Source organism: Salmo salar, chromosome 19 (assembly GCF_965601325.2).
Source record: "Salmo salar chromosome 19, fSalSal1, whole genome shotgun sequence".
Taxonomy (NCBI): domain Eukaryota; kingdom Metazoa; phylum Chordata; class Actinopteri; order Salmoniformes; family Salmonidae; genus Salmo; species Salmo salar.
Window position 1 is genome coordinate 45,357,996 of NC_138309.1, and position 144,179 is coordinate 45,502,174.

At 42.7% G+C, this 144,179-nt stretch overlaps 5 protein-coding genes across 5 annotated transcripts; 3 read left to right on the forward strand and 2 right to left on the reverse strand.

Moving 5' to 3' along the window:
* Window positions 1–11,102: 11,102 nt before the first annotated feature.
* On the forward strand, window positions 11,103–32,712 carry LOC106578841 (cadherin-related family member 1a). The gene is made up of 16 exons (XM_082965743.1): window positions 11,103–11,196; window positions 12,184–12,329; window positions 12,487–12,537; window positions 12,674–12,763; window positions 13,045–13,131; window positions 13,830–13,946; window positions 15,044–15,187; window positions 15,676–15,754; window positions 16,001–16,101; window positions 17,516–17,722; window positions 18,494–18,646; window positions 20,205–20,369; window positions 23,280–23,347; window positions 25,035–25,263; window positions 27,346–27,600; window positions 30,198–32,712. Exons 1-16 carry the CDS (start codon window positions 11,103–11,105, stop codon window positions 30,813–30,815), a joined length of 2,604 nt encoding a protein of 867 aa, XP_082821869.1. The 3' UTR covers window positions 30,816–32,712.
* A 4,368-nt stretch (window positions 32,713–37,080) lies between these two features.
* Window positions 37,081–42,927, reverse strand: LOC106578843 (leucine-rich repeat, immunoglobulin-like domain and transmembrane domain-containing protein 2). Its single transcript, XM_014158047.3, has 2 exons — window positions 42,140–42,927; window positions 37,081–40,262 (listed from the first exon to the last, which is right to left on the reverse strand). Exons 1-2 carry the CDS (start codon window positions 42,912–42,914, stop codon window positions 39,418–39,420), a joined length of 1,620 nt encoding a protein of 539 aa, XP_014013522.2. The 5' UTR covers window positions 42,915–42,927; the 3' UTR covers window positions 37,081–39,417.
* Window positions 42,928–45,482: 2,555 nt separating this feature from the next.
* LOC106578842 (leucine-rich repeat, immunoglobulin-like domain and transmembrane domain-containing protein 1) lies at window positions 45,483–50,051 on the reverse strand. The gene is made up of 4 exons (XM_014158046.3): window positions 49,770–50,051; window positions 48,671–49,134; window positions 47,710–48,015; window positions 45,483–47,278 (listed from the first exon to the last, which is right to left on the reverse strand). The coding sequence occupies exons 1-4, from the start codon at window positions 49,892–49,894 to the stop codon at window positions 46,194–46,196; spliced, it is 1,980 nt and encodes a 659-aa protein (XP_014013521.2). The 5' UTR covers window positions 49,895–50,051; the 3' UTR covers window positions 45,483–46,193.
* Window positions 50,052–56,132: 6,081 nt separating this feature from the next.
* On the forward strand, window positions 56,133–63,089 carry LOC106578844 (RPE-retinal G protein-coupled receptor). The gene is made up of 7 exons (XM_014158049.3): window positions 56,133–56,520; window positions 56,973–57,132; window positions 58,549–58,670; window positions 59,075–59,228; window positions 59,955–60,072; window positions 61,106–61,219; window positions 61,390–63,089. Exons 1-7 carry the CDS (start codon window positions 56,445–56,447, stop codon window positions 61,534–61,536), a joined length of 891 nt encoding a protein of 296 aa, XP_014013524.1. The 5' UTR covers window positions 56,133–56,444; the 3' UTR covers window positions 61,537–63,089.
* Window positions 63,090–95,662: 32,573 nt separating this feature from the next.
* On the forward strand, window positions 95,663–99,922 carry LOC106578845 (protein Tob1). Its single transcript, XM_014158051.3, has 2 exons — window positions 95,663–95,948; window positions 97,591–99,922. Exon 2 carries the CDS (start codon window positions 97,723–97,725, stop codon window positions 98,974–98,976), a length of 1,254 nt encoding a protein of 417 aa, XP_014013526.2. The 5' UTR covers window positions 95,663–95,948; window positions 97,591–97,722; the 3' UTR covers window positions 98,977–99,922.
* The last annotated feature ends 44,257 nt before the right edge of the window (window positions 99,923–144,179 follow it).

The window sequence follows — 144,179 nt, forward strand, 5'->3', positions numbered from 1 at the left end:
TAGGCTCTTATGTAATGTGGTGGCTAATTTTTGCATTACCAAATGAGGAGAGTTCCAAACTTCACACACCAGACAGAGTTATACTTAAAACTACATCTTTATTAATAAGAGCTTTGCAAAAGCACTTGACTTTCAATAATGCACCATTGAAAAGTGACAACAGAAAAGTACAAAGGTCTTTTATAGCCAAGATACACCCCTCTCAACGTACATGACAAACCCCAGATATTATGAACAGTTCACGAAGAAAGGCTTTTACTTGAGAGAGAATTATCCCATTGCCAGATAGCATTCGCTATAAATTATCGTTCAGTTTGGTTCCTAAGACCAGGTTCTAATCCCGTTCCTGGTACTTCATAGCACAAAAACACCAACTCATCCAATGGCATAAATCAATTGACAACTCAATATACTCCCATCTCAAGTAAACCCCCTCTTGACTCCACTCCTGGACAAGCTCACTGAGGGGAGTGAGCCTCTAGGTCATACACTATCCCAAGATAAGTGCAACATCAGAGGGGACATACAATGGTTCCAGACACTGCCATACACCTTCCCCCAATGCCAAAGGAGGGAGTGACTTGCACACAGACATTGTGGAGACAAGTAATTGGTTCCCCATTAATCACGCCATCCCTTCACATGGTTTAACAAATACATTCACATATGAAGACAATGTTCCATCCTGTCCTCTTCCCTTTCTGATATTCTGCATAGTACCAGGGATATGTGAAAGACAAGCCTGACCTCTCCCCTCTCCGGGCCCCAAGTGACTGAGCCCCAGCTGAGGGAAGAAGTCAGGGTTCCAACACCAGAGTCCAAAGGGATGCATTCTGATTCATCCGCCACAGTAAACATTCTGTTTAGATCATTGTTTTGCCTCACTTTACATACAATTAGGGGCCGGTATGTTATAGCCAAATTGATATTTGTATGAATTAGAATTATTCGTCTGTCATAATTATTCTTCTGTCATAATTATTGTTTGACTGATATTAATAACCTGTCAGTGTTCATGCCTCCCTCTGCATGGGGTCCAGAGGCCTAATGGGAATGGCTGGCTCGAGTCCATACAGTCAGAGACATGGGAATGGCTGGCTAGAGTCCATACAGTCAGAGACCTAATGGGAATGGCTGGCTAGAGTCCGTACAGTCAGAGACCTAATGGGAATGGCTGGCTATAGTCCGTACAGTCTTTTGACTGTGCTTTTCTGTCTCTGTGATATTGTTTGATCCAAGAATGCCCAAGTTGTAGCTTGAATATCTTAGAATTATCTTCTTTATTTTGATACATATTTTGCAACATTATAACCAAGAATTTGAATAAATTGAACTTTATTTTTATGGCAAACAACATGTGTACATTGGATTCATGGATTAAATGCATCAGGAACAAATCGTCAGCTCATTTTCCACGGTGTCTATAAGGAAAAGACTAGGGTTTTAAAATCGATACCAATAGCCACTGCACCTCCAGAAGGACACTTACTCCGCTCAGCCGGTCTCCCTCTCCCTGGTCTCTACCTCCACCCTGTATGATCCTGACAAGCTGTCTTCTTCCCCCTCCATCAGAATGAAGAACCAAAAGAAAAAGAGAGGGTTTCTTTTTCTTGTCGGTGCTTATCACCATTTTTTGACTTGGTCCTGTTTCCCAAAAGCATCTTAAGACTAAGTTAAATGTTATAACCTTCGTAGGAGCATCTTTAAATCTCCAGGCTCCGGGTTTCCTAAAACTATAGTTACTAAAGTTTCTCTTGAAAATAATTGGGTATATCAATAAAATGTCAAATGTATTTTATAAACCACTTTGTACATCAGCAGTTGTCAAAGTGCTTTGCAGATACCCAGCGTAAAACCCCAAACAGCAAGCAATACTGACCCAGGACAAACTCCCTAGAAGAACCTAGATGACCAGCCGAGTCAGATAATAACCATGAAGGTTATAGTAGAGGGGGTCAGATAATAACCATGAAGGTTATAGTAGAGGGGGTCAGATAATAACCATGAAGGTTATAGTAGAGGGTCAGATAATAACCATGAAGGTTATAGTAGAGGGGGTCAGATTACAACCATGAAGGTTATAGTAGAGGGTCAGATAATAGCCATGGAGGTTATAGAAGAGGGGGTCAGATAATAACCATGGAGGTTATAGTAGAGGGGGTCAGATAATAACCATGGAGGTTATAGTAGAGGGGGTCAGATAATAACCATGAAGGTTATAGTAGAGGGGGTCAGATAATAACCATGAAGATTATAGTAGAGGGGGTCAGATAATAACCATGAAGGTTATAGTAGAGGGGGTCAGATAATAACCATGAAGGTTATAGTAGAGAGGGTCAGATAATAACCATGAAGGTTATAGTAGTGGGGGTCAGATAATAACCATGAAGGTTATAGTAGAGGGTCAGATAATAACCATGAAGGTTATAGTAGAGGGTCAGATAATAACCATGAAGGTTATAGTAGAGGGTCAGATAATAACCATGAAGGTTATAGTAGAGGGTCAGATAATAACCATGAAGGTTATAGTAGAGGGTCAGATAATAACCATGAAGGTTATAGTAGAGGGTCAGAAAATAACCTGAAGGTTATAGTAGAGGTGGTCAGATAATAACCATGAAGGTTATAGTAGAGGGGGTCAGATAACCATGAAGGTTATAGTAGAGGGTCAGATAATAACCATGAAGGTTATAGTAGTGGGTCAGATAATAACCATGAAGGTTATAGTAGAGGGTCAGATAATAACCATGAAGGTTATAGTAGAGGGGGTCAGATAACCATGAAGGTTATAGTAGAGGGTCAGATAATAACCATGAAGGTTATAGTAGAGGGTCAGATAATAACCATGAAGGTTATAGTAGAGGGGGTCAGATAACCATGAAGGTTATAGTAGAGGGTGCAACACTTCTAGATTCTAATGCCAGAAGGTTTTTCATGCATATTATGGATGTAGAAACACATTCACTGTGGAGGATGTGCTACGGAGTGGAAAATATATAACAAAGTCATTCAGTGGCAGAGCGCAAATTGGCATGTGTCAGAGTGCAAATTGGAAGTTGCATATATTATAGTGGCAAGTAACCACTATAGTAAGTGTTGTTTGGGCAATGCAAATTTGGGGCAGGAAAATTCTGCTTACATACAGTACCAATCAAAAGTGTGGACACACCTACTCATTAATAACACATATGGAATCATGCAGTAACCAAAAAAGTGTTAAACAAATCATACTATATGTTATAGTTGAGATTCTTCAAAGTAGCCACCGTTTGCCTTAATGACAGTTTTATACACTCTTGGCATTCTCTCAACCAGCTTCATGAGGTAGTCACCTGGAATGCATTTCAATTAACAGGTGTGCCTTGTTAAAAGTTATTTATGGCAATTTTTTTCCTTCTTAATGTGTTTGAGGCACATCAATAGCAGTAGCATGTGTAATAATCTGATTGCTGTTAAACCAGTGCATTTGTGAAATTTAGGGTAGGGCTGCCAATTTGAATTTCCTTAATTTTTGGGCTATTGCCAACACTAAAGGTTACTTAAAACGTAGGTTCTGCATTTAATATATACATTGTGCAGAGATAGTGCAATTAACATACAGTTCTAGGATGTTAATTTACATTTACATTTTAGTCATTTAGCAGACGCTCTTATCCAGAGCGACTTACAGTAGTGATTGCATACAATTCATACATTTCATTTTAATTACATGCATTTATTTATTTTTGTATTGGCCCCCCGTGGGAATCGAACCCACAACCCTGGTGTTGCAAACACCATGCTCTACCAACTGAGCCACAGGAAAGCCGAGGTGCTGTGCACTGTGCACTGTCTGGCAATTTAAATATTGTTTAATTTAACCTTTATTTAACTAGGCAAGTCAGTTAAGAACAAATTCTAATTCACAATGACGGCCTACCCACGGCCAAACCCTAACGATGCTGGGTCAATTGTGCGCCGCCCTATGGGACTCCCAATCACGGCCGGTCGTGATACAGCATGGAATCAAACCAGGGACTGTAGAGACGCCTCTTACACTGACATGCAATGCCTTAGACTGCTGTGCCACTCAGGAGCCCAATGTATAGTCCAGAAAAAACAAGATCTGACCAAATTTTCAGAGTAAGTCTTTACTGGTATCCTAGAGAGGCAATATTGAGAAAAGGTATTAATCACTTTCCTGGCAATTGAATCCTACTAATTGAAAAGATCATCTGAACCTTGTCTGAATGTCTTTATCTGCGGACCTTTCAGGGTCTAACTAGACTGCAACCTGCTAGACAGAACAGAAGGGGTCCGTCCACAGACATGGCTCTGTGCTGCGTAGTTTATAGCACCAGATGACAAAGGCTTAGTCAGATTATCCTCATCGCCATCTGCCCATGGCCGCCCCACTCTGAACCACCAAAATGAAACCTCAAAAACGGCGCACTGGCAACAGATGCTAACATCTGTAACTAGCAGGTGCTTCATTAGAAAAACAGACCGGCGCACACGTGCTGCGGCAGCTGCTTGGGTTGTGTTTTAAACCGTAGCACATACTATTTATCAGGATACGTACAGTATGATACGTTCCGATGACATCGCATGTCATTTGTAACATATAGAAATGATAGGCTGGAGATGGTTGGAACAGAGGGCAACGCTAGATGATGGGAAAGCTTCACATGTCCTTACGATTGCTGTGGATATCTGTTGCCTTTACGTTGTTCTGTTTCAGACAGGCTCACCAGTAGTGGGTGCCAGTACCTTTACTTGAATCCTAATCAACAGATGGCATTCAATACTGTTAATTTGTATTTTTGAAGCATCAAAAACATTTGCATACAGTAGATTGTTCTTAAACAGAGAATTGACCATCAAGTGGAGGTGGACATACAACCTTTAAGGATCATGTCTACATAGCCTTAGTCAGGATCAGTGGGGGCTCTAGTGTGATGACTGTTAAGCCAACTTACGTTCCCCAGCAAGAAAATAAATTGTCACTCAAACAGAAAGGGGAACTAACAGAGAATCACTGACAACAACCAAAACTAAACAGGTGGGGTTTTAGGAGGGGTTCTGAAATACACTCATGGGGGTGTCTACTGAAAGTTCACTAGCAACAACAACTGCAACCTAAGACAACCACCACGAGCAACCACTACATTTCCCCAAGAACAGGTAAACAAAAGAAAAACCCACACCAAAGTAACAGACAGGAAGCGAACCAAAAAAGTAGAGCAAAACTAAACCAGGGAAATCAGATAAAAGGATTGTTTGTGTAGAAATCAAAATAGGGCACACCAACTAAAGATATTAACCATCCACATCTCTCCAGACAACTGGAGGACTGGGCCAGCCATTCTTAAATAGCACCTGGGTCAGCACAGATGAAACACCTTCCCACTAATGAGATGGCAACCAGCACAGGTGTAACACATACTGATTAACGAGGTGACACCAATCGGCACTCCCTTCGTGCTGACGAGCTAGACGCACTAAAGTCCAAACTCAAAACATAAATGAAATAAACCAAAGCCTGTAACACTACCTTACCTTTAACTTGTCATTGTTTTTGTGTCTGTAGAAATATCTCTCCCACTAAGCTGGCCCATGGTGCTTTCTCTCTGTCTGCCTGTATGTCTGACATTCCCATTGACGTACAGGTGAAACTTTCCTGAACCCCTTTGGCCTAGGTAACACTTCCTCTAGCAGGCGTAGTTCAATCGGGACCGCCTGAGTTGTTTACTGGTCACTTTCTCAAATTAAAAATTAAAAATGACTCTGCTCTGTATTATTCAATGTATGTGCTTGATTGGGAATATGTAAAGTAACGCAAAAAACAAATCAAAGGAAAGTTAATACATCACTGAGTTATAATTTCAGTGTTGAAATATAATACTAAATATCTGTATACCTTTAATTGACAAAGAAAAAGCTCATGGTAACTGCATATATTTCGGGAAGAACGTTACAGGTGTCTGTCTGACTGGCTGCTTCCTGTACTCTGTGTGAGCGTGTCATAAGATGTCACTTCCTATTTTTAAACGTGTGAAGAGAGGAAAGGCACATGACTGCACGCCTGAGTGAGTCACTACAGTCAATATATATATATATATACAGAGCATTGGGAAAGTATCCAGACCCCTTGACTTTTTACACAATTTGTGACGTTACAGCTTTATTCTAAAATGGATTAAATAAATAAAAATCCTTATTCATCTACATACAATACCCCATAATGACAAAGCGAAAACAGGTTTTATTCATTTTTTCAAATGTATTACAAATAAAAAACAGAAAGGCCTTACTTACATAAGAATTCAGACCCTTTGCTATGAGACTTGAAATTGAGCATCCTGTTTCCATTGATCATCCTTGAGTTTCTACAACTTGATTGGAGTCCACCTGTGGTAAATTCAATTGATTGGACATGATTTGGAAAGGCACACACCTGTCAATATAAGGTCCCACAGTTGACAGTGCATGTTAGAGCAAAAACCAAGACATGACGACTCTTCAACCATGAGAAACAAGAGTCTCTGAGATTGAACTCTTTGGCCTGAATGCCAAGCGTCACATCTAGAGGCAACCAGGCACCGGTTATCACCTGGCCAATACCATCCCTACGGTGACACATGGTGGTGGCAGCATCATGCTGTGGGGATGTTTTTCAGTGGCAGGTACTGGGAGACTAGTCAGGATTGAGGGAAAGATGAACGGAGCAAAGTACAGAGAGATCCTTGATGAAAACCTGCTCCAGGGCGCTCAGGACCTCAGACTGGGGTGAAGGTTCACCTTCCAACAGGACAATGACCCTAAGCACACAGCCTAGACAACACAAGCCATAAGACTCCTGAGCATCTAATCAAATGGCTACCCAGACTACTTGCATTGCCACCCCTCCATTCTACACTGCTACTCTCTGTTATCTATGCATAGTCACTTTAATAACTCTACCTACATGTAAATATTACCTCGACTAACCGGTGTCCCCGCACATTGACTTTGTACTGGTGCAACCTGTATATAGTCTCGCTATAGTTATTTTACTGCTGCTCTTTAATTATTTGTTACTTATCTTTCTTTTTTTTTTTAAATGTCTTAACTGCATTGTTGGTTAAGGGCTCGTAAGTAAGTGTTTCACTGTAAGGTCTACACCTGTTATATTCGGCACATGTGACAAATAACATTTGATTTGACAAGTCTCTTAATGTCCTTGAGTGGCCCAGCCAGAGGCCAGATCGAACATCTCTGGAGAGACCTGAAAATAGCTGTGCAGCAACACTCCCCATCCAACTTGACAGAGCTTTTATAGGATCTGCAGAGAGGAATGGATTAAACTGCCTAAATACGTGTGCCAAGCTTGTAGCGTCATACCCAAGAAGACTCGAGACTGTAATCACTGCCAAAGATGCTTTAACAAAGTTCTGAGTAAAGGGTGTGTGTAAATGTTATATTTATGTTTGGGGGGTTTTTTGCACAAATTTCTAAACCTGTTTTTGCTCTGTCATTATTGGGTATTGTGTGTAGATTTATGAAAAACATTACATCTATTTTAGAATAAGGCTTTAATGCAACAAAATGTGGAAAAAGTGAAGGGGTCTGAATATGTTCCGAATGCACCGTACAGCTTCCTGAGCCTGGGGGTGTAGACTCACATGGTACCTTATTGCTTACACATGGGCCCTGGTCAAAAGCATTGTACTAAATAGGGAATAGGGTGCCATTTGAACCCCGCAGCCTTAAGCACCTTAGACTTAAAGGTTCTCTGTGGAGAACAGTCTGTGACAGATATCTCCTAGCCTCTCTGTGGAGAACAGTCTGTGACAGATATCTCCTAGCCGCTCTGTGGAGAACAGTCTGTGACAGATATCTCCTAGCCTCTCTGTGGAGAACAGTCTGTGACAGATATCTCCTAGTCTCTCTGTGGAGAACATTCTGTGACAGATACCTCCTTGCCTCTCTGAGGAGAAAGGTTTGTGACATATCTCCTAGCCGCTCTGTGGAGAACAGTCTGTGACATATCTCCTAGCCTCTATGTGGGCAAGAGCGTCTGCTAAATGACTTAAATGTTAAATGTTAAACAGTCTGTGACAGATACCTCCTAGCCTGTCTGTGGAGAACAGTCTCATATTTGGGGGTGAGAGCAGCAGTAGATGAGGTCTATCTAAGATGTCTGCTGTGGCTGTGAAGTAAAGAAGTACAGGTAGGATTAATACTGCTCGGAGCAACTTGGACTCAGGGGTAGACGTAACATAGTAAACGATAAAATCCGGGACAGTCCAATTAGTTTGATACAGTATGCTAACGTTCTTTAGCTAGGTTTCTTAGCCCATACAGTGCATTTGGAAAGTATTCATACCCCTTGACTTTTTCCACATTTTGTTACGTTACAGCCTTATTCTGAAATGGATTGCATGTTTTTTTCCCCTCATCAATCTACACACAATATCCCCCTTAATGACAAAACGAAGACAGATTTTTCTTAATGTTTGCAAATGTATTAAAAATTAAAAACAGATACCTAATTTACAAAAGTATTCAAACCCTTTGCTATGAGACTTAAATTTAGATCATGTGCATCTTGTTTCCATTGATCATCCTTGAGATGTTTCTACAACTTGATTGGAGTCAACCTGTGGTAAATTCAATTGATTGGACATGGTTTTGAAAGCCACACAACTGTCTATATAAGGTCAAAAAGTTGACAGAGCAAAAACCAAGCCATGAGGTCGATGGAATTGTCCGTAGAGCACCGGGACAGGATTGTGTCGAGGCAATGATCTGGGGAAGGGTACTAAAAAAATGTTGCAGCATTGAAAATCCCCAATAACACAGTTGCCTCCATTATTCTTAAATGGAAGAAGTTTGGAACCACCAAGACTCTTCCTAAAGCTGGCCACTCGGCCAAACTGAACAATCAGGGGAGAAGGGCCTTTGTCAAGGAGGTGACCAAGAACCCGATTGTTGCTCTGAAAGAGCTCTAGAGTTCCACTGTGGTGATGGGAGAAGCTTACAGAAGGACAACCATCTCTGCAGCACTCCACCAATCAGGCCTTTATGGTAAAGTGGCCAGACGGAAGCCACTCCTCAGTAAAAGGCACATGAAAGCCCGCTTGGATTTTGACAAAATGCACCTAAAGGACACTCAGACCATGAGAAACAAAATTCTTTGGTCTGATGAAATCAAGAGTGAATTCTTTGGCTTGAATCCCAAGCGTCACATCTGGAGGAAACCTGGCACCATCCCTACAATGAAGCATGGTTGTGGCAGCATCATGCTGTGGGGATGTTTTTCAGCGGCAGGAACTGGGAGACTAGTCAGGATGGATGGAAAGATGAATGGAGAAAAGTACAGAGATCCTTGATAAAAACCTTCTCCAGAGCGCTCAGGACCTCAGACTGGGGCGAAGGTTCACCTTCCAACAGGACAACGACCCTAAGCACACAGCCAAGTCAATGCAGGAGTGGCTTCGGGACAAGTCTCTGAATGTCCTTGAGTGGCCCAGCCAGAGCCCAGACTTGACCCCGATCGAACATCTCTGGAGAGACCTGAAAATAGCTGTGCAGCGACGCTCCCCATCCAACCTGACAGAGCTTGAGAAGATCTGCAGAGAGGAATGAGAGAAACTCCACAAATACAGTTGTGCCAAGCTTGTAGCTTCATACCAAAGAAGACTCAAGGCTATAATCGCTGCCAAAGGTTCTTCAACAAAGTACTGAGTAAAGGGTCTGAATACTTATGTAAATGTGATATTTAAGTAATTCTTTGCAACAATTTCTATAAACCTGTTTTTGCTTTGTCATTATGGGGTATTGTGTGTAGATTAATGAGGGAAAAGACAATTTAATCCATTTTAGAATTAAGCTGTAACATAACAAAATGTGGAAATAGTCAAGGGGTCTGAATACTTGCCGAATTCTCTGTATGTTACGTTTCATATGGTATGTATTAATTTGTGGATGTCTATCATCCATTTCCTATGATATGTTACAAATTACAACGCATATGATATATTACTAATTGCAATTCGTACAATATGTGACAAATTTGCTAAACGTATGATATGGTACGAAATTCCAATATTATGTCACTAATGTTCCTTAGGTGGCTAACGTTAGCTAGGCTAGGGGTTAATGTTAGGGTTAAGGTTACGGTTAGGGGAAGGGTTAAGTAGTTAAAAAGTAGTAACTCATTGCAAAGTTGCTAATTAGCTTAAATGCTAAAGTTGTCCGTGATGAGATTCGAACACACTACCTTTGGCATGCTAGACGTTCACGTTATACACCCACCCATTCACCCCGACCAACCAACCTACTTTCATTTTTGCCTTAAGTAACCTCCTGTCTTATATAACCATACCAAACATAACATATCATACTATTTTGAGTTTCCTAGATTTACAATTTGCTTTGTTACGTCTAGCTTATGAGACCAGGCTGCTCTGAGAAACTGCTCCAGGTTCTTACACTGAGCTGAGCCGTCTTGTGTGATGCCTGGCATACTGTAGACACCTCTACTGTAGACACCTCCAGAAGGACACTGACTCCGTTCCACTCAGCCTCAGCCGGTCTCCCTCTACCTGTACTCTACCTTCACCCTGTATGATCCTGACAAACCGTCTTCTGCCACCTCCATCAGGATGAAGAACCAAAAGAAAAAGAGAGGGTTTATTTTTCTCTTAGTCTTCTTGGTTACTCTTCCTTCCTCTTTGGGTAGGTTTTATTTTCTCTGTCCTGGTCTTTGTCTTGATATTGGGAGTTCACTGGGTTTTCTTTACCTTCTTTAAGATAATACCATTTTCTTTACCTTCTTTTAGATAATGCCATTTTCTTAACCTCTTTTGACATTGAACTGTCTTCTTTCTCTCTGCTTTCCTGCCGTTTCAGGAAGTGAGTACAATAATTAAAATGGAATATTCAGATAAATAGGACCACAGGTGTCAGAAGTATTTAAATTGATTAGGACAGCATGTGTTAGAATTTCTGTACTGTACAAAAGTTTACTCGTTATCCACAGATTGTCATCTATCTTTTTTGCGATTGTGAATACACTTGATAGTGCTGCTTTGTTATAAGTGACATTTCGATGAATTCGTTTTTCTCCCCCAGGGCAAATGTCAGACTATGCTCCTTATTTCTACGACAACGGACCGAGCAGCACCAATGGGAATATGGCTCTCTTCAGTATCTCAGAAGACACACCAGTCGGTAAGTGTTGTAAACAATTACATAAGTGAGACGATTATTTAATTAATTATTCAATTGAGTCAGTGAAGTTGTGAATTGATAATATACAGTATGTCTTGTGATTTACAAATAGCATGGTTAATGTGGCTAAATTAAAAGAAAATCACAGTGTGATGGATTTTGTGTTTCAAGAGCAGCGTTATACAGTAGCTAATGATCAGACCTGGGTTCAAATACTATTTGTAATCATTTAAAATAGTTTATGTGTGCTTCGTTGAGCTTGCCTAGCTTCGTTGACCAACAGAATAGTCCCAAAACTGCAAACCCTGCACTCCATGCAGGCGAGAGAAAACACTCATAAGTATTTGAATGATTTCAAATAGTATTTGAACCCAGGTTTGCTTGTGATGGACTGATCAGTGATCACATGAGCAGCATTGAGCCTTAGATGTATCACCATAATGCCCTGCAGAGGACGGTGACGCGCGCTAACAAGCTTAGCCAGGGAAAACAATAACGAGGCAGGGGTGGCTGTCAATAATAGGAAAAACAATCAGACAATACTACGGAATGCAACATTTCCAGGTTTTCCAGAAATCCCAGTTGGAGGATACCCAGATATCCTGCTTGTTCCTGGATTTCTGGAAAACCTGGGTTTTTGGGAAAGTTACACCTCAGAATTCCTATTCCTAAACAACCATGTCTAGATCAGGTTAATGGTGCTGTATGATATTCTCTCCTGTACAATTGGAGGTAGAGATGGGTTACCTTTCATGTATTTGATAGGTAATGTTATAACACTTTAATATTTGAAGAGTACCTACATAAAGACTTCATAACACATACATAAGCATTCATAACACATTCATAAGCATTCATAACACATTCATAACCATTCATAACACATTCATAAGCATTCATAACACATTCATAACACATTCATAAGCATTCATAAAGTATTCATAACAGATTCATAAGCAGGTGCTACCTCTGTCTCTAACCTTAAAGGAACACAGGTATATATCCTAAATGGCACTGACCCAGAGGGAGATGCCGTGTGGTTTGGCCTGACCTTTGAGAAGGGCACCAGAGAATACCTGAGAGTGGACTCCAAGTCAGGAAACATAACTCTCATTCAGGAACTAGACAGAGAGGTGAGTGTAATGCAGGGAGCTTTGAGAAAACAATATCTCTGGTAATCTCAGCAACCTAGAACCAAGTCTGCTGTCTGTCGCCAGAGACTATCATTACCCCCTAGTACCAGATATGCTATTTAGAGTGCTGTTAACAACATGTTCTTTGTTTTGTCAGAAACAAGGTGAAATCTCAGCTCTTGTTAGCATAACAGATGGCCGGAATAAGGTGAGCTGAGCTTTAACAACAACATTCGTCGCAGATCCATATGCTTCAAATGTGTAGGCCTACATACTTACCAAATAATCATACCTGGCTTCTCAGCTGTGCTGTTGTGATGTCATCTGTTTGTTCCTTCCTTTAGGTTGTCGAGACGATACGGGTGTTTGTCACCGATGCAAATGATGAAGAACCAGAGTTCCAGAACCTGCCTTTCGCCGTAGACGTCCCCGAGGTCAGTGTTAAACCCTCATCACCATAAAGACAGCTCTGTCATTGGTTTAAAATGTCTTTAGAGATAATGTTAAGTGATAATGACAGAGATGTCAATATTGGTATCATGCTTTTAGACATAATAGGGCACCACTACCCCAGGGGCCTGTCTGACATGCTGGCAAGTAATGATACCGTTATTAAAGTCTAGCAGATATGTACTAGATAAGTAAGTGCACAGGCACTTATCGAGTACACATTATATTTAATGTCAAATGTCATCCATGTTTGTGTCATCTGCAGGACACTCCAGCTGGAAGCAGCATTTACAGAGTGCAAGCGGTGGATAAAGACATGGGCTCTGGAGGCAGTGTCACCTACTACTTACAGGTGAACAACATCCATTGGACACTAAAGAAGAAGAAAATGGACTGAAACAGGAAGGAACTATATGAACCCTCAAATAGAAATAATATTTGTTTTGCTACGTGTGTCATAATGAACACAGTCCTGGTCTGCCAGAGGGTTCAGAGTTAGCTCTAATGTTATAGAGTCTATACGGAGGATCCATTGTCATACTGTAGATGAATGGTAAGGCCATGTCTTTAATCAACACAGGAAGTGAACCATCCTTGGAGAGAAAACCATTCATTTTTACACTGGAGTGGGGTCAGGAAATGGTGTTACTTTAGTGGATTACATTTCAATTACATTTCAGCAAGGTGTCGAGGGCTTAGCTGAAGCTTAGGGCTGCTTTTGGACATCAGCAAGCAAACAGCAGTTGGCACCGTTCATATGTCGACTGGGAGATTCACAAAGCAGATTCTGGAGTCTAAAACCATCCTGATGATTTTAGATATCTGAAAGAACAACAGTAGAAAATGATTGAAAGGCTGAAATGTAATGTTTTATCCCTCTTTACGCCTGGATTTGATGTGTGATGTGCTCTTGGTTGTATTTCAAGTGTATTTGAAATGTCATTGAACTAAAAACTTAATTGAATGGTGAGTGATTAGTTAGATCTGTCTAGATCTCAGCGTACATCATCATAGTGAAGGGTTTACTGATGGTCCCGTGTCTGTTCACAGGGAACTCCTACTACCAAGTTCACCATCGACGGCCACAGTGGGGTCCTGCGGATCAAACCAGGCGAGACGCTCGACTTTGAGACTACAACATTACACTTTGTGACGGTGGTTGCCAAGGTTAGATGGCGGCTAGCTATGTGTCAATCAATCAATTTATTTTTATGAAGCCCTTTTTTACATCAGCAGTTGTCACAAAGTGCTTTACAGATACCCAGCCTAAAACCCCAAACAGCAATGTGTCATCCCAATGTGTCATCCCAATGTGTCATCCCAATGTTTCATCCCAATCTGTCCTCTCCTCTGAGCCATGGGGGAGGGAAGCTTTTCTTCTATTTCTGTTCTCTGAGTCCTGAGGGAGGGAAGCTTTTCTTCTGTCTCTATCCTCTTCTCTGAGCCCTGGGGAGGGAAGCTTTTCTTCGGTCTCTATCCTCTTGTCTGAGCCCTGGGGAGGTTGAAGGGCTGGGGGTCCCTCCTCTGTCTTAAAGCCTCAGGGGGAGGATCAGCTCCTCTCCTCCATCCTTGGATCCGTCTCTAAGCTCTTGGGGAGGGTCTGCCCTGATTATTTAAGGCCACACTACGGCTCGGCCCTTGATCCCACACCATGGCAGCTGACTGACTAATTGTCTCGTGTGAAGGAGCATGTTGTTTAGGCCCTTTACTGTATGTTGAGTGTATTTTCATGGGAGCAAGATTCTGAAGTTCACACACAAATAGAAAGCTGTTGAAATTCACATATGTAGCAGATGGAGATGTGTGACACTGAGTTCTCGGCCTGAAGTGTCACTCCTTTCACAATTGAAGAAGGCCTTTTTCCTTAGGGCCACGGAGGTGGTACTCCTCACTAAGCAAACAGCATTACATCCTTCCACACAGAGTATTTTTTAAATGTTTTATTTAACCTTTATTTAACCTTTATTTAACTAGGCAAGTCAGTTAAGAACAAATTCTTATTTACAATGGCAGCCTACCGGGGAACAGTGGGTTAACTGCTTTGTTCAGGGGCAGAACGACAGATTTTTACCTTGTCAGCTCAGGGATTCGATCCAGCAACCTTTCGGTTACTGGCCCAACGCTCTAACCACTAGGCTACCTGCCGCCGTGTTAACTTATGTAAACAGTGCTGTTGCTTCACAATGGTTTTTAGCGCTAAATAATCAGTCAGCACATTATCATGTGTTGTCGTCCAATGTCTAACCTTTTGTTGTATCCATCAGGATGGGGGTGGACAGTACAAAGGGAAGCATCAGGTGTTGACATCTACAGCCACCATAACCATCAACGTCCTCGACGCCCAAGACACTCCTCCAGCCTTCATTGGAACTCCTTACTTTGGCTACATCTACGAGGTCTCACTTCCTGTAAGTACAACACAATCTCCTTACTTTGGCTACATCTACGAGGTCTCACTTCCTGTAAGTACAACACAATCTCCTTACTTTGGCTACATCTACGAGGTCTCACTTCCTGTAAGTACAACACAATCTCCTTACTTTGGCTACATCTACGAGGTCTCACTTCCTGTAAGTACAACACAATCTCCTTACTTTGGCTACATCTACGAGGTCTCACTTCCTGTAAGTACAACACAATCTCCTTACTTTGGCTACATCTACGAGGTCTTACTTCCTGTAAGCACAACACAACCTGATGATCGTCTGGTCTTTAAAACATAGGTTTTCTTTTTTGAACTTTTGGGAACTTTTGCAAGTCATTTCTTTATGATCAATAAATTGCACTTCAATTATTTTGAGTATCATGTCGCTGTATTAACATACAGTATGTTCAACTGATTTTTTCGAAAACTTTTGCAAGCCATTTCTTTAAGATTTATAATTTGTATTTGCAGGGTTCTGAAATAGCCACCGTGTTTGCCAAAGATGGAGACGAAGGAAACCCTAATCCTATTCATTATTCTATTACCAATGGTAAGTTACACACACACACAAACACAAACACACACACACACACACACACACACACACACACACACACACACACACACACACACCACACACACACACACACACACACACACACACACAAACTGATAATAACCTATCATTGTCAACAGTTGAGCATGTGTTTGTCTACAGTTTCACAGATATTTGTGATTTCTGTATACGTCATGATTCACTTACTATGGTGATGTTCTTACCTTTCTCCTTCTTCAGGTAGTGAGGATGTCTTCACCATCAATAGCACAAGTGGTTGTATCAGCCTAACAGCTTATCCAGTCACGCTGAGGAATGAATTATATGAAATAAAAGTCAAGGTAATAAGAGCTTTCTTATCCTGTTATTAGTGTCAGTGCTCAGTTATTACAGTGTCAGTGCTCTGTTATTACAGTATCAGTGCTCTGTTATTACAGTGTCAGTGCTCTGTTATTACCTTGTCAGTGCTCTGTTATTACAGTGTTAGTGGTCTGTTATTACCATGTCAGTGCTCTGTTATTACAGTATCAGTGCTCTGTTATTACAGTGTCAGTGCTCTGTTATTACCTTGTCAGTGCTCTGTTATTACAGTGTTAGTGGTCTGTTATTACAGTGTCAGTGCTCTGTTATTACGGTGTTAGTGCTCTGTTATTACATTGCTACTGCTCTGTCATTACAGTGTTAGTGGTCTGTTATTACCTTGTTAGTTCTGTAATTACAGTGTCAGTGCTCTGTTATTACAGTGTTAGTGCCTTGTTATTACAGTGTCAGTGTTCTGTTATTACATTGTTAGTGCTCTGTTATTACAGTGTTAGTGGTCTGTTATTACAGTGTCAGTGCTCTGTTATTAGAGTGTCAGTGCTCTGTTATTACAGTGTTAGTGCCTTGTTATTACAGTGTCAGTGTTCTGTTATTACATTGTTAGTTCTCTGTTATTACAGTGTTAGTGGTCTGTTATTACAGTGTCAGTGCTCTGTTATTACAGTGTTAGTGCTCTGTTATTACATTGTTAGTGCTCTGTTATTAAAGTGTTAGTGGTCTGTTATTACAGTGTCAGTGCTCTGTTATTACAGTGTCAGTGCTCTGTTATTACAGTGTCAGTGTTCTGTTATAACAGTATTAGTGCTATGTTATTACAGTGTCAGTGCTCTGTTATTAGTGTCAATGCTCTGTTGTTACCTTGTTAGTTCTCTGTTATTACAGTGTCAGTGCTCTGTTATTACCTTGTCAGTGCTCTGTTATTACAGTGTTAGTTCTCTGTTATTACAGTGTCAGTGCTCTGTTATTACCATGTCAGTGCTCTGTTATTACAGTGTCAGTGCTCTGTTATTACAGTATCAGTGCTCTGTTATTACAGTGTCAGTGTTCTGTTATTACAGTATCAGTGCTCTGTTATTACAGTGTCAGTGCTCTGTTATTAGTGTTAGTTCTCTGTTATTACAGTGTCAGTGCTCTGTTATTACCATGTCAGTGCTCTGTTATTACAGTGTCAGTGCTCTGTTATTACAATGTCAGTGCTCTGTTATTACCTTGTTAGTTCTCTGTTATTACTGTGTTAGTGCTCTGTTATTATAGTGTTAGTGCTCTGTTACATGTTTAGCACATCTTTTTATTGTTTGATCTCTTTTGCTTGTGTGTGTCTCGCTATCTCTCACTCTCCCTCTCTTTCTCACTCTCTCTCTATCTCTATCTCTCACTCTCCCTCTCTTTCTCACTCTCTCTATCTCTCCCCTTCACTCTCTCTCTCTCTCCCAGGCCACTGAGCTGGGGCCTAGCGAGGAGCTGTTGGACTACAATGCCATGACTATGGTGACGGTTCGAGTGGTGGATCTCAACAACCACCCTCCTACCTTCTACGGAGAGAACGGGCCCCAGAGCCAATTTGAGGTGACCATGTATGAGCACCCTCCAGAGGGGGAGATCCTCAGGGGGCTGAAGATAACGGTCAACGACTCTGATCAGGTACTGGAAGGCAAAGTCTGTTTCCCAAATCGCACCCTATTCCCTATATAGTGCACGACTTTTGATCAGTGCCCTATGGGACTTGGTTATAAGTAGTCCATTATATAGGGTAACATTTAGGATACAGCCAGAGACGTTCTATTTCCCCCCTCTTGTACTCTCATGGAAATCACTCCTTATGCTTCGTTATAGGCCTTGAGCCTGTCTCCTAAACATGTTTGTTAGCCCAACCCCAGAACACTTGACTGATGACTGATACTAAGGTATTGATAGCTCCAACGATGACTTTGGTGCTACAATCCATTTTGTGTTTTATTAGTGGGTGCTGGTTGATTTCTGAAGGCGTAGGCATATTATGTGATGTATTGGCCATAAAATCTACATTTCATAAAGGATGCTTTCATTAACCCCCCCCCCCCCCCCCCCAAAAAAAAAAAAAAACAGTACGTGACATTATGTAACCCTATTTTAGAAATAAATATCTTAATCCCCCCATTCGCCCAATAATACTATTAAGCATCCCAGGAATGCCAATAGTTAATTTAGATTAAGATGGCTGTCATTATCATCATTATGTCATTGTTCCCAGATTTCTTGTCTGCATTCTTTTTTTACATTAAATAATAATTGTATCCATTGACAGTTTTTCTCCCCTCAGCCCATTAGATAGATTAAAGTTACTGTTGTCGATTAGAGGTCAGAGATCCTGGTATTTGCCATGAATGTTATCATAGATGGCAGATTCATGTAGGTGTGTGTTTTCTCTGACAGGGGGCGAATGCTAAATTTAAACTGAGATTGGTGGGGCCTGGTCGTGTACTCAGAGTGGTGCCGCAGACGGTCCTCAATGAAGCACAGGTCACCATCATCGTTGAAGACTCTGCTGCCATCGACTATGAAAAAGGCAAATCCTTAACATACAAGGTATTTCAGACCATTTCCAGCTACATTTACAGTACCAGTCAAAAGTTTGGACACACCTACTCATTCAAGGGTTTGCCTTTATTTTTTACTATTATCTACATTGTAGAATAATAGTGAAGACATCAAAACTATGAAATAACACATGGAATTATGTTGTAACCAAAAGTGTTACACAAGTAGCCACCCTTTGCCTTGATGACAGCTTTGCATACTCTTGGCATTCTCTCAACCAGCTTCACCTGGAATGCTTTTCCAACAGTCTTGAAGGAGTTCCCACATATGCTGAGCACGTGGCTGCTCTGTGTCTCACAAATACACAGCGGTTGGAACCAAAAATCTCAAATTTGGATTTCCACCGGTCTAATGTCCATTGCTCGTATTTCTTGGCCCAAGCAAGTCTCTTCTTCTTATTGGTGTCCTAGTAGTGGTTTCTTTGCAGAAATTCGACCATGAAGGCCTGATTCACACAGTTTTCACTGAACAGCTGATGTTAAGATGTCTGTTATTTAAACTATGTGAAGCATTTATTTGGGCTGCAATTTCTGAGGCTGGTAACTCTAATGATCTTATCCTCTGCAGCAGAGATAACTCTGGGTCTTCCTTTCCTGTGGTGGTCTTCATGAGAGCCAGTTTCATCATAGCGTTTGATGGTTTTTGCAACTGTACTTGAAAAAACTTTAAAAGTTCTTGAAATGTTCTGTATTGACTGACCTTCATGTCTTAAAGTAATGATGGACCGTCATTTCTTTTTGCTTATTTACTGAGCTGTTCTTGCCATAATATGGTATTTTACCAAATAGGGCGATGTTCTGTATATCTTCTACTTTGTCACAACACAACTGGCTCAAACGCATTAAGAAAGATAAATAAATTCCACAAATTAACTTTTAACAAGGCACACCTGTTAATTGAAATGCATTCCAGATGACTACCTCATGAAGCTGGTTGAGAGAATGCCAAGAGTATGCAAAGCTGTCATCAAGGCAAAGGGTGTCTACTTTGAAGAATATAAAATCTAAAATGTATTTAGATTTGTTTAACACTTTTTTGGTTACTACATGATTCCATTTGTGTTGTTTCATAGTTTTGATGTCTTCACTGTTATTCTACAATGTAGAAAATAGTAAAAATAAAGAAAAACCCTGGAATGAGTAGGTGTGTCCAAACTTTTGACTGGTACTCTATGACAAACTGGAATAACAAATATTGGATCCCAAGAGGGACAATGTAGATTGGATATGGTTCTATTTTATCTTGATGGTACAGAAATTACTAGGTATTTACTAAGTAATTACAATGGTAATTATACAGTAAGAAATTACATAGGTAGTTATACAGTAATAACCTATGACTTATAATATACAAATCATTTTATCCAAAGTGACTTACAGTAGTGCTTCCATATATTTTGTGTTTTTAACCCCAGTGGGAATCTACCCCACAGCTCTGGCATTGCAGGCACCATGCTCATTCCTTTAATTATTTTTTACTGTAGTATAACAGCAAGAATAGCAAGGAGTATTTTATGGATTTAACATAACATTTTCCTCTACCACAGTTACTGGCTGTGGAGATTGACACCCCTGAGAGGTTCAGTGCGACAGCTGATATTGTGATTCACCTTTTGGACACTAATGACAACACTCCCAGGTTCACCTCAGAGTATTACATCGCACGTATCCCAGAGAACTCCCCCGGAGGCTCCAACGTTGTGTCTGTCACCGTGAGTACATCTGGATTATTGAACTCTACTCAAACACCACTGCCAGTAAAATATGATTATGTAATCTCCCAACAATAATCCACCGATAGATGGATATTAATGGTTATGGGTAATTGGAAGCTAAGAGGAAGCAGGGATTTCCAGCTTGAGGGATTTCCACGAAATGTGATATTTTGCCCGTAGAGACGTAATGCTTATATGATTGACTTTCCCCATACAATACTCAACTATGGAACCAGATTCAATAAATGCAAATAAATGTATTGAAACAACAATAATATGAAAAAACAATACTCCAATATCAATTTTATTTCAATGTTGTTGTTTGTATTTATTTTGGGATGACTGTGCTTCCATACTACTAGTATTTATAATGTTACACTTTCTAGTAGTTACCATTTAGCAGGAATTAGAGTTGGTGAGAAGTAAACAATTCTTTAGGGTCAATCATATTGGCCTTTACACTGTGGTGTCCCTGTGGTGTCCCTGTGGTGTGACTGTGTCCTAATCACCCCAGGGAATGGGAGCCTAGTAGACAGACCCTGCTGGGGTGAAATCCTCCCCACATTGTTAGGTGTGTTTTAGTTTATAGTAAGATCCTCCCTAGTGTGTTATCCTCAGACTGTTCCAATCAGCAAATGGATAGTGACCTTCATTCAATGACGTTCATTCAGGAGTTGTGTCCCAATGGACTACCTACTCAACAATATTGTCCCCAAAAATAAGTTGTTAAAACTATAAATATTAATGTGGAAATTGTTGTTGTTATTATTATAAATAATATTGTTATATAATATTGGAAAAATAAAATGTTTGATATGAGTTTATTTCCTGTGTGATTGGATACTTTTTAAAGAGCCCTGACATGCTTATGAACGATGTGCATACGTACCAACATTCTAACTCCTCTCCTCTATGTTCCGTTCCAACATTCTACCAACATTCTAACTCCTCTCCTCTATGTTCCGTTCCAACATTCTACCAACATTCTAACTCCTCTCCTCTATGTTCCGTTCCAACATTCTACCAACATTCTAACTCCTCTCCTCTATGTTCCGTTCCAACATTCTACCAACATTCTAACTCCTCTCCTCTATGTTCCATTCCAACATTCTACCAAAATTCTAACTCCTCTCCTCTATGTTCCGTTCCAACATTCTAACCTCCTCTCCTCTATGTTCCGTTCCAACATTCTACCAACATTCTAACTCTCTCCTCTATGTTCCGTTCCAACATTCTAACTCCTCTCCTCTATGTTCCGTTCCAACATTCTACCAACATTCTAACTCCTCTCCTCTATGTTCCGTTCCAGCATTCTACCAACATTCTAACTCCTCTACTCTATGTTCCGTTCCAACATTCTACCAACATTCTAACGCCTCTCCTCTATGTTCCATTCCAGCATTCTACCAACATTCTAACTCCTCTGTTCCATTCCAAGTCTATCAACATTCTAACTCCTCTCCTCTCTGTTCCGTTCCAGAATTCTACCAACATTCTAACTCCTCTCCTCTATGTTCCGTTCCAGCATTCTACCAACATTCTAACTCCTCTCCTCTATGTTCCGTTCCAACATCCTACCAACATTATAACTCCTCTCCTCTATGTTCCGTTCCAACATTCTAACTCCTCTATGTTCCGTTCCAACATTCTAACTCCTCTCCTATATGTTCTGTTCCAACATTCTAACTCCTCTCCTATATGTTCCGTTCCAACATTCTAACTCCTCTGTTCCGTTCCAACATTCTGTCAACATTCTAACTCCTCTCCTCTATGTTGCGTTCCAGCATTCTAACTCCTCTGTTCCGTTCCAACATTCTACCAACATTCTAACTCCTCTCCTCTCTGTTCCGTTCCAACATTCTACCAACATTCTAACTCCTCTCCTCTATGTTCCGTTCCAATATTCTACCAGTATTCTAATTTCTCTCTTCCATGTTCCGTTCCAACATTCTAACTCCTCTCCTATATGTTCTGTTCCAACATTCTAACTCCTCTCCTATATGTTCCGTTCCAACATTCTAACGCCTCTCCTCTATGTTCCGTTCCAACATTCTACCAGTATTCTAATTTTTCTCCTCCATGTTCCGTTCCAACATTCTAACTCCTCTCCTATATGTTCTGTTCCAACATTCTAACGCCTCTCCTATATGTTCCGTTCCAACATTCTAACTCCTCTCCTATATGTTCCGTTCCAACATTCTAACTCCTCTCCTATATGTTCCGTTCCAACATTCTAACTCCTCTGTTCCGTTCCAACATTCTATCAACATTCTAACTCCTCTCCTCTATGTTGCGTTCCAGCATTCTAACTCCTCTCCTATATGTTCTGTTCCAACATTCTACCAGTATTCTAATTTCTCTCCACCTGCATTACTTGCTGTTTGGGGTTGTAGGCTGGGTTTCTGTACAGCACTTTGAGATATCAGCTGATGTAAGAAGTGCTATATAAATACATTTGATTTGATTTGATTCGCACTTCTGTTCCGTTCAAGCATTCTACCAGGATTCTAATTTCTCTGTTCCTTTCCAGCACTATCACCATTCTGACTTCTATCCTCTCTGTTCCTTTCCAGCACTATCACCATTCTGACTTCTATCCTCTCTGTTCCTTTCCAGCACTATCACCATTCTGACTTCTATCCTCTCTGTTCCTTTCCAGCACTATCACCATTCTGACTTCTATCCTCTCTGTTCCTTTCCAGCACTATCACCATTCTGACTTCTATCCTCTCTGTTCCTTTCCAGCACTATCACCATTCTGACTTCTATCCTCTCTGTTCCTTTCCAGCACTATCACCATTCTAACTTCTATCCTTTCCTCTATGTTCTGTTCCAACATTCCAACGTGTATCCTCTCTATGTTCTGTTCCAGTGTTCTAACCCCCTTTCTCTTTTTTTGCATTCCAGGCCAATGATCCAGACTCTGGCCTTTGGGGTGAAGTCAAGTACTCCGTCTATGGATCTGGATCTGATTTGTAAGTACAGTAGAGTCCTGCCAATACCAATGATTTTTGGACATGAAGATTTGAATAAAATCCATGAATCTGTTGGTGTGGAGCCAGTTGAATAGACCATAATGGGCAGAAATGATCACTTAAGCAATATAATGATTTGTTATGCCTGATTATGCGTTAGGACAAACGTGGGGAAACCCGCTGGGTCTTTGTATTGAGTCCCAATCGCTCAAGCAACAGTGATATAATGGTAAAAAAAAGTGGGTAAACGCTTATCACCGTACGCAGTGAATAAAGTACAGCGCCGTATATTTTCTATGGCTTTTTCCGCAATAGATGTGAAAACGCTTGTGCAAAAATAAAAAAGTTGTGTCAACGGTGTTTACTTGTGTCTACTCTCCACCTAGACATAACAACAACTGTCACCATCGGATGAACCAACCTCCTACTGACTGATCAGTCTCAGAGATTCATCTTTTTCATGGCATTCGGCTGTGATTATTGTGGATAAAAATGAATGAGATTGACTTGGGTTAACTAATCCTGCTCCAGGTCAACCATCTCTCAACTCAGATTCTTCCCCTTTGATTGGAAGATGGGAGAAGACAGTATTTCAGTATTAGGTTGGCTATGCTTGCAGCTCTTCTCTCTCCTGTAACAGCTTACTCTAAGATTGGGGCAAGATACTGACTGGTTAATCTTGTAATTGGATTGTAGGGTGAAAAATAGCTTGCCAGGCCTGGATGTCTCGTGTAGAGAGGGCCAATTAACATGCAATGTGGCAGCTGGAGCTCTGCTATGGAAAGCAAGGCAGGCAGGCTGCAATACAGGCAGAACATTGAAAAAATAAGTGTCAAGTTATCTTCCAGTTTTGCTTGCCGTCTTGACGCAGGAAGTAAATGATAAATGTGTGAAAGCTAACAGTTTGCCTTGTATTTGTTAATTTTCACAGGGAATACGTTCTAAAAAAGAAAATGTTGGAAAATGGCTGAATATGTGCCACTTTAACAGAATATTGGACATAAAAAAAGGTGTACTGGACAAAAAACGACCTTGGTGATAATACAGAATACTTTATCTATCATCTGCAACATGGGTCTTGATATATTTTTCCCATGAGATTTAATCCAAGATTATACTGTTGTGCATAACCTTGATTGTTACATAACTGCCAATATACTGCTAATGCACTGCTAAAATACTGTCAATATACTGCCATTATACTGTAAAGAATATTGCCAATATACTGATAATATACTGCGAATATACACTCTTAGAAAAAAGGGTTCCAAAAGGGTTCTTCGGCTGTCCCCTTAGGAGAACCTTTTTTGTTCCAGGTAGAGCCCTCTGTGGAAAGGGTTCTACCTGGAACTAAAAAGGCTTCTTCAAAGGCTTCTGCTATGGCGACAGCCGAAGAACCCTTTTAGGTTCTAGATAGCACCTTTTTCTAAGAGTATACTGCCTAAATACTGCCAATATACTACCAATATACTGTTAAAAATACTGCCAATATACTGCTAATAGACTGACAATATACTGCTTGTATACAACCAATATACTTCCAATATACTGCCAACTTACTCTCAATATACTGTCAATATAATGTTAATATACTACCAATATACTGCCAATATAATGCTAAAACACGGCCAATATACCGCTAATATATTGTCAATATCCTGCTAATGCACTCTGTTGTGTATTCCAGGTTTCTCATCCACCCGTCCTCAGGCATCATCTACACCCAGGCCTGGGCCACTCTTGATGCTGAGGTCAAGTCCAAGTACAACTTCTACGTGAAGGCAGAGGACACAGAGGGCAAGTACAGCCTGGCAGAGGTGTTTGTCACTGTCCTTGACATGAACGATCATGTTCCAGAGTTTGATGACAGCCTTGTGGAGAGGACCATGATCATCGGTGCACCTGTTAGGGTAGAGGTATGTACAGTAGCAATAAGATAACATAGGACAAGATAGCACTTTATAGATCCCTAAAGTAGAGGTATGTACAGTAGCCATGTGGTGTGTAGAGGTATACTCTAGAGCAGTGGTTCACAAACGGAGGCGCTGTAAAAGTAATAGTAGAATGCACTTTCAAAATTGTGTAGTGCATCATTAGTGTTCCTCTTGTCATGTCAGTCATTGGATACCTTCCAGAGGTATTACTAACTGGTCATGTCCAGATCAACTATCCCATGTCAGCTAACGTTCTTTAGCCAGGTTTCTTAGCCCATACAGAGCATTTGGAAAGTATTCAGACCCCTTGACTTTTTCCACATTTTGTTACGTTACAGCCTTATTCTAAAATGGATTACGTTTTTTTTTTCTCATCAATCTACACACAATACCCCATAATGACAAAGCAAAATCATGTTTTTAGAAATTCTTGCAAATTTATTACAAATAAAAAACTGAAATATCACATTTACATAAGTATTCAGACTGTTTACTCAGTACTTTGTTGAAACACCTTTGGCAGCGATTACAGCCTGAAGTCTTCTTGGGTATGACGTTACAAGCTTGGCACACCTGTATTTGTGGAGCTTCTCCCATTCTTCTCTGCAGATCCTCTCAAGCCTTGTCAGGTTTGATGGGGAGTGTCGCTGCACAGCTATTTTCAGGTCGCTCCAGACATGTTCGATCGGGTTCAAGTGCGGGCTCTGGCTGGGCCACTTAAGGACATTCAGAGACTTGTCCCGAAGCCACTTCTGCTTTGTCTTGGCTGTGTGCTTAGGGTTGTTGTCCTGTTGGAAGGTAAACCTTCGCCACAGTCTGAGGTCCTGAGCGCTCTGCAGTAGGTTTTCATCAAGGATTTCTCTGTACTTTGCTCCGTTCATCTTTCCCTCGATCCTGACTAGTCTCCCAGTCCCTGCCGCTGAAAAACATTTCCACAGCATGGTGCTGCCACCACCATGTGTCACCATAGGGATGGTGACAGGATTCCTCCAGACGTGACGCTTGGCATTCAGTTTGGCTGGGCGGCCAGCTCTAGGAAAAGTCTTGGTGGTTCAAAACTTCTTCCATTTAAGAATGATGGAGGCCACTGTGTTGTTTTTGGTACCCTTCCCCAGATCTGTGCCTTGACACAATTCTGTCTCCGAGCACTACCGGCAATTCCTTTGACCTCTTGGCTTGGTTTTTGCACTGATATGCACTGTCATCTGTGGGATCTTATATAGACAGGTGTGTGCCTTTCCAAATCATGTTCAATCAATTAAATTGACCACAGCTGGACTCCAATCAAGTTGTAGAAACATCTCAAGGATGATCAATGGAAACTCAATTTCGAGTCTCATAGCAAAGGGTCTGAATACTTATGTAAATAATGTATTTCTGTTTTTTATTTGTACTACATTAGCAAACATTTATAAAAAAATGGCTTTCGCCTTGTCATTATGGGCCTTGTCATTATGGGGTATCGTGTGTAGATTGATGAGTCAAATTTTTTCCCCTGATGCTGGAAGGGGGGCCTGAGTGAAAAGGTTTGGGAACCCCTGTCCTAGGGGTGTAACGGTTCACTGGCCATCGGTTCGGTTTGATCCTATACACTGTGTGAATCGTAACACCCCTAGTAAACACTGTGTGAATCATTACACCCCTAGTAAACACTGTGTGAATCATTACACCCCTAGTAAACACTGTCTGAATCATTACACCCCTAGTAAACACTGTGTGAATCATAACACCCCTAGTAAACACTGTCTGAATCATTACACCCCTAGTAAACACTGTGTGAATCATTACACCCCTAGTAAACACTGTGTGAATCATTACACCCTTGGTAAACACTGTGTGAATCATTACACCCCTAGTAAACACTGTGTGAATCATTACACCCTTGGTAAACACTGTGTGAATCATTACAACCGTATTAAACACTGTACATTGAATGCTTGTTTTTGTTGAATGATAATCACCTGAAATGAAAAATGTGGGCGTGTCCAGAACCGTTCCAGTCTAGTGCAATTTGTAAGTAAATAATGTGTCTGGTTTTGCTGCTTTTTCGTTTTTTTCATTCAGGCAATAGATGCCGATGCAGAGTCGCCCAATAACGTCATTGAGTATTCCATTATGCAAGCTGAACCGGACAACATCTTTGACATCAACGCAGAGACCGGAGAGATCAAGCTCAAGTCATACATCAAGTCCATGGAGATCGTGCAGAACATCACCAAGCAGAAGGACTGCAGGTGGTCTCTGGTTGTCCAAGCCCGGGACAGAGGGTCTCCGTCATTCAGCACTACCGCCGTAGTCAACATCGACATCACTGAGGCGGTAGGTTGAATGTTTCCTGACCTTAACCGTAACCCTAACTGCCTAATTTCTTAACCCTAACTGCCTAATTTCCTAAACCTAACCGCCTAATTTCCTATCCCTAACCCTAACTGCCTAATTTCTTAACCCTAACTGCCTAACTGCATAATTTCCTAACCCTAACTGACTAACTGCCTAATTTCCAAACCCTAACCCTAACTGCATAATTTCCTATCCCTAACCGCCTAATTTCCTAACCTTAACCCTAACTGCCTAATTCCCTAACCCTAACTGCCTAATTTTCTAACCCTAACTGCTTAATTTTCTAACCCTGCTGTCATACCTTATCCATAGGCTGCTTACAGGGCAAGGAAATCAATAATTTAGGTGAACTAACGCCAGCAGCGTTAGCTCTGTCAAGCCTGTTAAGGGATATTTTAAATCACTCAAACAAACTCTCCTCTAATAGAAACATAAAGAAAGTGCTATTTCAATTGTTTATATTTTGTTTGTTTTTATATTGTAAAAATGTACATACTCATTAAGTGTATTTTCGTTTCCAAATTTGCATTCATTGATTGCATGAATTTTAAAGCTTACCTTCCTCTTTGTTAACTTCACCCTACATATTTAACATCATATCTGAGAAGAATAGAATAGCACAATATTATCTCTGTGTGAATATTATTTCTGTGTTGTCTTCTGTGTTGCATTGTGCTTTTCAGATCAAAGCTCGAATAATTGCAAACTTCCTGAACCTCATCAAGCGCCCATCAAATGTTATTGGACTTTTTTTGGGCATAGTCGGCTTCACCATCTTACTAACAATCTGTATATCCACTACCTTGTACTGTAGAACAGTGAAGAAAGCTCGCATCAACCCCCAGGCCAATTTCATCAGAGTTATCCGAAGGCCCAAATGATCATGAGACCCATCCCACTGGACTATACAGACTACATTTTATATATCACCTTATTATGTCTGCAAGACATTACTTTATGATACTTTAAAGACAATATAAAAAAAATACTGCTTTGTCTGTAAAAGAGTACCAAAGCACATTATAAAGGATAGGATTTTTCTATTGGATTCTTGTATTGGTATTTGGTATGTTATTAGGATCCCCATTAGCTGTTTCCGAGTGTAACCGATGTGAAATGGCTAGCTAGTTAGCGGTGGTGCGCGCTAATAGCGTTTCAATCGGTGACGTCACTCGCTCTGAGACCTGAAGTAGTTGTTCCCCTTGCTCTGCAAGGGCCGCGGCTTTTGTGGCGCGATCGGTAATGATGCTTCGTGGGTGTTAGTTGTTGATGTGTGCAGAGGGTCCCTGGTTCAAGCCCAGGTTGGGGCGAGGAGAGGGATGGAAGCTATACTGTTACACGAAGGCAGCAGCTACTCTTCCTGGGGTCCAGTACAAAACAAGAAAATTGACATAATATGGAACATTAATAGACAAGATCATCTCAAGGACAGAACTACATACTGGAGTACATTATAAAGGAGAATAATTGAGTACATGATAAAGGAGAGTACTGGAGTACATTATATAGGAGAGTACAGGAGTACATTATAAAGGAACAGTACATAAGTACACACACACACACACACACAAAGTTTTTTGACCGGTCGTCATTGTAAATACGTTTTTTTTTCTTAACTAACTTGTATAAATATGATATTATATAAAAAAGTATAGTTATTTCATATCTATCTTTTATATTTTATTGGGTGTTGTTTTTCTACTCCTAAAAATTAATTTTTATGTACTTATGTACTTTTAGGTATATTGTTTTGATTATATTGTCAAATTCTAGTGCTACTATTATAGTATGTAGTACTTATTTTATAGCAATTCTCCTACGTCAGAGCATATTTTAAATAGTTTGACTATACTGAAGTAACAAAGATTAAGTCATTTACTTTCAAGCCAGTGTCTTGAGTTTGGGGTTAATCCCTTTGTCAGAAGAACAGAGTAATCCCTATTTTTCATTTCATTTTTTTCATATTCATGTAAATAATACACTCAAACCAAAGACCCAGTAGCATTCAACGTAGGGCTTTAGGAACCTGTCACAGGAATTTAATCCACGATACAATCCTCATCGGAAAACATGTCACTGCGCGTGAACAAAAAGAACAAACCGTTCTGATGCACCCACCGCACTCCCGACAACAATCAGTGTGTAGTGCTTAGCTTAAGGCTGTGACCCAAATGGCACAGCTGAAAGTAGAGCACCACACCCTAAGCCTCTATCATCAACAAACACAGCAGTTTGTGATGAATGGGTGTTTGACAGTGTATCATTACAGTGAGTACATACATTATTAGTACATGTATGGGCTAGCTGTGGGAATTGAACCCCCCATCCTTGTTGTTGCTAGCCCCGTGCTTTTACCAACTGAGCCACACAGGACTACCTGCGGCCATCATGCTGCTAGCGTTGTAGAGATGTTGTCTGTCTGGGGCTCCTCTGTCAGTGCTTGGCTCATGTCTGACCTCTGACCTCGCTGCTTGCCTGCATGCTTTTGGACCAAAATAGTAAACGTTTAAAACGTTTGATGATCTAGTCCCGTGGATGGGCATGATTAAAAGTATTATCTTTGTGCTCTTTTACAGACTCAACTCAAGGGGCCTATGGCAGCCTTTTTATTGCAAAGTAGGCACAACCCAATGAAGGCCCTAGGCATGGTCGCTGGTGTCATTAGCATATTGGTAGGGGTCACTGTCTTGATCTCCACGGCTATGTTCTTGCGCAACACAAAGTCCAACAGGATAATGCCGGCGCGTCGCATCATCATCAGACGGAGACCGTCAAGAGACCGCAAGCCGTGGACGTTTAACGTACCGTTCCTTGGTGGCGGTGGAAATGACCCATTGAACAAGTTTGTTGTTGGCGACCCGGAAGCAGGGAGTGTCAGCATCAACCCCAACAAAAACGTCAGACCCCGGTGCCCCAGATCAAAGCCCAATCCTCTGCCGCCCAGAGCCCCCTGTCTGCCTCCTCCATCCTGTCCCTCTCTGTCCTCTAACCCCAGGCCCAGTGAGAGGCCCCGGGCTGCAGTGCCAACCGTCTCTGGGGCCCTGGCTTCAAAGGGCTCCAGGAGATCCAGCCAGAGCAGAGAGAGCAACATCAGCTCTGAGACTACTAAAATTCCCGTCAGCTCAGCCCTGGTCTCTGAACTCAAAAGGAGACTGGAGCAGAAAATCATTGAGAGCAACTCAAGCTATTATTGAACCTGATAGGTGTGGTGTGCTGGCGCTCTAACCAATCTGTCAGTAAATTGTCTGGACCGCTGAATGTGCTCAGTCCTAGGATTGCAAAACTGCAATTGTAAAAGAAGGTTGAGGACAGTAGGTAAATTCCCTTCAAAACTTTATTTGTTTTCAAAGCAAGTCCTCTGTCAAAGCAATGTTGCAACACTGTCCTATTATTGAACCTACTGAATCTAACCAGCTCTACATGTTTTCTTCAAGATGTTAACATAACGTTGAATACTTGGATCCATGGGCCCTGGTCCAGAATAGTGCAGTTTATAGGGAATAGGGTGCCATTAGAGACACACACTCTGTCATCCAGAAATAACTACAGATGTTTCTGCACTGACATTTTGAGATGTGTAATGGGATCCGTTTTAGATAAGTCTCTGCATTGCTGCCATCTTGAGATGTGTAATGGGATCCTTGTTAGATACGTCTGCATTGCTGCCATCTTGAGATGTGTAATGAGATCCTTGTTAGATACGTCTGCATTGCTGCCATCTTGAGATGTGTAATGGGATCCCTGTTAGATACGTCTGCATTGCTGCCACCTTGAGATGTGTAATGGGATCCTTGTTAGATACGTCTGCATTGCTGACATCTTGAGATGTGTAATGGGATCCTTGTTAGATACGTCTGCATTGCTGCCATCTTGAGATGTGTAAAGGGATCCTTGTTAGATAAGTCTCTGGATTGCTGCCATCTTGAGATGTGTAATGGGGTCCTTGTTAGATACTTCTGCATTGCTGCCATCCTGAGGGAAACAACATGTTAACAAGAGTGACTAAGGGGAAAAGATTACTGCATATTTCCTGTCATATTCCTGAAAAGTTTTGTTTTATTTGCTTAAGACCCTGCAATGTTTTCAAGAATAGTGCTGAAATATGTGATTAGGATTGATATGTAGCCTATGTTTCCAGAATGCAAAATGGAATTCAAATTACGGAATGAATTTGGCTAAAAGGACACCTCAAAATAGCCTCAATCAGCCTTGCTACTGTAGCTAGCTAGCTAGCTTGTTTACAACGATTTGATGCAGTCAAGATGAGCACTACCAGATGGCACGATAGATAACATATGGCAGCAACAAGTTTGTGTAACTAGTGCCACACACCGGCCCGTACTCCTCTCTGCACTCACCTCTTCCCCACCTTTCTACTGATACAAACAAAGCGGCTCGAGCGAGCAAGTCTCCATTGAAGTTTCCAAAACAACCGTTTTCTTTAAAACACGTGTATTTCTATCACGATATTATTCTAATAGTGAAAACATTTCAAATGCCCATCCCTAAAATGTACCCATTTTTACTTGTGCATCAGATCGAAGCAACTATATGAGACAGCTATAAAATAACAGATATTCTTGACAGGATAAATGCCATTGCTTAAAACATGAAGTGCTCATGGACCTGTGCAGTGACATTCTAATGGTGTTTGTCATATTTACATAAGTAGATGTTCAAGGATTATGATGTGCCACTGCCTGTTTTCAAGACAACAAAAGCTCTTGCTTGTTTGAAATCAGAAACTTTTTTTTTCTTTCTCTGTTTTCTTCTTTTGCTTAAATGCTTTTATATTTCTAAAGGCTCTTCTTTTAATTTGGGGGTTTGGTGTTGGATGACTCACTTAAATGAAGGAATTGCTTTGTTGTTTCAGTAAATATCAAACTGTATGAACGGAGATGTTGTAAAATTGCCCATAAACTTGGTTGGAATTTTGAAGCATTAATTTCCACGCTGTGCGAAGTACATGAAAATTAATGGGATACATAACGATACAATATATTCTATATGTATGTGTGTATGTTTGTATATATTCTATAATAATAATAATAATAATAATGTATGTTGTGTAACACTTGCCTGTTTCTTGAAGTGAAAACTTGATTGTCTTTATTTTATCGTTTTGAATAAATGTATGAAAAATAATTGTTGTGTTGTGATTTTGTTAGTTCATAACTAGCGATATATACAGTACGTTTCAGATAACAATAAACGGAGAAAAAAAAGAAGGAATCCGCACACTGCTCTTTAATAAGCTTTACGCATCGCCCTCATGGCCTTTGTCAGAGCTTAAGATAACAATAAACTAGAATACAGAAATAATTTTGTGATCTGCAATAAATGACAAATAAATGACATTAAAAAAATATATATGTTTGTGTAGATGGGTACCAGAGGAGGCTGCTGAGGGGAGGACGGCTCATAATAATGGCTGGAACGGAGCGAATGGAATGGAATCAACCCATGTTTGATGTATTTGGTACTGTTCCACTGATTCCGCTCCAGCTATTCGCATGAGCCCGTCCTCCCCAATTAAAGTGACACCAACCTCCTGTGATAGGTACAGTACTGAATGTCATTATTCAATCAAAGGCGTGTTTGTTGACAAGTGCATTGCACTTGACTTTTAAAGATAATTTACACTGTAGCCGACATCCAAGATGAAATATTTACTACAGAACCAACATAAGACAAAAAAAGTAAAGAATGACTAAAACTGAACGACTAAAAAGCAGCCAGAGGAAAAGCAAAACTGACAACATGCCTTTTAATATCTTTTAAATATGTCCACAGTTTCGAGCCCCCTCAGGCTCTCTGGCAGGCTATTCCAGAGGCTGGGGGCATAGTAACTAAAGGCTGCCTCTCCATGCCTCTTGGTCCTAGGCTTCAGGATAGTTAAAAGGCCAGTGCCAGAGGACCTGAGGGACCTACTGGGTACATAACTTAAAAGCATGTCTGACATATTGGGGTGCACAATCGTGGATTGATTTAAAATCCAATAGAAGAATCTTCAAATGAATTCTAAAACTCACAGGCAGCCAGTGTAGGGACCTTAAAACCGGTGTACTGTTTGCTCACTGGATGAGTCTCTCTTTATCAGCCTGAGAGAGAAATGGCTGCACCTTGGAAATGTTCCTCAGGTGGTAAAAAGCATTCCTAATGTGTGATTAGAAATGTATAATTAAAATCAAATAAAATTGTATTTGTCACATGTGCCGAATACAACAGGTGTAGACCTTACAGTGAAATGCTTACTTACAAGCCCTTAACCAACAATGCAGTTTTAAGAAAATAACTAACAAAAAGTAAGAGATAAGAATAACAAGTAATTAAAGAGCAGCAGTAAATAACAATGGCAGGGCTATATACAGGGGGTACCGGTAAAGAGTCAATGTGGAGGCTATATACAGAGTATTACGGTACAGAGTCAATGTGGAGGCTATATACAGGGGGTACCGGTAAAGAGTCAATGTGGAGGCTATATACAGAGTATTACGGTACAGAGTCAATGTGGAGGCTATATACAGGGGGTACCGGTAAAGAGTCAATGTGGAGGCTATATACAGAGTATTACGGTACAGAGTCAATGTGGAGGCTATATACAGGGGGTACCGGTACAGAGTCAATGTGGAGGCTATATACAGGGTGTTACGGTACAGAGTCAATGTGGAGGCTATATACAGGGGGTACCGGTACAGAGTCAATGTGGAGGCTATATACAGGGTATTACGGTACAGAGTCAATGTGGAGGCTATATACAGGGGGTACCGGTACAGAGTCAATGTGGAGGCTATATACAGGGGGTACCGGTACAGAGTCAATGCGCGGGGACACCGGTGTCGTGGTAATTGAGTTAATTATGTACATGTAGGTAGAGTTATTAAAGTGACTGTGCATAGATAATAACAGAGAGTAGCAGCAGTGTAGAAGGGGGGGGGGGGGGCAATGCAAATAGTCTGGGTAGCCATTTGATTAGCTGTTCAGGAGTCTTATAACTTGGGGGTAGAAGCTGTTTAGAAGCCTCTTGGACCTAGACTTGGTGCTACGGTACCGCTTGCCAAGCGGTAGCAGAGAGAACAGTCTGTGACTAGGGTGGCTGGAGTCTTTGACCATTTTTAGGGCTTTCCTCTGACACCGCCTGGTATTGAGGTCCTGGATGGCAGGAAGCTTGGCCCCGGTGATGTACTGGGCCGTACGCACTACCCTCTGTAGTGCCTTGTGGTCTGAGGCCGAGCAGTTGCCATACCAGGCAGTGATGCAACCCGTCAGGATGCTCTCAATGGTGCAGCTGTAAAACCTTTTCAGGATCTGAGGACCCATGCCAGATCTTTTCAGTCTCATGAGGGGGAATAGGTTTTGTCGTGCCCTCTTCACGACTGTCTTGGTGTGCTTGGACCATGTTAGTTTGTTGGTGATGTGGACGCCAAGGAACTTGAAGCTCTCAACCTGCTCCACTACAGCCCCGTCGATGAGAATGGGGGCGTACTCGGTCCTGCTTTTCCTGTAGTCCACAATCATCTCCTTTGTCTTGATCACGTTGAGAGAGAGGTTGTTGTCCAGGCACCACACGTTCAGGTCTCTGACCTCCTCCCTATAGACTGTCTCATCGTTGTCGGTGATCAGGCCTACCACTGTTGTGTCATCAGCAAACTTAACGATGGTGTTGGAGTTGTGTCTGGCCGTGCAGTCATGAGTGAACAGGGAGTACAGGAGGGGACTGAGCACGGAATCTAAAATAACCCACCTCTCCAGTCTGTCCAGAACGATCACATGGTCAACAGTGTCGAATGCAGCACTTAAATCCAATAGTACAAGGACAGAGAGCTGTTATCTCTGTTTTGATCATTTACCATTTTAACTAAGGCTGTCTCTGTGCTGTGGTGGGCACGAAAACCAAAAATACAGTTCATCTGTTTGAAAACCAATTTCTCCAGAATTTTGCATAAGAATGGAAGGTTGGAGATTGTCAGAAAATTGTTAACAGCTGAAGAATCTATATTACTTTTCTTCAGAAGGGGTTTCACCATAACAGTTTTTAGTGCAGTGGGGAAAGTGACTGTGAACAGGGAGTGATTAACAATAGCTTGCACTTCTTCAGATATGAAATTAAAAACTGTTTTGGAGAAGGTGGTGAGGATAGAATCGAGAAGGCAGGTAGAAGGCTTAAATTGTGATATAACTTTCCTGAGCATATCTGTGTCAATAAATCCATAGTGCCTTTGTGTGTTAGACTAGGGACCATATCATCAAACTTCTCATCAGATCTTAAATACTGAAGTATGCCGCACACTCATCATATTTAGACTTGGAAGAAAGTTCACATAGGTTTGAGGAGGTAGAATTTATGAGTTTATGTGCGAGTGTATGCTAAATGACCGCCCCCCAAAACTGTTTGCTTAACGACCCCCCCCCCCCCCCCCCTCCAAAAAAACCCAATGAGGCCATCAATGGTTGAGAAGAGCACTCTCAAATTATTCTGATTAATAGTGATTAAGTTAGAAAAATGAACCTGTCTGGCATTTCTAATTGTCTTGTTATACAGTATATGCCAAGTTGCTTTTAGAATATCATAATGGCAACTTTTACTTTCTCCACTTCCGCTCTGCCATTCTGCAATTTCTCTAACCGCTCTTACACCAAAACGGCATCATCACCATGTTCACAATCACACAGTATCATTCCAACCTCATAGTGTGGAAATGTACATTAACTAATTAAAAAAATATTTATATGTTTGTACTGGGGCTTTAAAATTGCTACATTTGCTCTAAGCCCCATGGCAAAATGTGTAGAATTGCAAGAAATTAACTTTAACACTCAAAAATGTCTCTCCACCATCGACGGAGGCCACTAAAATGTTTTGCCGCAAGGTGGGGGGCCCCTCAACCAAATCTCTCTTAGGGCCCCCAAAAGACCCTGATTGTCTTCATAAGTGAATGCTGTCCCTGGGTAAACTGGTGATATTAACCCTTTAGATTGAACCCTATTGCTATTTTAAACCTTATCATTAACACCCTATACTGCATTCAACTGACCTGCACCATCTTCCTAATCTTCTTTCTTGACCCTCTAGTCTCTATTCACTCATTCATTGGTAATACTCACTTAGACATAATTGGCTTTTGTCTTTTGGCGGCTGAGAATGTTGATAGCAAATTCCGGGAATCTTTCAACTGGGATCGCTGGAAAACCTGAACATTTTTGGGGAAAGTTATTGGAATTTTAAGCGTAATAAATTGAAAGACGTAAACTTACGATGATACAAATCAAAGAAGCAGAATATCTTTGACTTCACAATAGATGTTTATTCAAGACTATACATGTTTTGATCACATTGGCATGTGAAAGACAGATATTTTAGGCAATTGTTGAATACAAAAATACATTCAAGTAAATTAAGGACTAAATTATTTACCCCCTTAATGTGACAGACAATGTATATTTTATATAGATTTAAAAAAAACTAATATCAGAAATGATAATCTAATGCAGCTTGCAGTAAACTCAGAGAAGATCTCATGTTGTCTATTCTCTCAGAGACATGGTTAAGATCTAAGTGAGACCCAAATGGGACCCTATTCCCATTATAGTGCACTACTTTTTACCAGGGCCCATACGGAGTAGTGCACTACTTTTGTCTACGTCCCATGGGGAGTAGTGCACTACTTTTGACCAGGGCCCATAGGGGTAGTGTACTATATAGGGAATAGGGTGCCATTTGGTACACATATGTGGTTAAGAGGTTAAGATCTAGAGAGATACAAGATACACATTATAAAAAACAATATATGATAATCTCTTTACCAGTGTATGAATAAACGCAGAACAAAACAATGCTTACATAACACATCCTTTTAAGTTATTGTGCTAAAATCAAAGTGTCAGTCTGTGAAAATGCACTCCCTTCCCCATGGCCCTATCCCTTGGATGTTTACAGATCTGCAGGAAGTTCCACAACTAAACCTCTTATACCTATCCAGACAAGGGTTACAGAATTACCGTGACTTTACTAAAATTCCCAGGTTTTCCAGAAATCCTGGTTGGACTATTGCAGATGTCCTGCTTATTCCCTCCTGATTCCATGAATCTCCAATCAGGATTTCCTGATTCCATGAATCTCCAACCAGGATTTCCTGATTCCATGAATCTCCAAACAGGATTTCCTGATTCCATGAATCTCCAAACAGTATTTCCTGATTCCATGAATCTCCAAACAGGATTTCCTGATTCCATGAATCTCCAAACAGGATTTCCTGATTCCATGAATCTCCAAACAGGATTTCTGGAAAACCTGAACATTTTGGGAACATTACCAGAATTTTACAACCCTAATCCAGACCCTTCAGATTTGTAAACATCAAAATGGGATTTGGGTAGGGAGCAATTAAGATGGTCTTGTCTGAAGTGTCCATCTTCACCCCTAACTCTAATCCTCACCATCCCACCCCCACCATCCCAAAGTGAGTCAAAAACAGGAAAAGAGTAGCAAAGAAGCCTCATACATTATGTAGGTAGTAGTGCAAAGGCTGTATACAGTATGTATTAATGTATATTTAACTGAACCTCTCCTAATTAATGAGTTTCAACGAACCGTGAGGAAATGCAGTCCATTACATTCTGAAGACAAGAAAATATGTGCAACTATATTGCATGTACACAATTAACATTGTTTTTTTTTGCCAGATGAGTTTGAATTCCATTTCTTTTTTAAAACAGAGCTCAATCAAGCTAAATAGATACAGTATATTTAGTTTTTTTTTTTTTACCTTTAACAATATACTCTTTCTACTTTCTACAGACATGGAAGAAAGGCTCTTAGCATGACAACTTGAAGCTTAGCAAATGTATTTCCTAAAGCTACACTTCACATAAGACTGCTCCCCATTATTACAGATAACTGTTCCTCTAGACGTCTTGTACACGTTTTAAAATGTTAAACTTACAGCTAATATAGCATTGCTCTAGTGGATATTTTAAAATGTTAAACCTACAGCTAATATAGCATTGCTCTAGTGGATATTTTAAAATGTTAAACCTACAGCTAATATAGCATTGCTCTAGTGGATAATTTTTAACTTTAAACCTGTCGAACTGCTTTGCTTTATCTTGGCCAGGTCGCAGTTGTAAATGAGAACTTGTTCTCAACTGGCCTACCTGGTTAAATAAAGGTGAAAAAAAAAAGAAAAAAAACCCCAGCTAATATAGCTTTGATCTAGTGGTTGTTTGTGGTAGATTTTTTAAACTTTAAACCTACAGCTAATATAGCTTTGCTCCAGTGGTTGTTTGTGGTAGATTTTTTAAACTTTAAACCTACAGCTAATATAGCTTTGATCTAGTGGTTGTTTGTGGTAGATTTTTTAAACTTTAAACCTACAGCTAATATAGCTTTGATCTAGTGGTTGTTTGTGGTAGATTTTTTAAACTTTAAACCTACAGCTAATATAGCTTTGATCTAGTGGTTGTTTGTGGTAGATTTTTTAAACTTTAAACCTACAGCTAATATAGCTTTGATCTAGTGGTTGTTTGTGGTAGATTTTTTAAACTTTAAACCTACAGCTAATATAGCTTTGATCTAGTGGTTGTTTGTGGTAGATTTTTTAAACTTTAAACCTACAGCTAATATAGCTTTGATCTAGTGGTTGTTTGTGGTAGATTTTTTAAACTTTAAACCTACAGCTAATATAGCTTTGATCTAGTGGTTGTTTGTGGTAGATTTTTTAAACTTTAAACCTACAGCTAATATAGCTTTGATCTAGTGGTTGTTTGTGGTAGATTTTTTAAACTTTAAACCTACAGCTAATATAGCTTTGCTCCAGTGGTTGTTTCTGGTAGATCTTGTGCTTTTCCCCTGTGGTTGTTTTTTTCGTCGGAGGACTTACTCCTCTTCTTCATCACCTCTTCAGAGTCTCCACAGAGTCCTTCATCGCTGGCGGCCTGGAGGCTGTCGAAGGTCCCCTGTCTCTCCCCATTGGTCCTCAGGGTCTTCTCCTGCCTTCTCCTCCTCTTACACTGTTCTGTACAGCGGTCCAGGCAGCTGAACGTACATCTAGTGTCGGTGGTGCAGGCGTACATCCCCACGGGCACCGCCAGCACCATGGCGCACACAATCACGATAATATGGATGAGCTTCTCCCGTTGTTCCAGCTGACTGATGTCACTTCCTGTTACAAACACGATGCACTGGCCGGCGTGGGGCATCTGGTTCTTCAGCGTTACACACGCCTCGTATTTAGTAACCGGTAGGAGGTCATTGACCGAATAGGTGTTGATGCCCGGCCCGATGTATGTCAACTCCTTTTTGTCAGAGTGGTATTTCCCCAAGTGGATGGTGAACCAGGTCTCTGCAGGGTTGTCCGTCGCAGCGTACCACTCCAGAGTAATGCCGTAGACCGTCTGCTTGGAGATGCGGATGTCAATGTAGACGTTCTCGTCGGCTGAGGCCAGGGGGAACGGGGGTAGAGACATGGCGGCACCGCCGGTGGAGGAGGCGTTGAAAGACTTGATGTTGATCAGGACACTGACGGAGGAGTTGCCTATGAAGTTGTTGGCGAAGCAGGTGTAGACGCCTCGGTCCGCCAGGTGAAGGGATGGGATGACCAGCTGAGATCTGATGGTCTCATCGTCCACACGGGTCTCTGAGACTGGAGAGAAAGGAGAATTATGTTACAACTTAATCAACAAGGTTGGATAAAAATCAACATATTGTACATGTATAATATGCAGTACTGTTTATGTAATTTGTTGCATTAGGCATTATTGTTGAGTTTGCCTACAAGAAAGGCTGTGTCATACACTGTTCCAAGCAATCTATAAACACCAATAGCCTACCAAACACTCTTTTAATCTATAAACACCAATAGCCTACCAAACACTCTTTTAATCTATAAACACCAATAGCCTACCAAACACTCTTTTAATCTATAAACACCAATAGCCTACCAAACACTCTTTTAATCTATAAACACCAATAGCCTACCAAACACTCTTTTAATCTATAAACACCAATAGCCTACCAAACACTCTTTTAATCTATAAACACCAATAGCCTACCAAACACTCTTTAATCTATAAACACCAATAGCCTACCAAACACTATTTTAATCTATAAACACCAATAGCCTACCAAACACTCTTTTATCTATAAACACCAATAGCCTACCAAACACTATTTTAATCTATAAACACCAATAGCCTACCAAACACTATTTTAATCTATAAACACCAATAGCCTACCAAACACTCTTTTAATCTATAAACACCAATAGTCTACCAAACACTCTTTTATCTATAAACACCAATAGCCTACCAAACACTCTTTTAATCTATAAACACCAATAGCCTACCAAACACTATTTTAATCTATAAACACCAATAGCCTACCAACCACTCTTTTAATCTAGAAACACCAATAGCCTACCAAACACTCTTTAATCTATAAACACCAATAGCCTACCAAACACTCTTTAATCTATAAACACCAATAGCCTACCAAACACTCTTTTAATCTAGAAACACCAATAGCCTACCAAACACTCTTTAATCTATAAACACCAATAGCCTACCAAACACTCTTTTATCTATAAACACCAATAGCCTACCAAACACTATTTTTATCTATAAACACCAATAGCCTACCAAACACTCTTTTAATCTATAAACACCAATAGCCTACCAAACACTCTTTTATCTATAAACACCAATAGCCTACCAAACACTATTTTAATCTATAAACACCAATAGCCTACCAAACACTCTTTTATCTATAAACACCAATAGCCTACCAAACACTCTTTTAATCTATAAACACCAATAGCCTACCAAACACTCTTTAATCTATAAACACCAATAGCCTACCAAACACTCTTTTATCTATAAACACCAATAGCCTACCAAACACTCTTTTATCTATAAACACCAATAGCCTACCAAACACTCTTTTAATCTATAAACACCAATAGCCTACCAAACACTATTTTAATCTATAAACACCAATAGCCTACCAAACACTCTTTTATCTATAAACACCAATAGCCTACCAAACACTCTTTTAATCTATAAACACCAATAGCCTACCAAACACTCTTTTAATCTATAAACACCAATAGCCTACCAAACACACTTTTAATCTATAAACACCAATAGCCTACCAAACACTCTTTTATCTATAAACACCAATAGCCTACCAAACACTCTTTAATCTAGAAACACCAATAGCCTACCAAACACTCTTTTAATCTACAAACACCAATAGCCTACCAAACACTCTTTAATCTATAAACACCAATAGCCTACCAAACACACTTTTAATCTATAAACACCAATAGTCAAATGAATGTATGAAATACACATGCTTTAGCCTACTTGTCTTAGATCCTGCCATCAAAGTGGTGTAGCTTACAATAAACTATGAGTGACTGACATATGATATTAGTCACTGGTAAATACCTCACCCACCGCAGCAAAGTCACAGCAATCTAATGGATGATAGTCTAGAAATTGCAATGAAATAAAACCTTACCAGTAAATCCCCTTCTAATCTTCAGGCTGTACGACCAGTGGATGGCGGGGTCAGGCCTGGCTTTGACTAAGCACTGGAGGGTTACATTGTCCCCCAGCGACACCGTCATGTTGGTTTCTGAGGCGGAGGCCTCAGGCTTCATACATGTTTTCAAACCGACTTCGTGGAAGAACTTTCCCGCCCTGGAACTGGGGCCTGTGCACATCAGGTACGAGTTCATCAGAATTAGAGGTGGACTAACACTTTTGATAAACTCAACGAAACCTTTGAGGCGGCAGTCACACAGCCAAGGGTTGTCGTGCAGAGCCAAAACAACGTTGGCCTCTCCACTGCCGGGCTCTTTACCTCCTTTTCTCTCCTGAGTGTTGAGGAGAGGCCAGTTGAGGAAGACATCCCTGGATATGACAGTAAGCTGATTGAAGGATAAGTCTAAATAGGTCAGGCCTGGAAGTTGTCTCAGGGCAGATTCCGGGAGCACGTCTAGTCGGTTATGTTTCAGGTCCAAAATCTTCAGGTTCGGCGTATCCTGGAACGCTGTCCATGGGACTGAACGCAGCTTGTTCCCCTGGAGGCGTAGTTCCGTTAGATTCGTCAGCCCCTCCAGACTCTTGATGTTCATTAGGGTGATGTCGTTGAAATTCAACCATAGAGACACCAAGGCACTAACTTTAGAGAAGGAGCCACGGGGTAATTCGGTCAGATGAGAATTCTCTATTCGAATTTTACTGAAATCATTTGGAACATGGTCTGGGATTCGTCCCATAGCTGTTTCCATGCAAAGTAGGGATCTACAATTAAACAGAAACATTTCCAGTTATGTAAGTACGGTTAGAGTTATAATTTAATGTTTAAATAAAATAAATAAAAACGAGGTTATTTATGTTCTCTTAAAGTAAGTTATCTCTCCACATTGTCCATTGTTAAAACCAGTTCTGGAAAAAAAAACACCATTGTGTTTAGCAATTGGCTAAACTCGATCAGTCAATATGGCCACTGCATAACATACTGACACGGCAAAGAAACTCGGTACAAAACTAGTTAGCCTACAAAATAATTGACAACAAACAATTTACCTTCCCAAGTTGTCATTTGTGCAAGAGCAGCCGGGTAAACAAGATGTTGATCCAGGAGTAACTCGACAGAATAGCAAAGCTAGAGCTAAAAGTGAATCCAATGTGGCGGACATATTCCTGTATCATGTGAAGTATTTGAGCAGGGCATCTCCACCGGGACGGACCGTACAGGTAAAGCTATTACTTTAATCTTCCTTGTGACGCAATTTCTTAAGACCCCAAAGGACGTGATAAACACACCGGAAGTTTGTATTTTTAGCAATGAGCCTCATTGACTGACTGTCGAAACGTGCTGCTCCTCAACATATGTTCACTAATCCCTGTGAATTAATGGGAAGGTTTTCAGGAATAATGCGACTTGCTATTGAATATGTACTGACAGTGACCTGACCAAATTTTTTTTGAAATAGATTATCAGGGAACATACTATGCAATCTATAGATTAGTCCTACTACAAACCAGCTGAGAAAATGGCACCATCTACCCAACGCCTATTATTTGTATACTGCATGAAACAAAGGATCACAAAAAAAAAGAGCTCGCAGTGCCTTATTAATTGAGGAACGTTGGAAGAGGTCTTCAGACATACATAGTCTGCAGATGATAGTGTACAAAGTAAAGGACTACAGTGACCATGACAAGGAAACAAGTTGTACACCAAACGAACAGTGGTGTAAGGTACTTAAGTAAAAAATACTGGAAAGTACTACTTAAGTCGTTTTTTGGGGGTATCTGTACTTTACTATTTATATTTTTGTCAGCTTTTACTATTACTGCACTACATTCCTAAGGAAAATGATGTGCTTTTTACTCCATACATTTTCCCTGACACCCAAAAGTACTCGATACATTTTGAATGCTTAGCAGGACAGGAAAATAGTCTAATTCACACACTTATCAAGAGAACATCGCTGGTCACCCCTACTGCCTCTGATCTGGCAGACTCACTAAACAGAGAACATCGCTGGTCATCTCTACTGCCTCTGATCTGGTGGACTCACTAAACACATACTTCGCATGTAAATGATGTCTGAGTGTTGGAGTGTTCCCCTGGCTATCTGTAAATAAAATGGCGCCATCTGGTTTGCTTAATTTAAGGAATTTTAAATAATTAATACTTGTACTTTTACTTTTGATACTTAAGTATATTTAGAACCAAATACTTTTAGACTTTTACTCAAGTAGTATTTTACTAGGTCACTTTTCCTTGAGTAAAAGGTATCTATACTTTTACTCAAGTATGACAATTGGGTACTTTTTCCAACACTGCAAAGAAACATATCACGTGGCACTATCCATGGTGCTGATCGCAACCAATGATTTATGTAATACATTAGATGACTGACAGGGGGCGCTGTTTTGTAGCCACAGAGTTTAAACAGACGTATTTTTATGTGGATTTTTGTATTACGCTAGTTAGATGTCCGTCCTAGACATTGACTCTAGGGGGTTAAAGTATTGTTTTTAAGAGAGTACCAACATCACTGTCCCCACTACAACAAAAATGTATTAAATACATTTGCTCCCGAGTGGTGCAGCGGTCAAAGGCACTGCATCTCAGTGCAAGAGGCGTCACTGCAGACACCCTGGTTGGAAACAAGGCTGCATCACATCCGGCTGTGATTGGGAGTCCCATAGGGCGGGCACAATTGGCCCAGCGTTGTCCGGGTTTGGCTGGGGTAGGCCGTCATTGTAAATAAGAATTTGTTCTTAACTGACTTGCCTAGTTAAATAAAAAAAATATATAAAAAAACATTGTCCTTGAAATATTTCATTTAAATACTGAAGAATTCTGTTAATTTCTATGGATGGTTGAGCCTTCTGAGGAGTACCAATATGGCTGACCGGTGGCTTCAAAGCCTCTCATTGGCCAATACCAGAGTATGTGAGTGGCGCTAGAACGGTGCGAGGAGTGGAGCGTGCCCAATTTGACTGGAGCGTGGAGCGAGTTTCCCAAAGGCTGGAGCGCTGGCCTTCTCGCCCGCTCCAATTTCGCTCCAGTAGCGCACCAGTAGCGCTCCCTTCAAGAGCTCACGGTATGCCCGGATCAGCATGCATTTGTAGTCTACTTGTGTGCTGCTATAGCCCCTTGCTTTTGCTACTGTCAGGGAGTTTGCTAAATATTTGAATTGCCTAAAGAAAAAAAATGTGTCTTATGACGAAAATGCTGTTACAGAGCAGGTAAGGATTTAAGAGGACACACACATTTATATAAAAGTATTTATTTTGTCATACGTTTAGACATACACATCAGATCATAGATACATATTACAAAATATAGAGTGTTAGCTTTGATTGGACAGTAAAACTGGCACATTAACATATATGGTAAATACACAGAAGTATAAAATATCACTAGAGATGAGTTCTGCTTCAACAATACTTTACAAATACTTTATTTTATCAAATAACAACTGTGCCAGAATTCTGAGGTCAGATTCATTTCAGAATAACTCATTACTCTTCCTCCTTGCAAAACTTAATTAAGAACATGGGTTTAATGTATTCTAGTAGAATGGGCCATTTAGAGTTCCTTATTCCATTCAGAATCTGGGAATCTTCCACACAGAATTTCTGTAAAACCTGGGAATTTTGGAAAAGTTAAATACTGCCCTTAAAAGTGCATAACAAATACAAAATGTTTCTTTGCAGATCAGAAATAATTTATGAAAAAAAATATATATACAAGAATAAAAATGTTTCTTATTACAGTTTACCAGGTCAAGGGTTGCCTGTATTCCCATAATCACAGTTACGTCAACATTTATTTATCTAACTCACATATTCACCACACATGTTTTTTTTCCAAAGGCAAGAGTGTCAATGCAACTAGCCTTTTGTTTCTGTCTCTGAGCAGTTTCACTCATGCTACTGTCAACTACTGGCTGAAATCATACAAAACCTTAATAACAAATATTAAGTTCTGCTTGGAAAGGACAGACTTTCTCTGCCCTCTAAAGGCTTGAGGCCATTATTTGGTATCAACAAAAGTACTCGTTAGGCGGTCCCTCAGTCCTACAAATGGCCTCGGAGTCCACACTGGACCTAGCAGAGAGCAGTTTGTTGGACTCGTCTGGCTGTTGCCTGGCAAGGTACTCCCCCTCCATCCCCTTAGGCTTCTGTCCCGGGGAGAGGGTCTCGAATGTCACATATGATTCTTGGATATCTTTGGATTTCCTCCCCAGTAGCTTTTTACAGCGCTTCTTGAGCGCCCCGCAGCAGACGATCAGTGTCAGGGGGACAGCGATCACACAGGCCACCGTGATCACCACCACGTTAATGAGCTTCTGGGTGCCGCTTGCGCTGGCTGCCTCATCCGTTGAGAAGATTACACACTGCTCCTTTTTAGGGATCAGGCCTTTGACGCAGACGCAGGCGATGTACTTTGTCCTTGGCACAAGGCCCTCAATAGTGATCCGGTTCTTTCCCGCAGCAACGTTGATCCTCCGCATGTCCCTCTCGCCGAACACGGCGTACAGGACGCTGAACTCGGTGGTGTTCTTGGCCGCCGGGGCCCGCCAGTTCAGGGAGACGGTGTGGTCGGTGTCCCCGATTATCTTCACCGAACGCACCACCCGTTTCTCCGGCGGTGCCGGCGCCTGTAAAGAAGAGGCGTTGGCTGCCAGGTTGCTAAGGACCTCCTTTTCAACTTCCTGCATCACCGTCTCCGTGATGGGAGGACCGGGCGTCTGTCCGTCAGCCACGCTGTTTGAGATATCGTAGCTCTCGATATCATACTTTCCTGTAAAACCGCCCGGTCCTGGTGGTTCGATGATGGGTGTGGTTGCCGTGGTGGTTGGTGGAGGTATGTATTTTGCAACAAGTTTATCCTGGTAGGCAGCTTTCCCAAACCCACCGGTTTTCCGTCCCCTTTGTTTTCTAGTCTTGGAGCTGCCACCTTGTTCCTCATTTTTAAAGGAGTCTGTGATAACTAGGGAGATGATGGCATCTGCAGTACCCACGAAGTTGGTCGCTTTGCAGATGTATTTCCCAGAGTCCCTGTAAGAGACAGCACGCACACTCAGGATGGACCAAATGATTCCCTCCTTTGAAACTTCTTCCTGAACTATCAAAGAAATACGAAGAAAAAGGGGTTAGATCGATTAGTGAAAAGAAATTAGGCCATCCATCTGTAATCTAAGAAATCAGTCCATCCATTTGTAATCCAATCTATTTCAGCTTCTGACTGTACAGTGCCAAAAATAGATTTCCTACTTATTTTAGGAAATAGGCAGACATGTATGCCCTGGTCCCAGATCAACTTGTGCTGTCTTGCCAACTACGCCAAGCATGACCATAAGAGTTTCCAAGAGAGCACAAACAGATCTGGGACTAGGCTAAGACCTGCCATGACTGGAGCAGGTTTAGCCAAACTAACTGTTTTGTGTTACCCTTCATCCATTTTTTACATATGTACTGTAGCTACTGCTTGTTCTTGGCTGTATATCTATTTGTTACACATTAAATAAATTCAATCAATAAATCAATGGAACTCACCAGTGCCGTTCATCTGTTTACCGTCTGCCCGGGTCCAGGACAGCTCTGGTACTGGGACTCCAATTGTCCCACAGCGCAGCAGGACATTGCTCCCCAGGGAGCTCCTGACCCGGGCCACAGCCGTGTGGACACGGGGCTCCTGGCACTTCTGGAGCTCCGTCTCACTGAACAGCACCCCCGACAGGCTCTCTGGGGCCGCGCAGCGCAGCCTGGTGTCGATCAGAGTCACGGATGATGATGGAGACTTCTGGAACTGGACCACGTCATAGAGCCGGCAGTCGCACAGCCACGGGTTGTCATGGAGACCTACATCAACGAAGAAAATCTTTTTTTTTTGTTTGTTTAGCAGATGCTCTTATCCAGAGCGACTTAAGAGTCAGTACATTCAACTAAAGTGGGTAAATTAACAACAATGGTAGCTAAACAAATGTAAAATAAAACAACATCACTTTTAGCATGGCAATAGATAAGACAGATATGCTTTTTGGTCTTAATGTTTTTGCTCTGTCTGAACTATGACCATGTGTTATGTGTATACAATGGCAGTTTAGCAAAAAAGTAATTGAAAGTAGAAGTAATCATGCTAGTTTGAAGTGAGACTAGTTAATGTAGTCTCAATTAACACTACAGTACGGCTACCTTTACTATAATTAGAGTAATCCTTATACTACTCCCAAATGCTGATGCTGTCTCCTCCAACTGTCCATGTAATGCTATGTAACACACCACAGGTACTCATGAAATGCATGTTGGGATAAAACCACCTTGACAAGCAATTTTGTAGATAGCATAGTTGTTTTAAAAAAAAAAAACTTTTCCTGTGTATCAATTTCATGTCATTTAAGGCTTCTATTTCATCCTGGCTTGCAAACCAAATGGGATTCCCTCTAGGTAAATAAAGATAGCTTTAATTGGAATTGACTGATTAATTAATTGCTTAATTGGTTGTTTAGATCCTTACCTAGAATATATTTGGAACTTTCCCCATCTCCTTGAGATGGTTTCACAGATAACCACATAGAGAGAACCTCAGGAGGAACCATGGCCAGGCTGTTGCTAGATAAGTCCAGGTAGGTCAGGTTCTTGATATAGATGGTCGCATCGGCCGGGATCGACGATATCTTATTATTATGCAGGTCCAGTAGCCTCAGGTCGGGCATATCAGTCAGAGATTCCCAGGGGAAAGAGGTGAGCGCGTTCCCTTCCAGTCTCAGCTCATCCAGACTTCTCAGCCCACGGAAGCTGTCTACATTCAAAGAGTTCAGAGAATTGAAAGACATCCAGAGAAATTCCAGACTGTTGAGGTAGTGAAAGGTTTCGCTGGAGATCCTTGTGATGGCAGTCTTCTCGATCCGCAGTTTTGAGGTGTCTGTAGGAAAGTTGGGTGGGACCAGAGTGATCTCTGGGTCATTGCAAAGGACACTCCTAGATAGATGGAAAGAAAGGTAAACACGGGTTAGTGAATGTCACTGTATAACCTATTGTAACAGGTTTATTTAGATAATTCAACTGTATTACGAGGTTGACTCAATTAACCATGGCCTTGTATGTGTTCATGACATAGTATAGCTTGACAATTAATGCATAAAAAAAAATCACACTAAATATTTTATTTGCTCTATTTTTAATCGCTAGTTTTTTCGCTTATTTTATCCCTCTGGGTCTAAACGTGGTGAATACACCAGGATCAATGAAGGGCGGTAGGTAGCCTAGTGGTTAGCGTGTTGGGCCAGTAACCAAAAGTTTGCTGGATCGAATTCCTTTGCTGACAAGGTAAAAATCTGTCATTCTGTCCCAGAACAAGGCAGCTAACCCACTGTTCATAGGCCGTCATTGTAAATAAGAATTTGTTCATAACTGATTTGCCAAGTTAAAATAAAAAATGAAAGGGAATTAGAGCAGCGCAAATTAATTCTCAGACCCATATAAACAAAAAAAGAGTGGAAGGGAAGCTGGCTTTACCTGCATATTCCGCCCCAGTACCACACAACATAAAAAAATAATATAGAAGTTGTTGACGTTAAGATTTTAATTAGTTGTAATAACTGCATTGGTCTTACCTTGCTTTGGATCCGTCCGATAGTTTGTGAAAGAAACAGCAACATTGAAACGGACACGTGCTGCATACACACCGTCCGAGGCAAAGTAATGCCAAGTAGAAACACAGACTAAAACCTTGAACCATTTTCTCTCCGAAACTTCACTGTCAAATATACTATCAAACTAAATTACAAGATAGTTTGAATTAAAAAAGTACTGTTTATTTTGTTCTTCCCGAGCCTGCGATGCATCATGTGTGTGTGTCCTGCTATCTCAGTATCCCATATTGGTCTGAACGTAGTTCCCGAAGCCTGAGATAAAAAAGAACGGAGAGATTAGTGGAAAGGAATTGGGTTATTTTCATTTACGCGATTATTGCCTCCTGGCAGTTGATAAACGAGCTGTGTAGTTTTGCTTATATTTATATGCAGAGTAAAACACTTCCCTATAGTTGGGGTTTATTATAGAGATGGGGGGGACCATTAGTTTAAATGCAGAGTAAAACACTTCCCTATAGTTGGGGTTTATTATAGAGATGGGGGGGGGGGGGGGGGGGGACCATTAGTTTAAATGCAGAGTAAAACACTTCCCTATAGTTGGGGTTTATTATAGAGATGGGAGTGGACCATTAGTTTATATACAGAGTAAAACACTTCCCTATAGTTGGGGTTTATTATAGAGATGGGAGTGGACCATTAGTTTATATGCAGAGTAAAACACTTCCCTATAGTTGGGGTTTATTATAGAGATGGGGGGGGGCCATTAGTTTAAATGCAGAGTAAAACACTTCCCTATAGTTGGGGTTTATTATAGAGATGGGGGGGACCATTAGTTTAAATGCAGAGTAAAACACTTCCCTATAGTTGGGGTTTATTATAGAGATGGGAGTGGACCATTAGTTTATATGCAGAGTAAAACACTTCCCTATAGTTGGGGTTTATTATAGAGATGGGAGGGGACCATTAGTTTATATGCAGAGTAAAACACTTCCCTATAGTTGGGGTTTATTATAGAGATGGGAGGGGACCATTAGTTTTGGTGGTTCATTTACTTTTATAAAAGCACTGTATGTATTTTCTTGAATGTGACAATGTAAGTTAAGTGCAAAAGGAAGCTATTATTTTTTCAAACATAATTATTGCCATAGTGTGTCATTAAAATGTTGCATACCATGATTTTGACATAGAACTCGTTATTTCTTACATTTTTGAAACTTTGTGCACTATTTTCAGGCTAAATAGCTATTAACAAAGTCACACCGATTAAAGATATCCACCAGTATTATCAAAACCCATAACAGTAGCAGCCTCCTTTCCCCCAATGCACTGTGGGGTACAGTGTTCTAGACCCCAGTGGGACCCTACATAACATGGAACACACCACTAGATGGCAGCTAAGAGTAATAGAAAACAATCCATCCATTTGATTTGTAAACTTTCTTAACCTGTATATTTTGGTGAGTCAGGGTCAGGGTTCTAGAGTCAGAGTAAGAGTTATAGAGTCAAAGTCAGGGTTCTAGAGTCAGAGTAAGAGTTCTAGAGTCAAAGTCAGGGTTCTAGAGTCAGAGTTCTAGAGTCAGAGTAAGCGGTCTAGAGTCAAAGTCAGGATTCTAGAGTCAGAGTTCTAGAGTCAAAGTCAGGATTCTAGAGTCAGAGTAAGAGTTCTAGTGTCAAAGTCAGGGTTCTAGAGTCAGAGTCAGGGTTCTAGAGTCAGAGTAAGGGTTCTACACAAGGGCTTCTGACGGTTTCAACATTCTATGACTATGCTTCTTCATCCACTTAATGGTTATAGCCCCTAGTTCCTGTAGGTCTGGACATCTATTAGTCTGCAAAACTACTGATCCCTCCTCATGACACACTTTCCATCTGTGAGAGTGGTTTAGTGTGAGTACACAGTCTGTCCCCGGTCTCTGTTCGGAAACTGATGTAACATGCATCCCGAAATAGTACCCTATCCCCTATATAGTGCACTACTTTTGACCAGGACCCATAGGGTAGTAATGCACTATATAGGGAATAGGGTGCCGTTTGGGACCGGCCCATAAACAGCCAGGTGCAGACAAAAGCTTTAAAGACTTCAAGCGAATTTGCGACCAGGAGGCAAATCCCAGCCCCCAAACAACTATGTGTCTTTAATCCAGTCATCTATCTATGGCCCTTATTAATACATCTTAAACCCACTTTCATTCTGAAGGGGTTTTCTAGCACATGAAATAAACCTCCTCCACTTACATGTATTAACTGGGCTCTAAGTTGTGTGTGTGTGTGTGTGTGTGTGTGTGTGTGTGTGTGTGTGTGTGTGTGTGTGTGTGTGTGTGTGTGTGTGTGTGTGTGTGTGTCCTAAGTAATGTGAATTGGTATTTATAAAGAGGGCTGCCTTCTGCTTTAGAAATAAACTACAGTCTAGGGGCTGACAGATCGAGGAATAAGTTGAGCTTTGAAATGTTAAACAATTGTGTGTTATTCAATGTCTAAAGTCCAAACTAAGGCAGCTGGACTTACATCAACAGTGCAATCTTTGTTTTATTGCTACATCAACAGATTATGACGGTAGGTGAAATGAACTATGTCCCAATAGGCAACACAGGCCCACTACACAAGCGGTAGAATTGATTAAAATCCATATCGGAATCTGTGGGTGTTGTTTCCCATGACAATAAAGGTGGGGTCTTTGATTACAATGTAATATTACTCATCCAGTTTATGTGGGATTCAAATTCTACCCTATTCCCTATGTAGTGAACTACCGGTCCTGGTCGCTGGTCAAGAGTAGTGAACTACCGGTCCTGGTCGCTGGTCAAGAGTAGTGTACTACTGGTCCTGGTCGCTGGTCAAGAGTAGTGTACTACTGGTCCTGGTCCCTGGTCAAGAGTAGTGAAGTACTGGTCCTGGTCCCTGGTCAAGAGTAGTGAACTACTGGTCCTGGTCCCTGGTCAAGAGTAGTGAACTACTGGTCCTGGTCCCTGGTCAAGAGTAGTGAACTACTGGTCCTGGTCGCTGGTCAAGAGTAGTGAACTACTGGTCCTGGTCGCTGGTCAAGAGTAGTGAACTACTGGTCCTGGTCCCTGGTCAAGAGTAGTGAACTACTGGTCCTGGTCCCTGGTCAAGAGCAGTGAACTACTGGTCCTGCTCGCTGGTCAAGAGTAGTGAACTACTGGTCCTGGTCCCTGGTCAAGAGTAGTGAACTACTGGTCCTGGTCGCTGGTCAAGAGTAGTGAACTACTGGTCCTGGTCCCTGGTCAAGAGTAGTGAACTACTGGTCCTGGTCGCTGGTCAAGAGTAGTGAACTACTGGTCCTGGTCGCTGGTCAAGAGTAGTGAACTACTGGTCCTGGTCCCTGGTCAAGAGTAGTGCAGTAAATAGGGAATAGGGTGTCATTTGGGACTCTCTGAGTGACGCCAGCAAGCTCTATTGTTTAAGTCTTTACTGTTGTTACAAGACCCCCTAGGACCATCTCTAGGCTATCCCAAGGCTTTGGGATCTATGAATGAAGTATGAACCTGGGACCATCTCTAGGCTATCCAAGGCTTTGGGATCTATGGATGAAGTATGAACCTGGGACCATCTCTAGGCTATCCAAGGCTTTGGGATCTATGGATGAAGGATGAAACTGAGCTAATGTATCACATACCAACTCAAAGAGCCTAGTCATAATGCCATCGAATGCTTTGACCCATATCCACTGCTCAAAAAAATAAAGGGAACACTTAAACAACACAATGTAACTCCAAGTCAATCACACTTCTGTGAAATCAAACTGTCCACTTAGGAAGCAACACTGATTGACAATACATTTCACATGCTGTTGTGCAAATGGAATAGACAACAGGTGGAAATTATAGGCAATTAGCAAGGCACCCCCAATAAAGGAGTGGTTCTGCAGGTGGGGACCACAGATCACTTCTCAGTTCCTATGCTTCCTGGCTGATGTTTTGGTCACTTTTGAATGCTGGCGGTGCTTTCACTCTAGTGGTAGCATGAGACGGAGTCTAGAACCCACACAAGTGGCTCAGGTAGTGCAGCTCATCCAGGATGGCACATCAATGCGAGCTGTGGCAAGAAGGTTTGCTGTGTCTGTCAGCGTAGTGTCCAGAGCATGGAGGCGCTACCAGGAGACAGGCCAGTACATCAGGAGACGTGGAGGAGGCTGTAGGAGGGCAACAACCCAGCAGCAGGACCGCTACCTCCGCCTTTGTGCAAGGAGGAGCAGGAGAAGCACTGCCAGAGCCCTGCAAAATGACCTCCAGCAGGCCACAAATGTGCATGTGTCTGCTCAAACGGTCAGAAACAGACACCATAAGGGTGGTATGAGGGCCCGACGTCCACAGGTGGGGGTTGTGCTTACAGCCCAAGACCATGCAGGACGTTTGGCATTTGCCAGAGAACACAAAGATTGGCAAATTCGCCACTGGCGCCCTGTGCTCTTCCCAGATGAAAGCAGGTTCACACTGAGCACGTGACAGATGTGACAGAGTCTGGAGAGCCGTGGAGAACGTTCTGCTGCCTGCAACATCCTCCAGCATGACCGGTTTGGCGGTGGGTCAGTCATGGTGTGAGGTGGCATTTCTTTGGGGGGCCGCACAGCCCTCCATGTGCTCGCCAGAGGTAGCCTGACTGCCATTAGGTACCGAGATGAGATCCTCAGACCCCTTGTGAGACCATATGCTGGTGCGGTTGGCCCTGGGTTCCTCCTAATGCAAGACAATGCTAGACCTCATGTGGCTGGAGTGTGTCAGCAGTTCCTGCAAGAGGAAGGCATTGATGCTATGGACTGGCCCGCCCGTTCCCCAGACCTGAATCCAATTGAGCACATCTGGGACATCATGTCTCGCTCCATCCACCAACGCCACGTTGCACCACAGACTGTCCAGGAATTGGCGGATGCTTTAGTCCAGGTCTGGGAGGAGATCCCTCAGGAGACCATCCGCCACCTCATCAGGAGCATGCCCAGGCATTGTAGGGAGGTCATACAGGCACGTGGAGGCCACACACACTACTGAGCCTCATTTTGACTTGTTTTAAGGACATTACATCAAAGTTGGATCAGCCTGTAGTGTGGTTTTCCACTTTAATTTTGAGTGTGACTCCAAATCCAGACCTCCATGGGTTGATAAATTGGATTTCCATTGATTATTTTTGTGTGATTTTGTTGTCAGCACATTCAACTATGTAAAGAAAAAAGTATTTAAATAAGATTATTACTTTCATTCAGATCTAGGATGTGTTGTTTAAGTGTTCCCTTTATTTTTTTGAGCAGTATATATATATATATATATATTGATATTGAATTTGTAAATGGTAAAATTACATAGAGATATCAGTTGATATCTGTTTTCTCCATCTAGATGTACTGTACTTGGCATTAACACTGAAGTAGACAATGAATATATACTATAGTGTCATGGTCTGGAGCTCCCTGTATGACAATATGGTGTTGACTGTGACTGCTGTGTCTGTTCTGATTCTTGGTGTTCATTTTTGTGTTGTGTATATCTTTTTTTATTATACAAAATGTCTTAATGACAATAAATGTGTAACCAATATCCTGTGTACAGGTTGGGGTGACTTAGAGACATCGCTCACAGAGTTACGTTCATGGAAGTCAGATTTGATTTCACCCACCAAGTTTAGCCAGACTGAAGGATTGTTAAATGTAAACATGTTGCGTTGTGAAAATGGTGAAACCAATAATGCACTGGACAAGGGTCTCTCAGTCCATTCAATATGCTTTGTCAGCTTCCAGCTAGCACTTACAGTTACTGTAGGTCTATGTTTACGATGTCATGGATGGTGAAGGCAGCAGGTAAAGATGTAGGCTCTTAATTTGATCACTCTTTTGTTGCTGAGAATTTTCCTGCATAGAAGGAAATTCAAACTTGTAGTGTATTCGAGGTTTAAAAAGGCTTGTAAAGTTTGTAATTTCTACTTTAAAATGTCAGATTTGATTAGCCCTATCGAAAAAATATATCAACCCCTACATAACAATGTCCATTAATTATAATCCACATAATAAATCACGTTTCCTGTTGGTGCTGGATCATTTTCCTGCCATTGCAAACTGGCTCAAACTAAGATCATACATCTGTAGGCCTACCTATCGATATATATTTTTTTTAAATTAAACTTTATTTAACTAGGCAAGTCAGTTAAGAACACATTCTTATTTACAATGACGGCCTACACCGGACAAACCCTAACCCGGACGACGCTGGGCCAATTGTGCGCCGCCCTATGAGAGATATCCTTCATTGTCATGTACCATATAATGTTTAGCCTACTAAGGATAAAGTATGACCTGTGGGTTTAGAGTTCAGTGACTACCACTGGTCAGTAGTAGCCTATAATGTGAGATAGGCGGGCGCCTTATCAGTTGTTTTATAGACGAGCTGCGCAGGCGCACTAGGTGCGCAGAAACCACTTCAATGAACACAAAGAAAAATATATTTTCGGGAAAAGAAGAAAATAGTTCTTATCCAATGTGTAGCATACTCTATTATTATTATTTTTGTACCCCTAATTACAACATTCTTGTAGGGATTGGTGAGGTTTTTTCTTGAGATAAGTCCTTGCATGCCTTTTCACGTGAAAGAGACTTTATAAGGAGTTCAGTCTTAGAAACCTCTGGCACTTTTAGAAGCGAAAATAAACATAGAGGAATTATCTGTAGTGTCCGACAATTATAGTGGCCATTAAAAAATGGCAGCATACACATTACCGGAGGGATTCTCCGATTTTGACATGTTTGCATTCGGTTCAGCTCTTCTTGTTGGGGGTAAGTGAAATATTTTATGCCAAATATGTTGAAACGAAAGTTGTTTTTATCTGCACTAGAGAAACGGCTAGCAGAGGATGGAGCCCTGTGGGCTTTTAAAGGGATCTTAAATGGATAGGCCTAAAGATTTTAAAGTCGGACAAAACAAAAATGAATTGGCCCGAGAAATGCTTTGAAGATTCTTCAAGTAATGACAGTAATTTGGCAACTTTAAATCATCCATGTATGTCAATGTGATATGTGCTATTTTGTGCTATAATTGTAAGATTAGGCTTTGTAAGGTCGAAATGTGAAAGTTAAATAAAAGTATGTGCGCTTAAAATGCAACAATTTCGGACATATCCTATACGTGTAACTTAACTGAAATGTTAAACCTCCATTTAGTCTGTTTATATCATGGAATCTATCACAAGTCGTTTCCCTTGATGATTTCTTTCTTTCATGTGTTTTAGGTCTTCTTGGATTCTTCCTCAACGCCATTTCAATATTGGCCTATATTAGCGTAAAGCAAATGCGAACTCCCAGTAATTTTCTTGTGTTTAACCTTGCTGTGGCTGACATTATGCTCAATATAACCGGCCTGATCGCTGCTTACGCCAGCTTATTTTATAGGTATGAATTCTTGTCCTCTGACACTGCATTAACGCCTTTGGAGGTTGCCTAATTTATGTGTACAATAGTTGTTGCAAAACATGCGTTTATGCATTGATCTAAAAGTGGTTTACAGAATGATTTGTGCTGACATCCTTTCTAGAGAGGCATTCAAGTAAGGCACATTTATCATGTATATCTGAGTAGCTATAATGGATATATGCTATACTACACAAAAGGGTGATTCCTCACGAAACTGATTTTCATGAAATGTAATCCATATAAGGGTCCTTTGGAGGAAGCATTGTTGACATGTATCTGACATTTGTATCTTTTTTCTTTATGAAGTTGGAAAATTTGTGGCATGTTGGCCTTACCCAGGTCTCCTTTAAGACACCAACATTTAAAAAAAAAATGTGTAAATTGTAGCTTTGCCACTTGCTTTGTAATATGAGTAGTATTTTGATTTCAAATAACAGATTTTATAATTATCGAAAAATAAAAAAATGTTGGTTAGGGCTAATTGTTCAACATATTGTTGAACATCATATACTCTATGGGCATATACAAGTTCCAGAGGGATCTCTGCTAGTTTTAAAGTTATGACCCATTTTATACAGAGAAAATGGTAGAGTAGGCAATGTGACCAATCACAGCCCTCCTTTTATTTGTATAATTTCACATCCTGCAAATCACCAGTAGAGGGGGACAATTTTGAATCCATTTTCACATTCACTCTGTTGGTAATGCTTACAAATTGGATCCTAACTCTAAAAGTATCAGGGATCCCACTCTGGAACTTTGATATGCCTGTAGTGTATATTATGCAAACAAATATATAAAACAAAATGTGTCAAATCGAAAATTGATTTATATTTTTCAATATTGACAAATTAATGTACTTTATAACAAGCAAGCAGAACAAGCAGCAAAGGTTCATATGACACCGATTTTTGCTTTGCATGCAGCATCTACAGATGAAACAATATGGAGTCTTAAGGGAGGAAAGGGTAAGGCCAAAATGTCACAAATATTCAAAATTCAATTAATTATTTCTCAATTATGCTTTAAGATACAAATGTCAAATATATGTCAACAATCCAACCTCCAAAGGAACCTTCTATGGATTAAATTATGTAAAAATCCCCCAAAATCATGGTCTTCTTCTGTTACGTGAGGAATCGCCCATAACTGTAATGTTGAACAATTGTTAATGTATGTGATCCTGATTTCATAGTTCAACTGTATAGAACCACAACCCAAAGCAGGTGTATTTGATATAACAATTTGCAGCAATATGAGTCACCATGTTTATGCCTGATGGGAATAGAAACACTAAGGCTGTGTTTAGACAGGCAGCCCAATTCTGATATTTTGTCAATAATTGGGCTGCCTGTGTAAACGCAGCCTAAATGTGCTCCTCTCTTGCCACCCTAGTCACTGGCCCTGGGGCCAAGACGGATGTAGCAACCACGCCTTCATGGGGATGACAGCAGTTCTGGCCTCTATCAGCTTCCTGGCTACCATCGCCTGGGACAGATATCACCAATATGTCACCAGTGAGTAGTATCCTACTGTACGGTGCAGGTAGTCTAGTGGTTAGAGTGTTGGGCCAGTAACCGAAAGGTTGCTAGATTGAATCCCCGAGCTGACAAGGTAAAAATCTGTCGTTCTGCCCCTGAAGAAGGCAGTTAACCCACTGTTCCCGTGCGCCGTGGATGTTAAGGCAGCCCCCCGCACCTCTCTGATTCAGAGGGGTTAAATGCGGAAGACACATTTCAGTTGAATGCATTCAGTTGTATAACTGACTAGGTATCTCCCTTTCCCAGTATGTGTTCATGTCATTTACTATAGCGTTATTGATTTATAAAAAAAATAGATTTATTGATGTACTATATACATCTACAAAGCTACAAACATACTCTTGCAAATTCCAATAAACTTCGACTTTATTATGTTCCAGATCAGAAGCTGTTTTGGAGCACGGCCTGGACTATTTCTATCGTTATCTGGGGTTTGGCTATCTTCTGGGCGGCCGTCCCTCTGATTGGTTGGGGAGTTTATGACTTTGAGCCCATGAGGACCTGCTGCACTCTAGACTACACCAAAGGAGACAAGTAAGCTACATTTATATTAACATGTAGGTTATTTAACAGGCAATCTTATCCAGAGCAACTTCCAGTCAGAAAATGAAATGTGCACACACACCCTCAAATTCCCTCTCATCTGTGGTGCAGGTAATTCCAGACCTAAAGGTCATTTCATTGTAAAACAACAACTTCCTCACACACTGTTACCTCTGCACGTTTTGATGTTTCAACCAGAGACTCTACAAGACTTTACAAAGTCTAAAGATTGACTCCCAAATACCCTTCTGTTTAAACCAGCTGTTGACATCACTGTTTGGCTTAGTCAAATGTAAACAATGGAATACAGAAACTGGGATTTAAGACAATCAAGCAGATTACCACAAAAGTAGGCTCTTTACCCCAGTTGAAAACATCCAGCATTTCACACACAGAACGAGCACTGCCAAAAAATCTCTAATGGATTTGGATTATTCATTTCGGACAATAAAAACAAAGCTGTCTAGCAATGTCTCCCGCTGACTATGGTTGCAACATTCCAAGGTTTTCCATAAATACCAGAGGGAGGATTCCCGAAATCAGGAGGGAATAATCAGGAGCTGCGGAATCCTCTAGGATTTCTGGAAAACCGGGAAATCTTTGGAAAATGACCAGAATTTTGCAACCCTAGACAAGTGAGGATGCCCCATGTATAAAGATGCACAGTATAATACAGTATATGTCGTTATATCGTCCGTGTTCATCTCCATTCAACAGGGACTACATTACCTATATGGGGGCCCTGACTGTCTTCTACCTTATCTTCCCTGCTTATGTCATGAAGTCCAACTACGACGCCATTCACGCATACTTCAAGAAGATCAACAAGCACAGGGTAAACCCTCTAACATTCTACCGTTAGAACATTTGAATGTTCTTTGGAACATTACAACACATTATACTAATACCATTAATCTTTGGCCAGAAAAACATAGTTCTCAATATACAGAGCATTCGGAAAGTATTCAGACCCCTTCACTTTTTCCACATTTTGTTACATTACAGTCTTATTCTAAAATAGATGAGATTTTTTTAAATTTTTTATCCATCGACACACAAATACCCCACAAAGCGAAAACAGGTTTTTAGACATTTTTGCAAATAAATAAAAAACAGAAATACTTTATTTACATAAGTATTCAGACCCTTTGCTATGAGACTCGAAATTGAGCTCATGTGCATCCTGTTTCCATTGTCACTATGTTCTGTGTGGGGGTACATAACAGTCACTATGTTCTGTGTGGGGGTACATAACAGTCACTATGTTCTGTGTGGGGGTACATAACAGTCACTATGTTCTGTGTGGGGGTACATAACAGTCACTATGTTCTGTGTGGGGGTACATAAGTCACTATGTTCTGTGTGGGGGTACATAAGTCACTATGTTCTGTGTGGGGGTACATAAGTCACTATGTTCTGTGTGGGGGTACATAAGTCACTATGTTCTGTGTGGGGGTACATAAGTCACTATGTTCTGTGTGGGGGTACATAAGTCATTATGTTCTGTGTGGGGGTACATAACAGTCACTATGTTCTGTGTGGGGGTACATAACAGTCACTATGTTCTGTGTGGGGGTACATAACAGTCACTATGTTCTGTGTGGGGGTACATAACAGTCACTATGTTCTGTGTGGGGGTACATAAGTCACTATGTTCTGTGTGGGGGTACATAAGTCACTATGTTCTGTGTGGGGGTACATAAGTCACTATGTTCTGTGTGGCTTAAAAGCCAGAAAAGTCTAAACAGGATTAAAGTAAGTATAGGGGTTAGGTAGGGTTTATGGTAGGGACATCCCAAGGATTCCAGATAGCACTAACCCTTAAAAGTCCCATTCAATAAACTTTATTGACTGTCCTTGTATTCCAGTGGAACACCAGTTTACCACTGAGGGCTATGTTGTTCTGCTGGGGACCCTACGAAATCATGTGCATCTACGCCTGCTTTGACAACGCCAAACTGGTCTCTCCAAAGCTGAGAATGGTGAGCAGTTCTTCTTTTTCTTCTACCTTTTTCCCTTTTATTCTATTTTTCTTGTCTTTTTTTCTCTTCCTTTCTCCCTGTGCTTGATAATTCTTTAGTTCAATGAAATTTGAATGGAGATTGTTTTATTTAAATCGTTTAACAAGAAAACATGTTTATTCATTTCCTAGTTGCTTCCTGTTTTGGCGAAAATGAACCCTATTTTCAACGCGTGGCTCTATTCCTTTGGGAACGAGTTCTACAGAGGAGGGGTGTGGCAGTTCCTGACTGGCCAGAAGTTCACTGAGCCGGTCGTTGTGAAGTTAAAAGGAAGATAAAGGAAGTTTTCGTCTATGTCCATTCTGACATTCTAATTCTATGGTTACACTACTGTACAGGCCATGGAATTAGAATGTTCCATTCTCATATTCTAATTCTATGGTACAGGCTATATCCAAACAACAACATCATCATCATGCACTCTCATTGCAGTAGGTTTCACATTGGAAGAATGCTATTTGGACAAGGTGGTGAACTTAATGTTAATTGTTTATTTAGCTGGCTTGGGAAACCATGGGTCCAATGTAGCTTGTCAATAGCGGTATGGTGGCTGACTCTCCATTCAAATAGACTTTGGGGAGAAGCACCTGCTATTAGATTGAATGATGTCTCATGATTGACTAGACAAAGGACACTCATTGACCTACGTTGTAATACAAATACCTCAGTGCTCTTAATTCCATTTTCATGCTGAGTGATTTGAAGGTAATACGACCATAGATAAACTTAAAAGTCCACCAACTTAAGGTTCAAGTCATGTTAATGTAATACCGTTTTTTTAAATAGCCAATAGATTTACTTCTAGAAGTCTCCCTGAGGTATTCCTTCAGCACTGTAATAAACACAGCAAGGTATTCTGCCATGCAGCCGCTGTTCATTCTGACTCCACTGACCTTACCTGGTGTGATTCTCAGCATGCCGCTGTACCTGTACAGCTGTAAAAGGATGAGACTTCAAAAAATAGCTATAGTCTACCACACCTGGGTTCAAATACTATTTGAAATATTTCAAATACTTTAACCGTTTACTTTAGCCTGCCTGGAGTGCCAGATGGGTGGGGTATACAGTTTTATGCTAAGGTAAGCTCAATCAAGCCAGGATAAAGTATTGGACATTATTTCTTATAGTAACTGAACCCAGGTGTCATTCAGCCAAGACAACCTATGGAGGTTGTTGTATAGTTGTGACCAAGAATATTTATTGGGTCACTTTTGGTTCCTGAGGAGTTTTAGGGTTGTGTCCCAAATTACACCCTATTCCCTATTTAGTGCACTACTTTTGAACAGAGACCTGACCAAATGTAGTGCACTATGTAGGGAATATGGTTCAATTTGAAGTCTGAAGACAAAAGCCTTGATGTGATGTAACCTCTATATGTATTCTCTGTAGGTACTTAGTGTGGAGGTTGAACTATTCTCTGTAGGTACTTAGAGTGGAGGTTGAACTATTCTCTGTGGAGGCAGAAGTAAAAGAAGCAGGATCATCCCTTTAAAGTGAGTGGAGAAAACCATACAACACTGAATTCCACGGAGGAAGTTTGTGAATGACCAATGCTCTACCAACGTAGTCTTACATTACATTACATCCCCATATAGTCTGGAGTAAACTAGATTTAACCTAACAATGTTTGGTGTATTGAATGTATTTTTTGTTGAAATATAATATGCCATTTAGCAGACAGTCGTGCATGCATATATTTTTATAAACGTATTTGTACGTTCAAACGGTAATCTTAGACTATCACATTGTCACGTTGTGTCGTTTTAACTTCGTCTATCTTTGTGTAGCAGACGCTGGCATGCATAACCTTACATAAAATACAGTTAATCTACTCCATTGCAGTTGTTTGCAATGTTGTCTTTCTCAGTTTTGTCTCTTACTCCCAATCATGTGTTCTGGTCCCAGGTGAGGTAAGCATGGCAGACAGACATCAACACAGTGGTGTAAAGCGCTAGTGCCTGTCACTGTGTCGTCTGAGCTGCTTAACATGGAGTCTCCAGTCCTGAAATAAATTTAACGAGTAGAGTGAACTAATGCAGCCAAGTCCCTGACACAGCCGCCTGTCACAGTAATCCTGTGTGGCACAGCACCAGGGCCTGTCAGCCACTTCACCCAATCAGCAGGGGTGTTGCAAATGGCAACCTATTCCCTATATAGTGCACTACTATGAACCAAGACCTAATGGCAACCTATTCCCTATATAGTGCACTACAACAGAGTGGGGAATAGAGTGTCATTTGAGACGCAAACTGCAAATAGACAACAGCCTTCCTCCGGGGGAGGAGTCGGCTTTCTCTTAACTCACCTGGATGTTACAGTTTGTTAGGTTCAGAGAAGCCTGTTGACCAATAAAAAGGACCTGGATGTTACAGTTTGTCCGGTTCAGAGAAACTTGTTGACCAATAAAAAGGACCGGGATGTTACAGTTTGTCAGGTTCAGAGAAACCTGTTGACCAATAAAAAGGACCTGGATGTTACAGTACTCTAAGAATGTGATTACTACACACCATCATTATAGTATGTTTTAGGAGGGTTGACAGAATGATGTAACCAACCATTTATTTGTATAAAAATTGGGCAACTTGTATTTTCATGAAATGTATACAAAATAGAGTTCTGAGATCATTTTTAGTGAGAGCAGAATTGGTGGTAATGCCAACTAGTTCTGGATAAATCAACAACTTTTTTTCTCTTTTTTAGCTCGATGTGGAGTTTTTTTTAATGTAGAGATAAATCAGATCAAGCCTGAACTGTGAGATGTAGTAGGGAGTTGTAATTTCCAACAGGCCAATATTGTACATAGTTTACCACAGAAAACTTGGTAATTAACTACAGTGACTATAATCCATTGCGCGCCCGCTGAGAGAAGAGAGAACGCACCGATTGAGGGATAGAAAGTTTAGCGAGCCTGAAAAAGACATGATTTTAGATATTCAGCAGTCATAAAAGTATGCCATATTTACTTTGAAGAAATACTAAAATAGTGATTTTGTCAAACAGCATAGGCAGTAACTCTAGTAACTCTATAGAGATGAGATGTTGACTTGGAATGAAATAATAAAGGCTTCAAATATAACACATTTGTTGAAAAAAAGGGGTGGTTCCTTAAGAGGTTTAAAGTAATGTGACTGCTATTAATTGTTTTATTCTGTGTTACAGCATTCAACCCACATAATGCATAGCGCATTTAAAAAATAATACAGTAGATATTGAAAAACATGATTCTTCTTTAATAATCGAACTGAAACTGAACCGACCTCAAAAAGGACTAATCGCTCAGTACTAGCTACAGCATAATCTATTTAACAGATGAGATGGTATGCCAAACTAAACAACGTGAAGGTAGTGTCCCAAATGGCACCCTAAATTATACCCTAAATGGCCCCCTATTCCCTATGTAGAGCACTACTTTTGACCAGAGCCCTATGGTAGGGAATGGGGGGCCATTTGGGATGCGAGCAAAGTCTGAGGGGTTCATGAACTGACATTAACATACTTTGAAGAACTCAAACACAATTGGTAACTGCCTGGTACAGTACACAATGCTAACTACAGATGTAGAATCTTAATCTGATCACCCAGATTTTGCAGGAAAGTTCCTGCACAATAGGAAATGCAAACGTATAGTGTATTCAAAGTTTAAAAAGGTGTGTAAAGTTTGTAATTTCCATTTAACATTTTCAGACTTGAACTAATAAAGTATCAACCCCTACAAAAATGTCCATTCATTATAATTCACCAATAATTCAAATTTCCTGTTGCAACAGTGTAGGTTCCGTCCCTTTCTTCGCCCCCAACCTGGGCTCGAACCAGGGACCCTTGCACACATCAACAACTGACACCCCACGAAGCATCGTTACCCATCGCGCCACAAAAGCCGCGGCCCTTGCAACGCAAGGGGAACAACCACTTCAGGTCTCAGAGCGAGTGACGTCACTGATTGAAACGCTATTAGCGCGCACCACCGCTAACTAACTAGCCATTTCACATCGGTTACACTGACATGGCATGCTATTCACTATGTAGTGCCCTACATTTGGCTACAGTATAACTTGATACCATTACATGGAGGGGTGTAGAATGTCATTGTATGCTGTAGCATTAAGATTTCCCTTCACTAGAACTAAGGGCCCTGAACCATGAAAAACAGCCCAAGACCATTATACCTCCTCCACCAAATTTTACAGTTGGCACTATGCATTTGGGCAGGTAGCGTTCTCCTGGCATCTGCCAAGCTCAGATTCTTCCGTCGAACTGCCAGATGGTGAAGCGTGAATCATCACTCCAGAGTCCAATGTTGGCGAGCTTTACACCACTCTAGCTGACGCTTGACATTGCGCATGGTGATCTTTGGCTTGTGTGCGGCTGCTTGGCCATGGAAACCCATTTCATGAAGCTCCCGACGAACAGTTATTGTGCTGACGTTGCTTCCAGAGGCAGTTTGGAACTCAGTAGTGAGTTTTGCAATTGAGGACAGACGATTTTTACGCGCTTCAGCATTTCCTGTTCTGTGAGCTTGTGTGGCCTACCACTTCGCGGCTGAGCTGTTGTTGCTCCTAGATATTTCCACTTCACAATAACAGCATTTACAGTTGACCAGGGGCAGCACTAGCAGGGCAGAAATTTGACAAACTGACTTGTTGGAAAGGTGGCATCCTATGAAGGTGCCACATTGAAGGTGACTGAGCTCTTCAGTAAGGCCATTCCACTGCCAATGTTTGTCTATGGAGATTGCATGGCTCTGTGCTCGATTTTATACACCTGTCAGCAACGGGTGTGGCTGAAATAGCCGGAACCACTCATTTGAAGGGGTGTCCACCAATGTTCCCTATAGTTTTTTGGGGCACTGACCACATTTTTGGTCTGCTGAGCTCAAACTTGATTCTGTGTAACTTCCAGTGTGCGTTTACTGTGAACACTGAGGCTGTACCTGCTTTAAGTTACAGATTTAACAGTGGCTAAGTAGGCTACTGTAGCTATTTGATCATAATGTAGGCCTACCAGAGTGGCCTACCATCAAAAACAATGGAGAAAATGCATCCCATAACATTTTTACATGGAAATAGCTGTCCGATCATTCAGCCAACAGTAGCAGCCAACATGTGGTGTTCAATGTAGACCTACATTCCATGAGACTTTTTGGGCTTGACATTAATCTGTTTATCAACTTAACCTTCAGACAAGGAGGTGACTGTAAATGTTGTTGTGTTGTTTGATGCAAGAAACCACTTTACAAAGAAAAATGAATTATTATTCCCGTACCATTATTACAGAGAATCAGACAAATTATGCTTCTCTCCGCCTATTGGCTACTTAGCTTATTCAAGCCTGTCTCAAAATACAACACTCCACCTTTAAGACATAAAAAAGCTCTTTACCTGACATGGTTTTTCAAAGATGTCTTAAAATGTAAATGTTTTGTAGGAAAAAAATCCCTCCCCTATTGCTGACTACAAATAATTTTTAACTGGGATAATAACTCACTAACTAGCACAGGATATGAACAAAATGTGCACACGTGTCTACATGCAGCTCTCGATCACATAACCTTTCGCATGTGGATTCAAATGTTCACATTTCTGCAAACCAAAAAGAGTCATTCTGATACACAGTGCTTTTAACATACATATTTGACAACATTGTGTGTATTTCTAGAGTAATTAATGTTCAACATGTTGTTACCTGGGATTTAAACTTACATCCTCTTGATTCACAGCATTCCAATCTTCCTGCTACGCCACAATGTCTGTTGTCGGTAACTGATTTCACCTGTATTCCTACACTTTGGACTTCGAAGAAAATCTCAGCTTTGTTAAAAAAAAAAAACACTCAAGAAAAACGATTATATTTATCATAGTGATTCAGGAGTAACATTAAAAGAATATACAGAATCACTCAAATGACTGAAATAAATAAATGAAATCAATGATGAGAGAATAGTCAGATTAACTGATGACTATAATAGCAGTGCAGATGACACTCTTTTGATAAGTGCAGAGATGTATTATAGGTAATGAATGTTTAAGAAAACACTGCTGACTTTGTGGTGTTTGAAAAAGTGATCACATGTGAAGTGTTCCAAAAACACATTTTTCACATCTGAAGTTCCAAAAACATGTTCCAAAAACACGTTTTCACTTGTGAAGTGTTCCAAAAACACGTTTTCACATGTGAAGTGTTCCAAAAACACGTTTTCACATCTGAAGTTCCAAAAACATGTTCCAAAAACATGTGAAATCATTTGGTTCAACATGTGATAACGTGAAACTATACCGTTAGCCATTAGTGTTTATTTTGTGGTAAATTGTACAGTTATTTTATGGTACATTTCTACAGTAATAGGATACTCTATTAGTGTTTTGTAGTATATTTACTGTCAATAGAAATGCACTTGGGTACTTTTTGTCCCGTCAAGAATACATTTCTGCACGTTGCTAAAAGTTGCCTGGAATCAAGTCAATAAGTGTATGATTATCTGACACCAATTAAAAAGTAGCAGTGCTCAGGGACACTTGACGTTAAGGCCTAGATTCAACACGCGATAGCCGACACCCGCATAGCTGGTGTTTTGACTGTGTCAGAGGTGGAACTGCATTAGAGCTGTCAAATCGGGGAGTTCATGTGGTCATCATCATGAAGCCATGCCAGTTCTACTCAGAATGAGAACGTGTAGGCTATATTGAAATAGTGACACTCAAATTGAAAATCATTCCACAAAATAATTAGGATTTCTATCAGCCTAATCTAGGTGTAGATTACATCTCGTGTTCCAACTTGTAAACAAGGCTACATTGTATCTCTCTTAATGCAATTCTGTGCAGCCAATGGCAATTTCCACTTCAGGTATAAGGCCGGAAGACGTTTGTGGATTTGACAGCTCTAATGCAGTTCCACATCTTACACTGCCAAAATAATCGCTTTGCAGGTGTCCACTAGCATGGAGCTGATAGACTCTAACACAAAGTGTGATTAAACGCTCTTTCGGGATTTGAACTTGCAACCTTTCAGTCTGGACTGTATTAATGTCTCAGCGGTGCCACAAAATGGTTATTTGTTTCCAAGAAAAAAAGGAAAAAACACACACACACACACACACACACACACACACACACACACACACACACCACACACAGAGAAAAATGAGAGCATGGTTACAGTACAGCGTTATTCACTGGTCAAAGGTATACACGAGGTACACATAGGAACTCAAATAGTACTGGTCGGTACCTTTTAGGGTACATGTGCGCATAATCTAGTATAATAGTACATTTTTCCCAATATATTAAATATAAAGCTGCATTTGTAACCATGTAGGAGGTGGGAATTTACCAGTTGTGAAATCGTAAATACCAGTTGGATGCGTTAACATTTGAATTATTACAATAACATTATGACTAGCAATAAATGAAATATTGAATCGTTCTTTGGTATCACATTGATATATAATCTCAGCAAAAAAAGAAATATACTCTTACTGTCAACTGCGTTTATTTTCAGCAAACTTAACATTTGTAAATATTTGTATGAACATAACAAGATTCAACAACTGAACAAGTTCCACAGACATGTGACTAACAGAAATGGAATAATGTGTCCCTGAACAAAGGTAGCGGTCAAAATCAAAAGTAACAGTCAGTATCTGGTGTGGCCACCAGCTGCCTTAAGTACTGCAGTGCATCTCCTCCTCATGGACTGCACCAGATTTGCCAGTTCTTGCTGTGAGATGTTACCCCACTCTTCCGCCAAGGCAGCTGCAAGTTCCCGGACATTTCTGGGGGGAATGGCCCTAGCCCTCACCCTCCGATCCAACAGGTCCCAGACGTGCTCAATAGGATTGAGATCCGGGCTCTTCGCTGGCCATGGCAGAACACTGACATTACTGTCTTGCAGGAAATCACGCACAGAACGAGCAGTATGGCAGGTGGCATTGTCATGCTGGAGGGTCATGTCAGGATGAGCCTGCAGGAAGGATACCACATTAGGGAGGAGGATGTCTTCCCTGTAACGCACAGCGTTGAGATTGTCTGCAATGACAACAAGCTCTGTCCGATGATGCTGTGACACACCACCCCAGACCATGACGGACCCTCCACCTCCAAATCGATCCCGCTCCAGAGTACAGGCCTCGGTGTAATGCTCATTTCTTCGACAATAAACACAAATCCGACCATCACCTCTGGTGAGACAAAACGGCGACTTGTCAGTGAAGAGCACTTTTTGCCAGTCCTGTCTGGTCCAGCGATGGTGGGTTTGTGCCCATAGGCGACGTTGTTGCCAGTGATGTCTGGTGAGGACCTGCCTTACAACAGGTCTACAAGCTCTGTCCAGCCTCTCTCAGCCTATTGCGGACAGTCTGAGCACTGATGGAGGGACTGTGCGTTCCTGGTGTAACTTGGGCAGTTGTTGTTGCCATCCTGTACCTGTCCCGTAGATGTGATGTTCGGATGTACCGATGCTGTGCAGATGTTGTTAAACGTGGTCTGCCACTGCGAGGACGATCAGCTGTCCGTCCTGTCTCCCTGTAGCGCTGTCTTAGGCATCTCACAGTACGGACATTGCAATTTATTGCCCTGGCCACATCTGCAGTCCTCATGCCTCCTTGCAGCATGCATCTTTCTTTTGGTGTTTTTCAGAGTCAGTAGAAAGGCCTCTTTAGTGTCCTCAGTTTTCATAACTGTGACCTTAATTGTCTACCGTCTGTAAGCTGTTAGTGTCTTAATGACCGTTCCACAGGTGCATGTTCTTTAATTGTTTATGGTTTATTGAACAAGCATGGGAGACACTGTTTAAACCCTTTATAATGAAGATCTGTGAAGTTATTTGGATTTTTACGAATTATCTTTGAAAGACAGGGTCCTGAAAAAGGGACATTTCTTTTTTTGCTGAGTTTATGTCTGCCTTTAACAGTGCTGAGTAACTGGCAGACTACAGGCTTCTTCTTCGATAAGGTTTAACGCCGGTTGGCATCCAAGAAATGTTGCATTACCACCACGTACTAAACTGGAGTATAACTCCCTTATAGTTTGCTTAAAAAAATACACAATTATAACAATAAATAAATACCCTACCATCTAACACTACACTCACAACAAAAATAAATAATAATACTTCACTATTTAAATCTATTTAGTCCTACCTCAGGCCAACATCCTGAAAGGATGGGATACCACCACTTAATGCATCCTTTAACTCTTCTGACATCACGTCTCACACACCCAAATACCTCTCTGCAGCTGCCACCACAACCTCTATTTTCTGAGATTTACGTTCCATCCCTGCAGTACAGTTGATAACCATTGCTATAAATGCCAAAAATCCAATCTTACTGAAACATATATCACTTGTATATCACTTGTTGGTTTATCCCTCTGTACTGGTACAGATCTACTACTCACACCACTCCTCTCAGTATCCCTCCCCCTTGACCCATCTTCCTCTACTTTCTTCACTACTCCAACCCTGGAAATCTCAAACTGCCTTTCTCCCCATGGGCACCCCTACAATTAACACATTCCACTACTTTCCCTAATGCTACACATTCCTTTGTCTCATACCCTTCTACACACTTCTCACACCTACAGTAGGAACCTCCCTCCTACACACTGCTGCCACTTGCCCATAAGCTTGACACCTGTAACAACGTAATGTTTTCGTAACAAAAGCTCATGCAGGATAACATATATATCCTAACATCACTTTTTCAGGCAAAGACTTAACATCAAAGCTCAAAAGGACAGACAATGACTTCTGTTTCACCACTCACGCCACCCTGTCTGCCAAACGACAAGCATCACAAACACCGGGAATCTTCCCCTTCAGTTGGTCAGCTTCACATTTACCGCTACCCCAGTAATCACTCCTCTCAATGGCGCCCTTTTCTTGAGAGCAAAACAATTCACATCTCTTGTCCCCATTCGTTTAACACGGAGTGCCTGCTTCCTCTGACCAGCAGAAACACAAACAACTATCACAAGACCACTTCTGGTTACCCTCACCGATTCCACAGCACCAAACTCTGTTTTCACCCACCCTGAAACCTCAAATGGCAAGGGTCCACTTTTTCCCAAAACTTTTCTCCTACTGTCACAGACTCATCTTTATCCTTACCCTCGGGCTCCGAGAACTTCACCACACCTACCACCTCGGATTCTTCGCCCTCATTCACTTCCATTTCTCCACCTGTCTTCAACTCACTCTGCTTACACTTTCTATCATTCTTCTTTAACAAACCATTTCCCTTTTTCCCGCCATTTTTAACAGTCAAGATAACCCTCTTCCTCCCTCTCTCTTAGACCTCCTCTGCCTCTCTTTTTCCCTCCATTCTTCCTCTGTATTCCAAGTATACATCTCCTTATGATAATGCTGCACTACTCCTGACATACATCTTGTTCTTGCCTTGTCAAGGGACGCCATTTAACCGGCTGTCACAATCTCCGTCCAATCAGCACTCACCCCTTGGGATGTAACGCTCAACAATGCATCCCACTTGTTAAAAAATGATATATATATATAATTACAAGCTTGGTGTTTATGAACAGACCAGATTAACTGGGATGACATTCCCTCTTATGGGAGACCAAAAAGAGCTAGCTGAAAGCCACACCTCGAATAAGCCAAGTCCGCAATCTTCTGATAGGCTGAGGCTGTTACAATATGCTGCCAATCAGCAAGTGATGTCTACAGAAGAGTCCGTTAAGGCACAATATGTTACTGGAACCATTGATAGTAGCACCAAGTGTCCTGTAGGTTACTGGCACCATTGCTAGTGGCACCAAGTGTCCTGTAGGTTACTGGCACCATTGCTAGTGGCAGCAAGTGTCCTGTAGGTTACTGGCACCATTGCTAGTGACACCAAGTGTTCTATAGGTTACTGGCACCATTGCTAGTGGCAGCAAGTGTCCTGTAGGTTACTGGCACCATTGCTAGTGGCACCAAGTGTTCTGTAGGTTACTGGCAAGATTGCTAGTGGCACCAAGTGTCCTGTAGGTTACTGGCACCATCGCTAATGGCACCAAGTGTTCTGTAGGTTACTGGCAAGATTGCTAGTGGCACCAAGTGTCCTGTAGGTTACTGGCACCATCGCTAATGGCACCACGTGTCCTGTAGGTTACTGGCACCATCGCTAATGGCACCAAGTGTTCTCTAGGTTACTGGCACCATTGCTAGTGGCAGCAAATGTCCTGTAGGTTACTGGCAACATTTAGCCAGTAAGTTATTGTTACTTTTACAATAGCGTACTGGCAAGTAGCTTCCAGTAAAGAAATAACACATTCACAGCTTCGAGCAACAAATTTCCATACAATTATTGGAAAATGCACAATCACAGCATTAGTAACACATTCTCTTAATTTACAGAACAGACAATGTGAAAAAAGTACTCCATTTGTGTTGGCATAGCCATCAAATACTTAAACTGCTACAACACTTCTACTGACAGTGGTGTGGGGGCTGTGCTTTGGCAAAGTGGGTGGGGTTATATCCTGCCTGTTTGGCCCTGTCCGGGGGTATCATCGGATGGGGCCACAGTGTCTTCTGATCCCTCCTGTCTCAGCCTCCAGTATTTATGCTGCAGTAGTTTATGTGTCGGGGGGCTAGGGTCAGTCTGTTACATCTGGAGTATTTCTCTTGTCTTATCCGGTGTCCTGTGTGAATTTAAATATGCTCTCACTAATTCTCTCTTTCTCTCTTTCTGTCTTTCTCTCGGAGGACCTGAGCCCTAGGACCATGCCTCAGGACTACCTGGTATGATGACTCCTTGCTGTCCCCAGTCCACCTGGCCGTGCTGCTGCTCCAGCTTCAACTGTTCTGCCTGCGGCTATGGAACCCTGACCTGTTCACCGGACGTGCTTGTTGCACCCTCGACAACTACTATGATTATTATTATTTGACCATGCTGGTCATTTATGAACATTTTAACATCTTGACCATGTTCTGTTATAATATCCACCCTGCACAGCCAGAAGAGGACTGGCCACCCCTCATAGCCTGGTTCCTCTCTAGGTTTCTTCCTAGGTTTTTGGCCTTTCTAGGGAGTTTTTCCTAGGGAGTTTTTCCTAGCCACCGTGCTTCTTTCACATGCTTTGCTTGCTGTTTGGGGTTTTAGGCTGGGTTTCTGTACAGCACTTTGAGATATCAGCTGATGTACGAAGGGCTATATAAATACATTTGATTTGATTTTGATTTGGTAAAAATAGACATATATTTAACCCTGCCCCCAAATATGCTAATGAGCACCACCTATCAAAGCGTAGTGATGATCTTAAATTACATTCAAAATGTTGGGTAGAAAAATGTCCCATTATCAAATCAAAGTTTAATTGTCACGTGCGCCGAAAACAACAGGTGTAGGTAGACCTTATAGTGAAACGCTTACTTACAGGCCCTAACCAACAGTGCAATTTTTAAGTAAAAAATAGGTATCATGTGAACAATAGATAAGTAAAGAAATAAAAACAACAGTAAAAAAGACAGTGAAAAAGGACAGTAGCGAGGCTATATGCAGTTAGTCGGGCTAATTGAGGTAGTAAGTACATGTAGGTATGGTTAAAGTGACTATGCATATATGATAAACAGAGAGTAGCAATAGTGTAAAAGAGGGGGTTGGGGACAATGCAAATAGTCCGGGTAGCCATTTGATTACCTGTTCAGGAGTCTTATGGCTTGGGGGTAAAAGCTGTTGAGAAGCCTTTTGGTCCTAGCGCTCCGGTACCGCTTGCCATGCGGTAGTAGAGAGAACAGTCTATGACTGGGGTGGCTGGGGTCTTTGACAATTTTTAGGGCCTTCCTCTGACACCGCCTTAGCCCCAGTGATGTACTGGGCCATACGCACTACCCTTTGTAGTGCCTTGTGGTCTGAGGCCGAGCAGTTGCCATACCAGGCAGTGATGCAACCAGTCAGGATGCTCTCAATGTTGCAGCTGGAGAACCTTTTGAGGATCTGAGGACCCATGCCAAATATTTTTATTTTCCTTAGGCTTTGTCGTGCCCTCTTCACGACGGTCTTGGTGTGTTTGGACCATTGTAGTTTGTTGGTGATGTGGACACCACGGAACTTGAAGCTCTCAACCTGCTCCGCTACAGCCCCATCGATGAGAATGGGGGTGTGCTCGGTCCTCCTTTTCCTGTAGTCCACAAATCATCTCCTCTGTTGTGATTACGTTGAGGGAGAGGTTGTTATTCTGGCACCACCTGGCCAGGTCTCTGACCTCCTCCTTATAGGCTGTCGGTGATCAGGCCTACCACTGTTGTGTCACCTGCAAACTTAATGATGGTGCTGTAGTCATGCCTGGCCATGCAGTCGTGGGTGAACAGGGAGTACACGAGGGGACTGAGCACGCACCCCTTAGGGGCTCAAGTGTTGACGATCAGTGTGGCGGATGTGTTGCTACCTACCCTCACCACCTGGGCGCGGCCCGTCAGGAAGTTCAGGATCCAGTTGCAGAGGGAGGTGTTTAGTCCCAGGATCCTTAGCTTAGTGATGAGCTTTGAGGGTACTATGGTGTTGAACGCTGAGCTGTAGTCAATTAATAGCATTCTCACATAGGTGTTCCTTTTGTCAGTGTGGAGTGCAATAGTGATTGCATCATCTGTGGATCTGTTTGGGCGGTATGCAAATTGGAGCGGGTCTAGGGTTTCTGGGATAATGGTGTTGATGTGAGCCATTACCAGCCTTTCAAAGCACTTCATGGCTACGGACGTGAGTTCTACGGGTCTGTAGTCAATTAGTCAGGTTGCCTTAGTGTTCTTGAGCACAGGGACTATGGTGGTCTGCTTGAAACATGTTGGTATTACAAACTCAATCAGGGTCTTGTTAAAAATGTCAGTGAAGACACCTGCCAGTTGGTCAGCACATGCCTGGAGCACGTCCTGGTAATCTGTCTGGCCCCGCGGCCTTGTGAATGTTGACCTGTTTAAAGGTCTTACTCACGCCGACTACGGAGAGCATGATCACACAGTCATCTGGAACAGCTGATGCTCTCATGCATGCCTCAGTGTTGCTTGCCTCGAAGCGAGCATAGAGGTGATTTAGCTCGTCTGGTAGGCTTGTGTCACTGGGCAGCTCGCGGCTGTGCTTCCCTTTGTAGTCTTTAATAGTTTGCAAGCCCTGCCACATAAGACGAGTGTCGGAGCCGGTGTAGTACGATTCAATCTTAGCCCTGTATTGGCACTTTGCCTGTTTGATGGTTTGTCGCAGGGCATAGCAGGATTTCTTATAAGCTTCTGGGTTAGAGTCCCGCACCTTGAAAGCGGCAGCTCTACCCTTTAGCTCAGTGCGTATGTTGCCTGATATCCATGGTTTCTGCTTGGGGTACGTACAGTCACTGTGGAGACGACTTCCTCGATGCACTTATTGATGGAACCAGTGACTGATGTGGTGTACTCCTCAATGCCATCGGAAGAATCCCGGAACATGTTCCAGTCAGTGTTACAAAAACAGTCCTGTAGTTTTGCATCTGCTTCATTTTACCACTTTTTTATAGACCGAGTCACTGGTGCTTCCTGCTTTAATTTTTGCTTGTACACAGGAATCAGGAGGATAGAATTCTGGTCAGATTTACCAAATGGAGGGCGAAGGGAGAGCTTTGTATGCGTCTCTGTGTGTGGAGTACAGGTGATCTATAATTATACCTACAAGGTAGTGATATGTTTGATACCGTAGCTCTGAGGCATGCGTCGAAATCACTAAGCAGCTAACGTCAAAGATGTGTGCCGATGCGTGTATTTCTGTACTTTATCAGAAATACGTCATTAAAGCTTTGTTTGATCACGTGCTTTTTTTTAATGCAAAATGCGAGATCCCACTGATTTCGTTGTGGGTTCCGGTGTTTTCTTTGATTCCAAGCTGCTTACAAAACACCGACCTCTACTTGACACTACGTAGAAATATAGTTAGGATTTTGTACAGACAGTTTCAAATGACAACAATAACGTCTAATGTAACTGGCCCCTCTAACAGTACAACTGGCCCCAGCTTGGCCCCTCCAGTTGAAATGGTCTAGAACCGCCATTGTTAACAAGGCTAACTGCTGTTCCTAGGCCGTCATTGAAAATAAGAATTTGTTCTTAACTGACTTCCCTAATTAAATGAAGGTAAAAAACATTTTTTAAACATTTTATTATGTGAAACTACACTTTCTGCACTGTTGTTCAAATAATTTGTTTTATTTAGTAAAAACTTCTGTCTTAAGCATCCTAAATAATGCCATAGATTCCATTTTTTTTTATAGTAATATCGAAATCAACAAAGGGAAGCATGATGTAAGATGCGAACCTGGTATTCCAACTGATTATAGGATATTAAACCCAACGACTTATCGCTGTGTCACGGAGTTCTGACAAAAACTGTAGTGAAAAACCCCAACATCTCTCTGATAATCACACGCTGCTATTTATTGCTGACCAGCAGATGTCACTAATGTGAACAGCTAATGAAGCTCTGAGTAATTAACCCGTTTTTTGGCACAATTTGTTCAGAAAGCCTCGGTTTCACATCACTACTACACCATTTGAGTTAATTTGTGTACCTGTGAAGTTTACCTTTGACCTTTTTGAACCCCAGGCAACAACACTGTAGTGTACCCTAACCATAACCTTCATGTTTGAGAGTGTGTTAATGTGTTCCAAGTAGTAAATATGAACGTGGTGGCACTGCAGAAACATCGATGCACTTCAAAACTATATTAAGCAAGTTCAAATCTCCAATGAATTGATGTATACTCTACGTCAAGTGTCCTTGAGCACTGCTAGTTTAACGCTGATAATTGGATAATTATTTATTTGATTCTGGGAATCTTTTAGCATAGTGCGGAAATGGATTCTAGCCAATAAGTCTGTGGCCGTATATCTTTCAAGCTCAAAGATCTGGTGATGTAGCTGCACTGTAGCAGGAAGTTTCAAGTTACTAGTGACCAATCGATTATGAGTTCAGATTCCATTTAAGGCTGAGTCCCAATTGTGGTCACAGTATAAGATTTTACAGTAATTGATATCAGAATACAGCAGCATACTGTCCTTTTATCGAAATAACGCCTTCAAGTTGTTGTATATATTTATTTTATTATTACTGCAACTTTTTTCTCCATTATGTCCACAGACCTGGTGGTGCAGCAGGAACTTCCGGTAGCTAACAACAACCACGAGAGTGTAAGTTCCAATCCCAAGTGCGGTTGAGTCACAAGTCAGCAGCCTACTGTCCTTTAACAAAAATGCTTTAATTTCTCTGTAAAAATACAGGAACTTTTTGTAGATTTACCACATTTTCACCGCAACTAGACAAAAACCTCCAGGGTATCATGATACAACGTTCTAAGAACGTCCTAAAAACGTCCTTGGGGACGTCCTTTGAACCAACCTGGAACTAAACAAAACCTGCAGGGGACCATGACTGTTTGTTTAAATTGAATTAATGTAAATTATATATATATATATATATATATATACGGAAAGTATTCAGACCCCTTCACTTTTTCCACATTTTGTTACGTTACAGCCTTATTATAAAATTTATAAAATAGTTTTTTTCCCTCATCAATCTACACACGGTACCCCATAATGACAAAGCAAAAACAGGTTTTTAGAAAAATTTGAAAATGTGTTAAAAAAAAACTACTGAAATGTCAAATTTACATAAATATTCAGACCCCTTAGTCAGTACTTTGTTGAATCACCTTTAACAGCGATTGCAGCCTTGATTTTTCTTGGGTATGACGCTACAAGCTTGGCATACCTGTATTTGTGGAGTTTCTCCCATTCTTCTCTGCAGATCCTCTCAAGCTCTGTCAGGTTGGGGAGCAATTTTCAGGTCTCTCCAGAGATGTTTGATTGGGTTCAAGTCCGGGCTCTGGCTGGGCTACTCAAGGACATTCAGAGACTTGTCGCGAAGCCACTCCTGCATTGTGTTGGCTATGTGCTTATGGTCGTTGTCCTGTTGGAAGGTGAACCTTCGCCCCAGTCTGAGGTCCTGAGTGCCCTGGAGAAGGTTTTCATAAATGATTCGATCAGTTTATATTTCCCTCGATCCTGAATAGTTTCCCAGTCCCTGCATCTGAAAAACATCCCCACAGCATGTTGCTGCCACCACCATGCTTCACCGTAGGGATGGTACCAGGTTTCCTCCAGACGTGATACCTGGCATTCAGGCCAAAGAGTTCAATCTTGGTTTCATCAGACCAGAGAATCTTGTTTCTCATGTTCTGAGAGTCCTTTAGGTGTTTTTGGCAAACTCCAAGCGGTCTGTCATGTGCCTTTTACTGAGGAGTGGCTTCTGTCTGGCCACTCTATCATAAGGCCTGATTGGTTGAATGCTGCAGAGATGGTTGTCCTTCTGGAAGGTTCTACCATCTCCACAGAGGAACTCTGGAGCTCTGTCAGAGTGACCATCGGGTTCTTGGTCACCTCCCTGACCAAGGCCCTTCTCCCCTGATTGCTCAGTTTGGCCGGGCGGTCAGCTCTAGGAAGAGTCTTGGTGGTTCCAAACTTCTTCCATTTAAGAATGATGGAGGCCACTGTGTTCTTGACGATCTTCAATGCTGCAGAAATGTTTTGGTACCCTTCCCCAGATCTGTGCATTGACACAATCCTGTCTTGGAGCTCTACGGACAATTCCTTCGACCTCATGGCTTGGTTTTTGCTCTGACATGCACTGTCAACTGTGGGACCTTATATAGACAGGTGTGTTCCTTTCCACACCATGTTCAATCATTTGAATTTACCACAGATGGACTCCAATCAAAATCTTAGGGATGATTAATGGAAACAGGATGTACCTGAGCTCAATTTCGAGTCTCAAAGCAAAGGGTCTGAATACTTCTGTAAATAAAATATTTCTGTTTTTATTTTTAATAAAATTGCAAACATTTCTAAACACCTCTTTTTGCTTTGTCATTATGGGGTATTGTGTGTAGATTGATAAGGCATTAATTTTATTTAATAAATAAATAAATTTTTATTTATTTTACTTATGTTTCAAAATAAGGCTGTAACATAACAAAATGTGAAAAAAGGGAAGGGGTCTGAATAGTTTCCGAATGCATTGTATATATTTACAAAAAAATATATGGGGGATTGGAAATAATGAAGACAATTACATTGATGGAAGCTTCAATCTATCTGCAATATTAAAGCTGATCTACCCCCTAAAATAATAAATAAATAAAGCAAGCTTGGTCGCCACAGTGCACTTAGTAGTGCAGGGAGGTCATCATTACTACTAATTGTATTACATCAATATCCACACAGTAGGAAATTCCCTTTCTGTGTGTGTGTCTGTATGTGTTAGTGCGGTCATGTGTGTGTGTACTCTTTGACTGAGGCTTCCTTCCCCACTAGGCAGCAGCCCCCCCCCACACACACACACACACACACACACACACACCACACCACACACACACACACACACACACACACACACACACACACACACACACACACACACACACACACACACACACACCATATTTCTCAACACTTTGGAACACAGCAGGATTGACACAGCTGGGCTTTACTGTGGCCAAGTGTGGACCTTTGAATTCCGTTCACAGGAGGTGGCGTTACGACGCCGTAACTAAGGGGGGGACATGACGTTGTTGTTGTTCAGTGCGTGTGTGTGTGTGTGTGTGTGTGTGTATGTGTGTGTGTTTGTTTGTGTGTATTGTGTGATACACAGATGCAGCGGTTACATGCGTTACATAATTATACTGAATAGAATGAACATTTCTATCCCGTAAGAACAATTCATACATTAACCCATTTATTCATCACTGGGTAATTTAGGGTTGGATTCAATCCGCTATCGCGGACGATCAGTGTTAAAATGTAAAGGCAATTTCCGATTGAGCCGACATATGCAGAGCTTAACGTGAATGTGGTCTCCGCGAACACGGGAACATCGCCTTTACATTTAAATCGAGCTATAACGCAGATCTTCTGAGATACTTATGCGATATGGATTGAATCCAGACGTTATTTTAATGATGGATTCAGTCTTGGCTGAAAGTACCCAGTTTGTCAAAAAATAGCATTTTGTTCCCAGGCAAAGAGCAATGTCACTTCTAGGACCCCCATCCCCTGTCCAGAAGAGATGTGAGGCTTCTCAATTGAAGGAGTAGCAGTCAGAAACGTAAAGAAAAACACATCTAGATGTGAAGCGATCATTCTGTCTTTCTCTGTTTGTACTTGTGTTGTGTATCACATGGTCATATGGAGTCTTAATATATGAAGCAGAGAAAGCTGAGAAACATCCATTTATTCCCCAGCTATGAATTAGTTAGACTCTTTTTGAGAGCTCAGTGCCGTCCTCACTTCCCAGAAATTGATTTGATACCCAAGGAGAGGAGAGAAGGGAGGAGAGGCGAAGAGAGGAGAGGAGAATAGAGGAGAGGAGAATAGAGGAGAGGAGAGGAGAGGAGAAGAGAAGAGAGGAGAGAAGGGAGGAGAGGAGAGGAGAAGAGAGGAGAGGAGAAGAGAGGCAAGGAGAAGAGAGGAGAGGAGAGGCAAGGAGAAGAGAGGAGAGGAGAAGAGAGGAGAGGAGAGAAGGGAGGAGAGGCGAAGAGAGGAGAGGAGAAGAGAGGAGAGGAGAAGAGAGGCAAGGAGAAGAGAGGCAAGAAGAAGAGAAGAGAGGCAAGGAGAAGAGAAGAGAGGAGAGGAGAGTAGAGGAGAAGAGAGGAGTAGAGAGGAGTATAGAGGAGAAGAGAGGAGAGGCGGGGAGGAGAGAGAGAGAGAGGAGAAGAGAAGAGAAGAGAAGAGAGGAGAGGGAGGAGGAGAAGAGAAGACGAGAGGAAAAAAGAGGAGAGGACAAAAGAGGAGAGGAGATGAGAAGAAGAGAAGAGGAGGAGAAGAGAAGAGAGGAGAAGCGAGGCAAGGAGAGGAGACAGAAAATGTGTTTAGGTTAAGGACTCCAAAATGAGTGTGCAAGCAATGGAAGGTCAGAGTCAAAATGAGAGATAAAGGAGCGAGGGAAGAAAAAGAGGAGGACAGAAATACCAATCACACTGCCAGAGACTCAGAGCCCACTGTATCAGACTCCATTCACTATTCATGGTAATGTGACACATCATCCCCACTGAGAGCAATGGATGGCCCTCACTCCAAAACCCATTCCATCCACAACCACTAGCTGTCCAATGCTGAGTGGAATTGAATTTCTCAAAGTCGATCTGACTGTGAAAGCACATGCTTTATATCATGTGTAAGTGTAGTCTGTCTGTGTGTCTGTAGCAGGAAAACAAACACACACACACACACATCACACACACACACACACACACACACACACACACACACACACACACACACACACACACACACACACACACACACACACACACACACACACACACACACACACACACACACACACACACACACACACAAACTTGGTCCATAGCGTGTTATTTGAGGCCTACACTGTAAATTTACAGCAAAACCTTTCACAGTTAGCTACTGTAATTCTATAGAGTACTGTATTATCTGCTTTGCTGTATATTTACAGCAGCATACTGTGAATTATGGTGCATTGTGAGAAAATGTTGTGAGCTGCAAAATAATCTTTGTCTCATTAACATATTTTTTTTAAGTATCTTGTTACAAATACAGGATATGTTGAAGACCAACGCATCCTTAACTACAGCAACATCCCTAGTAACAGTTACAGAAACATTTTACTTGCCATGACTTGGCCTTGTTTGGGGGCGTAGCTCATTAGAATAACACCCACAGTGCATTTCAAGTGTTCATTTTTACATTTACATTTTGGTCGTTTAGCAGACACTCTTATCCAGAGTGACTTAATGTCAATGTATTAAACTAAGGTAAACAAGCATATACCACAGCCATAGCAAGGAAAAAGATTGTTACTGTTACTGAGAAGGTTGAAGTTAAGGGGGATATATTATATTAGACAGTACAGAACACATGTATTCTACTTCAACTTTTACAAAATAGACTACATGAATTGTAGTTCAGGCCAGTGATATACAAATTACAAAGTAGGTATTGAAAGTACTGAAATACCTATATCAAATGCATTCAACAGAAATACTGCCCATTGTTGGCACTAGCTGCCTGCACGGTAAATATGTAACTGTGCTTCCAGTAATGCACTGTAAATTCTAGAAATACAGCTTGTTACTGTAGTCAGGTGTTCCAGTAATATGCTCTACATTTGTGATACAGTAAAGGTCCTGTAAATCTACAGCAATTTACTGGCTTCTGTGCTGCTAGTCATTTACTGTAAATTTACAGTAACCTACTCGCTATTGTGCTGCCAGTAATTTACAGTATTTTTTTTACAGTGTAGCCAAGATCCCCCCCCCCCCCCACCCCATTTCTCCTTCACCCAAATCCAGATAGCTGATGTTCTGAGAGAGCTGCAAAATCTGGACCCCTTCAAATCAGCAGGTCTAGACAATCTGGACCCTCTCTTTCTAAAATGATCAGCTGAAATTGTTGCAACCCCTATTACCAGCCTGTTCAACATCTCTTTCGTATCGTCTGAGATCCCCAAACATTGGAAAGCTGCCGCGGTCATCCCCCTCTTCAAAGGGGGAGACACTCTAGACCCAAACTGTTATAGACCTATATCCATCCTGCCCTGCCTTTCTAAAGTCTTCGAAAGCCAAGTGAACAAACAGATCACCGACCATTTCGAATCCCACCGTACCTTCTCCGCTATGCAGTCTGGTTTCCAAGCTGGTCACGAGCGTGGCTGTGGGTTCACCACAGCCACGCTCAAGGTCCTAAATGATATCATAACCACCATCGATAAGAGACAATACTGTGCAGCTGTATTCATCGACCTGGCCAAGGCTTTCGACTCTGTCAATCACCACATTCTTATCGGCAGACTCAACAGCCTTTGTTTCTCCAATGACTGCCTCGCCTGGTTTACCAACTACTTCTCAGACAGAGTTCAGTGTGTCAAATCGGAGGGCCTGTTGTCTGGACCTCTGGCAGTCTCTATGGGGGTGCCACAGGGTTCAATTCTCGGGCCGACTCTTTTCTCTGTATACATCAATGATGTCGCTCTTGCTGCTGGTGATTCTCTGATCCACCTCTACACAGATGACACCATTCTGTATACATCTGGCCCTTCTTTGGACACTGTGTTAACTAACCTCCAGACGAGCTTCAGTGCCATACAACTCTCCTTCCGTGGCCTCCAACTGCTCTTAAATGCAAGTAAAACTAAATGCATATGTAACCGATGTGAAATGGCTAGCTAGTTAGCGGTTGTGCGTGCTAATAGCGTTTCAATCGGTGACATCACTCGCTCTGAGACCTTGAACAAGTTGTTCCCCTTGTTCTGCAAGGGCCGCAGCTTTTGTGGCGCGATAGGTAGCGATGCTTCATGGGTGTCAGTTGTTGATGTGTGCAGAGGGTCCCTGGTTCGAGCCCAGGTAGGGGCGAGGAGAGGGATGGAAGCTATACTGTTACATTGGTGCCGTGACCCGGATCACTGGTTGCTGTGGAAAAGGAGGAGGTTAAAAGGGGGGTGATTGTAACCGATGTGAAATGGCTAGCTAGTTAGCGGTGGTGCGCGCTAATAGCGTTTCAATCGGTGACGTCACTCGCTCTGAGACCTTGAAGTAGTTGTTCCCCTTGCTCTGTAAGGGCCGCGGCTTTTGTGGCGCGATGGGTAACGACTTAGAATATGTGGACAACTACAAATACCTAGGTGTCTGGTTAGACTGTAAACTCTCCTTCCAGACTCACATTAAGCATCTCCAGTCCAAAATTAAATCTAGAAACGTCTTCCTATTTCGCAACAAAGCATCCTTCACTCGTGCTGCCAAACCCTCCCTCGTAAAACTGACTATCCTGCCGATCCTTGACTTCGGCGATGTCATTTACAAAATAGCCTCCAACACTCTACTCATCAAATTGGATGCAGTGCCATCCGTTTTGTCACCAAAGCCCCATATACTACCCACCACTGCGACCTGTATGCTCTCGTTGGCTGGCCCTCGCTTTATTTTCGTCGCCAAACCCACTGGCTCCAGGTCATCTATAAGTCTTTGCTTGTAAAGCCCCGCCTTATCTCAGCTCACTAGTCACCATAGCAGCATCCACCCGTAGAGCACGCTCCAGCAGGTATATTTCACTGGTCACCCCCAAAGCCAATTCATCCTTTGGCCGCCTTTTCTTCCAGTTCTCTGCTGCCAATGACTGTAATGAATTGTAAAAATCACTGAAGCTGGAGACCCATATCTCCCTCACTAACTTTAAGCACCAGCTGTCAGAGCAGCTCACAGATCACTGCACCTGTAAATAGCCCATCCAACTTCCTCATCCCCATACTGTTATTTTTTTAAATTTATTTATTTTTGCTCCTTTGCACCCCAGTATCTCTACTTGTACATTCATCTTTTTTACATCTATCACTCCAGTGTTTAATTGCTAAACTGTAATTATTTCACCACTATGGCCTATTTATTGCCTACCTCCCTTATCTTACCTCATTTGCATACACTGTATATAGACTTTTTCTCTATTGTGTTATTGACTGTATGTTTGGTTTATTCCATGTGTAACTCTGTGTTGTTGTTTGTGTCGCACTGCTTTGATTTATCTTGGCCAGGTCGCAGTTGTAAATGAGAACTTGTTCTCAACTAGCCTACCTGGTTAGCCAAGAGCTGTGTGAGTTAGCCAAGAGCTGTGTGCGTTAGCCAAGAGCTGTGTGAGTTAGCCAAGAGCTGTGTGCATTAGCCAAGAGCTGTATGAGTTAGCCAAGAGCTTTGTGTTTTTTCTACTGTATATAGTTCTAGGCCAGTATAGGACAGGTGTATTCAACTTGTTCCCTACGAGCTCCGGAGACTACTGGTTTTCAGTTCCATCTGAGATTAAATTTCCCCGACCTGGTGTTCCAGGTCTAAATCAGTCCCTGATTAGAGATGAACATTGGAAAAATGCAGTGGAACTGGCTTTGAGGTCCAGCGTTGTGTCTGAAGGCTCTAGGCTATATGGCTCTGATCAAGAGTATTGTGGCGAGAAATAGGATGACAGAAGTGTCACATTTTGTGTCTGTGCCACATTGATGCCATTTAGCTTAATATGACTGGCTGGCTGACTAGTTGACAGATTCATGATAGCCTGCTGAACATAATCCCTGAAATGAAACCCAGCACTATCTGGAACAGAATGGCATTGAAATGGGAGAGGAGATCCCACTGATAGTTAAAATAGAACAACCTCCACAGTCATTTTCATAGGAGCTAGTCTGTCAACACCGTTAAGACATTCAGACATGGACCTTACTTATATCAGGCATTATATAAGGCTCAGTACCAAAGACTTGACCTTAATTTAACTAGGCAAGTCAGGTAAGAAGAATTTCTTATTTACAATGACAGCCTACCAGGGGGTTAACTGCCTTGTTCAGGGGCAGAGCGACACATTTTTACCTTGTCAGCTCAGGGATTCGATCCTGCAACCTTTCAATTACTGGTCCAACGCTCTAACCAGTAGGCTACCTGCCGCCCAGACTTTACATACATAGTTATGATAACTAGACGGTTGTACTGTCCAAATCCATGAACACCTCTGGTTCCCAGTCCCAGCTCCCATGCTTGTACTGTATATCAACATTTTAGTGTTAGCTTATTTAGCCTGAAAGATATTTCCACTCTTTTCCCTGAGCCCACTGCTCAAACCTCTTCAAAGCATGCCTGTATTCAGTAGAGTTGAGCTGTGCAGGTATTAACAGTGCTGTGTGTGCAGTCGAGCTGGGAAGGTATTAACAGGTATTAACATATTTAATGACATTCCTACTTCTTAGCAGGGACTTCTGGTCCCCACAAAAATAGTTAAACACGTTCACACACACACACACACACACACACACACACCACACACACACACACACACACACACACACACACACACACATACAACTAAAAAGGAAGACGTTTTTACCCCCAGAGGAAGGAGGTGTAGGTTTACCTCATTGTATGAAGTTGACTATGTTCTTTTCATTAGCCACATTTACACTATTAGTCTTTCGCATTTTAAAGTCCATGGCTAGTGCAAATTAAGAGAGTAACACTTTATCGATATGTGCACTTTCAAAAACACAACTAGGAGAACCTCACCACAACAACAACAAAAAACAGTGGGGCCCTTTGGTGAGCTCTCTATGACAAGAGGCAGGACCCAGCGAGAAACCTGGCAAGTCTGAATGCTATTAAACCAGTGGGGGGGAAATAATCTTCATACATTTTTAACACACTCCACCATGTTGTGGAAATAACAACCAAGTAACAACCAAATAATACAGCCACAGTGTATGCAGATGGATTTTCCATGCTCTGTTAAAGAACGCCATTTTGCAGTGTTTGGTCATCTCACTGCCTGAATGCTGCCGTGTTGTGGGAATAACAACCAAATAAGATATGGCATTTGTGGTATGTACTAATATTCAACCTGCCCTTTTTCACTGTGGCCCTGTGTGGCTTAGCAGGTAGAGCATGGCGATTGCCATGCCAAGGGTAGAGGGTTCGATTGCCGCTTAGGGCCACCCATATGGAAAATCTATGCACACGTGACTGTAAATTGCTTTGGATGACAGCGTCTGCTAACGAGTATATGTTATATACTGTAATTCATAGCATACAGATTGCTTGATTTGGTTAACTCACAACCTGAATGCAGCCATGTCTTGGTCTGTGTCCAATGGCTCCTGTAGTGTTTTTATGGCTCCATCACACAGGATCCTCCCTGCTGGGACTCATCTCTCACCCCTACAGAGGCCCAATCTGGAGAGAGGGAGGGAGGGAGGGAGGGAGGGAAGGAGAGAGAGAGAGAGAAGGAGGGAGAGAGAGAGAGTTGCCTGAGGCTGCTGAAAAACAGACACTCTTCTATAAATGGATGTCAATCATACTATAATCAATTATAATATTGTATTGCATCACTGCATTCCGCTTTTCCCAGAATGCACTGCATTAACGTCCATCCCCTGAGTTGGACAATATTTCAGACTGAACAAATCAATCATTTATGAAACATATTTATGAAACTCCTCTTGCCTGGGTATTTGGGGCAGGATATACAGTGAGGGAAAAAGTATTTGATCCCCTGCTGATTTTGTACATTTGCCCACTGACAAATAAATTATCAGTCTATAATTTTAATGGTAGGTTTATTTGAACAGTGAGAGACAGAATAACAACAAAAAAATCCAGAAAAAACGCATGTCAAAAATGTTAGAAGTTGATTGGCATTTTAATGAGGGAAATAATTATTTGACCCCCTCTCAATCAGAAAGATTTCTGGCTCCCAGGTGTCTTTTATACACGTAACGAGCTGAGATTAGGAGCACACTCTTAAAGGAAGTGCTCCTAATCTCAGTTTGTTACCTGTATAAAAGACACCTGTCCAAAGAAGAAATCAATCAATCAGATTCCAAACTCTCCACCATGGCCAAGACCAAAGAGCTCTCCAAGGATGTCAGGGACAAGATTGTAGAGCTACACAAGGCTGGAATGGGCTACATGACCATCGCCAAGCAGCTTGGTGAGAAGGTGACAACAGTTGGTGCGATTATTCGCAAATGGAAGAAACACAAAAGAACTGTCAATCTCCCTCGGCCTGGGGCTCCATGCAAGAGCTCACCTCGTGGAGTTGCAATGATCATGAGAACGGTGAGGAATCAGCCCAGAACTACACGGGAGGATCCTGTCAATGATCTCAAGGCAGCTGGGACCATAGTCACCAAGAAAAAAATTGGTAACACACTACGCCGTGAAGGACTGAAATCCTGCAGCGCCCGCAAGGTCCCCCTGCTCAAGAAAGCACATATACATGCGCGTCTGAAGTTTGCCAATGAACATCTGAATGATTCAGAGGACAACTGGGTGAAAGTGTTGTGGTCAGATGAGACCAAAATGGAGCTCTTTGGCATCAACTCAAGTCGCCGTGTTTGGAGGAGGAGGAATGCTGCCTATGACCCCAAGAACACCATCCCCACCATCAAATATGGAGGTGGAAACATTATGCTTTGGGGGTGTTTTTCTGCTAAGGGGACAGGACAACTTCATCGCATCAAAGGGACGATGGACGGGGCCATGTAACGTCAAATCTTGGGTGAGAACCTCCTTCCCTCAGCCAGGGCATTGAAAATGAGTCGTGGATGGGTATTCCAGCATGACAATGACCCAAAACACAACCGGCCAAGGCAACAAAGGAGTGGCTCAAGAAGAAGCACATTAAGGTCTTGGAGTGGCCTAGCCAGTCTCCAGACCTTAATCCCATAGAAAATCTGTGGAGGGAGCTGAAGGTTCGAGTTGCCAAACGTCAGCCTCGAAACCTTAATGACTTGGAGAAGATCTGCAAAGAGGAGTGGGACAAAATCCCTCCTGAGATGTGTGCAAACCTGGTAGCCAACTACAAGAAATGTCTGACCTCTGTGATTGCCAACAAGGGTTTTGCCACCAAGTACTAAGTCATGTTTTCCAGAGGGGTCAAATACTTATTTCCCTCATTAAAATGCAAATCAATTTATAACATTTTGAGATGCATTTTTCTGGATTTTTTTGTTGTTATTCTGTCTCTCACTGTTCAAATAAACCTACCATTAAAATTATAGACTGATCATTTCTTTGTCAGTGGGCAAACGTACAAAATCAGCAGGGGATCAAATACTTTTTTCCCCCACTGTACTATTCTGTTTCTAATCTGTTCCCCTCCCCTGAACCCCCATTGCCCCAGCTGTATAGTTAATTAATACGGTGTTGTTTTTATTGTGCTCTAGAGTTCATGTTAGGTAAGAGAGGGCTGTGACGTCAAACAACTTAGGACTAGGAGGGAGGGAGAGAGAGAGAGAGATCTCAAAAGATGGTCCAGGTATAACATTCACCCAGTCACGCTCACCTCGGTCATCATTATGTGCTTTGAGTGGCTGATCATGGCCCACATCAAGGTCAGCATGCCAGGCACACTGGACCCACTCCAATTTGCCAACCGCTCCAACAGATCCATGGAAGATGCCATTTCCATCGCTAATTACACGGCCGTAACACATCTGGACAAGAGAAACCCGGATGTGAGAATGCTGTTCATTGACTACAGTTCAGCATTCAACACTATTGTTCCCTCCAAGGTCATCACTAAGCTCAGAGCCCTGGGTCTGGACACCATCCTCTGCAACTGGATCCTGGACTTCCTGATCGGCAGACCACAGGCTGTGAGTATTGGCAACAACACCTTCTCCACACTGACTCTTAACACAGGGCACCCCCAGGGGTGTGTCCTCAGTCCTCTTTTGTACTCCATGTTCACCCACGACTGCATGGCTTTGCACGACAGCAACTCCATCATAACGTTTGCAGACGAGGCCACAGTTTTAGGCCTGATAACCAACAATAATGAGTCAGCCTATAGGGAGGAGGGATTTGTGCCATCTGACTTGAACTGACTGGTGAAACCCCCAAGGCCACAGCAATCATTCGTAGCCAGTTTCAAGAACCCACACTAGAACAGTTTTGGTTAAAATTCATAAACGGCTAAGATTCAGCCCTGTTTAACAAACTTTGAGCATAACCCCTTTACGGAAAAATTCAAGGTAGTTACAGTACAGTTTCACAACTACGAAATACAAGTTTGGTTAAGCAGGTTCACCACCCTCAAGTCAGCGGCTAGGAGTGTTCTGGATGAAGACAACGTCTGGACTGGGGCATGAAAATGGCTAGTAATGTTAAGACTGGACCTAACCGGAGTGGGCGAAGTCCAACATCTCCCCAGCACCATCAAGCTGGGAAACAACAGAGGCTCCGTCTACTACTACAACCTTTTCTGCCCTTAACCTTGTTCTGAACATCTCCAAATCAAAGGTCATGTGGTTTGGTAAGAAGAATGCCCCTCTCCCCACCGGTGTTATTACTACCTCTGAGGGTTTAGAGCTTGAGGTAGTCACCTCATACAAGTACTTGGGAGTATGGCTAGATGGTACACTGTCCTTCTCTCAGCACATATCAAAGCTGCAGGCTAAGGTTAAATCTAGACTTGGTTTCCTCTACCGTAATCGCTCATCTTTCACTCCAGCTGCCAAACTAACCCTGATTCAGATTACCATCCTACCCATGCTAGATTACAGAGATGTAATTTATAGATCGGCAGGTAAGGGCGCTCGTGAGTGGCTAGATGTTCTTTACTATTCGGCCATCAGATTTGCCACCAATGCTCCTTATAGTACACATCACTGCACTCTATACTCCTCTGTAAACTGGTCATCTCTGTATACCTGTCGCAAGACTCAATGGCTGATGCTTATTTATAAAACCCTCTTAGGCCTCACTCCCCCCTATCTGAGATCCCTACTGCAGCCCTCATCCTCCACATACAACACCCGTTCTGCCAGTCACATTCTGTTAAAGATCCCCAAAGCACACACATCCCTGGGTCGCCCCTCTTTTCAGTTTTCTGCACCTAGCGACTGGAACGAGCTGCAACAAACACTCAAACTGAACAGTTTTATCTCAATCTCTTCATTCAAAGACTCAATCATGGACACTTACTGACAATTGTGGCTGCTTTGTGTGATGTATTGTTGTCTCTACCTTCTTGCCCTTTGTGCTGTTGTCTGTGCCCAATAATGTTTGTACCATGTTTTGTGCTGTTACCATGTTGTGCTGCTGCCATGTTGTGTTGCTACCATGTTGTTGTCATTTTGTGTTGTTACCATGCTGGGTTGTCATATGTTGCTGCTATGCTATGTGTTGTCTTAGGTCTCTCTTTATGTACTGTTGTGGCGTCTCTTGTCGTGATGTGTGTTTTGTCCCATAATTTAACTTTATTTTTAATCCCAGCGTCCGTCCCCGCAGGCCTTTTGCCTTTTGGTAGGCCGTCATTGTAAATAAGATTTTATTTTTCAACTTCTTCAGGCTAGGGTCCTTTTTTCTCAATTTCCGCCTGACTGACATGCCCAAAGTAAACTGCCTGTTACTCAGGCCCAGAAGCCAGGATATGCATATAATTGGTACCATTGGATAGAAAGAAATTTGAAGTTTGTAGAAATGTTAAAATAATGTATGAGACTATAACACAATTGATATGGTAGGAGAAAATCCAAAGAAAAACCAACCGGAACTTTGTTTTTTAAGATCCCATGCTCTTACAATGGAAAGCTATGGGGCATATGCAATTCCAGCTCCCAGATTGCAATTCCTATGGCTTCCACTAGATGTCAACAGTCTTTGTTCAAGGTTTCAGGCTTGTTTCTTCCAAAACGAGGAAGAATTTGGAGTTTTGGTAGTGGGAGTCAGAGTTGGAAATCAGTCTGTGTGCATGATGAAGAGGACATTTGCTACTTTTGGTTTCCTATTGGACATACTTCTTTCCGTATGAAATATTATAGTTTAATTACATTTTAGGGTACCTGAGGATTAAATAGAAACTTATTTTGACTTGTTTTAACAAAGTTTAGCAGTAGCTTTTTGGATTCATTTCTCTGCATGTTGAACGAGTGGATTACTCAAATCGATGGCGCCAACCAAACAGACTTTTTGGGATATAAAGAAGGATTTTATCTAACAAAACGTCCATTGATGTTGTAGCTGGAACGCTTTGGATTGCAAATCAGAGGACTATTTTCAAAAAGTAAGTGAATATTTAATCGCTATTTGTGATTTTATGAAGCCTGTGCTGGTTGAAAAATATTTTGATGTGGGACGCCGTCCTCAAACAATCGCATGGCATGCTTTGCTGTAAACCCTATTGTAAATCGGACAATTCAGTTAGATGAACAAGACTTTAAGCTTTTAACCGATATAAGACACTTGTATGCACCTAAATATTTAATATCCATCATTTTTATGATTATTTATTTGAATTGCGCGCCCTCCAATTTCACCGGAAGTTGTCGACAGGTGTCCCGCTGGCAGGACGCCTAGCCCTAAGAAGTTCTGACTTCTTAAAGTTAAATAAAGGTTAAATAAATAAATAAAATACTATGTACCTGTGCAGAAACTTCAAACAACTGGGCCATCTGGCCGTTGCCTGCACAGCCATCATCTGCAAGGTCTGTATAGACAACCACCCCACCTCAGACTGTACCTCCACACGCCCCTGCAACCTGTGTGGGAAAGGGGGCCATTTCTTCAGAACCTGCCGCAGTTCCTATGCCGGCAGGGCAAGGGCCAAGGCCACCAACCAAAATCCCAACCCCCTTCACCCTCTCCACCAGACAATAACATCAAAGACACAGCCCTTTCTACAGGCACAACCCAAGATGTCTCAGAAACAGCCCTCCCCCAACGCCGGCACCTCCACCTTTGCATCCCCAACAAATCCCTTCCTTACCACCTCCACCCCTTCCAAACCCCTGGTCAAATGGGAGCCGGTTTTGAGAGAGCTTACACAACTCCAGTTCTTAGATGACGACCCAAACTGGACAAACATTTCCAAATGGACAAGACCAGACAAACAACAGAACAACAAGAGACCAGACCAGAAGACCACCCCAGAACCCAAAACCTGATGCCAGCCAGCCTCAGTCCAGACCCCTCAGACCCTCTGAACCACCTTCCCCCCTCCCAGCATCCCCCATTCCATCACCAAGACAGTACAGTACAGGGTTTCAACAGGCAGTCAGTGGGGAGGCACGTCAAGAACCACTCAACAGAAATGACCCGCTAGAGGCCCTCATCCAAATATGCAATGAATCAATCAGACCTGAACTCCCCCCCCCCAATAACCCATCATCATGACCCTGAAAACACACTCCGAAGAGAAAGATTTTCCCCAGATGGGTGTTCAAGGTGGCCTCCCCACTACATAATCCATCTATAGATGGCATGTGGTACCTAGAGAGAGCTTTCCCCAGGTGGATCTGGGCACTGTTTGCTCCCTCTGTCTTCCAGCCTCTGGCGTCCAGCCTTGCCGTCACATCGCTTCTCCTCCAACACCAGCCCAGGCCAATGGACATACCCTCCACCACCCCCACACACCTGCTCCCTCTCCATCTCTTCCCCCCTTCTTCCCCCTACTCTTATCCCTCTCACAGAACCAGACCAGAAGCAGGAACCATTCATCACCACACCAGAAGGCACGGAGGAAGGACCAAAGCTCTAGACCTACGCCCGGAGCGAAGAGGCCACAGGAGAGTACCATCACTGACCTCCGGGTCTTGTGCTTCCAGGTGTTTGCTTGCTCCTCAGGTCGTTCTTCCTCCCTTTTGCAGATCCAACACCAGTCTCGGTTCCAGCCCCAGACCCAGCACCAGAATACCAGAAGAGGCACAGAGGAGGGACCAAAGATCACACCTTCACCTGGAGAGAGCAGACAACAGGGAAGTGCCACCATTGACTTCTGGGCTCCCTTGTGTGTCTGCTTGCTCCTCAGGTTGTCCTTCCTCCCCTCTACAGTACCAACCTAGGTTTTCCTGGTCCCAGACACAGCACTGACCAACCACAACTGTCACCGCTTTTCAGCAACTGCCAGCACAAACCCCACCACAAAGACACATACATTGTGGACTGACTGACTGAATTGGCTGACAGATTTTTCTGATTGCTTTTTTGGATTGATTGATTGCTTTTGTTTCTTTAAAAAAAAATGTTTGATTGAATGACCTTTTGGTTTGCTTACTTTGAATTGATTACTTATTGTTTTAATTGTTTATTATTTGGAATTTTAAATTAATGATGGATTGAATTTGAACTTGTGGAACATTTTAAACTGTAATGAATTTTTGAAAAAACTGGCATTGTGGTTTCATGACTTCAGGAAGCAGAGGAGGGAACATGACCCAATCCAAATCAACGGGACTGCAGTAGAGAGAGTCATCAGTTTTAAGTTCCTCAGCGTCCACATCACGGAGGACTAGACATGAACCAACAACACCACCACTCTTGTCAAGATGGCGCAACAGCGTCTCTACTTCCTAAGGCGGCTGAACAAATTTGGCATGCCGCCTCTCCAAATACTTCCGATGCACCATCGAGAGCGTTCTGACCGGTTGCATCACGGCCTGGTACGGAAATTGCTACATCCACGACCAGAAGGCCCTCCAGCGGGTGGTGAAGAAAGCCCAGTACATCACTGGGACCGTGCTCCCACCCATCCAGGACATCTACTCGAAACAGTGTCTGAGGAAGTCCCACGGTATCATCATCAAGGACCCCACACACCCCAGCCATGAGATGTTCTCTCCCTTATTGTCGTGCAGATGGTATCGGAGCATGAGGTCTGATAGAATCTTTTTCCTCTGAGCCTGTTTATATCTACAACCAATCAGACTGCTGAACACTTGAACTGGACGGACCACGTGCTCTGATCACCGTTCCTCTTTTGTTCTCTAACGCTCCTCTATTGTTCCTCAAGCAAGGGGGAGGCCGATGACATCACAAATCCCCATGATACCAACTCTTTGAATGCTCTACACCTTGAAGTTTGCAGTTGTGTCAAAAAGCCCTATTTTGCTCAAAACTGATTTTGTTTTACCCAATAGTGTATACTTTACTATATTTATACTGGCTTTCAACAGTAAAAGTAATACAAAACAAATCCATAGTGGACGTCTTTGAGCTTTACACAGTTGCTGTACTAGGACACAAACAGAAAGAGCTTGACCATTGTGTAACAAAACCAGTCACTCACATGGTCCCACAGACCATGACCTAAAAGTTTCATCATAGGAACCTGTAACCTAGGGAACTTTGCCCTACTATAAAACGTAACACTTACACGTAATATCCTATTTTCTAAGCAAGGACCCAATATGCATAACCTTTTTAACTCTAATGTCCATTCATTTCAATATATCAATTTCTCTCTTGTACTCCTAATGTTTAGGAGAGCATGGTCAGAATAACCCTGTAACGTCAAGCTAAAGCATATCAAAATGTAATCGGCAAACTGTAGACTGTACAGCCAATGTCCCAAGTACCTAACGGAATAGAGCACAACCCTACCCGGTGACATTTGTCCTTCCGCCAAACTGCCTGTGCACTACTTCTCCCTCTCCACAACATTTTTTGCACGTTGTCTCACAATGATCATTGCACTTCCGAAATAATCACACTGGCATAATCTTTGGGCATAATCAGAGCAACTACAACAAATCATTGTCTCATATATTTGAGACACTATATCGCACTGGTTTTAAGAGTCCATTTCTTTGCTATGAAATTGAGTGGAATTTTTTTACTACTGTCAAAGTACATACATTAATGTTCAGTAGCTATCTCAACAACCTTCAACATTATGATACTTGTGGTCCCAATACACATGAAACGCTAACCACTACCGTAAATAAACCCTTGCTATTGACTGACTTGCTAAACAGCCAATCGGAATGCAAGATGAAGTAGTTCACGAATGACGAACTCCGAGTTTGGCCAATGGAAAACCGCTATTTAGGCTCGATCTCTGAGCACCTCATCACCGCCTATTTTGTGTCCGTGGCGGAGTACTACCTATATAAACAAGACAATCCGAACTTTAAAGCGCAGTTGTAAAAACTTCCAGACAAAACACAAATATACGTCCACATAACATGACTGGAATAATATATAGTCATACTGCAGCAGAACAATTTGTTCAACAAGGAAGTAGCTAACCGTCTCCATTTAGTTAGCTGAAAAGCGTATTGACAACGTTGTTTTGCTACAGTAACTAACTAACGTTAGTCATTCGTCATCGAAGCTGTCCAGTGCAACGACCTGCTGTGAATTTATATGTGACTAACGTTAGCTACCTACATGTAAGTATAATTCTCTTCATTAGCTATTTCAATATAAGTCGTTAGCGAGGTAGCTAGTTAGTAAGCTATATTGCTGTTCAAATCCCTAGAGACAAGCTAACTTATGATATAATCGCTTTCTCCGTCTTGTTTGGGTTGGGTATAACGTTAGGTTGGCTAACGTTAGCTAGCTAGTACAGCTAATTAGTAGTAATAACGTTAACTAGCTAGTTAATATAGTTGACGAGGGGATATCTAGCCAGCTAGCTAGAAAGTTAAATTTAAACTATTTTGAGCTAACAACCAGAAACAGCTTTTTGGTTAGCTTGTTGGTCATTGAATGACAGTGAAGGATAGGAGACTGTTGGCTTGCCCCGAATGTTCTAACGTTAAATTACACATCCGATGAGCTTTCATTAATTAACAGGTTAAAACTATACCTTAACGTAAACATAGCTGCTGTTTAGAGTACAACATTTCCTTCACATCCTGGGTGCGTAGCTAGCTAACGTTAGCTACATTATTGATTGATGGATTCAATTGAAGCGAGGCAAGCTGTTGGATTTGGATTGGACGTTTGATCATTCGTATCATCTCATATATAGCTAGCTAATGTTAACCGTCGTTTCTAAAAGAGAAAGGCATCTGTGACCGTGAAAATAAATTCAATGAGGATTATGTAACAACAAGGCTTTTCTTTGCTAGTTCAGCTCACCAGCTGCTCTCTAACAATACATTATTCTCTAGCCAGTGTTGGTTCACGGACACGGTTTCTTCTGTTACCATCACTAGACAACATGATTCTTTCATCTCATCATATCAAATGAATTAGGGACGTGAGTGTCATCGCGCAAAAATATTCTATATCAGGTGAGCATACAATGTCTCATATCATTGGCTAATTACATTGTTACTTTAATTGCGTTAAAAACGCGATGAGCCACCACTATCCAGAGGTCAACTAGGCTTGCTTTTAGCTGTCACTAATACTAGAAGACTGCTAGGGAACCCACAGCGCTTACTCTGTGAGTCCGTATGTTTAGGCCTTATTTAAAGCTAGTGATATTGTACGCCTGGTGGACACAGCAATGCACTGTACTGGGAAGTGAATGGCAGAGCACATTTAGTACTATACTGTAAATGCAATCAGGCTTATGAAGCCAACATCTTTACAACGGTGAGCTAAACAGATTATTTAATATCATGATAACATATTCTATTTAGCAGATGTTTTTATCCAAAGCGACTTGCTGTCGTCATGCGTGCATACATTGATCATATTACTTATACGTACAGTTTTGTACTATGGGATGGTAGGTTTAGCAATAATGCCCAAGGGGGTGTGGTATATGGCCATTTATACCACGCCTAAGGGCTGTTCTTATGCATGATGCAGAGCGCCTGTATACAGTCCTTAGCCATGGTATATTGGCCATATGCCACAAACCCCTGAGGTGACTTATTGCTATTATAAACTGGTTACCAACATATAAAGAACAGTAAACAGGTAGTTTTGCATCATACCAGTGGTATATTGTCTGATATTTACATGGCTGAAGTGCTGTTTCAGCCAGTCAGCATCCAGGACCCAAACTACCCGGTTTATAATTAGCCATATAGCATTGTTATCATGTTTTTGTTAATTTCTCTCCTCTTCTTCCAGGCTTAGGAACCTTATCCTGTGGACGGAAGGATATCGTTTCAGCAACTACCACTTACTCTGTCCCTCTGTTTGGCCCAAACTGCTTATCACTGCAACGCTTAGGAATACCCACGTAATAACCGGGAAGCAGCTATGCAGCTTGAAATCCAAGTAGCACTTAACTTTATTATTTCCTATTTATACAACAAACTCCCCAGACGGCGTGTGAACATCTTCGGGGAGGAGCTCGAGAGGCAGCTGAAGAAGAAGTACGAGGGCCACTGGTACACGGATAAGCCATACAAGGGCTCTGGGTACAGGTGCCTCCACGTAGGGGAGAAGGTGGACCCTGTGGTGGAGCAGGCAGCCAAGGAGAGTGGCCTGGACTTGGACGACGTCCGGGATAATCTCCCTCAGGACCTTAGTGTGTGGATTGACCCCTTCGAGGTGTCCTACCAGCTTGGCGAGAAGGGGCCGGTCAAGGTGCTGTATGTGGATGATAACAATGGGTCCGAGTTGGACAAGGAGATCAAGAACAGCTTCAACCCAGAGGCCCAGGTCTTCATGCCCATCAGTGACTCTATCGGGACCTCTTCTGAGTCCAGCTCTCCTTCACCCCCCTTCGGGCAATCTGCGGCCATTAGCCCCTCCTTCATGCCGCGCTCCACCTATCCTATAACCTTCACCACCGCCACCTTCGCCGCCACCAAGTTTGGCTCCACCAAGATGAAGATCTCCGGCCGCAACAACAACAACAATGGTAACGGCAACAAGGTGGCCCGCACCTCTCCAACCAACGACCTGGGGCTGAATGTGAACACCCTAATGAAGCAGAAAGCCGCTTCCACCTCTATGTACTCTCTGTACGGCCTGGGCCAGCAGCAGAATGCCTCTGCACTCTCTCCTAATGCTAAGGAGTTTGTGTTCCCCAGCCTCCAGGGCCAGGGGAGCTCCGGTGGCGTGTTCCCCAGCCTCCAGGGCCAGGGGAGCTCCGGTGGCGTGTTCCCCAGCCTCCAGGGCCAGGGGAGCTCCGGTGGCGTGTTCCCCAGCCTCCAGGGCCAGGGGAGCTCCGGTGGCGTGTTCCCCAGCCTCCAGGGCCAGGGGAGCTCCGGTGGCGTGTTCCCCAGCCTCCAGGGCCAGGGGAGCTCCGGTGGCGTGTTCCCCAGCCTCCAGGGCCAGGGGAGCTCCGGTGGCGTGTTCCCCAGCCTCCAGGGCCAGGGGAGCTCCGGTGGCGTGTTCCCCAGTGAAGGCTCTCTCAGCCTCAGCCCGCTGCAGTACAACAATGCCTTTGACGTGTTTACGGCCTACGGAGATCTCAACAACAAGTCCCTCAATGATGGGCTGAACTTCAACCTCAGCAACATGCAGTATTCCAAGCAGCAATTCCAGTCGGTCATGGCCAACTAAACCTGACACTAGGACGTGAATATGTTATTTCTTAATGACAACGGTAGCTTGAAGGGAAACATTAAGAAGAACTGGACTTTCAAGGAACCTCTTGAGGAGCTTTCTATCTAGTTAGGGAAGCAGCATGTGTCCAAGGGTGCTTTTTCTCTGCCCTATTGAGTTAGTTTTTTTTACAAAAATGTTGATGTACGAACACGTCCAAGCTTGATTACTTAAATTCAACATGCATAGTTGTTTCTCTTTTTCTTTAAATTTTTTGCCAACCGAGCACAAATATATTTTTGTACAATGTTCGAAATACAAAAATACTCCATTAACATGGATAAAAAAAAATTAAAAAATGTTTGTCCTCTTACAGTGTTTTACATGTGTTAGGACATGGTGGATTTGTATGACTTTGCACTACTAAATGGGGTTACTTTGTCTTTTTCTACTTGTATAATTTAATTTAGTACAGAGTTTAAGATATCAGAGTATATATTGTTTCTATGACATGGCAGTGCATTTATATCTTTTTACTACTCCAGTGATGGCTGCAGCAGCTTGTCGTTGTATTTCTTTTTTTTGTAGTAGTATTTTTATTTTTTTCAGGTAAAGAATTGTCTTTAAACTCCATCACATATTCTAAAGATTGCGTACAGAGTATTCCTCCGTGGTGGAATTTCATGTACAACAAGAGTTGTATTTTCTCTTAAGAGTTAAAAGATTTTGCTATATGTACAAAAATGTAAATTGTATACATTTTAATTTTGTACCTACATTGTGTAATACTTGATAAAAAATACGGTATAACAAAGTATTTTGAGTCCGTGTCTTAAATGTCAAGAGGGACTGGAATAGTTTATTGTTTTGTATTAAAAATGCTTAAATTATGTTTTTCTTTTTACATTTTCTTTTTTTTATATTTGCACCCTGGTCTTTTTAATAAATTAAACTACAGTCAAAACATGATTTGTGGACATTGGAATTCTTGATAAGGACAGGCAGCATGCTTGCATTTGTTAGGCCCAGAATCTGAACTCATTACTATAACTACATTTGGTATGTGATGTATTGGAAAGTAATGGGGCTTTTATGACAGGAATAGACAATTAATTTAGGACCAAGACAAGGCCTGACTCCTCACTATTCCGGGGATAGTGTTGATGCATTTCATTATAATAGGCCATCAGTAAGACTGATCAATGCACATCCACCTTCTGAATGAACAACCTTGGCTGTTGGGCAATCCTTGACCCTGGATGGATAAAGAAGCAAGCTGTGAAAGTGTAGAACTATATACACGTCATGTTTATAGTCTTGTGCCCAAAGGGCAGGTTAAGATAATACACCAAGCCAAAGTCCATGCCCATCCCCGGGTAACCTTTCATGTGATTGGTGTGGAGGAGCTATTTTTGTCACTTATCAAATTATTGTGACTATCAACCAATTTTCAGGCTGTTGCGTTACTTTGTTTTTTATAGTCAAATCAAATTGTATTTGTCACATGCGCTGAATACAACAGTGAAATTCTTACTTACAAGCCCTTAACCAACAATGCAGTTTTAAGGAAATACCAAAAAAAAAGTAACAAAGTAATAATTAAAGAGCAGCTGTAAAATAACAATAGCGAGGCTATATACAGGGGGGTACCGGTACAGAGTCAATGTGCAGGGGCACTGGTTAGTCGAGGTAATTGAGGTAATATGCACATGTAAGTAGAGTTATTAAAGTGACTATCCATAGATAACAGAGTAGCAGCAGTGTAGAAAGGGGGGGGGGGGGGGGTGGGGGTGCAAATAGTCTGGGTAGCCATTTGATTAGATATTCAGGAGTCTTATGGCTTGGGGGTAAAAGCTGTTTAGAAGCCTCTTGGACCTAGACTTAGCGCTCCGGTACCGCTTGCCGTGCGGTAGCAGAGAGAACATTCTATGACTAGGGTGGCTGGAGTCTTTGACAATTTTTAGGGCCTTCCTCTGACACTGCCTGGTATAGAGGTCCTAGATAGCAGGAAGCTTGGCCACTACCCTCTGTAGTGCCTTGCGGTCGGAGGTCGAGCAGTTGCCATACTTGGCAGTGATGCAACCCGTCAGGATGGTGCAGCTGTAGAACCTTTTGAGGATCTGAGGACCCATGCCAAATCTTTTCAGTCTCCTGAGGGGGAATAGGTTTTGTCGTGCCCTCATCACGACTGTCTTGGTGTGCTTGGACCATGTTAGTTTGTTGGTGATGTGGACGCCAAGGAACTTGAAGCTCTCAATCTGCTCCACTACAGCCCCATCAATGAGAATGGGGGCGTGCTCGGTCCTCCTTTTCCTGTAGTCCACAATCATCTCCTTTGTCTTGATCATGTTGAGGGAGAGGTTGTTGTCCTTGCACCACACGGTCAGGTCTCTGACCTCCTCCCTATAGGCTGTCTCGTCGTTGTCGGTGATCAGGCCTACCACTGTTGTGTCATCGGCAAAGTTAATGATGATGTTGGAGTCATGCCTGGCCGTGCAGTCATGAGTGAACAGGGAGTACAGGAGGGGACTGAGCATGCACCCCTGAGGGGCCCCCGTGTTGCGGATCAGCGTGGCAGATGTGTTGTTACCTACCCCTACCACCTGGGGCCGGCCCGTTAGGAAGTCCAGGATCCAGTTGCAGAGGGAGGTGTTTAGTCCAAGGGTCCTTAGCTTAGTGATGAGCTTTGAGGGCACAATGGTGTTGAATGCTGAGCTGTAGTCAATGAATAGCATTCTCACATAGGTGTTCCTTTTGTCCAGGTGTGAGGTTGAAAATGTCGGTGAAGACACTTGCCGGTTGGTCAGCGCATGCTCGTAGTACACGTCCTGGTAATCCGTCTGGCCCTGCAGCCTTCTGAATGTTGACCTGTTTAAAGGTTTTACTCACATCAGCTGTGGAGAGCGTGATCACACAGTCGTCTAGAACAGCTGATGCTCTCATGCATGTTTCAGTGTTACTTGCCTCGAAGCGACCATAGAAGTTATTTAGCCCGTTTGGTAGGCTCGTGCCACTGGGCAGCTCTCAGCTGTGCTTCCCTTTGTAGTCTGTAATAGTTTGCAAGCCCTGCCACATCTGACGAGCGTCAGAGCCAGTGTTGTACGATTCGATCTCAGTCCTGTATTGACGCTTTGCCTGTTTGATGGTTTGTCGGAGGCATAGCGGGATTTCTTATAAGCTTCCGGGTTAGAGTCCTGCTCCTTGAAAGTGGCAGCTCTACCCTTTAGCTCAGTTGCCTGTAATCCATTGCTTCTGGTTGGGGTATGTACATATAGTCACTGTGGGGACGACGTCATCAATGCACTTATTGATGGAACCAGTGACTGATGTGGTGTACTTGCCATTGGAAGAATCCCAGAACATATTCCAGTCTGTGCTAGCAAAACAGTCCTGTAGTTTAGCATCTGCTTCATCTAACCACTTTTTTATTGACTAAGTCACTGGTGCTTCCTGCTTTAATTTTTGCTTGATAGCAGGAACAGGAGGATAGAATTACGGTCAGATTTGCCAAATGGAGAGCGAGGGAGAGCTGTGTGTGGAGTAAAGGTGGTCTAGAGTTTTTTCCCCCTCTGGTTGCACATTTAACATGCTGATAGAAATTAGGTGAAACTGATTTAAGTTTCCCTGAATTAAAGTCCCCAGCCACTAGGGGCGCCGCCTCTGGATGAGCGTTTTCCTGTTTGCTCACAGCTCATTGTGTGTGGTCTTAGTGCCAGCATTGGTCTTTGGTGGTTTGTAGACAGCTATGAAAAATACAGATGAAAACTCTCTAGGTAGATATTGTGGTCTACAGCTTATCATGACATACTCAACCTCAGGCGAGCAAAACCTCAAGACTTCCTTAGATATCGCGCACCAGCTGTTGTTTTCAAATATACAAGACCTACAGCCCTTGTTTACCAGAGGCTACTGTTCTATCCTGCCGATAGAGTGTATAACCAACCAGCTGTATGTTATTAATGTCGTTGTTCAGCCACGACTCTGTGAAACATAAGATATTACAGTTTTTAATGTCCCGTTGGTAGGACATACGTGTTTTTAGTTCGTCCCATTTATATTCCAGCGATTGTACATTGGCTAACAGTATGGATGGCAAAGGCAGATACGCATATTTGGAATACCAGTTCCATGCCCCCCCACACATGCGGAGACCACGCCTGGCTTAACTGGCGCCTCCAGAGATGCTACCTCTCTCATCGTCACTCAATGCCTAGGTTTACCCCCACTGTACTCGCACCCTACCATACTGTTGTCTGTACACTGTACTCTGAATCTATCCTACCACGCTCAGAAATCTGCTCCTTTTATTCTCTGTTCCCAAAGCACTAGACGACCAGTTCTTATAGCCTTTAGCCGTACCCTCATCCTACTCCTCCTCTGCTCCTCTGGTGATGTAGAGGTTAACCCAGGCCCTGTCCCCCCCCAAGTGCTCTCATTTGTTGACTTATGTAACCGTAAAAGCCTTGGGTTCATGCATGTTAACATCAGAAGCCTCCTCCCTAAGTTTGCTTTATTCACTGCTTTAGCACACTCCGCCAACCCTGATGTCCTAGCCGTGTCTGAATCCTGGCTTAGGAAGGACACCAAAAATTCTGAAATTTCCATCCTCAATTACAACATTTTCTGTCAAGACAGAACTGCTAAAGTGGGCGGAATTGCAATCTACTGTAGAGATAGCCTGCAGAGTTCTGTCATACTATCCAGGTCTATGCCCAAACAGTTCGAGCTTCTACTTTTAAAGATACATCTCTCCAGAAATAAGTCCCTCACTGTTGCCGCTTGTTAAAGAACCCCCTCAGCTACCAGCTGTGCCCTGGACACCATATGTGAATTGATTGCCCCCCATCTATCGTCAGAGTTCGTACTGCTAGGTGACCTAAATTGGGATATGCTTAACACCCCGACCGTCCTATAATCTAAGCTAGATGCCCTCAATCTCACAGTGATCGCTGACCAACTTGCCCTCTAAATACACCTCTGCTGTTTTCAACCAAGATCTCAGCGATCACTGCCTCATTGCCTGCATCCGTTATGGGTCAGCGGTCAAATGACCACCCCTCATCACTGTCAAACGCTCCCTAAAACACTTCTGCGAGCAGTTCTTTCTAATCGACCTGACCCAGGTATCCTGGAAGGACATTGACCTCATCCAGTCAGTAGAGGATGCAGCGTTGTTCTTTAAAAGTGCTTTCCTCACCATCTTAAATAAGCATGCCCCTTTCAAAAAATGTAGAACTAAGAACAGATATAGCCCTTGGTTATCCCCAGACTTGACTGCCCTTCACCAGCACAAAAAAAACCTGTGGCGTACTGCACTAGCTTCGAATAGTCCCCGCGATATGGAACTTTTCAGGGAAGTCAGGAACATCAATACACACAGTCAGTTAGGAAAGAAAAGGCTAGCTTTTTCAAACAGATATTTGCATCCTGCAGCACTAATTCCAAAAAATTCTGGGACACTGTAAAGTCCATGGAGAATAAGAGTACCTCCTCCCAGCTGCCCACTGCACTGAGACTAGGAAACACTGTCACCACTGATAAATCACCGATAATCGAGGGGGGAGACACTCTAGACCTAAACTGTTATAGACCTATATCCATCCTGCCCTGCATTTCTAAAGTCTTCAAAAGCCAAGTTAACAAACAGATCACCGACCATTTCGAATCCCACCGAACCTTCTCCGCTATGCAATCTGGTTTCCGAGCTGGTCACGGGTGCACCTCAGCCATGCTCAAGGTCCTAAACGATATCATAACCACAATCGATAAAAGACAGTACTGTGCAGCCATCTTCATCGACCTGGCCAAGGCTTTTGACTCTGTCAATCACCGTATTCTTGTCGGCAGACTCAACAGCCTTGGTTTCTCTAATGACTGCCTTGCCTGGTTCATTAACTACTTCTCAGATAGAGTTCAGTGTGTCAAATTGGAGGGCCTGTTTTCCGGACCTCTGGCAGTCTCTACGGGGGTGCCACAGGGTTCAATTCTTGGGCCGACTCTTTTCCCTGTATATATAAATGATGTTGCTATTGCTGCGGGTGATTCTTTGATCCACCTCTACGCAGGCGACACCATTGTGTATACATGTGGCCCTTCTTTGGACACTGTGTTAACAAACCTCCAAACGAGCTTCAACGTCATACAGCACTCCTTCCATGGCCTCCAACTGCTCTTAAATGCTAGTAAATCGAAATGCATGCTCTTCAACCGATCACTGCCCGCTCCCGCCCGCCCGACTAGCATCACTACTCTGGACAGTTCTGACCTAGAATATGTGGACAACTGTAAATACCTAGGTGTCTGGCTAGACTGTAAACTCTCCTTCCAGACTCACATTAAGCATCTCCAATCCAAAGTTAAATCTAGAATCGGCCTCCTATTTTGCAACAAAGCCTCCTTCACTCATGTTGCCAAACATACCCTCGTAAAACTGACTATCCTACCGATCCTTGACTTCGGCGATGTCATTTACAAAATAGCCTCTAACACTCTACTCAGCAAATTGGATGCAGTCTATCACAGTACCATCCGTTTTGTCACCAAAGCCCCATATACTACCCACCACTGCGATCTGTATGCTCTCGTTGGCTGATCCTCGCTATATATTCGTCGCCAAATCCACTGGCTCCAGGTCATCTATAAGTCTTTGCTTGTAAAGCCCCGCCTTATCTCAGCTCACTGGTCACCATAGCAACACCCACCCGTAGCACGCGCTCCAGCATTTATATGTCACTGGTCACCCCCAAAGCCAATTCCTCCTTTGGCTGCCTTTCCTTCCAGTTCTCTGCTGCCAATGACTGGAGCGAATTGCAAAAATCACTGAAGTTGGAGACTTATATCTCCCTCGCTATCTTTAAGCGTCAGCTGTCAGAGCAGTTTACCGATCGCTGCAGCTCTACACAGCCCATCTGTAAATAGCCCATCCAACCACCTACCTACCTCATCCCCATATTTGTTTTTGTTTTTCTGCTCTTTAGCACACCAGTATTTCTACTTGCACATCCTCATCTGCACATATATCACTCCAGTGTAAATGGCTAAATTGTAATTAATTTGCCACTTTTGGCCTATTTATTGACTTACCTCCTTACTTCATTTGCACACACTGTATACAGATTTTTCTATTGTGTTATTGACTGTACGTTTGTATATCTCATGTGTAACTCGGTGTTGTTGTTTTTGTCGCACTGCTTTGCTTTATCTTGGCCAGGTCGCAGTTGTAAATGACTGCATTCTCAACTGGCCTACCTGGTTAAATAAAGGTGAAATAAAATACTTTAAAAAAAATCCCTGTGTAACTCTGGCATGTGATTGGTGACGTCATAAGATCAGGTGGAGTAGCTATGTTTGTCACATGTTAAATTATTGTGACTGTATCAAACTATTTTCAGGCTGTTGTGTTACTTTGCTTTTTATAGTCTAAGCCTATCTGACACTGTAAGAGGGTAGACCAGGCTACACAGCAACACAACGCCAGCCTCTGAGGTATCATTAAAGATGATGGTGAGCGCCACTTGAAGGGAAGTGAATTGGAGCCCGTGTGAGGCTAGGACAGGCCAAACATTGACCACGGACGGTTTAATGCTTCAACAGGTTAACTCGCCAATCAGATATTCACATTTGCAATTGTGTATGTGATGAAGGTCGCAGCAGGAGAATAGCTCGTGTTGTTATGCTTGAAAGACCTCTCCCTGTGAAGTGTTCGATGGTCTGTTAGGCATGTGGACCTGCCTGTATTAATATGACTAGAGCATTTAAAATCTAAAGCGTTGCACAGTTAAAGTGTAAAGCCCACTTGTTAGATGGTTCTGTCGAGGATTGAGATTACATTTTGTGGTGTTCACTGAGCTTGTTTGTGTAAATTCGATGTGTGAGTTTGATGTGTGTGTACGTACATGTATAACACTATTACAGTATGAACATAACACACACACACACACACACACACACACACACACACACACACACACACACACACACACACACACACACACACACACACGTGCATGTGGCTAAATAGAGCGGCAGATGGTCCTGTGTTGCTCCAGCTGGGTGTCTCCCAGGGTGTGTGATGTTGTTGCTGGGTCTCCATCTAGTCCAGTGTACTTTCACTAAAGATACCTCTCATATTACTGTTCCACAATACAACATGTTCCTCATCGTGTTATTGGTTATTGGACATGGCTACGATAGGACTGTAGATTCTGTTTATCACCTCCTCAACCTTTACGGGTGATAGTAGAGACAGTTAGATGGACTAGAAACACCTCCTCAGCCTTTATGGATGATAGTAGAGACAGTTAGATGGACTAGAAACACCTCCTCAACCTTTTTGGATGATAGCAGAGACAGTTAGATGGACTAGAAACACCTCCTCAGCCTTTATGGATGATAGCAGATACAGATGGACTAGAAACACCTCCTCAACCTTTATGGATGACAGTAGAGACAGTTAGATGGACTAGAAACACCTCCTCAACCATTATGGATGACAGTAGAGACAGTTAGATGGACTAGAAACACCTCCTCAGCCTTTATGGATGATAGCAGAGACAGTTAGATGGACTAGAAACACCTCCTCAACCTTTATGGATGATAGCAGAGACAGTTAGATGGACTAGAAACACCTCCTCAGCCTTTATGGATGATAGCAGAGACAGTTAGATGGACTAGAAACACCTCCTCAGCCTTTGTGGATGATAGCAGAGACAGTTAGATGGACTAGAAACACCTCCTCAGCCTTTATGGATGATAGTAGAGACAGTTAGATGGACTAGAACGACAACAGAGAGAACACAGTATAGGTGTAGCTGACCTTTATGACTGTGTTGGTTTGGATGTGTGAATGAGAAGAGGAAGATGGCACCTGTTCCCAGTTATTGTGTTTGGCCGGCGCAGTGCGACCAATGACATTTAGAGTGGCTCAAAGATATCATATGACACGTACGTGTGAGAGTATCTCTTTCATTTTTACAATCTTCGCCAAACATTTATAACCGAGAGAGAGAGAGAATACACCAGTATTGCTGAATGTAAAATGTAGCTGAGGCTCTTGATATAACCCTAATGACTACAACCTGCATTGTGTTTGTTGATATAACCCTAATGACTACAGCCTGCATTGTGTTTGTTGATATAACCCTAATGACTACAGCCTGCATTGTGTTTGTTGATATAACCCTAATGACTACAGCCTGCATTGTGTTTGTTGAAATAACCCTAATGACTACAGCCTGCATTATGTTTGTTGATATAACCCTAATGACTACAGCCTGCATTGTGTTTGTTGAAATAACCCTAATGACTACAGCCTGCATTGTGTTTGTTGATAAAACCCTAATGACTACAGCCTGCATGGTGTTTGTTGATATAACCCTAATGACTACAGCCTTCATTGTGTTTGTTGATATAACCCTAATGACTACAGCCTGCATTGTGTTTGTTGATATAACCCTAATGACTACAGCCTGCATTGTGTTTGTTGAAATAACCATAATGACTACAGCCTGTGTTGTTTTTTTCTTGATATAATCCTAATGACTACAGCCTGCATTGTGTTTGTTGATATAACCCTAATGACTACAGCCTGCATTGTGTTTGTTGATATAACCCTAATGACTACAGCCTGCATTGTGTTTGGCTGAGATAGAACCTCCCTCAGTTTTCTGCTTTCAAGTGTTGCCAAGTCATTTCACTGCAGATCATCCTCTCGACTCTATTCTCATTCAGCCAGATAGTAATTCAACTTAAAAGCACCACAGCCCAGCAAAATAGAACAATAATCCATATTTCATGATGACTCGAGCTCAGGAAGAGCTCAATTGAATACTAAAGATGTTCTACAACCGCAGACTGCACTGCCTCCTTCTTTTTCTCTCTCTCTCTCTCTCTCTCTCTCTCCATTGCGCTCTCTTTTTGTCTATGTCTCTCTCTCTCTCTCTCTCTCTCTCTCACTGCCTCTATCTTTCTCTCTCTCTTTTTTTGGTTTGCATACACAGTTGAAGGTTAAGGTTATGAATAGGTATCTTCGCACATATTTTTTAAAATACAGGGTTCTTCTGCTTTACCATCAGAGGAGAATCTTTTCTCTCCTTCTCTCCCTCCGTCTCCATCTCCACCTCTCTCCGTTCCTCTCTCCTTCCATCTCCCCTCTCTCCCTTTCTCTCTCCCTCTCTTCCTCTATGCATCCCTCTCTCTCTGCCTTCTGGCTGCTCCCTCCGTCGTGAGGGACTATCTGTATGCAAATAGTGTAGCTAGGAAACATTCTCCATGCACCTGCGTATCACCCAGGACCAGAGTTGACGTAACACCTCATCTGCAATAGAAGGAGAAAGGGAGGGGAAAGAGAGGGGATATTAATTGGGGTTTGTTTACAGTTTTCAGTTTGCTGTAGTCCCATGTCCCTCCCTCCATCTCCACAGTCTTCTATTTAGAGGACTGGCTCAGCATATCCTCTCCACCACTCTCTGTCCCTCTCCCCTTCTCTCTATCTCTACCCCATCCCTCTATCTCTACTAGACTCCATCCCTCTCCTCTCCCCTTCTCTCTACAGTGAGGGAAAAAAGTATTTGATCCCCTGCTGATTTTGTACGTTTGCCCACTGACAAAGAAATGATCAGTCTATAATTTTAATGGTAGGTTTATTTGAACAGTGAGAGACAGAATAACAACAAAAATATCCAGAAAAACGCATGTCAAAAATGTTATAAAATGATTTCCATTTTAATGAGGGAAATTAAAATGTTTTGTTCATTTCACGTTGAATTCACGTTAGTTGACAATTCAACCAAATGTAAATGAAAATTAAACATTGAAATTACATCTGTGCCCACCCACATGAAAAAATACAATATATATACAGTACCAGTCAAACGTTTGGACGCACCTACTCATTCCAGTTTTTTTCTGAATTTTGACTATTTTCTACATTGTAGAATAATAGTGAAGACATCAAAACTATGAAATAACACATATGGACTCATGTAGTAACCAAAAAAGTATTAAACAAATCTAAATATAATTTATATTTCAGATTCTTCAAAGTAGCCACCCTTTGCCTTGATGACAGCTTTGCACACTCTTGGCATTCTCTCAACCAGCTTCATGAGGTCGTCACCCGGAATGCATTTCAATTAACAGGTGTGCCTTGTTAAAAGTTAATTTGTGGAATTTCGTTCCTTCTTAATGCATTTGAGCCAATCAGTTGTGTTGTGACAAGGTAGGGGTGGTATACAGAAGATAGCCTTATTTGGTTAAAGACCAAGTCCATATTATGGCAAGAACAGCTGTAATACGCAAAGAGAAACGACAGTCCATCATTACTTGAATGCAGAGGTGGGACCAAGCCATTGTTTTACAAGTCACAAGTAAGTCTCAAGTCTTAGCACTCAAGTCCCAAGTCAAGTCTCAAGTCAAGACTGTCAAGTATCAAGTCAAGTCTCAAGTCCTAAACTTTGAGTTTCGAGTCCTAAACAAGTCCTAAACAAGCTGGTTGAGAGAATGCCAAGCGTGTGCAAAGCTGTCATCAAGGCAAAGGGTGGCTACTTTGAAGAATCTCAAATATCAATATATTTTGATTAGTTTAACACTTTTCTGGTTACTACATAATTCCAAATGTGTTATTTCATAGTGGTGATGTCTTCAGTATTATTCTACAATGTAGAAAATAGTAAAAATAAAGAAAAACCCTTAAATGAGTAGGAGTGTCAAAACGTTTGACTGGTACTGCATATTTGTCTGATTCCTTCTAGGGCCATCAACATTGCCTTCCGTCAGATGGCATCATTCTAACACAACACGCCGGTGTCAGGTCATTGTAGAAGCCGTCACGCTATCTGATGTAAGACAATGGGGCCAGCAATAGAGAATACTATATGGCTCTGCTTTTGACACACTCCTTGAAAGAGGAGTTTTTTGGTTACCATGGCTACTGTTGTAATCAGGAACAGCTGTAGAATCATGTAAGTAAGAATCAACCTCATTCAGTGATCAGAATCAAGACATTCCTATACTAACCAGTTATAATGATCAAATTGTCCAGGACTAATATCAGTTTTAATAGGAAGAGTACATGGAACTTTCAAATGTTGGTCCAACATATAACTTTTAACCATGCAGAGCCACAGTCACTAGAGTGGTGGTGTGAAATGTAAGACACAAACCTCAGGAGGAGGTGGTACTCATAGCTCCCTGCTGTCAACACTAGATAAATATGGAGTATGAATCTGAGATTTAATTATGTGTTGGGTTTGGTAGTTATGATGACCTAGAAAGATGGGAGCTCCTCTTAGACAAACCAATGTGTGGAATTTCAGATAGACCCGAGAAGGCATTGAATAGATGAAATATTTGGAACTGTAGTTGTCTCTCCCTTCTCTCTCTCTCTCCCCCTCTCTCTCCCCTTCTCTTTCTCCCCCTCTCTTTCTCCCCCTCTCTCTCTCTCCTCTCTATACAGAGCCTTCAGAATGTATTCAGACCCCTTATATTATATTATATTATTGACTTATTCCACATTTTTCTGAATTCTAAATGAATTAAATAGATTTTTTTCTAACCCATTTTCACACAATATCCCATAATGACAAAGTGAAATACAGAAATATCTAACTTACATACGTAAGTATTCCCACCCCTGAGTCAATACTTTGTAGAAGCACCCTTGGCAGTGATTATAGCTGTGAGTTTTTCAGGTTCAGTCAGAGCTTTCCACACCTGGATTGTGCACAGTGGTGACGCGTCATTCAGGGTAGGTTGGACAGAGCCCCAGTTGTTTTGAGCCCCAGCTGTTTTATTTTATTACATTTTTTCCTGTTTTGCATGTTATTTTGGCATTAATACGTGTCTGTCACGTCCTGACCAGTAAAGGGGTCATTTGTCATTGTAGTATGGTCAGGGCGTGGCAGGGGGTGTTGTGTGTTTTGGGGTTTGTTTGTTTCCAGGGGATATGTTCTAGTTTAAATTTTCTATGTTGGTTTTCTTTTGTGTGGCCGAGTATGGTTTCCAATCAGAGGCAGGTGTCGTTAGTTGTCTCTGATTGGAAGCCATACTTAGGCAGCCTGTTTTTTCCTGTGGGTTGTGGGTGGTTGTATAAATAAAAAAAATGTATTGAGTTTATAAAGCTGCATACAAACATGGTCTCTTTTTTGCTTTTTTTGAGTAAGGCAGCTCTTAAATGCAGGTGTTTCAGCCTAGCTCACTTTTAATCCAAGATGGCGTAGCAGTCGGACGTGTGTCTTTGTCTTGTCCCATCCTGTCCCATGTATATATCGTTTTCTTCGTATATATTTCGTATATATTTTAATCTCACTTTCCATCTTCGGACTGAATATACTCTCCTGCAACCTGCCTCATCCCATGTGGTATGGATCTGCTATTTTTATACTTTAGAATCAGAACCCCCTTCAGGAGCTAGCCAGCTACTAGCTAGAGGTCAGTTAGCCACTGCTAGGGGTCCTCACTGTTAACTCGGACATCAGCCAGCCTCAACCCGGTCAATTCCTGCCAGTCTGCACAGCGCATATCAACATCAGAGCATAGCAGACTGCTTTTTCTCTACCACATCTCTGGATTCCTACTGCAAGCTCTGAACCTTTACACCATATCATCGCAGCTAGCTAGCTGCTATCCGAGTGGCTACTCCTGGCTAACGTCTCTGTCCCAAGGCAAACACCAGTTAGCCTGGAGCTAGCCTTAAGCTAGGCCCATCTCCCGGCTAGCCAAAGAGGTCCACCAGCCAATTCTTGGGCTACAATACCTCTTTTGTCAATTGGCCTGGACCCTTTATTGCCGACACGGAGCCCCGCCAATCCCTCACGACTGGTATGATAACTCGGCTACACATACCTCTCCCTAATGTCAATATGCCTTGTCTATTGCTGTTTTGGATAGTGATTATTGTCTTATTTCACTGTAGAGCCCCTAGCCCTGTCCAATATGCCTTAGATAGCCCTTTTGTTCCACCCCCCACACATGCGGTGACCTCACCTGGCTTAACAGGTGCCTCTAGAGACAAAACCTCTCTCATCGTTAATCAATGCCTAGGTTTACCTCCACTGTACTCACATTCCTACCATATCCTTGTCTGTACATTATGCCTTGAGTCTATTCTTCTACGCCGAGAAATTGGCTCCTTTTACTCTCTGTTCTGAAAGCACTAGACAACCAGTTCCTATAGCCTTTAGCAGTACCCTTATCCTACTCCTCCTCTGTACCTCTGGTGATGTAGAGGTTAATCCAGGCCCTGCAGCCCCCAGCACCACTCCCACTCCCACTCCCCAGGCACTCTCATTTGTTGACTTCTGTAACTGTAAAAGCCTTGGTTTCATGCATGTTAACATTAGAAGCCTCCGCCCTAACTTTGTTTTATTCACTGCTTTAGCACACTCCACCAACCCTGATGTCCTAGCCATGTCTGAATCATGGCTTAGGAAGGCCACCAAAAATCCTGAAATTTCCATCCTTAATTATAACATTTTCCGACAAGATAGAACTGCCAAAGGGGGTGGAGTTGCAATTTACTGCAGAGATAGCCTGCAGAGTTCTGTCATACTATCCAGGTCTATGCCCCAAAAATTTTAGCTTCTACTTTTAAAAATCCACCTTTCCAGAAACAAGTCCCTCACTGTTGCCGCTTGTTATAGACCCCCTTCAGCTCCCAGCTGTGCCCTGGACACCTTATGTGAATTGATTGCCCCCCATCTATCTTCAGAGTTTGTACTGTTAGGTCACCTAAATTGGGATATGCTTAACATCCCGGCCGTCCTACAATCTAGGCTAGATGCCCTTAATCTCACACAAATTATTAAGGAACCTACCAGGTACAACCCTAAATCCGTAACCATAGGCACCCTCTTAGATGTCATCCTGACTAACTTGCCCTCTAAATACACCTCTGCTGTCTTCAACCAGGATCTCAGCAATCACTGCCTCATTGCCTGCATGCGTGATGGGTCCGCGGTCAAACGACCACCCCTCATCACTGTCAAACACTCCCTAAAACACTTCTGCGTGCAAGCCTTTCTAGTCAACCTGGCCCGGGTATCCTGGAAGGATATTGACCTCATCCCGTCAGTAGAGGATAACTGGTTGTTCTTTAAAAGTGATTTCCTCGCCATCTTAAATAAGCATGCCCCATTCAAAAAATGTAGAACAAAGAACAGATATAGCCCTTGGTTCACCCCAGACTTGACTGCCCTTGACCAGCACAAAAACATCCTGTGGCGTTCTGCATTAGCATCGAATAGCCCCCGCGATATGCAACTTTTCAGGGAAGTCAGGAACCAATATACTCAGTCAGTTAGGTAAGCTAAGGCTAGCTTTTTGAAACAGAAATTTGCATCCTGTAGCACTAATTACAAAAAGTTTTGAGACACTGTAAAGTCCATAAGAGCACCTCCTCCCAGCTGCCCACTGCACTGAGGCTAGGAAACACTGTCACCACTGTTAAATCTACGATAATCGATAATTTCAACAAGCATTTTTCTATGGCTTGCCATGCTTTCCACCTGGCTACCCCTACCCCGGGCCAACAGCTCAGTACCCCTGCAGCATCTTGCCCAAGCCTCCCCCGCTTCTCCTTCACCCAAATCCAGACAGCTGATGTTCTGAAAGAGCTGCAAAATCTGGATCCCTACAAATGAGCTGGGCTAGACAATCTGGACCCTCTCTTTCTAAAATTCAAAAAATTGTTGCAACCCCTATTACTAGCCTGTTCAACCTCTCTTTCGTATCGTCTAAGATCCGCCAAAGATTGGAAAGCTGCCGCGGTCATCCCCCTCTTCAAATGAGGAGACACTCTAGACCCAAACTGTTGTAGACCTATATCCATCCTGCCCTACCTTTCTAAAATCTTCGAAAGCCAAGTTAACAAACAGATCACCGACCATTTTGAATCCCACCATACCTTCTCCACTCTGTAATCTGGTTTCCGATCTGGTCATGGGTGCACCTCGGCCACGCTCAAGGTCCTAAACGATATCATAACCGCCATCGATAAAAGACAGTACTGTTCAGCCGTCTTCATCGACCTGGCCAAGGCTGCAGACTCAATAGCCTTGGTTTCTCTAATAACTGCCTCGCCTGGTTCACCAACTACTTCTCAGATAGAGTTCAGTGTGTCAAATTGGAGGGCCTGTTGTCCGGACCTCTGGCAGTCTCTATGGGGGTGCCGCAGGGTTCAATTCTCGGGCCGACTCTTTTCTCTGTATACATCAATGATGTCGCTCTTGCGGCGGGTGATTCTCTGATCCACCTCTACGCAGGCGACACCATTCTTTATACATCTGGCTCTTCTTTGGACACTGTGTTAACAAACTCCAAATGAGCTTCAATGCCATACAACACTCCTCCCGTGGCCTCCAACTGCTTTTAAATGCTAGTAAAACTAAATGCATGCTCTTCAACCGACTGTTGCCCCGCACCTGCCCACCCGACTAGCATCGCTACTCTGGACGGTTCTGACCTAGAATATGTGGACAACTACAAATACCTAGGTGTCTGGTTAGACTGTAAACTCTCCTTCCAGACTCACGTTAAGCATCTCCAATCCAAAATTAAATCTAGAATCGGCTTCCTATTTTGCAACAAAGCCTCCTTCACTCATGCTGCCAAACCCTCCTTCGTAAAACTGACTATCCTGCTGATCCTTGACTTCGACGATGTCATTTACAAAATAGCCTCCAACACTCTACTCAGCAAACTGGATGTAGTGTATCACAGTGCCATCCGTTTTGTCACCAAAGCCCCATATACTACCCACCACTGCGACCTGTATGCTCTCGTTGGCTGGCCCTCACTACATATTCGTCGCCAAACCCACTGGCTCCGGGTCATCTATAAGTCTTTGCTAGGTAAAGCCCTGCCTTATTTTAGCTCACTGGTCACCATAGCAACACCCACCCGTAGCACACGTTCCAGCAGGTATATTTCACTGGTCATCCCCAAAGCCAACACTTCCTTTAGCTGCCTTTCCTTCCAGTTCTCTGCTGCCAATGACTGGAACGAATTGCAAAAATCACTGAAGCTGGAGTCTTATATCTCCCTCTTTAACTTTAAGCATCAGCTGTCAGAGCAGCTTACCAATCACTGTACCTGTACACAGCCAATCTGTAAATAGCACACCCAACTACCTCATCCCCATATTGTTATTTATCCTCTTGCTCTTTTGCACCCCAGTATCTCTACTTGCACATCATCATCTGCACATCTATCACTCCAGTGTTAATGCTCAGTTGGTAGAGCATGGTGTTTGCAACGCCAGGGTTGTGGGTTCGATTCCCACGGGGGGCCAGCACAGAAAAAAAAAGACAAAAAAAAAATGTATGAAATGTATGCATTCACTACTGTAAGTCGCTCTGGATAAGAGCGTCTGCTAAAATGTAAATGTAAATTGTAATTATTCTGCCTCTATGGCCTATTTATTTCCTTACCTCCCTACTCTTCTACATTTGCACACACTGTACATAGATTTTTCTATTGTGTTATTGACTGTACATTTCTTTATGTGTAACTCTGTGTTGTTGTTTTTGTCGCACTGCTTTTCTTTATCTTGGCCAGGTCATTTATGTAAATGAGAACATGTTCTCAACTGGCCTCAACCTGGTTAAATAAAGGTGAAATAAAATAAATAAAAAAGCTCAGTGTTTTTTTGTGGTGGTTGGGCAGCTAGCGGAAATACAGAGCTTAGGGGTTGGTGATGTTCTCTAGTTGCGTCGTGATTGGCTCAAAATCAAATCAAATCATCAAATCAAATTTATTTATATAGCCCTTCGTACATCAGCTGATATCTCAAAGTGCTGTACAGAAACCCAGCCTAAAACCCCAAACAGCAAGCAATGCATGTGAAAGAAGCACGGTGGCTAGGAAAAACTCCCTAGGAAAAACTCCCTAGAAAGGCCAAAAACCTAGGAAGAAACCTAGAGAGGAACCAGGCTATGAGGGGTGGCCAGTCCTCTTCTGGCTGTGCAGGGTGGATATTATAACAGAACATGGTCAAGATGTTAAAATGTTCATAAATGACCAGCATGGTCAAATAATAATAATCATAGTAGTTGTCGAGGGTGCAACAAGCACGTCCGGTGAACAGGTCAGGGTTCCATAGCCGCAGGCAGAACAGTTGAAACTGGAGCAGCAGCACGGCCAGGTGGACTGGGGACAGCAAGGAGTCATCATACCAGGTAGTCCTGATGCATGGTCCTAGGGCTCAGGTCCTCCGAGAGAAAGACAGAAAGAGAGAAAGAGAGAATTAGAGAGAGAATATTTAAATTCACACAGGACACCGGATAAGACAAGAGAAATACTCCAGATGTAACAGACTGACCCTAGCCCCCCGACACATAAACTACTGCAGCATACATAATGGAGGCTGAGACAGGAGGGATCAGAAGACACTGTGGCCCCATCCGATGATACCCCTGGACAGGGCCAAAACAGGGCTCAGTGTTCTGTCACTCATGGGGACACTACTTCACCGCAAAATCTGTGGGGAGAGCTCAAAAACTCAAGCCCTTGAGTGCTGCCATACAGTTACATTGGAAATGCCCATCCAAGAAGGCTCATGGTTATTGGCCACAGATAAAATGATGTCAAATCACGTTATATCTACAGTAGCTTTGATTGGACTAATCATGTCAACATCATACTTTCAAAATCTTAGCTATGAGTCATCATCATGAGTCAAGTCGACAATCTACTGGCAAATGCTTTTCAAACCTTGTCATATGAAGAGAAATTTGAGATAAAATGTCTTGGTGCAGATTGGCCATTGGACATAAACATTACACAACAAGTTGGATATCGCAAATTCAACAATGAGTAGTTTGGAAGGAAGCAGTGGCTAACTGCAAGCATCTAATCTACCCTGCCTGCTATTCAGTGGAGAGGGTGTGTGGTCCAAGTCTGGGTTTAAGGATTTAAAACATCTGTCTGAAAGGGTTTTAAAACATGAGAATTGTGTATCACATATACAGTTGACGTCGGAAGTTTACATACACTTAGGTTGGAATCATTAAAACTCATTTTTCAACCACTCTGCAAATTTCTTTTTTTATTATTTATTTATTATTTTATTTTTTATTTTATTACAAAAAACACAAGGAAGGGGTATCATTTTAATTATAACATGAAGGACAAACAATACAGCATCAAGACACTATCAAACATGTATCAGTCTTTCCGCAACAGAGCCATCCTTATGTGTGAGGGTGCGTGTGCATGATAGTGATATAAAATATATGTCATAGTTTCCTTTTTCATGATCACAATCTAGTGAAACCCGAACCCTCCAAGATCCCCCCCCCCCACAGTTCCCCAATAGCTGTCCCTCAACCCTCCAAGATCCCCCCACAGTTGCCTAATAGCTGTCCCTCAACCCTCCAAGATCACCCCCACAGTTCCCCAATAGCTGTCCCTCAACCCTCCAAGATCCCCCCACAGTTCCCCAATAGCTGTCCCTCAACCCTCCAAGATCCCCCCACAGTTCCCCAATAGCTGTCCCTCAACCCTCCAAGATCCCCCAACAGTTCCCCAATAGCTGTCCCTCAACCCTCCAAGATCACCCCCCACAGTTCCCCAATAGCTGTCCCTCAACCCTCCAAGATCCCCCCACAGTTCCCCAATAGCTGGCCCTCATTCCACCAAGATCCCCCAACAGTTCCCCAATAGCTGTCCCTCAACCCTCCAAGATCACTCCCACAGTTCCCCAATAGCTGTCCCTCAACCCTCCAAGATCCCCCCACAGTTCCCCAATAGCTGGCCCTCAATCCTCCAAGATCCCCCAACAGTTCCCCAATAGCTGGCCCTCAACCCTCCAAGATCCCCCCACAGTTCCCCAATAGCTGTCCCTCAACCCTCCAAGATCCCCCAACAGTTCCCCAATAGCTGTCCCTCAACCCTCCAAGATCCCCCAACAGTTCCCCAATAGCTGTCCCTCAATCATTAGAGACCCCTCCCACAGACCCCCCGAAATAAAACAAATAAAGAAATACAATTCATTCCATTCCCCACCCCCAAGAACCCCCCAATGCACCAACAACCAAGAGAATGAACTAAAGAGAAAAAAAGGAAAAGACAGAAGAAAACAGCAAACAACAATGCAAAAAAAATTATAATAAAAAATAATAATAATACATTTAAAACAAAGGACATCAAGGACAATTGAAATCAAATCAAATGTATTTATATAGCCCTTCGTACATCAGCTGATATCTCAAAGTGCTGTACAGAAACCCAGCCTAAAACCCCAAACAGCAAGCAAAGCATGTGAAAGAAGCACGGTGGCTAGGAAAAACTCCCTAGGAAAAACTCCCTAGAAAGGCCAAAAACCTAGGAAGAAACCTAGAGAGGAACCAGGCTATGAGGGGTGGCCAGTCCTCTTCTGGCTGTGCAGGGTGGATATTATAACAGAACATGGTCAAGATGTTAAAATGTTCATAAATGACCAGCATGGTCAAATAATAATAATCATAGTAGTTGTCGAGGGTGCAACAAGCACGTCCGGTGAACAGGTCAGGGTTCCATAGCCGCAGGCAGAACAGTTGAAACTGGAGCAGCAGCACGGCCAGGTGGACTGGGGACAGCAAGGAGTCATCATACCAGGTAGTCCTGAGGCATGGTCCTAGGGCTCAGGTCCTACGAGAGAAAGACAGAAAGAGAGAAAGAGAGAATTAGAGAGAGCATATTTAAATTCACACAGGACACCGGATAAGACAGGAGAAATACTCCAGATGTAACAGACTGACCCTAGCCCCCCGACACATAAACTACTGCAGCATAAATACTGGAGGCTGAGACAGGAGGGATCAGAAGACACTGTGGCCCCATCCGATGATACCCCCGGACAGGGCCAAACAGGCAGGATATAACCCCACCCACTTTGCCAAAGCACAGCCCCCACACCACTAGAGGGATGTCTCCAACCACCAACTTACCGTCCTAAGACAAGGCCGAGTATAGCCCACAACAATCTCCGCCATGGCACAACCCAAGGGGGGGGGCGCCAACCCAGACAGGAAGACCACGTCAGTGACTCAACCCACTCAAGTGACGCACCCCTCCCATGGACGGCATGGAAGAACACCAGTAAGCCAGTGACTCAGCCCCTGTAAAAGGGTTAGAGGCAGAGAATCCCAGTGGAAAGAGGGGAACCGGCAAGGCAGAGACAGCAAGGGCGGTTCGTTGCTCCAGCCTTTCCGTTCACCTTCACACTCCTGGGCCAGACTATACTTAATCATAGGACCTACTGAAGAGATAAGTCTTCAGTAAAGACTTAAAGGTTGAGACTGAGTCTGCGTCTCTCACATTGGTAGGCAGACCATTCCATAAAAATGGAGCTCTATAGGAGAAAGCCCTACCTCCAGCCGTTTGCTTAGAACTTCTAGGGACAATTAGGAGGCCTGCGTCTTGTGACCGTAGCGTACGTGTAGGTATGTACGGCAGGACCAAATCGGAAAGATAGGTAGGAGCAAGCCCATGTAATGCTTTGTAGGTTAGCAGTAAAACCTTGAAATCAGCCCTTGCCTTAACAGGAAGCCAGTGTAGGGAGGCTAGCACTGGAGTAATATGATCAAATTTTTTGGTTCTAGTCAGGATTCTAGCAGCCGTATTTAGCACTAACTGAAGTTTGTTTAGTGCTTTATCCGGGTAGCCGGAAAGTAGAGCATTGCAGTAGTCCAGCCTAGAAGTAACAAAAGCATGGATTAATTTTTCTGCGTCATTTCTGGACAGAAAGTTTCTGATTTTTGCAATGTTACGTAGATGGAAAAAAGCTGTCCTTGAAACAGTCTTGATATGTTCTTCAAAAGAGAGATCAGGGTCCAGAGTAACGCCAAGGTCCTTCACAGTTTTATTTGAGACGACTGTACAGCCATCCAGATTAATTGTCAGATTCAACAGAAGATCTCTTTGTTTCTTGGGACCTAGAACAAGCATCTCTGTTTTGTCCGAGTTTAAAAGTAGAAAGTTTGCAGCCATCCACTTCTTTATGTCTGAAACACAGGCTTCTAGCGAGGGCAATTTTGGGACTTCACCATGTTTCATTGAAATGTACAGCTGTGTGTCGTCCGCATAGCAGTGAAATTTAACATGATGTTTTCGAATGACAGCCCCAAGAGGTAAAATATATAGTGAAAACAATAGTGGTCCTAAAACGGAACCTTGAGGAACACCGAAATTTACAATCGATTTGTCAGAGGACAAACCATTCACAGAGACAAACTGATATCTTTCCGACAGATAAGATCTAAACCAGGCCAGAACTTGTCCATGTAGACCAATTTGGGTTTCCAATCTCTCCAAAAGAATGTGGTGATCGATGGTATCAAAAGCGGCACTAAGATCTAGGAGCACGAGGACAGATGCAGAGCCTCGGTCTGACGTCATTAAAAGGTCATTTACCACCTTCACAAGTGCAGTCTCAGTGCTATGATGGGGTCTAAAACCAGACTGAAGCATTTCGTATACATTGTTTGTCTTCAGGAAGGCAGTGAGTTGCTGTGCAACAGCTTTTTCTAACATTTTTGAGAGGAATGAAAGATTCGATATAGGCCGATAGTTTTTTATAATTTCTGGATCAAGATTCGGCTTTTTCAAGAGAGGCTTTATTACTGCCACTTTTAGTGAGCTTGGTACACATCCGGTGGATAGAGAGCCGATTATTATGTTCAACATAGGGGGGCCAAGCACAGGAAGCAGCTCTTTCAGTAGTTTAGTTGGAATAGGGTCCAGTATGCAGCTTGAGGGTTTGGAGGCCATGATTATTTTCATCATTGTGTCAAGAGATATAGTACTAAAACACTTTAGTATCTCCCTTGATCCTAGGTCCTGGCAGAGTTGTGTAGACTCAGGACAATGGAGCTTTGGAGGAATACCCAGATTTAAAGAGGAGTCTGTAATTTGCTTTCTAATGATCATGATCTTTTCCTCAAAGAAGTTCATAAATTTATTACTGCTGAAGTGAAAGCCATCCTCCATTTGCGAAGGCTGCTTTTTAGTTAGCTTTGCGACAGTATCAAAAAGAAATTTCGGATTGTTCTTATTTTCCTCAATTAAGTTGGAAAAATAGGATGATCGAGCAGCAGTGAGGGCTCTTCGATACTGCACGGTACTGTCTTTCCAAGCTAGTCGGAAGACTTCCAGTTTGGTGTGGCGCCATTTCCGTTCCAATTTTCTGGAAGCTTGCTTCAGAGCTCGTGTATTTTCTGTATACCAGGGAGCTAGTTTCTTATGACAGATGTTTTTAGTTTTTAGGGGTGCAACTGCATCTAGGGTATTGCGCAAGGTTAAATTGAGTTCCTCGGTTAGGTGGTTAACTGATTTTTGTCCTCTGACGTCCTTGGGTAGGCAGAGGCAGTCTGGAAGGGCATAACGGAATCTTTGGGTTGTCTGAGAATTTATAGCACGACTTTTAATGCTCCTTGGTTGGGGTCTGAGCAGATTATTTGTTGCGATTGCAAACGTAATAAAATGGTGGTCCGATAGTCCGGGATTATGAGGAAAAACATTAAGATCCACAACATTTATTCCATGGGACAAAACTAGGTCCAGAGTATGACTGTGGCAGTGAGTAGGTCCAGAGACATGTTGGACAAAACCCATTGAGTCGATGATGGCTCCGAAAGCCTTTTGGAGTGGGTCTGTGGACTTTTCCATGTGAATGTTAAAGTCACCAAAAATTAGAATATTATCTGCTATGACTACAAGATCCGATAGGAATTCAGGGAACTCAGTGAGGAACACTGCATATGGCCCAGGAGGCCTGTAAACAGTAGCTATAAAAAGTGAGTGAGTAGGCTGCATAGATTTCATGACTAGAAGCTCAAAAGACGAAAACGTCATATTTTTTTTTTTTTGTAAATTGAAATTTGCTATCGTAAATGTTAGCAACACCTCCGCCTTTGCCGGATGCACGGGGGGTATGGTCACTAGTGTAACCAGGGGGTGAGGCCTCATTTAACACAGTAAATTCATCAGGCTTAAGCCATGTTTCAGTCAGGCCAATCACATCAAGATTATGATCAGTGATTAGTTCATTGACTATAACTGCCTTGGAAGTGAGGGATCTAACATTAAGTAACCCAATTTTGAGATGTGAGGTATCACAATCTCTTTCAATAATGGCAGGAATGGAGGAGGTCTTTATACTAGTGAGATTGCTAAAGCGAACACCGCCATTTTTAATTTTGCCCAACCTAGATCGAGGCACAGACACGGTCTCAATGGGGAAAGCTGAGCTGACTACGCTGACTGTGCTAGTGGCAGACTCCACTAAGCTGGCAGGCTGGCTAACAGCCTGCTGCCTGGCCTGCACCCTATTTCATTGTGGAGCTAGAGGAGTTAGAGCCCTGTCTATGTTCGTAGATAAGATGAGAGCACCCCTCCAGCTAGGATGGAGTCCGTCACTCCTCAACAGGCCAGGCTTGGTCCTGTTTGTGGGTGAGTCCCAGAAAGAGGGCCAATTATCTACAAATTCTATCTTTTGGGAGGGGCAGAAAACAGTTTTCAACCAGTGATTGAGTTGTGAGACTCTGCTGTAGAGCTCATCACTCCCCCTAACTGGGAGGGGGCCAGAGACAATTAATCGATGCCGACACATCTTTCTAGCTGATTTACACGCTGAAGCTATGTTGCGCTTGGTGACCTCTGACTGTTTCATCCTAACATCGTTGGTGCCGACGTGGATAACAATATCTCTATACTCTCTACACTCGCCAGTTTTAGCTTTAGCCAGCACCGTCTTTAGATTAGCCTTAACGTCGGTAGCCCTGCCCCCTGGTAAACAGTGTATGATCGCTGGATGATTAGTGTTAAGTCTAATACTGCGGGTAATGGAGTCGCCAATGACTAGGGTTTTCAATTTGTCAGAGCTAATGGTGGGAGCCGTCGGCGTCTCAGACCCCACAACGGGAGGAGTAGAGACCAGAGAAGTCTCGGCCTCCGACTCCGACTCGCTTAATGGGGAGAACCGGTTGAAAGTTTCTGTCGGCTGAATAAGCGTCACCGGTTGAGCATTCCTACAGCGTTTCCCTCCAGAAGCCATGAGAAAGTTGTCCGGCTGCGGGGACCGTGCGAGGGGGTTTATACTAACGTTACTATCTGTACTTACTGGTGGCACAGACGCTGTTTCATCCTTTCCTACACTGAAATTGCCCTTGCCTAACGATTGCGTCTGAAGCTGGGCTTGCAGCACAGCTATCCTTGCCGTAAGGCGATCGTTCTCCTGTATATTATAAGTACAACGACTGCAATTAGAAGGCATCATGTTAATGTTACTTAGCTTCGGCTGTTTGAAGTTCTGACGAACCATGTCCAGATAAAACCTCCGGGGTGAAAAAGTTGAATGAAAAAAGTTGAGTGAGGGAAAAAGTAAAAATATACGGTAATGAAAAAGTAAAAAACCGTAAGGTAGCAAAGTAAGATCGGCAACAAAACGCACAGCAGCGTAAACAAGTCTGCAAGTTGTGACCGGAAATCATAACAGCAATGCCTACTTTATATGTTTGTGTGCATGTCTGGCACTATTACATGTATGTGTGTGTTCTTGTATGTGTTTATTTGAATGAGAGTGTGTGTATATGCATGTGTACAAACACCTGCACGGCATCAGCCTCAGGCAAACCGGCATTAGTTGTAAAAACACTGCCCCTCAGTGTCATTCAAATGTACTTTTATTATACTTTATTTAGACTTTTTTTCCCTTTATCTTTTGACCATCATTCTCTCTCTCACACAGCAACTCCACTCGCACTTGTCTCCAATTCCACATACCAACCCTCAGCTTCCCTCAGCCCATCCCATCTATCTCTGCTGGCCACCCACTTCGTGTTTCTACGCAACACATATCTTTCAAATCTGCTATGATGTTTAACGTACAATTTCAATCTATCTAATCGAATAGAATCTACAGATTGCATGTTGAAGATAAATACTTTTACTAAGAGTATTAGTATATTAGTAATTGACTGACCCGGTCTCTCCAGATCTCCTAACAGTACTATTTCTAGGGTCAATTTTAGATCAATGCTATGCATTTTCAGCCATTCTTCAACCTGAGACCAGAAACAGGCTACCTGAGGGCAATACCAAAATAAATGGTCTATTGATTCTGTATCCTCACAACAAAATCTGCAGAGCTTCGATGATTTTATGCCCCAAATATTCAACATTTTGTTGGTGGCAAGAATTCTATATAATAATTTTAGCTGAAAAGCACGAAGTCTAGAATCTTGCGTTGTTTTATATATCAACTCATACACCCTGTACCATGGAATCGGTACATAAAAAATCTCTTCCCAACTATTTTGCAATCTATATGGCACAGTTGTCAACATCCTGGTCCTCAAATGAAACTGGTATACATTCCTATTTATGCAATTTTTTTCCTCTGCTTGTTTTGATCCTTTATATTGGGCAGACAGACCAGTTCTCTACCTCCTCCCGCTGCCACCCGCCTCCTCCATTTTTGGGGCAATGCTGTAATCAATTGGTTATACTCTAGGATTGAGTAGACCTTCCCGTACAATTCTGATAACTCCATGAAGGACATAACTCTACCATTACAATTAACAATATAATTTTAGAACAAAATACCCTTTTCAAACATCTTTCCCATAAATACAGGAATTTTATCAACCAGCACATTTGAGTTCAGCCATAATATTTGTTCTATCTTTTCAGCGGGATGAAATTGAAATTGTAGCCAGCTCTGCAATGCTTGTTTGAAAAAGAGAGATACTTTGAAAAAAGTATAATTTTAAATTCATCGAAAATTAGACATGGCAATCTGCACAAAGGAAAAGGGCCATTTTTAAACAATGGATGAGCTTTTCTTATTAATCTACGTGAGAACCATTTAGGGTTCAAATAAAACTTTTGAATGAGTGAAGCTTTTAGAGGTTTAGTGCTTTTATATTTAATCATCTCAACCCCCCCCCCCCCCTATTCGTTATATAGATAGGCTCGTTTTATTTTGTCTGGTTTAGCATCCCAGATAAAGTGAAATATTTTTTGCTCATATGATTTGAAAAACGAATAATCAGGAATAAGCAGAACCATAAGTAAGTGAGTAAACTGAGATATGACTAAGGAGTTTATCAGGACAATTTTTGTTTAGAGTTGTGTAGTGGCTTCGCTGGCATGCATCTAAAAAAAAAAAATGGCTGTTTGAGTCACCAAGATTGAAATGCTAAAATCGCCACTGATTGTGCAACATTTGCCCATTAATCCTTTCAAAATTATTTAAGCTCTGTAAAATTGGTTGCTGGTCATTGCTAGAGAACCATTTTCAGGTCTTGCCATAGATTTAAGTCAAAACTGTAACTCAGCCAATCAGGAACATTCACTGTCTTCTTGGTAAATATCTAAAATCTTACATTTGGCCTTGTGTTTTAGGTTATTGTCCTGCTGAAGGGTGAATTCATCTCCCACTGTCTGGTGGAAAACAGACTGAACCAGGTTTTCCTCTAGGATTTTAACTGTGCTTAGCTCAATTCTGTTTGTTTTTTTATCCTGTAAAACTCATACGAGTCCTCAATGATTATAAGCATACCCATAACATGATGCAGCCACCACTATGCTTGAAAATATGGAGAATGGTATTCAGTGATGTGTTGTATTGGATTTGCCCCAAACATAACACTTTGTATTCAGGACAAGAAGTGAATTGCTTTGCCACATTTTCTGCAGTATTACTTTAGTGCCTTGTTACAATCAGGATGAGGGTAGATACAGGTCATGTCAAGGGGTGTCAATACTTTCTGAAGGCACTGTAGATAAAGGATGAGGGTAGAGACAGGTCATGTCAAGGGGTGTCAATAGTTATGTGACTGAAATGTAATTTAATGACCATGTATATTCAATGTTTATTACTTGGAAGCTCGGTCAACATTCGAGTTAGTTGGTTTTTTTTATAAAAAAAGGAAAGTTAGGGGCTGGACAAGCCTGCATGCAATACAGCCGCTACAGCACTGAGTAATACTCTGACATTCATTTCAAAACAGTTCAGACATGCAACTGTAAAGTCACAGGAGAAAACTGATGCCTGATGGAGAGAGGAGAGAGGAGAATGGGAAAGTAGAGAAGATGATAGACGGTTAAGTAACTTCATGGAGGTTTAGAGGAAGAACGGGATGATGTGCCCTCTCTCTTTCTTTGAGACTGTTTATCAGTGTGATGGGGGGGGGGGGTCATGTTACAGGTGGAGGTTTCCATCATATTGTTGTTGTTATTTTACCTCCTGTCCTCATTTCTCATGTGCATTGGCCTTTTCTTCAGCAGGTTATTTACTCTGTGTAATGGACAGGATTTCCTGATTTGAAATCAATAGACCTTGTTGGCCACTGCATGGCTGCTAATGGAGTGTGTACTCCTAAGCTGAACCTTGTCGTTGTACCTTGTCTCGAACCAGAGGATTTGGGCTCTCATCCATAGAATTAGGATTTTTCCCTTTCAGCCTTTCTCAAGCTTCAGTATTGTCATCTTTCTTAATGACTTGTACAGAGGGAGGAGTCAGGACGTGTCACATTCCATCTTTCCATCACGTGACCTCTCATTCAGCAAAGCCCTGTAATATGGCTCTATATTGTAGCCCTCTGGATCAGTAACTATGGTGGCCTAGTAGGGCCAGGTGCTTCTCAGACGTGGAGGTCAGGATCAGTAACTATGGTGGCCTGGTAGGGTCAGGTGCTTCTCAGACGTGGAGGTCAGGATCAGTAACTATGGTGGCCTGGTAGGGTCAGGTGCTTCTCAGACAGGTCTGATTCTGTCAGTTACAAACAGATCACTAACATCCTCTTGAACTATGCAGACATATTATTCTGTGTGAAGCTGCCACAGTGTCAATGTTGCCACAATGTACCAGGACTATGCAATGTGGATCTGCTCTAGACTGTTTCTTCAACCTTATCAAGAACAAAGAGGCCATTGAAACAGGATACATCCCTAGACATAGAAACATGACCTTTCTCTCTCTGACCAGGAACGGTAATCCATAGAAACATGACCTCTCTCTCTCTGACCAGGAACGGTAATCCATAGAAACATGACCTCTCTCTCTCTGACCAGGAACGGTAATCCATAGAAACATGACCTTTCTCTCTCTGACCAGGAACGGTAATCCATAGAAACATGGCCTCTCTCTCTCTGACCAGGAACGGTAATCCATAGAAACATGACCTTTCTCTCTCTGACCAGGAACGGTAATCCATAGAAACATGACCTCTCTCTCTCTGACCAGGAACGGTAATCCATAGAAACATGACCTCTCTCTCTCTGACCAGGAACGGTAATCCATAGAAACATGACCTTTCTCTCTCTGACCAGGAACGGTAATCCATAGAAACATGACCTCTCTCTCTCTGACCAGGAACGGTAATCCATAGAAACATGACCTTTCTCTCTCTGACCAGGAACGGTAATCCATAGAAACATGACCTCTCTCTCTCTGACCAGGAACGGTAATCCATAGAAACATGACCTCTCTCTCTCTGACCAGGAACAGTAATCTATAGAAACATGACCTCTCTCTCTCTGACCAGGAACGGTAATCCATAGAAACATGACCTCTCTCTCTCTGACCAGGAACGGTAATCCATAGAAACATGACCTCTCTCTCTCTCTTACCAGGAACTGTGTTCCATACCTAGACCTATAAACATCACCTCTCTCTCTCTTACTGTCACGACTTCCGCCGAAGTCGGTTCCTCTCCGTGTTCGGGCGGCGCTCGGCGGTCGACGTCGCCGGTCTTCTAGCCATTGCTGATCCACTTTTCATTTTCCATTGGTTTTGTCTTTGTTTCCCACACACCTGGTTTTCATTTCCCAATTACTGGTCATGTATTTAACCCTCTGTTTCCCCCATGTCTTTGTGTGTGATTGTTTATTGTTCAGGTCGGTACGTTTCCGGCTGTTTTTTTTCCGGGTGCTGTTTTCACACGTGTTTTGTGGCAACCGTTATTGTTCGCACATTGGTATGTTTACTGTGTGCTATTTCTTAAGTAAAGTGCGTTGTTCTCTGCTCTCCTGCGCCTGACTTCATGCACCAGCTACACCCACCACCTGACTGACACTTACCAGGAAATGACTGTGTATTACTGTATTTACTGCCCTAGATTTTGATCACAGGGAGAGCATTGTCTTTAAGAGGATATCAAAAAAATATTTATTGTCTGGCATTACGTTATTGGTTTGGCTGCTGCTTTGTTTTGGTAACTGATGTTAGATTATGCAGTTCAGTCAATGTATTTGTGTGACCATCTGGGTTTCAAACCTGTGTCTCCTATATGTCACAAGTCTGTGTTATCCCGCTACACTAAAGCCTTTGACTCAGGGATCTAAAACAAGTCTTCAAGTCTCAGGCATTTGTCAATACCAGTAAGGCAGTGTGCAGTCATCTGGCCACAGTGAAGAGGAGTGTATTTACACCACCCACAATCCTTTCACAGTATGTTGATTAACTGTGGGTTTTTAATGCACTGCTCTCATTACAAAGTGACCATGCTAGCTTATTGATGTAACTCTCTTCACACTTTTATGGTGTGTGTGTGTGTGTGTGTGTGTGTGTGTGTGTGTGTGTGTGTGTGTGTGTGTGTGTGTGTGTGTGTGTGTGTGTGTGTGTGTGTGTGTGTGTGTGTGTATGAGCGTGTTTGTGTGAGCGTGTGTGTGTGAGCGTGTTTGAAGAAAGAAAAGTATATTTCTATATTAGCATTACTCTTGTTATGCCATGACGTGTAACGGATCAGGTTGAACGGATGTCAAAACGGTCAATGAGGACAGCACCCATTTCCATATTCATGATTGTCAAATTGAGGAGGGAAGTGCAGAATCCTTCATTCCTGCAGTTCAACCTCCGGTTAGTGCTGACGGTTTGAACACTGTGCTTGACAATGCCTGCCAAAACGGTATGAAAAGGCATATGATCGAGTACATAAAACACCAGACAAAAGGGATCAAATTCTGAACTAGACAGGATTCAAAACAACACAATGGCGTTTAGAAGCTTTTAGAGAGAGGAATCGACACCAAAAGAGAAGGGATCTAATTCTGCACTAAACTCGAAATACCATAATGGTGTTTTCAACCTCTTGTTGGTGCTCCCAGTCTCTGGCAAAGTGTTGCACAACACTTGACTAAGTGGTGTTACGACACACCATGTATTGTTTCAGAACATCTCAGGATGATGTATTTCAATACTCCAGCAAAGGGAAGGTTGTGTCTCCTTCAAGTTGGTGGCAGCTCAGTTAACACAAGTTTGGGTGTTACAAAGCACTACAAAGAAATGTACTGCTTGAGGACGTACAGAAATAAAATCATAAAGTCCTTGCAATTACAATTGCTACCACAATTAAACTATGTCTTAAAGGCAAAAATCAACAAAGTTAAATACATTATGTATTATCTGTAGAAAACAATGTATAATGCAGGAGATGTTTTTGGTACTTGTATGAATTAAACATTAGTTCACCTTGTTTATTCCCATCCTTTAACCACAACTCACTACATACGTAACTGAATTCAGTTCCATCGCAGGCCGTGCATCTCAAAGCCCTCTGTTTAAAAATACTTTTAAACTAAGGTTATGGTGCGTCTCATTGTGAAGAAAAAGTCAAGTAGGCCCATTTCACTTCCTTGTTGTGGACCAATCAACACGAGTCAAAACCCAATCTGACCCAATCAGTCGGTGGAAAAGCTTTTGAAACGGAGTCGCGAGGTACTATCTGAACTTGTCCATTAGGTATACAGGGTTAAGTTGAGGTTAGGGAATGGAAAGTCCTGTATTCATGGCAAGATAGTGATGACCTATTCCCTAGCTCTGTATTTTCCCTCCCTCCCTCCCTCCCTCCCTCCCTCCCTCCCTCCCTCCCTCCCTCCCTCCCTCCCTCCCTCCCTCCCTCCCTCCCTCCCTCCCTCCGAGTGTGTGAGAAACTGTCTGTGTACCTGGCAGCTATTCAAGCTCGATGAATTACACACTAAACTGCACTATTCAACCCACTCTCTTTTTTCCTCTCTCTCTCTCTTTCTCTTCTTTCTTTCTCTCCATTCCATGTGTGAGGGTTATTTGGTCCATCGTGCAGAGGTGCTTATACAAGGCCATAGCCTCTCACTATGGCAGCAAGCAGGCACTCTAACAGGCTATATTAATGACTACACGGAGCCTCATATCCACTCTCTCCCACAAAACAGAACACATTAGCATTCTGTTCTAACATTAGTATTCTATCTGAACGGGAACATTTGTTCAGAGGCTTCTAGAGTTTAAGGGCTGTATAAGAGTTTGACCAAAACAATGGAAATGCCATGGAAACCCCATGCTATATAGAACCTTTTTGAATGGTTCTTTATAGAACCTTAGGAAAGGGGTCTTTATAGCAGCATACAGGTTCCATTTAGAATCTTATTAGCATGGTACTTTATAGAACCTTCAAAAAAGGGTTCTACAGCATATAGCACCAAATAGGGTTCCGCTATGTTTACAAGCTACAGAACCCTTATCTGGTACTATTTAGGACAATTAGTTTTAGTGTGTACCAATCAACTGCATTACAATTAAAAAAGACTTCAACTAGCACCACCGATTTCGAGTTAACATAGCATTCCTTCACAATGTATTGTAGCTAGGGCAGCCAGGCAGGAAGTAATGTGAGAACATGCAGTACAATAGCCTGACCCATATTGTTGAATAGCAACGGTATGTTGTTGTTTTGGGTTGATTATCTAACTGAAGGGAAGTAGTGTTGTGATAGAGGACAGTACTCTAGCAGAGGATTGGTCAGACAGACCCAGCAGTCTTAATACACTGACCAGTCGTGTCTTTACCAAACCAAATTAGCCAAACACACAGTCTCTGTTCCTAATCTGGTCCCTGTACTGTACAGCTGTAAACTACTCAAATGGTACACTGTCAGACACAGGTCTGTACATCAAACACAGGTCTGTACAACACAGGTCTGTACATCAAACACAGGTCTGTACATCAGACACAGGTCTGTACATCAGACAGGTCTGTACATCAGACACAGGTCTGTACATCAGACACAGGTCTGTACATCAGACACAGGTCTGTACAACAGACACAGGTCTGTACAACAGACACAGGTCTGTACAACAGACACAATCTTCAGCAGTATGGATTGAATACAGCCCTAAATTCAAATCAAATCAAATATATTTATATAGCCCTTCTTACATCAGCTGATATCTCAAAGTGCTGTACAGAAACCCAACCTAAAACCCCAAACAGCAAGTAATGCAGGTGTAGGGAAAACTCCCTAGAAAGGCCAAAACCTAGGAAGAAACCTAGAGAGGAACCAGGCTATGAGGGGTGGCCAGTCCTCTTCTGGCTGTGTGGGGTGGAGATTATAACAGAACATGGCCAAGATGTTCAAATGTTCATAAATGACCAGCATGGTCAAATAATAATAATCACAGTAGTTGTCGAGGGTGCAACAAGTCAGCACCTCAAGAGTAAATGTCAGTTGGCTTTTCATAGCCGATCATTGAGAGTATCTCTACCGCTCCTGCTGTCTCTAGAGAGTTGAAAACAGCAGGTCTGGGACAGGTAGCACATCCGGTGAGCAGGTCAGGGTTCCATAGCCGCAGGCAGAACAGTTAAAACTGGAGCAGCAGCACGGCCAGGTGGACTGGGGACAGCAAGGAGTCATCATGCCAGGTAGTCCTGAGGCATGGTCCTAGAGCTCAGGTCCTCCGGGAGAGAGAAAGAAAGAAAGAAAGAAAGAAAGAAAGAAAGAAAGAAAGAAAGAAAGAAAGAAAGAAAGAAAGAAAGAAAGAAAGAAAGAAGAAAGAAAAGAGAATTAGAGAGAGCATACTTAAATTCACACAGGACACCGGATAAGACAGGAGAAATACTCCAGATATAACAGACTGACCCTAGACCCCCGACACATAAACTACTGCAGCATAAATACTGGAGGCTGAGACAGGAGGGGTCAGGAGACACTGTGGCCCCATCCGATGATACCCCTGGACAGGGCCAAACAGGCAGGATATAACCCCACCCACTTTGCCAAAGCACAGTCCCCACACCACTAGAGGGATAACTTCAACCACCAACTTACCATCCTGAGACAAGGCCGAGTATAGCCCACAAAGATCTCCGCCACGGAACAACCCAAGGGGGGGCGCCAACCCAGACAGGAAGACCACGTCAGTGACTCAACCCACTCAAGTGACGCACCCCTCCTAGGGACGGCATGGAAGAACACCAGTAAGCCAGTTACTCAACCCCTGTAATAGGGTTAGAGGCAGAGAATCCCAGTGGAGATAAAAAATAATAAATTGACCCCATGCCAAGGTGTGATGAGAGCACACGGCACTGTGGAGTGTATGAATCTAGAGCGACACACACAGACGCATGTGCACACACACACACAGATGTAATAATCTCACCTATGGTGTCAGTGCCAGCCCATGTAGGTGTCAGGTGAGGATGTTAGGTGAGGATGGTAGGTGTCAGGTGAGGATGGTAGGTGTCAGGTGAGGATGGTAGGTGTCAGGTGAGGATGGTAAATAATATGTGAGGATGGTAGGAGTCAGGTGAGGATGGTAGGGGAAGGTGAGGATGCTAAATAATATGTGAGGATGGTAGGGGTAAGGTGAGGATGCTAAATAATATGTGAGGATGGTAGGGGTAAGGTGAGGATGCTAAATAATATGTGAGGATGGTAGGTGTCAGGTGAGGATGGTAAATAATATGTGAGGATGGTAGGAGTCAGGTGAGGATGGTAGGGGAAGGTGAGGATGCTAAATAATATGTGAGGATGGTAGGGGTAAGGTGAGGATGCTAAATAATATGTGAGGATGGTAGGGGTAAGGTGAGGATGCTAAATAATATGTGAGGATGGTAGGTGTCAGGTGAGGATGGTAGGTGTCTGGTGAGGATGGTAGGTGTCTGGTGAGGATGGTAGGTGTCTGGTGAGGATGGTAGGTGTCAGGTGAGGATGGTAGGTGTCAGGTGAGGATGGTAGGTGTCTGGTGAGGATGGTAGGTGTCAGGTGAGGATGGTAGGTGTCAGGGGAGGATGGTAGGTGTCAGGTGAGGATGGTAGGTGTCAGGTGAGGATGGTAGGTGTCTGGTGAGGATGGTAGAGTCAGGTGAGGATGGTAGGTGTCAGGTGAGGATGGTAGAGTCAGGTGAGGATGGTAGGTGTCAGGTGAGGATGGTAGGTGTCAGGTGAGGATGGTAGGTGTCAGGTGAGGATGGTAGGTGTCTGGTGAGGATGGTAGAGTCAGGTGAGGATGGTAGAGTCAGGTGAGGATGGTAGGTGTCAGGTGAGGATGGTAGAGTCAGGTGAGGATGGTAGGTGTCAGGTGAGGATGGTAGGTGTCAGGTGAGGATGGTAGGTGTCAGGTGAGGATGGTAGGTGTCTGGTGAGGATGGTAGAGTCAGGTGAGGATGGTAGGTGTCAGGTGAGGATGGTAGGTGTCAGGTGAGGATGGTAGGTGTCAGGTGAGTATGGTAAGTGTCAGGTGAGGATGGTAAGTGTCAGGTGAGGATGGTAAGTGTCCGGTGAGTATGGTAAGTGTCAGGTGAGGATGGTAAGTGTCAGGTGAGGATGGTGGGTGTCAGGTGAGGATGGTAGGTGTCAGGTGAGGATGGTGGGTGTCAGGTGAGGATGATGGGAGTCAGGTAAGGATGGTAGGTGTCAGGTGAGGATGGTGGGTGTCAGGTGAGGATGGTAGGTGTCAGGTGAGGATGGTGGGTGTCAGGTGAGGATGGTGGGTGTCAGGTGAGGATGGTGGGTGTCAGGTGAGGATGGTAGGTGTCAGGTGAGGATGGTCGAGCCAATTTAGGATGGTTGATGTCAGGTGAGGATGGTAGAGTCAGGTGAGGATGGTAGAGTCAGGTGAGGATGGTAGGTGTCTGGTGAGGATGGTAGGTGTCTGGTGAGGATGGTAGGTGTCAGGTGAGGATGGTAGAGTCAGGTGAGGATGGTAGAGTGAGGTGAGGATGGTAGAGTCAGGTGAGGATGGTAGGTGTCAGGTGAGGATGGTAGGTGTCAGGTGAGGATGGTAAATAATATGTGAGGATGGTAGGAGTCAGGTGAGGATGGTAGGGGAAGGTGAGGATGCTAAATAATATGTGAGGATGGTAGGGGTAAGGTGAGGATGCTAAATAATATGTGAGGATGGTAGGGGTAAGGTGAGGATGCTAAATAATATGTGAGGATGGTAGGTGTCAGGTGAGGATGGTAGGTGTCTGGTGAGGATGGTAGGTGTCTGGTGAGGATGGTAGGTGTCTGGTGAGGATGGTAGGTGTCAGGTGAGGATGGTAGGTGTCAGGTGAGGATGGTAGGTGTCAGGTGAGGATGGTAGGTGTCTGGTGAGGATGGTAGGTGTCAGGTGAGGATGGTAGGTGTCAGGGGAGGATGGTAGGTGTCTGGTGAGGATGGTAGGTGTCAGGTGAGGATGGTAGGTGTCAGGTGAGGATGGTAGAGTCAGGTGAGGATGGTAGGTGTCTGGTGAGGATGGTAGAGTCAGGTGAGGATGGTAGGTGTCAGGTGAGGATGGTAGGTGTCAGGTGAGGATGGTAGGTGTCAGGTGAGGATGGTAGGTGTCAGGTGAGGATGGTAGAGTCAGGTGAGGATGGTAGGTGTCAGGTGAGGATGGTAAGTGTCAGGTGAGGATGGTAAGTGTCAGGTGAGGATGGTAAGTGTCCGGTGAGTATGGTAAGTGTCAGGTGAGGATGGTAAGTGTCAGGTGAGGATGGTGGGTGTCAGGTGAGGATGGTAGGTGTCAGGTGAGGATGGTGGGTGTCAGGTGAGGATGATGGGAGTCAGGTGAGGATGGTAGGTGTCAGGTGAGGATGGTGGGTGTCAGGTGAGGATGGTAGGTGTCAGGTGAGGATGGTGGGTGTCAGGTGAGGATGGTGGGTGTCAGGTGAGGATGGTAGGTGTCAGGTGAGGATGGTCGAGCCAATTTAGGATGGTTGATGTCAGGTGAGGATGATGGGAGTCAGGTGAGGATGGTGGGTGTCAGGTGAGGATGGTGGGTGTCAGGTGAGGATGGTGGGTGTCAGGTGAGGATGGTAGGTGTCAGGTGAGGATGGTAGGTGTCAGGTGAGGATGGTGGGTGTCAGGTGAGGATGGTAGAGTCAGGTGAGGATGGTAGAGTCAGGTGAGGATGGTAGGTGTCATATGAGGATGGTAGTACTCTGGGCTGTAGGGAGGAGGGTCACTATATCTAGTAGTACTCTAGCCTTCCCTGTAGCTCAGTTGGTAGAGCATGGTGTTTGCAACGCCAGGGTTGTGGGTTCGATTCCCACGGGGGGCCAGCACAGAAAAAAAATGTATGAAATTGTATGAAATGTATGCATTCACTACTGTAAGTCGCTCTGGATAAGAGCGTCTGCTAAATGACTAAAATGTAAATGTACTCTGGGCTGTAGGGAGGGTCACTATATCTAGTAGTACTCTGGGCTGTAGGGAGGGTCACTATATCTAGTAGTACTCTGGGCTGTAGGGAGGGTCACTATATCTAGTAGTACTCTGGGCTGTAGGGAGGGTCACTGTATCTAGTAGTACTCTGGGCTGTAGGGAGGGTCACTAAATCTAGTAGTACTCTGGGCTGTAGGGAGGGTCACTATATCTAGTAAAACTCTGGGCTGTAGGGAGGAGGGTCACTATATCTAGTAGTACTCTGGGCTGCAGGGAGGGTCACTATATCTAGTAAAACTCTGGGCTGTAGGGAGGAGGGTCACTATATCTAGTAGTACTCTGGGCTGTAGGGAGGAGGGTCACTATATCTAGTAGTACTCTGGGCTGTAGTTATGAGGGTCACTATATCTAGTAGTACTCTGGGCTGTTGGGAGGGTCACTATATCTAGTAGTACTCTGGGCTGTAGGGAGGGTCACTATATCTAGTAGTACTCTGGGCTGTAGGGAGGGTCACTATATCTAGTAGTAGTCTGGGCTGTAGGGAGGAGGGTCACTATATCTAGTAGTATTCTGGGTTGTAGGGAGGAAGGTCACTATATCTAGTAGTACTCTGGGCTGTAGGTAGGAGGGTCACTATATCTAGTAGTACTCTGGGCTGTAGGGAGGAGGATCTCTCTCCCTTTCTCTCTTTCTCTCTCTAGTATTAGCAGGCCAGTTGGCTGCAGTGTCATTAATTTGTGGATGGACAGGCTTGTAGTTTAAATAGAGATGTTCACTCTCCTGTTTGTTTTCCTGTGTTGGCACACCAGAACAAATCTCAAAGCAAACTGAACTCTGAGCAGGAGGACACAGAACAGGTGCTTCACGCCTTATGTACACAAACACAACACAGACATGCGTGTGTGGCATTTCTATGGTGTTTCCATGGCATTGTTTTAGTCAAATTCTTATCTAATCTATTGCCAAGAAGACTATAAATATTTACCTGGTGCTGGGTGCGCCGGGGCATCATCGCTTAAGCCCTTCACTATTTACAGCAGCTGTAAATGTATGTGGTGTGTTGTGGTGGGGTGTGGTGTGTTGTGGTATGTTGTGGTGTGGTGGGGTGTGTTGTGGTGGTGTGGGATGTGGTGTGGTGTGGTGTGTGTTGTGGTGTGGTGTGGGGTGTGTTGTGGTGGGGTGTGGTGTGTTGTGGTGGGGTGTGGTGTGGTGTGGTGGGGTGTGTTGTGGTAGGGTGTGTTGTGGTGGGGTGTGTTGTGGTGGGGTGGTGTGTGGTGTGGTGGGGTGGGGTGGGGTGAGTTGTGGTGGGGTGTGTTGTGGTGGGGTGGGATGGGGTGTGTTGTGGTGGGGTGGGATGTGTTGTGGTGGGGTGTGTTATGGTGGGGTGGGATGTGTTGTGGTGGGGTGTGTTGTGGTGTTGTGGTGTGTTGTGGTGCGGTCTGTTGTGTGTTGTGTGTTGTGTTGTTTTGGTGTGGTGTGTTTTGGTGTGTTGTGTTGTGGTGTGTTGTGTGTTGTGGTATGTTGTGGTGTGTTGTGGTGTGTTGTGTGTACAGTATGTGTCTGTCTGCCTATCCATGTTGATGTGTGTGCTTTCCTTTCAGATTTACAGTACCAGTCAGAGGTTTGGACACACCTACTCAATCAAGGGTTTTTCTTTATTTTTACTATTTTCTACATTGTAGAATACTAGTGAAGACATCAGAAGTATTAAATAACACATATGGAATCATGTAGTAATGAAAAATGTCATAAACAAATCAAAATATATTTTAGATTTTAGATTCTTCAAAGCCTTTGCCTTGATGACAGCTTTGGCATTCTCTCAACCAGCTTCACCTCGAATTATTTTCCAATAGTCTTGAGGGAGTTCTCACATATGTTGAGGACTTGTTGGCTGCTTTTCCTTCACTCTGCAGTCCAACTCATCCCAAACCATCTCAATTGGGTTGAGGTCGGGTCATTGTGGAGGCCAGGTCATCTGATGCAGCACTCCATCACTCTCCTTCTTGGTCAAATAGGTCTTACACAGCCTGGAGGTGTGTTGGGTCATTGTCCTGTTGGAAAACAAACTATAGTCCCATTAAGCGCAAACCAGATGGGATGGCAGATGGGATGGCGTTTCGCTGCAGAATGCTGAGGTAGCCATGCTGGTTAAGTGTGCCTTGAATTCTAAATAAATCACTGACAGTGTCACCAGCAAAGCACCCCCACACCATCACACATCCTCCTCCATGCTTCACGGTGGGAAATACAGACGCAGAGATCATCCGTTTACCTACTCTGCGTCTCACAAAGACACGGCGGTTGGAACCAAAAATCTCCAATTTGGACTCATCAGACCAAAGACAGATTTCCACCGGTCTATGTCCATTGCTCTTGTTTCTTGGCCCAAGCAAGTCTCTTCTTCTTATTGGTGTCCTTTATTAGTGCCATCTTTGCAGCAATTCGACAATGAAGGCCTGATTCACGCAGTCTCCTCTGAACAGTTGATTTTAAGATGTGTCTGTTACTTGAACTCTGTGAAGCATTTATTTGGGCTGCAATTTCTGAGGCTGGTAACTCTAATGAATTTATCCTCTGCAGCAGAGGTAACTCTGGGTCTTCCTTTCCTGTGGTGGTCCTCATGAGAGCTAGTTTCATCATAGCACTTGATAGTTTTTGCCACTGCACTAGAAGAAACTTTCAAAGTACTTGAAATGTTCCGGATTGACTGACCTTCATGTCTTAAAGTAATGACGAACTGTCGTTTCTCTTTGCTTCTTTGAGCTGTTCTTACCATAATATGGACTTGGTCTTTTACCAAATAGGGCTATCTTCTGTATACCACCCCTAACTTGTCACAACACAACTGATTGGCTCAAACACATTAAGAAGGAAAGAAATTCCACAAATTAACAAGGCACACCTGTTAATTGAAATGCATTCCAGGTGACTACCTCATGAAGGTGGTTGAGAGAATGCCAAGGGTGTGCAAAGCTGTCATCAAGGCAAAGGGCGGCTACTATGAAGTATCTCAAATATAAAATATATTTTGATTTGTTTAACACTTTTTTGTTTACTAAAGTAAATGATTCCATATGTGTTATTTCTGTAACGGATCTTCTTAGAGAAGTGGAGGAGTCAGGCGCAGGACACAGGGATGAAGGTAAACAAAACGTGTTTACTAAAATTATTCAATCCAGCTTCTCTTAAAAATACATAGTCTGGAGAAAACACCTCCAACTACACTAAATGGACAAACATTCACCGACAAGACAAACAGGAAATGCAGAGGTTTAAATAATGAACATAATTAGGGAAACTCAAAACAGGTGTACACAATAAAGACAAAACCAAACGAACAGTGAAACATCGATCGGTGGCAAATAGTAAGCCGCCGAATGCCGCCCGAACAAGGAGAGGGGTCGACTTCGGCGGGAGTCGTGACAATTTCATAGTTTTGATGTCTTCACTATTATTCTACAATGTATGAATGAGTAGGTGTGTCCAAACTTTTAACTGGGTCTGTCTGTCTGTCTGTCTGTCTGTCTGTCTGTCTGTCTGTCTGTCTGTCTGTCTGTCTGTCTCACTCACTCACTCACTCACTCACTCACTCACTCACTCACTCACTCACTCACTCACTCACTCACTCACTCACTCACTCACTCACAACCTACAACACCACTTCACTGCCTCATCACATGACAGGGCTAAAATAACAAGTCAATTGGTTCAGGTTATGGTCAGATTGTTTTAGTAACAACCCTATTCACCTCTAAAGACATAAGACTCCTCAGCCTCTCCCTCAGACAGATTCGTTTCTTTACGGTTTACAAACCTGAAAAGACATTCTTTGAATTGGTTCAGTGTAACTCATTTAGTGAAGCCGGATTGTAGCTCAGCTGAAAAACAAGTCGATGAGCTATAAATCCATGAATCCTATTTCCATTCTGCGGGGGCCAGGGTCCCATGACTAATTCCCCTAAAGAAGATGGAAGTCACTGTGGAGTTCACTGTATGGATTTATCTGGCTGATAATTACAGCTTTCATTATGGAGGCCTGCTAAACAGCGTAGTCTCCAACAGTCTGCTCTCATAGTCACTTTATCCCAAGGACTCTTTGTTTGTGTATTGCAACTTGATGTATTTTTTATAGTCCAGTGTAATATCTCTTACCAACACAAACGGTGGATGCAGTGTGCAGTGAACTAGGCATCTTTCCCTTTGACGCTGTACTCAAAGAACAAAAAAGGTGCTCAGTAGAACCATACAGGGTTCTCTGGTTTGTCCCCATAGGGGAACCCTTCGCAAATGGTTCTATCTAGAATGCTCTATGTAGGGTTCTTCATCAAAACACCTGTATATGGTTCTACTTAGAACCCTCTACGAAGGGTTCTACCGAGAACCCTTTTATCTTTGGAGGGTTCTTCCTAGAACCGTCTATGAATGGTTCCACCAGCCTTATTAGCCTTTACAATTAAATGATTTATGACAATACATTACATGTATCTTAAGGCTTTTCTTTGAGAACCTAGTTATACCCTAACACAGTGGTGTTAGGAAACTCCTGGTTTACAGGCCACATTAGGCCTGCAAGTCACATTACGCGGGCTTGCAAAGTGATGTGTAATTCCTATTTGAGTAGAGCTGGAGTTAGGATATCCAACAAGTGGATTTTTTTGGTTCAGCTGCAACCTGCATTCAGAATGACTGCCAGGGTACATAAGATCAAATTTCGAGACTACCTCAATTATCTAAACTGGAACAACCATCTCAGTAATGGTTGCAAAAATAATAATAATAAAACAAACAATACTGAAAATCCCCCTGCAAAAGAGCATGCTGGGAAATATGATATATGGTTCTATGTAGAACCCTTATTGCCTTCCAAAGAATCATCAAATAACCCTTGTCTTCCAAAAAGGGTTCTTCAGAGAACCCGATTGGAAACTTTTTTTTAAAGAGTCAACAGTTTCCATATGCTTCACATGCTGTACAGTTGTATGTACTGTACTGTAGCCTCCAGTACTGGAGACTCCCTTTAACCTCTGTGAGTGTAAGAGTAGTGTTCTACTATGTCCTCTGCTTGGCTGAGCACTGCAGTACAGAGTCTGTACAGAGGGCTGCCTTAAGTCAATACAGAGTACCGACTCTCTCTTGAGGAAACGCTGGCTAATTATATCACCCCGCAAAACAAGCTCAGTCAAGCATGAATATCTGCACACACACACACACACACACACACACACACACACACACACACACACACACACACACACAAAGCCTCATCCACTGTGGGAACAGGAGGGGTTCTATGAAAGGGAACACCCCTCCTGGAATTGTTGATGAGATTACATTATAATGTCTGTGATGTCAGCACTGTGCTCATCATGGCAACCAATGATGTTGAATGACAGGAAAAACAGAGAGAAAACACACACACAGAGACAGAGAGAGAGACAGAGAGAGAGACAGAGAGAGAGACAGAGAGAGAGACAGAGTGAGCAATAGAGAGAGAGAGTGATAGAGAGTGAGCAATAGCGGAGAGAGAGAGAGAGAGAGAGAGAGAGAGAGAGAGAATGACTGTGAGATCAGTCAGACAGGTGTATATAACAGGTAATCTGTGAGTGTTAATAACTAAGCTAAACTTTACCAGCCATGCATCTGTTCAGTCTGACTGTTCACTTACACCACAGAGGAAAGCTTTATCAGTGGGGCTCAATGATGGGCAAGACCAGACACACACAAATGACAGTGTAGACGTGACTGACTGGCATTCATTGTAATCCCTGTCCCTCAATTTAATTCGAAGGGCTTTATTGGCATGGAAAACATATGTTTACATTGTCAAAGCAAATGGAATATATTATAAACAAAAGTGAAATAAATAATATAAAATGACCAGTAAACATTGCACACACAAAAAGAATCCTGCAGCAACAGGAAATGTGAATTATTATGTGGACTATAATAATGGACTTTTTTGTAGGGGTTGATAGGTTATTCGTAAGGGAAAATCAAGTCTGAAATTTCAAAGTGGAAATTACTTCAGAAGCCTTTTAACCTCAAATACACTACACGTTTTACATTTCCTGTTCTCCTGCAACAAAAGTTATCCTGCAACAGGGTGATCAAAGCAAGATCCTACACCTGTAAGGTCATTTAGATTACAGTGTTTGAATGCTGTGGACAATAACACTGAATCTTATTAAGAACACACACACACACACACACACACACACACACACACACACACACACACACACACACACACACACACACACACACACACACACACACACACACACACACACACACGGGTGAAACAATCTCACCGGTGGTTATTTTAAGCTCTCCACAGCGTGTGAGAGAGAGATCTGAACTGAGGTAGAAAATATATTTATTTCAGTCTCTAATGGAACTATCACACTGAGCAGTCTGTAATGGAACTATCACACTGAGCAGTCTGTAATGGAGCTATCACACTGAGCAGTCTGTAATGGAGCTATCACACTGAGCAGTCTGTAATGGAACTATCACACTGAGCAGTCTGTAATGGAGCTATCACACTGAGCAGTCTGTAATGGAGCTATCACACTGAGCAGTCTGTAATGGAACTATCACACTGAGCAGTCTGTAATGGAACTATCACACTGAGCAGTCTGTAATGGAGCTATCACACTGAGCAGTCTGTAATGGACCTATCACACTGAGCAGTCTGTAATGGAGCTATCACACTGAGCAGTCTGTAATGGAGCTATCACACTGAGCAGTCTGTAATGGAGCTATCACACTGAGCAGTCTGTAATGGAACTATCACACTGAGCAGTCTGTAATGGAACTACCACACTGAGCAGTCTGTAATGGAACTATCACACTGAGAAGTCTGTAATGGAGCTATCACACTGAGCCGTCTGTAATGGAGCTATCACACTGAGCAGTCTGTACTGGAACTATCACACTGAGAAGTCTGTAATGGAGCTATCACACTGAGCAGTCTGTAATGGAACTATCACACTGAGAAGTCTGTAATGGAACTACCACACTGAGCAGTCTGTAATGGAACTACCACACTGAGCAGTCTGTAATGGAGCTATCACACTGAGCAGTCTGTAATGGAACTATCACACTGAGCAGTCTGTAATGGAACTATCACACTGAGCAGTCTGTAATGGAACTATCACACTGAGCCACTGAGCAGTCTGTAATGGAACTATCACACTGAGCCACTGAGCAGTCTGTAATGGAACTATCACACTGAGCAGTCTGTAATGGAACTATCACACTGAGCAGTCTGTAATGGAACTATCACACTGAGCAGTCTGTAATGGAACTATCACACTGAGCAGTCTGTAATGGAACTATCACACTGAGCAGTCTGTAATGGAGCTATCACACTGAGCAGTCTGTAATGGAACTATCACACTGAGCAGTCTGTAATGGAACTATCACACTGAGCAGTCTGTAATGGAACTATCACACTGAGCAGTCTGTAATGGAACTATCACACTGAGCAGTCTGCAATGGAACTATCACGCTGAGCAGTCTGTAATGGAACTATCACACTGAGCAGTCTGCAATGGAACTATCACACTGAGCAGTCTGCAATGGAACTATCACACTGAGCAGTCTGCAATGGAACTATCACACTGAGCAGTCTGTAATGGAACTATCACACTGAGCAGTCTGTAATGGAACTATCACACTGAGCAGTCTGTAATGGAGCTATTACACTGAGTCACTGAGCAGTCTGTAATGGAACTATCACACTGAGTCACTGAGCAGTCTGTAATGGAACTATCACACTGAGCAGTCTGTAATGGAACTATCAAACTGAGTCACTAACACTACTGCCTGATTGCTG

What these genes read in the sequence shown, in the direction of transcription:
- LOC106578843 (XM_014158047.3), bottom strand. Translation starts at nt 42,914, where the DNA reads ATGGAAACAGCTATGGGACGAATCCCAGACCATGTTCCAAATGATTTC. An exon ending in GATTAGAAGGGGATTTACTG is followed by an intron (nt 40,263 to 42,139) that starts GTAAGGTTTTAT and finishes CTTTCTCTCCAG; the next exon opens with TCTCAGAGACCCGTGTGGAC.
- LOC106578841 (XM_082965743.1), top strand. Translation starts at nt 11,103, where the DNA reads ATGTCAGACTATGCTCCTTATTTCTACGACAACGGACCGAGCAGCACC. An exon ending in CTCAGAAGACACACCAGTCG is followed by an intron (nt 11,197 to 12,183) that starts GTAAGTGTTGTA and finishes CTAACCTTAAAG; the next exon opens with GAACACAGGTATATATCCTA. An exon ending in GCAAATCCTTAACATACAAG is followed by an intron (nt 18,647 to 20,204) that starts GTATTTCAGACC and finishes CCTCTACCACAG; the next exon opens with TTACTGGCTGTGGAGATTGA.
- LOC106578842 (XM_014158046.3), bottom strand. Translation starts at nt 49,894, where the DNA reads ATGGTTCAAGGTTTTAGTCTGTGTTTCTACTTGGCATTACTTTGCCTC. An exon ending in TCGGACGGATCCAAAGCAAG is followed by an intron (nt 49,135 to 49,769) that starts GTAAGACCAATG and finishes CCATCTATCTAG; the next exon opens with GAGTGTCCTTTGCAATGACC. An exon ending in TAAACAGATGAACGGCACTG is followed by an intron (nt 47,279 to 47,709) that starts GTGAGTTCCATT and finishes TTTCTTTGATAG; the next exon opens with TTCAGGAAGAAGTTTCAAAG.
- LOC106578845 (XM_014158051.3), top strand. Translation starts at nt 97,723, where the DNA reads ATGCAGCTTGAAATCCAAGTAGCACTTAACTTTATTATTTCCTATTTA.
- LOC106578844 (XM_014158049.3), top strand. Translation starts at nt 56,445, where the DNA reads ATGGCAGCATACACATTACCGGAGGGATTCTCCGATTTTGACATGTTT. An exon ending in TACGCCAGCTTATTTTATAG is followed by an intron (nt 57,133 to 58,548) that starts GTATGAATTCTT and finishes TTGCCACCCTAG; the next exon opens with TCACTGGCCCTGGGGCCAAG. An exon ending in ATATCACCAATATGTCACCA is followed by an intron (nt 58,671 to 59,074) that starts GTGAGTAGTATC and finishes ATTATGTTCCAG; the next exon opens with ATCAGAAGCTGTTTTGGAGC.